Source organism: Mustelus asterias, chromosome 21 (assembly GCF_964213995.1).
Source record: "Mustelus asterias chromosome 21, sMusAst1.hap1.1, whole genome shotgun sequence".
NCBI lineage: Eukaryota > Metazoa > Chordata > Chondrichthyes > Carcharhiniformes > Triakidae > Mustelus > Mustelus asterias.
Window position 1 is genome coordinate 4,455,425 of NC_135821.1, and position 122,586 is coordinate 4,578,010.

The 122,586-nt window shown below is 47.8% G+C and overlaps 2 protein-coding genes across 4 annotated transcripts in view; both read left to right on the forward strand.

The window, feature by feature from the left end:
* The first annotated feature begins 5,456 nt into the window (after positions 1–5,456).
* On the forward strand, positions 5,457–114,020 carry LOC144509043 (transcription intermediary factor 1-beta-like). Of its 3 annotated transcripts, XM_078237323.1 has the most exons (20): positions 5,457–5,837; positions 63,833–63,948; positions 70,302–70,449; positions 71,993–72,125; positions 75,795–75,911; positions 77,753–77,867; positions 82,219–82,365; positions 83,499–83,616; positions 84,971–85,635; positions 86,749–87,096; positions 89,715–89,882; positions 91,782–91,973; positions 93,402–93,477; positions 95,595–95,643; positions 98,378–98,564; positions 99,694–100,025; positions 101,985–102,111; positions 103,999–104,076; positions 108,036–108,170; positions 113,255–114,020. In XM_078237323.1, the coding sequence occupies exons 1-20, from the start codon at positions 5,507–5,509 to the stop codon at positions 113,486–113,488; spliced, it is 3,816 nt and encodes a 1,271-aa protein (XP_078093449.1). In that variant the 5' UTR covers positions 5,457–5,506; the 3' UTR covers positions 113,489–114,020. The 3 variants fall into 3 exon arrangements, with proteins under 3 accessions (XP_078093449.1, XP_078093450.1, XP_078093451.1); XM_078237324.1 differs by lacking the exon at positions 91,782–91,973; XM_078237325.1 differs by lacking the exons at positions 89,715–89,882; positions 91,782–91,973.
* Positions 114,021–121,342: 7,322 nt separating this feature from the next.
* Positions 121,343–122,586, forward strand: part of ube2m (ubiquitin conjugating enzyme E2 M) — a 31,923-nt gene continuing 30,679 nt past the window's right edge. Inside the window, exon 1 of the mRNA XM_078237375.1 lies at positions 121,343–121,576. Within this exon, the coding sequence (XP_078093501.1) occupies positions 121,468–121,576 (109 nt within the window). The 5' untranslated portion in view covers positions 121,343–121,467. The remainder of the gene's footprint in view (positions 121,577–122,586) is intronic.

Consider the following 122,586-nt stretch of genomic DNA (forward strand, 5'->3'; position numbering starts at 1 on the left):
TCTCTCCCCTCAAGCCCTCTCTTCCCCCTCACCCATCTCTCCCCCTCACCCATTCTCTCCCCTCACCCCCTCCTCTCCCCTCACCCCTCTCTCCCCTCACCCCTCTCTCCCCTCACCTCTCTCCCCTCAAGAGGGATTCAAAAAGGGGTGATTTTTAAAAATAAAGCAAAAGTTTCGACTTCGAAAGAAGCAACAATGGTATTGGAAACCTGGCGCACAGCCGCAAATCGGGCCACTCATTCCTCCTCCCACCTCCCTCCCTCCTCCCCTTCCCCCCTCCCTCCCTCCTCCCCTTCCCCCCTCCCTCCCTCCCTCTCCACCCCTCCCCCTCTCTCCCACCTCCTCCCCTTCCCCTCCCTCCTCCTCTCCGCCCTCCCTCCCTCTCTCCCCCCTCTTCCCCTAACCCCCTCCTCTCCTATGCCCCTGGGTCCTCCCCCTCCTCCACTTCCCCCTCCCCCCTTCCCCTTCCTCCCCTCCCTGCCCTCTTCTCCTACTCCCTCCACCCTCCTCCTCCTGTTACAGTCCAAAGCTCGGGTGCAGAGAAAGGTCAGCTTTCGGTTGGCAATGCAGCATCCTCACACCCGTCTCCAACACCGCACATGGCGAACGGACGCGGAAGTCGCCCACCCGCCATTTTGAAAATGACCAATCTACAAGTTATTGAGCTTGTTGAAAAGCCAGCCCTATGGGGTCGGTTTGCTGTATGTTCAGGCATTGCCGGGTGCTACAAGGTTTGGGAGCATTTACGACAGGTATGACAAGGCAGCCGGAAGGTGGGAGAATGGCCCTGACACTGGGATCTTGGCTGCGTCTAGCTCCAGATTCTGGTGGTGAAGGTGCCAGCATCAGTGTGATTTATTCATTCTTTTTTTTTGACCTTTGCGCCTTCAATGAAAAAAATAAAGATTCAGAGAGCAGGAGACAGGGACGAGAAGTGACAAGTCACGCCACACAACGCCAGGCAATGACCATCACCAATAAGAGACACTCTAACCACCGCCCCTCGACATTCAATGGTGTAACCATCACTGAATCCCCCACTGTCAACATCCTTGGGGTTACCATTGACCAGAAACTCAACTGGACTCACCACATAAACACAGTGGCTACAAGAGCAGGTCAGAGGCTGGGAATACTGCGGCGAGTAACTCACCTCCTGACTCCCCAAAGCCTGTCCACCATCTACAAGGCACAAGTCAGGAGTGTGATGGAAAACTCCCCACTTGCCTGGATGGGTGCAGCTCCAACAAGACTCAAGAAGCTCGACACCATCCAGGACAAAGCAGCCCCGCTTGATTGGCACCACATCTACAAACATCCACTCCCTCCACCACCGACGCTCAGTAGCAGCAGTGTGTACCATCTACAAGATGCACTGCAGCAATTCACCAAAGGTCCTTAGACAGCACCTTCCAAACCCACGACCACTTCCATCTAGAAGGACAAGGGCAGCAGATACATGGGAAGACCACCACCACCTGCAAGTTCCCCTCCAAGCCTCTCACCATCCTGACTTGGAAATATATCAGCCGTTCCTTCACAGTCACTGGCTCAAAATCCTGGGATTCCCTCCCTAACGGCATTGTGGGTCAACCCACAGCACACGGACTGCAGCGATTCAAGAAGGCAGCTCACCTCCACTTTCCCAAGGGACAATTAGGGATGGGCAATAAATGCTGGCCAGCCAGCAACGCCCATGTCCCACAAATGAATAAAAAAAGATTTAAGTTTGTAGCTGTATCCAACTTCCAATTGGTGGCAGCATGATGTCCCACCCTAGACTCCTATTGGGTGCCAAACATCCCTCCACCTCCCCCCCCTCCCCCATTACACCTCTCATTGGCGCCTTCCCACCGAGCGACCACTAATTGATCATCCGGTACCTGATTGGACGCGGCGAGAGGTCGGGGGCGTGAGTGAGTGGGCCACTCACTTCCTGTTTCCCCTCGCCAACCCTGCCAAAAAACATAGAATTCAACACCCCGGAGTGGGAAACACACTTGGGAAGAAGAGATGAAGAGAAAATTACTGGCATTTACGTAGCTCCCTTCGCAAACCCAGAGAGGGAGATGTCCTAAGCTGTCTGGAATATAACCAATGGAAACCCCATAATCCCCAAGTGGTGTTCATGCTTCCCATTGGTTAGAGACACCTATAGAGGGATATGGGCCAAACGCGGGCAATTGGGACTAGCTTTGTGGTTAAAAAAAAGGGCAGCATGGACAAGTTGGGCTGAAGGGCCTATTTCCATGCTGTAAACCTCTATGACTCTGTGACACTAGATGATCTGGCAAGAGATTATCCTAACCATAAGACAATCAACTAGTAAACCTAACAATGAACCTTCTTCAGCCAGAGGGTGGTGAGAATGTGGAACATGGTACCACTGAGAGGCGAATTGACTAGAGTCCCTACAGTGCAGAAAGAGACCATTCGGCCCATTGAGACTGCACCAACCCTTCGACAGGGCATCTTACCCAGACCCACTTACGACCCTATCCCCATAACCTCACGTATTTGCCCCGCTAATCCCCCTAACCTACACATCTTTGGACAATTTAGGGGCAATTTAGCATGGCCAATCCACCTAATGTGCACAACTTGGGACACTAAGGGACAATTTAGCACAGCCAATTCACCTAACCTGCACAGCTTCGGAATGAAGGAGGAAACTGGAGCAACCGGAGGAAAACCCACGCAGACACGGGGAGAACGTGCAAACTCCACACACACACAGACAGTGACCCGAGGCCGGAATTGAACCCGGGTCCCTGGCACTCTGAGACAGCAGTGCTAACCACTGTGCCACCGTGTCTCCCATAGTTGAGACAAATTATATAGATACCTTTAAGGCAAAGCGAGAGAAACACGTGCGGAATATGGAATAGAAGGATACATTAAGTGGAGTGAGATGAAGAGAGATGGGAGGAGAAAAGTGTGCAGCAAAAACACCAGCATGGACTAGTTAGGCCCAATGGTCGACTTCTCCTTTTTCAATACTTTCTCATGCTTTGTGCAATGACAGGTGTGTTCCTGTAGCCTCATGTTATTTTTATTTATTGAAATATCAAATTATGCCTCAGACTAATTGTCGCCTTCTGAGTGGCAGGTTAGGTGAGCAGAATAAAGTATTTGGAGGTTGTTAGCAACGCACTCCTGACTGCGGGTTATTTGTTTTACAAATGTGCCAGATGTCGCACAATCACATTAATCAACGTGGCATAACACCTTGTAAGGTTGCCAACTTTGGTTGGACATGTTCCAGGATGCCTCTTGCCATTAGTTTCCTGACATGCCCACACGCGTGACACGCTCCCTTCTCCAAAGTGTGCAATGCCAACACTCTTTGGGCAGAATTCTCCTGTGACGAAAAAGGTTAGAGTGAAAAACAGTCCGGATAAATCAGCTGTGGTTCGGCGAGTAACTCTCTTGACTTCCAGCTGTTCGCCACATTTGGGGCGGCACGGTGGCACAGTGGTTAGCACTGCTGCCTCACAGCGCCAGGGACCCGGGTTCGATTCCGGCCTTGGGTATCCGTCTGTGTGGAGTTTGCACGTTCTCCCCGTGTCTGCGTGGGTTTCCTCCGGGTGCTCCGGGGTTTCCTCCCACAGTCCTGAGATGTGCGGGTTAAGTGGATTGGTCACGCTAAGTTGCCCCTTAGTGTCCAAAGATGTGCAGGTTAGGTGGATTAGCCATGCTAAGTTGCCCTTTAGTGTCCAAAGATGTGTAGGTTAGATGGATTGGCCATGTTAAATTGCCCTTTAGTGTCCAAAGATGTGTAGGTTAGATGGATTGGCCATGTTAAATTGCCCCTTAGTGTCCAAAGATGTGCAGGTTAGGTGGATTGGCCGTGCTAAATTGCCTCTTAGAGTCCAAAGATGTGTAGGTTAGGTAGATTGATCGTGCTAAATTGCCCCTTAGTGTACAAAGATGTACAGATTAGGTGGATTGGTCATGCTAAAGTGCCCCTTAGTGTCCAAAGATGTGCAGGTTAGGTGATTGGCCATGCTAAGTTGCCCCTTAGTGTCCAAAGATGTGTAGGTTAGGTGGATTGGCCATGCTAAATTGCCCCTTAATGTCAGGGGGACTAGCGAGGGTAAATATGTGGGGTTATGGGAATAGCGCCTGGGTGGGATTGTGGTCAGTGCAGACCCGATGGGCCGAATGGCCTCCTTTTGCACTGTAGAGATTCTACGTTCCACTTGTGGAGCAATAGGCCTCACCTTCCAGGGGTGGAGGGTTGGACAGAGCGGAAGGTGGTGGCACAGTGGTACTATCACTGGATTTGTGTTCTTGAGACCCAGGGTAACAATCTGGAGATCCAGGTTCGAATCCCACCACAGGAAGATGATGAAATTTGAATTCAATAAAAATCTGGGATGAAAAGGTCGAATGATGATCACGAAACCATTGCTGATTGTTGGAAAAGCCAACCTGATTCACAAATGTCCCTTTAGGGAAGGAAATCTGCCATCCTTACCCGCTCTGGCCTACATGTGACTCCAGACTAACCGTCACCAAGACTGTCATTTCAGCCTTCCAGCTGAACAGCTAGGAAGTTAGGGTGGAACAGTGGTACAGAACTGGAATACTGCTGTGAAAAGAGACATGCTGCTGAAGTTTTGCACCTTGTACTCATCAGGACAAATGCAAGAAGGCCAATTTTCAAATACTCACATCAAATTATGCTACAAGAGAGAAGGATACTGATAGGTTGACAAGTCTGATTGGCCAAAGTGTTGCCACGGACAAAGTGACGGGGATCTATCGGCTCCCCGAATTACTGGGTACTGAGTAATTCAAATAAAAGCTGCAAGGCTTGGACATATTTCTTTTCATAGAATCCCTACAGTGCAGGAGAGGCCATTTGGCCCATAGGGCCTACCCCTACTCTCTGAAAGATTATCTTACCCAGGCCTTGTCCCCTGCCCTATCCCCATACTCCCACAGTCCCACATATTTCCCATGGCCAATCTATCTAACTTGCACATCTTTGGACACGAAGGGGCAATTTATCATGGCCAATTCACCTAACCTGTACATCTTTGGACACTAAGGGGCAATCTGCAGCATCTTATGAATTGAATCCCACCAGCGCTGGTGGGGTTTGAACCCATTGCCTCCCCCAGAGCATGTCTGGGGTCCAGGGGAGGGAGGGATGGCTCAGGTCATTGACCTCCAGGGGCGGGGACGTGCATTGTGACGGCAACACGCAGAGCAATGTCGGCAGGGATCGTGACGTCAGGGTACTGTGACGTCATCCCGCAGAATGACGTAGGCACGCCCGGTGAGGTCAACGCATTCGGACGTCATCACCTAATACAGCGCGACGGGAGACGCTCAGGCACCTTGACGTCAGCACATAGAGCGGCGTCGGCACGCCCGCTGACGTTCAGGCACTCAGACGTCAAGGGGCGGGGAGGTGTCATCCTGGCCCTGCCTTCCGTTCAGTTCTCGCGAGACCTGGAGCCGCGTTGACGGCGGGGAGCAATGGCCGCCCGTCACAATGAGCCGCGGCCGCGCCGCTGAGCGGCCCGAACCCGGCGCTGCCGCCGCCACCGCCATGGAGGCCGCCCCAGTCCGAGCCCCGCTGCCCGCTGGGGATGCCGCCTCCTCCACCACCACCACCACCGTGTGGGCGGCCGAGGGCGCGAGGCCCGCGGTCCAGGCCGAGGCCGAGCCGCCCCCGCCTGACGCAGCGGCCGAGCTGAGCCAGTTGGAGCGCTGCGGCCTGTGCCGGGAGGCCCTGAGGGAGCGGCAGCCCCGGCTCCTGCCCTGCCTCCACTCCCTGTGCAAGGCCTGCCTCAGCGGCAACCCCAGCCCGCCGCTGCCTGAAGGTAAGGCCGCGGGAGGAGATTCTGATTTATTATTTAATCTGATTTATCATTGTCACCTGTATTAACATGATGTGGAGATGCCGGCGTTGGACTGGGGTAACTTCTACCCGTATTAACACACAGTGAAAAGTATTGTTTCTTGCGCGCTATACAGACAGCATACCGTTCATAGAGAAGGAAAGGATGTAGTGTTACAGTCATAGCTAGGGTGTAGAAAAAGATCAACTTAATGCGAGGTAGGTCCATTCAAAAGTCTGACAGCAGCAGGGAAGAAGCTGTTCTTGAGTCAGTTGGTACGTGACCTCAGACTTTTGTATCTTTTTCCCGACGGAAGAAGGTGGAAGAGAGAATGTCCGGGGTGCGTGGGGTCCTTGATTATGCTGGCTGCTTTTCCCGAGGCAGCGGGAAGTGTAGACAGAGTCAATGGGTGGGAGACTGGTTTGAGTGATGGATTAGGCTTCGTTCACAACCTTTTGTAGTTCCTTGTGGTCTTGGGCAGAGCAGGAGCCATACCAAGCTGTGATACATCAGAAAGAATGCTTTCTATGGTGCATCTGTAAATGTTGGTGAGAGTCGTAGCTGACATGCCAAATTTCCTTCGTCTTCTGAGAAGGTAGAGGCATTGGTGGGCTTTCTTAACCATAGTGTCGGTGTGGGGAGCACTAGGACAGGCTGTTGGGGAGTGGGGGGGGAGGTGGGATGAGGAAGGATTGGGGGAAAGAGGGAGAAAGAAGGGGTATATGGGGATGGGTGGAGGGGAGGTGGAATGGGTGGAGGGGAGAGAGGGGGAAAGAGGTGATGGGGAGGGTGGATTGATGGGGTCGGGGAGGAGGAGACAAGGGGTAATGGAAGAGAGAGGAGTAGGAGTGAGAAGAGTGTAGGATGGGGGTGTGAGGAATATCTGAGCAGGGAGTGAAGGGGATTGGAGGGAATCAAGTTTGGACTGGGGAATGAAGGAATTCCAAGAGGTAGTGGTGCAGGAAGAGTGGGAGGGTGAGGGTGTGATCGGGTGGGTGGAATTAGGGTGGGTTCTGAGGAGGCAGTGAAGGAGGGTTGGATTGAGTGAGATGGTCTGGGAGAGTGAGGGTGAATCTAAAGCTATAAGGTGGAGATCTGGGGAATGGGGTTTATAGTTATTAGGCAAAATATGGAGCTGGTTTCTGACCAGATGTCTGAGTGTAACAGCAGTAAGAAGTTTAACAACACCAGGTTAAAGTCCAACAGGTTTATTTGGTAGCAAAAGCCACACAAGCTTTCGGAGCTCTAATATTGGATTCATGTCACACTATTTGTAACTCCCACAGTTGCGTGGACCTGCAGAGTTTCACTGGCTGTCTTGTCTGGAGACAATACACATCTTTTTAGCCTGTCTTCATGCTCTCTCCATTCACATTGTTTTGTTTCTTAAAGACTTGATTAGTTGTAAGTATTCGCATTCCAACCATTATTCATGTAAATTGAGTCTGTGTCTTTATAAGCTCTGTTTGTGAACAGAATTCCCACTCACCTGAAGAAGGGGCTTAGAGCTCCGAAAGCTTGTGTGGCTTTTGCTACCAAATAAACCTGTTGGACTTTAACCTGGTGTTGTTAAACTTCTTACTGTGTTTACCCCAGTCCAACGCCGGCATCTCCACATCATGAGTGTAACAGGACAGTGGTTGGCATTGACGAGAGGGTGTGTGGTTGTGGTAGGATTTTTTTAAACAGATATGTATGTTTGGAATTTTGGTAGGTTGGCACTTGTTGCTGGGTAAATTTAAATGACTGAGTAGCAGACTGGAAGTACTTAGCAGCTGGAAGGAGCAACCTGCTGCAGTAGTAAGAAACATGGACTATAAATCCTCTTTCCACATAAATTGTCATTGAATTTCATCCTTGCGGAATAGTTATTGAAACTACTTTGTGTGCACGTACTGTTTCCCTTTTGCTGTTGTGATTTTAATCTTGGGTGGAATTAGAAAAAATTATTTTGCGCGGTGATTTGACTTGACGTGCTGGATGCATTTAATTGCTTCGGAATTTGCATGCTGGGCAAAGATGCACTTCAGCATTAACCGGTCGGAGAGTTACCTATCACTTGGCAGAGTGTTTGCACTGCTCAGCTGTCGGTTTTGATGGCAAAATTCCAGTATTGAATAGTGTTGTCAAGGAATGCACGCAGGCCTGCCGAGTCCCAGTCCACACAATTGGCTGAAGATCACCGTTCCATAGACAACCTGTTAACTGCCTCAATCCATTCATTGCCTTGAATGGGAGGGAGGAGGGGAGAATGTGCAACTGGGAGCAATGTAGGTTGCAAGGCATTGTACTAGTAAATGCAAGTCGGTGTAGTGTTACATCACTTTGACTCTGCAAGCACGATCTAAGTTTAGCAGGTGATTTCTATAGTTTGTACTCAGTTTTTTTTTGTCGCGTGAAGTTTCATGTAGCGTTCTACTGTCTGCACGGCTTGAGATTAATTGATGCATTGTGTGGATCTTTTAATAGTATTTATTTGATTTATTATTGTCACATGTATTGGTATACAGTGAGACGTATTTTTCCTTGTGTGCTATACAGACAAAGTATAGAATACGTAAGGGAGAAGGAAAGGAGAGGGTGCATGATGTAGTGTTACAGTCAAGCTGGGTTTTTGTCTTTTAAGTTTATTTATTAGTGTCACAAGTAGGCTTACATTAACACTGCAATGAAGTTACTGTGAAAATCCCCTAGTCACCACACTCTGGTACCTGTTCAGGTACACTGAGGGAGAATTCAACATGGCCAGTGCACCTAACCAGCACGTCTTTGGAGTGTGGGAGGAAACCAAAGCACCCGGAGGAAACCCACGGGGAGAACGTGCAGACTCCGCACAGACAGTGAACCAAGCTGGGAATAGAACCCGGGTCCCTGGCCCTGCGAGACAGCAGTGCTAACCACTGTGTCGCCTGGAAACAAAGAGTAATGGTCGACGGGTGTTTTTGTAAATGGAAAGTGGTTTCCAGTGGTGTTCCGCAGGGCTTGGTGTTCGGGCCCTTGCTGTTTGTTGTATACATTAATAATTTGATCGTAACTGTTGAAGGCGTGATCAGGCAATTTGCAGATGGCACAACCATTGGCCATGTGACCTGAGGATAGCAGAATTATATCAATGGCTTTGTTGAGTGGGTGGAAAAGTGGCAAATGGAATTCAGTCAAGTGTAAGGAATCCGTCTGGGCAATACAAACGCAGCAAGGGAATACTCAATAACTGGGATGGTTTTGTGGGGTTGAGGAGCTGCGATGCCTTAGTGCATGTCCACAGATCGCTGGAAATGGCAGGACAGGTACAAAGGTGGAGAAGACAGCATATGGAATACTTTATTGGGTGAAGTGTTGAATATATAAGTCGGGATGTAATTCTTGGTGAGCTAAAGCTGAGATTTTGTCTACAGCTCTGGTCACCGCATTACAGAATCGCTCTAAACATAGTCCATAGGAGATCTACAAGAATGTTGCCAACACTTGAAAATTGCAACTAGGTGGAGAGTTTGGGTAGACTGGGATTTTTTTCCTCGGAGCAGAGACGGCTGAGGGGTGGATCGCAGGACATTGAGCTCGGACTCTTCTCCCTAAATGTGCTTGTATGTGGAGGTTGATCACTTGTGTTGAAGTGGAATTGCTTTGTTCTTGTGAAATGCCTTGTGATATTTTCCTATAATAAAGGTGCTTTATAAATGCAAGTTCTGGATTCGACAGTGAGTAAGGCGTTTAATGTTATATCCTATGAGGAGAGACTTAAGTCGGTTAGGATTGTATTCATTGGGGTTTAGATGAGTGAGAGGGGATCTCATATAGAAACTTATAAAATTCCAGCAGTATTAAGCAGGATGGATTCAGAATGTTCCCAATGGTGGGGGAGTCCAGGACTAGGGGGTCACAGTTTGAGGATAAGGGGTAGACTCGCTGTTAGGACTGAGGTGAGGAAAAATTTCTTCACCCAGAGAGTGGTGAATGTACAGAACTCCCTGCCACAGAAAGTAGTTGAGTCCAAAACGTTGTGTGATTTCAAGAAGAAATTAGATATAGCTCTTGGGGCTAAAGGGATCAAGGGATATGGGGGGAATGTTTAATCTTTATTTATTAGTGTCGCAAGTAGGCGTACGTTAACACTGCAATGAAGTTACTGTGAAATTCCACTAGTCGCCACACTCCAGCGCCTGTTCGGGTACACTGAGGGAGAATTTAGCACAGCCAATGCCCCTAACCAGCAGGTCTTTCAGACTGTGCTCTATGAACTGCTGTCCATTAGACTTAACCTCATTGGCACATTTGTGTAATTAATAAGGCTCAAGTTATATTCTACTGTAGATAAATGATAAAGTCTTAATTTGTACATATTAATCAGATAATTCATGACTTTTAACATATGTTGTTAAGGGAATCTTAAAGTTTGTGCCTCTTCAAGTGCCAATGCTATGATGTAGCTTTCAGAAAGGATATGTGGGTCCTTTGGGAGTGAAGTTACAGCTTGGATGGATTTGCACATTTGGGCTCCAGCGAGTCTAGTTTAGCATTGAAGAGTGATCAGGATGTTGAATTTAATGATCAGCCATGATCAAAATGAAAGGCAGAACAGGCTCAAAGGGCCGAATGGCCTCCTCCTGCTTCTAGTTTCTATGTAATACAGATTGGTTATTTTAACTAATCCTGAGCTGATATTTAATGTATTCACCCACCATGTTAACAAAGCAAACCCTTTGATAGCTGCCTCGGGAATATGACCCTGTTTGGTAACAGCTCAGTTTAAAATGATTACATTTTGTGTTAATAGCTCCATTTTCTTCATGCTGGAATAAATATTTTCACGTGTACACAAGCAAGGAAGTTACGTTAAACCTTGATATGGTTCGGCCAAAGCTGGGGTATTGTGTTAATTTTGTGCGCTGCACTTTAAGACGGACGTCAAGGCCTTAAACAGGGCTTGGAGAAGATTTTACTGAGTGACACCAGTGTTGAGAAACATCAGTTATGTGGAGAGACTGGAGGAGCTGGGATTGTTCTTAAAGCAGAGATGGTTAATGGGAGGTTTGACAGATGTGTTCAAAATTATGAATGGCTTTGATGAAGTATCGTAGAATCCCTACAATGCAGAAAAGGCCATTCGGCCCATTGCGTCTGCAGGACTCTCTTAGAGCATCTTACCCAGACCCCTTTCCCCACCCTATTCCCATTACCCATGCATTTTCCGTGGCTAATCCATCTAACCTATACATCTTGGGGCACTAAGGGACAATTGACAATGGCCAGTCCACTTAACCCGCCCATCTTTGGATTGTGGGAGGAAACCAGAGCACCCGGAGGAAACTCACGCAGACGTGGTGGGTGGCACAGCGGTTAGCACTGCTGCCTCACAGCGCCAGGGACCCGGGTTTGATTCCCGGTTTGGGTCACTGTCTGTGCAAAGTTTGCACATTCTCCCCATGTCTGCGTGGGTTTCCTCCGGGTACTCCGGTTTCCTCCCACAGTCTGAAAGACGTGCTGGTTAGGGTGCATTGGCCGTGCTAAATTCTCCCTCGGTGTACCCGAACAGGCGCCGGAGTGTGGCGACTAAGGGATTTTCACAGTAAAATGTGAATCTACTTGTCACTAATAAATAAAACAAACTTTAAAACATGGGGAGAACATGCAAACTCCACACACATAGGTCATACCAGAATTGAACCCAGATCCCTGCAGCTGTGAAGCAGCAGTGCTAACCACTGTGCCACCGTGCCTTCCAGAAAGCTGGGATTGGTTTCAAAGCAGAGAAGGTTAGTGGGAGGTTTGACAGACATGTTCAAAATCTTTAATGACTTTGATGGAGTAAATAAACAGAAACCGACAAGAAGGGCCTGTAACCAGATGGCATATGATTAAGGTGACTGGCAAATCAATCGGTCAGCGTTGTTTATTTTTAGCAGTGAGTTATTTTGATCTGAAATGCACTACCAGAAGGAATGGAAATAGGGTGAGTAGTTAAAGTTTAAAGTTTATTTATTAGTGTCACAAGTAGGCTTACATTAACAATGTAATGAAGTTACTATGAAAATCCCCTAGTCACCACACTCCGGCGCCTGTTCGGGTACACTGAGGGAGAATTTACCATGGCCAATGCACCTAACCACGTCTTTCGGACTGTGGGAGGAAACTGGAGCACCCGGAGGAAACCCACGCAGACACGGGGAGAACGTGCAAACTCCGCACAGACAGTGACCCAAGCCGGGAATCGAACCCGGGTCCCTGGCGCTGTGAGGCAGCAGTGCTAACCACCGTGCCGCCCCAGCAGGAACTTTCAAAAGGGAATTGGATAAACGCTTGAAGGAAAAACACTTGCAAGCTCGTGCGGAAGGAATGGGAAGGAGGCTCGGCGTAGAGTTGATCTGGGAGCAGCTGATCCTAAAGTGGTTATTGGATGACGCGAACAGAGTGAATCGTGTAAAGTGCTCCTAGGCAGAAGTGCCCAATACAGTGTCACCAGAACAGGAGCCATAGTTCCAATAGGGCAGTCACATTATTAGAAATGTCCAGTGGTTATTTAAAATGGAAGGAGTGGTGAAATTGATCTAGATATCAGACATTTTCAGACGCAGCATCTCAGGAGTTCCGTGACCCTAAAGCTAAATTTATAAACCAATTCTGAAAGCAGCATTTTATTAACTGCAGCATTAAAAATCCAAGGAATTATTTTGCTTTGCGGTTCTTGAGGAACAGTTGACATTCCAAACTTGTGCCAGAATAAACAGATGTTGTTTTACAAGCAGTCACCGTGGGAGGCGTCATGTTCATGTGGTTAGCACAGAAAATCATGACTCACTGGGTATCATTCATTTCCATAACAAGAACAAGGTGGCCATGTTTATGTCGATTCGGGGAACATGCTGCCTGATAAAGAAATGCAGAATGTATTGTTTGGTAGGTGAGAGAGAGATTTTTGATTTGATTTATTATTGTCACATGTATTAACATAGTGAAAAGTATTGTTTCTTGTGCGCTATACAGCATACATCGAGAAGGAAAAGAGAGGGTGCAGAATCTAGTGTTACAGTCATAGCTAGGGTGTAGAGAAAGATCAACTTAATATAAGGTAGGTCCATTCAAAAGTCTGACAGTAGCAGGGAAGAAGCTGTTCTTGAGTCGGTTGGTCTGTGACCTCGGACTTTTGTATCTTTTTCCCGAAGGAAGAAGGTGGAAGAGAGAATGTCCGGGGTGCGTGGGGTCCTTAATTATGCTGGCTGCTTTGCCGGGGCAGCGGGAAGTGTAGACAATGGATGGGAGACTGGTTTGCGTGATGGACTGGGTGACATTCACGCCCTTTTGTAGTTCCTCGCGTCCTTGGTCAGAGCAGGAGCCATACCAAGCTGTGATACAACCAGAAAGAATGCTTTCTATGGTGCATCTGTAAAGGTTGGTGAAAGTCATAGCGGACATGCCAAATTTCCTTAGTTTTCTGAGAAAGTAGAGGCATTGGTGGGGCTTTCTTAACTGTAGCATCAGCCCAAAATTGTGGAAATGAGTGAGTATGTATTAAAGTCTGAAGATTGTAATAAATATGTGTAGAAAATCCTGCACTTATTAACTTCTGATTTGATTTATTATTGTCACATGTATTGGGATACAGTGAAAAGCAGTTCCTTGCATGCTATGCAGACAAAACATACGGTTCATAGAGAAGGAAAGGAGAGGGTGCAGAATGTAGTGTAACAGTCATAGCTAGGGTGTAGAGAAAGATCTTAATGCATGGTAGGTCCATTCAAAAGTCTGGTGGCAGCAGGGAAGAAGCTGTTCTTGAGTTGGTTGGTACGTGACCTCAGACTTATTTCTAACCATTGTATTGGTATCTGGCACAATGTAGAAATAATGCGACCCTCGCATTGAAGAGGTTATTTTACAGGCCTGATGGTAGCAGTAAGATTTTGCCTAACGCATAACCACAGGGGTCAAAGTAAATAGAATGAGGTGCCATCTCCTCACTGGGGTGTGTGATGAGTTTTTAAAAGGAGCACTGAGGTCGCAATATTGATTGAGCTACCTGATGGCTTCAGCCGGACTGGATGTGGATGGTTCCATCTTTGTTCGAACAGGGCAGTGTTCCTGCGTCCTTTTTTTTGCTTTATTTAAGCTTTGAGCTTGGTCCTCTGTAAATTATGAAGCAAGGCTGGAGCCTGACCTGAAACCCTAGTGGAAGAAATCTAGTTTAGAGTCGGTTGGGTGGGAACGGAGCTGGAACAAGGTTGTTGGAATCAACTAATGTAGTCAGTAGTTCAGACTAGTACACAAAGCAAGCCGAAAGGCTGGTAGAATGTTATCTCAAGGGGGGGGGGGCTCGAGTACAAAGGGAAGTTGTGCTTGAGTTGTACGGGGATAATCAGGCCCCATCTGGAATGCTGCCTTCGCTCAGTTTTACATTACAATAGTGACTACACTTCAAAAGCACTCCATTGATTGTAAGGTGCTTTGGGACGCTCTAAGGTTGTGAAAAGTGCCAGAGACATTCTAGCTCTTGATCTTAGAGAGGACGCAGTCCAGATTTGTCAATGATACTGGGGTATAGAGGATTAAATTGAGGTAGGTCACATGAACTTGGTTTGAATATTGAAGGATGATCTGATCAAGGCATTTGAAATAGAATCATAGAATCCCTACAGTGCAGGAAGTGGCCATTCGGCCCATAAGTATTTACTAGTGGCAGCAAAATAATCATAGAATCATAGAAACCCTACAGTGCAGAAGGAGGCCATTCGGCCCATCGAGTCTAAACCGACAACGATCCCATTCAGGCCCTATACCCGCAACCTCACATATTTACCCCACTAATCTCTCTAACATACACACCCCGGGACACTAAGGGGCAATTTAGCATGGCCAATCAACCTAACCTGCACATCTTTGCACTGTGGGAGGAAATCGGAGCACCTGGAGGAAACCCACGCAGACACAGGGAGAATGTGCAAACTCCACACAGACAGTGACCCAAGCCAGGAATTGAACCCAGGCCCCTCGAGCTGCGAGGCAGCAGTGCTAACCACTGTGCTGTGCCGCCCCAGCAAAAGTCTGATTGATTTCAATCTCCATATTCATCCCTAGCTCAGAGACAAGTGTCTACATTTCACTGGATCGATGACCAAAACAAGAATGTCCCTTGGAGCTACTGCTCGTCAAGTCCTGTTCCAGCTCTGTGCACCGGCAAGCAATCCCTTTAACCCCATGTATTTGCACTGCTAATCTCCCTGACACTAAGGGACAATCTAGCATGGCCAGTGCACCTGACAAGCACGTCTTTCGGACTGTGGGAGGAAACCCACGCAGACATGGGGAGAACGTGAAAACTCCACACAAATAGTCACCCGAGGCTGGAATTGAACCATGTTTAAAGGATTTAAACATCCTTTAAATGTTTACAGGATGCAGTAGGATACATTAAGAGGAGCTTCCCCCTGTTGGGAGAATTAAGAATGGGTACAAGATCTTAAAGGTTAGAACTAGGTGATTCGGGAGAAATATTAGATTGCACTGTCTTTCAACAATCTGGAAGTTTGTTGCTGAAGGGATGGGGGATTTTCCTGATCCCTGGCAGTGTGAGGCAGCAGTACTAGCCACCATGCTGCCTGCATAAAGTTTAGAAGCTCAGGTGGATGTGGCAGAACATGGGTGGTGTCTTGAAGTTCTTAAGCAAAGAGGATGGACCCATTGGGGTTGAAGACACGTGAACTGGGTGTACTTTGATAAGGGACAAGGTGTTGCATGAAAACCATATGGAGTAGGAACCTTGGGTGCGGTTGGCAGGGTGTCTATCTCACAGTGGAGCAATGTTGTGTATGAATTTCAGTGCCGATGACAGGTCTGTGGGCCCGATAGACTGCTGACTGAATCATGCAGGATGTTTCTTCAGTAGTTTGTGATGGGCAGAGTTCAGACTGTGCTTGTGAAGTGACTGCGGTTACATGTGATTCTGCGTTGGGCAGCACTTGCTGAACAATCCTAACAGCTACATGAGCAAACAAGTTAAGATAATCAGTCAAGCTTGTAATGTGGATCATTTGTGCTTGTTAGAAGCAACGTACGCATATGTATGGGTCTGGTTTCTGCAAACAGGACAGATGGGTGGCACAGTGGTTAACACTGCTGCCTCATAGCACCAGGGACCCGGGTCCAATTCTGGCCTTGGGTGACCGTCTGTGTGGAGTTTGCACATTCTTCCCATGTCTGTGTGCGTTTCCTCCAGGTGCTCCAGTTTCCGCCCACAGTCCGAAAGATGTGCTGCTTAGGCGCATTGGCCATATTAAATTCTGTCTCCGTGTACCCGAATAGGCACCGGAGTGTGGTGACTAGGGGATTTTCACAGTAACCTGTGGATTTCCACAGTAGCAGTGTGAATGTAAGCCTACTTGTGACATAATAAATAAACTTTAAAACATCATGTTAGAGCATCTATCTCTTATGCAAAGTCTCCACTCTGGAGAGGTTCCAGCTTTCTCTTGAATGATAATTTGATAATTTGCGCCTTTGTGTCAGGGGATTATCAGGATAAATACATGGGATTACTGGGTTAAGGCCTGGGTGAGATTGTTGTCGATGCAGGCTCAATGGGCTGAATGGCCTCCATCTGCACTGTAGGGATTCTATGATAATGTCTATGATTCTATTCTATGTTCAAACGTCACAACACCAGGTTAAAGTCCATCACCTAATGAAGGAGCAGTGCTCCGAAAGCTTGTGCTACCAAATAAACCTTTTGGACTTTAACCTGGTGTTGACTTTTAACTGTGCCTACCCCAGTCCAATGCCGGCATCTCCACATTATGTTCAAACCGTGTGCCTTTTTTGAATTACCCAGGAGTTTAGGGAAGCGGTTGTTTCCTCCTTTGCTTTCTCCATGGCATGCCTCGGAAATCTCAGCAGGTCTGACAGTATCTGTGGAGGGAGAATCCAGCATTCACAGTGTTTTGCCCTTACCTTGGCCAATCAGTGTTGACTTGCCAACCAATCCGCACCCTTTTCTCCTTTACTGTAAATTGTTGTGAACATTTGAAATTTGGCATTCTTGAATTTGTCCTGATGCATGCAAGGCTTTGGCAGCAAGCCTTTCTGCCTCTTGGCCTTTTTGGCTAGGATCGAGTGTAGGATCAAGCCCGAGATCAGGTGTAATGTCTGTTCTTGTTGGCTTGGATCTAGGATATCTTCTGTGAGGACCGTGAATTGAATTCAGTTTGAATTTGAATTGGTTTTTGGAGCAAGCAGGAGGTGGATTAAGGGCTTGCCCCGTCCACTCTGTGCATTGTCCTTGTAACTCTGAGAAGGGAATAATTTTGTTTTTAAAAAGCAAATCTCTTTGCAGGAATATTCAAGTTCTATAGCATCAACCAGCCATTTTAATATTAAATTTTGTTTCAGAACAAGTTTTGAGTGGTTTGCTTGTTCATTGTAGACATTTGCATATGAACAAATTGCAATCAATCTCAAGCTGTAATGAATAAATTTGCATTTTGGATAGATGCATTTGGAAATATTGCTGGAAATTTTGCATATAATTAAAACCTTGTGTGGGATGTAATGAGAAAACCTCTAATTGGTTTCAAACCTGTAGGCAGTTTTTTGTGTGGAACTCTTCAACTTGTCTTACGCAACCTGATTCTTCCTTCCAGTTTTAACATATTATTCCCTGTCAGGTGCCCTCCAATACCTAACCCAAGTTGCCTTCCTTCCCTGGCAAGTCTGACTGGTGAGTGCTTGAATGCAGGTGTTATCATAGTCATATCTGATTCTGCCCTCATCCTACATCCAAGTGCACACGCTTCAGGGCAAGAACTGTTGAGAAGTAAAGTTAGTTTATTTATTAGTCACAAGTAGACGTACATTAACACTGCAATGAAGTTAATGTGAAAATCCCCTAGTCACCACACTCCAGCACCTGTTCGGGTACACAGAGGGAGAATTTAAAAGTTTAGTCACAAGTAAGTCTTACATTAACAGTGCAGTGAAGTTACTGTGAAAATCCCCTAGTCTTTAACACTAATGAAGTTGTTGTGAAATTCCCCTAGTCGCCACACTCCGGCGCCTGGTCGGGCCAATGCACCCTAACCAGCACGTCTTTCAGACTGTGGGAGGAAACCGGAGCACCCGGAGGAAACCCACGCAGACACGGGGAGAATGTGCAGACTCCGCACAGACAGTGACCCGAGCCAGGGATCGAACCCAAGTCCCTGGAGCTGTGAGGCAGCAGTGCTAACCACCGTGCCTCCCTTGATGTAGTATGAGACACCTTTGGGTTAGTTCCTCCTTGTAAAGGGGCATTGAGCCCAATTCTTACACTCTGCACTGACTCAAATCAGCAGAGTCTATATAAATGGCGAATTCAAGCAAGGACATCCTCGCAAACTTAGTGCGTGCTGCTTTTTTGCCAGCCGAACCATGAGACTCGCTGCGATCTTTTTATTGATTCACAGAATATGGATGTCGCCGTGCCTACTTGCCCTTCAGAAGGTGGCAGTAAACACTTCCTGGGCCATTTCAGTGGGCAGTTCCATTGCTGTGATTCTGGAACCACATAAGAAACAGGAGCAGAATTGGGTCGGCCCATCGAGGCTGCCCCACCATTCAATCATGGCTGAGATTTTTCTCATCCCCATTCTCCTGCCTTTTTCCCCATAACCCCTGTTCCCCTAATTGATCAAGAACCTATCTATCTCTGCCTTAAAGACACTCAATGAGCTGGCCTCCACCTGTGGCAAAGAGTTCCAGATTCACCACTCTCTGACTGAAGAAATTCCTCCTCATCTGTTTTAAAGGATCGTCCTTTTAGTCTGAGGTTGTAAAGTAAAGTTTATTTATTAGTCACAAGTAAGGCTTACATTAACACTGCAATGAAGTTACTGTTTAATTCCCCTAGTCGCCACAGTCCGGCGCCTGTTCGAGTCAATGCACCCTAACCCGCACATCTTTCAGAATGTGGGAGGAAACCGGAGCACCCGGAGGAAACCCACGCAGACATGGGGAGAACGTGCAAACTCCACACAGACAGTGACCCGAGCCGGGAATCGAACCCGGGTCCCTGGCGCTGTGAAGCAGCAGTGCTAGCCACCGTGCCGCCCTCTAGTTCTAGTTTTTCCTACTAGTGGAAACATCCTCTCCATGCCCACTCTATCCGGGCCCCTCAGTATCCTGTAAGTTTCAATAAGATTCCCCCCCCCCTTCATCCTTCTAAACTCCAACGAGTACAGACCCAGAGTCCTCAACCGTTGCTCATACGACAAGCTCTTCATTCCAGGGATCATTCTTATGAACCTCCTCTGGATCCTTTCCAAGGCCAGCACATCCTTCCTTCGATACGGGGCCCAAAACTGCTCACACTGGTCCAAGTGGGGCCTGACCAGATGTCGGCCAGACTGTGAACGGTTGGCAGATTTTTTAGCCTAAAGTACACTAGTGAATCAGATTGGGGTTTAGGGTATTGAAAGTTTTGTGGTCAACACGCGTTAAACTTTTTAATTACAGGTTTATTTCATGAATTGCATTTAAATTTCCAAACAGCTGTGTTGGAATTTGTGCTTGTACCCCTTGACCATCAATGCAGGCCTTTGGATTGCTAATGCAGTAACAGAACCACTATTTCTGGCATGCTAGGTACTCAACTTCAGTCTTGAGAAGGTACCCGAACATGGTTTTCTTTTGTTTCCAGTCTTCTGTGTGGTGTTATTTGCTTTCTGTGGTTTCTTCCCACAGTCTGAAAGACGGCTAGTTTGGCCGTGCTAAATTCTCCCTCAGTGTACCCGAACAGGCGCCGGAGTGTGGGGATTTTCACAGTAACTTCATTGCAGTGTTAATGTAAGCCTACTTGTGACGAATAAATAAATAAACTTTAAGCTCATTTCCCGTGTATCTTTTAGTGGGATCTGAATCTGTTTAGTTCAACTTTTAAAGGGAATTAAAACGCCAAAATGCTGCATATACCAGGAATAAAAAAATCAAAATGGAAAATGTTGGGAAAATTCAGCAGGTGGAGAAAGAAACAGAGTTAACATCTTGAGCTGATAATGATCCTTCAGTTTTTCAGTCTTGCGCTCCCTGTGATGCTGCCAGGTATGAGTATTTCATAGAATCCCTACAGTGCAGAAGGAGGCCATTTGGCCCATCAAGTCAGCACCTACCACAATCTCACCCAGGCTCCACTCCCGTAACCCCATTTATTTACTCTCGCTAGTCCCAGCACTTTCTGTTTTTAAGATAGAAATGCCAGTTGATATGTTAATCTTGGAATGGTTGGAAAATAGTCAGGTGGAAGGACTGAGGCAGATTGGTCAGTATCGGTTATTTTGGTTAGGGTCTATGTTTTTAGGAATACTTTTCTTAAAAGCAATGCCATGGGATGCTCACTCCACAGATTGTTCCTGTCTTGGCACGGTAGTTAGCACTGCTGCCTCACAACGCTAGGTACCTGGGTTCAATTCCCGGCTTAGGTCTGTGTGGAGTTTGTACGTTCTCCCAATGTCTGTGTGGGTTTCCTCCGGGTGCTCCAGTTTCCTCCCACATCCCAAAGATGTGCAGGTTAGGTGGTTTGGCCATGCTAAATTCTCCCTCAGTGTACCCGAACAGGCAACGAGGGGATTTTTACAGTAACTTCATTGCAGTGTTAATGTAAGCCTTGCTTGTGACTAATAAATAAACTTGTGTAGAAAATTGTAGATTTAAAGCCTTAATTCTTGTGGTATTCGTGTCACTGGTAGGTAGCATTCATTGCCAATGCCCCCTCCGTGGTGGCGGTAGCATGTGGTGAAGGTGCTCCCCCCTCTGCTGTGCGACAGGGTTTTCCAGGATTTTGATTCCAAGTCCGTGAAGGAACCCCGGTGTGTGTTCCAGTTGCGATGGCATGTGAACTAAATCTGTTTGTCACGCACTGCCACCGCCTGGCTGGTTGAGATCATGAGTTTGGGAGGTGCCATCGGAAAGGCTCGATGAGTTGCTACCCTGCGGTCTGGAGATGGTGCACATTGCAACCTCCCTGTGCTGGTGAATGCTTAAGGTGATGTTAGTTCAATGTTTGGAGAGACTGTTGGTTAATGATCAGAGGCAAAGCATTGCACATCACATAAAATATCAATGAAGCAGGAAAGTGGAGAGCTATAAATAATCAAAAGAGACTAGAGGTTCCAAAATTCTAGTCTTGGTCAGTGATTGACTTAGCTGATTCACATGCTGCATACACAGCAGCACAGTGGTTAGCCCTGCTGCAGCGCAGTGGTTAGCCCTGCTGCAGCACAGTGGTTAGCCCTGCTGCAGCGCAGTGGTTAGCCCTGCGCTGCAGCGCAGCGGTTAGCCCTGCTGCAGCGCAGTGGTTAGCCCTGCTGCAGCGCAGTGGTTAGCCCTGCTGCAGCACAGTGGTTAGCCCTGCTGCAGCGCAGTGGTTAGCCCTGCGCTGCAGCGCAGCGGTTAGCCCTGCGCTGCAGCGCAGCGGTTAGCCCTGCGCTGCAGCGCAGCGGTTAGCCCTGCGCTGCAGCGCAGCGGTTAGCACTGCGCTGCAGCGCAGCGGTTAGCACTGCGCTGCAGCGCAGCGGTTAGCACTGCGCTGCAGCGCAGCGGTTAGCACTGCGCTGCAGCACAGTGCCAGGGACCTGGGTTTGATTCCCGGCTTGGGTCACTGTCTGTGTGGAGTTTGCACGTTCTTCCCGTGTCTGCGTGGGTTTCCTCCGGGTGCTCAAGATTTCCTCCCACAGTCCGAAAGACGTGCTGGTTAGGGTGCATTGGCCATGCTAAATTCTCCCTCAGTGTACCCGAACAAGCGCCGGAGTGTGGTGACTAGGGGATTTTCACAGGAACCTAAGCCTACTTGTGACACTAATAAATAAACTTTTAAAAAACTTTTATAAAGTGTCTCCTCGCTTTTCTGAAGCCAGTCATTGTGCAATTAGGAAAATATACTATGCTAATTGGATTAACTTTTACTGAGTAAATTTAGATTTCGTGCTTGAGCTTCAGATATGTCTACCCTTTGTTTGAAGTAAGTTGAATCTTGGAACCAAATATCTTTCCCCCCTCCTATAATTCAATGTCCGCCTTGCAAGTTACTGCATTGAAATGTTCATATCCTATATGATGCGGGGAATACAACAGGTTAATTAGAACAAAAAACATCCTGAACAACTGAAGCCAGAAGTATTGAACATATGTAAATAAATCGAATTAGCATAATTAATGTTTCCAGTTTTGTAGAGCAAAGCGGAAAATATAATTTAATCTAATTTGCTTGTGCAATTATGTATAATTAGCATATGATATTCATACTTTAGTCCTAATGGTATAATTAATATATACTCCCCAAGTTTCCCAAGGATAAAACTTGTGGCCTTCAAGAATGTTTGTCTTCTAATTAACCTAATTTAAAAATGCAAATCATGGCTAATTAGCATACTATATGCTCCCTAAAAGCTTTGCTGTGGGAGCAATTGTGGACTGAGTGTTCAGTCTGATCCCAATGTGCTGCAGTCTGACAAAGGGTTATTTTCTCTCTTGGCTGCCTATCACGGATAGCATCTGTCCATTTATTACACATCACTAATGGAGTGAGGGGGCGAATGGAGGGGGCTATAATGTCTGTGATGTGGCTATGTGAACTATTGAACGTGCCAGCGTTACAGGTGATGCTTGGGGTATTGCCCTTGCAAGCATTTGATCCAAAGCACCCTTTTCCGTCGGTCAGTTCCCACTGCTCTGCGTGGTACATTGGTTACGTGGAATGGAATTACAAGACCATAATGTAACCCTAGAGATTTAGATGCATTTGAGCATGTACTCCGGACTGAGTTTATCTTAGTTTGTGTTCTGCCATGGAACTCAACTGTGAATGTGGTGGTCTGGCTCTTGGATGTTATACCTATCTGTTCCTGACAGAATTCGTTGGTGAAGATTGCTGTCCTGTGCCACATCTTTGAATGTTGGTAACTTATTTTGATTTAGAAGATGAAGTTTGGGAGTAAAATACATCTAGGGAACCTTTGCTACCCAGTGCTGCAATTGTAGATTTGTGCCATTGGTGGCGTGGTAGCAGCACGGTTACTTGTGACTAATAAATAAACTTTTTAACTTTAATTTTCACTTTAATTTTCCTGGGAAGAGTGCTCCAGAATGCAAATGTGAAGTAGAGCTGAGGACCCGAATTTCCACTCTGTCAATGATGGTTGGCCAATGTTGTCTACCTGATACGCTGAAGGAAAGGATGCCCCGAGGCATGGTACATTGGGGAGACCATGCAGACGCTACGACAATGGATGAATGAACACCGCTCGACAATCACCAGGCAGGAGTGTTCCCTTCCTGTCGGGGAACACTTCAGCAGTCATGGGCATTCAGCCTCTGATCTTCGGGTAAGTGTTCTCCAAGGCGGCCTTCACGACACATGACACCGCAGAATCGTTGAGCAGAAATGGATAGCCAAGTTCCGCACACATGAGGACGGCCTCAACCGGGATCTTGTTCATGTCACACTATCTGTAACCCCCACGACTTCCCTGGGCTTGCAAAATCTCACTAACTGTCCTGGCTGGAGACAATACACATCTCTTTAACCTGTGCTTAACCCTCTCTTCACTCACATTGTCTGCACCTGTAAAGACTTGATTACCTATTTGGACTCGCATTCCAACCATTATCTTGTAATTGAGTTTGTGTCTATATATGCCCTGTTTATGAACCCAATGCTCCACTCACCTGATGAAGGGGCAGCGCTCCGAAAGTTTGTGCTACCAAATAAACCTATTGGACTTTAACCTGGTGTTGTGAGATTACACCTGGAGTACTGCGCATGGTTTTGGTCTCCGTATCTAACGGACAATGTGCTTGTCTGAGAGAGGGTTCCATGATGGTTTGCTAGATTGATTGCCGGAGTGGAAGGCTTGTCTTCTGAGGAAAGATCGAGTAGTTTGGCCTATACTGTCTGGAGATTGGAAGAATCAGAGGTGGCCTCGTTCATACGTAGAAGACTCTGAAAGGCCTTGACAGGGTGGATGTTGAAAGGCTATTTCCCCCTGACTGGGGAATCTAGAACTAGGGGGTCACAGTCTCAGGATAAGCGGATAACCATGAGGAGAAATTTCTTCACTCGGGATTCTTTTCACCCGGGATGATTGTGAATGCTCAGTTGTTGGGTATATTCAAGGCTGAGATCAGTCGATTTTGGGCTCTTAAAGGAATCGAGGGATATGGAGATCAGGCAGGAACATACAATTGAGGGGCAACACGGAGTGGTTAGCACTGCTGCCTCACAGCGCCAGAAACCCAGTTTCGCTTCCCAGCTTGGGTCACTGTGCAGAATCTGCACGTTCTGCCCGTGTCTGCGTGGGTTTCCTCCGGATGCTCCGATTTCCTCCCATAGTCCAAAGATGTGCTGGTTAGGTGCATTGGCCCTAAGCACCGGGTAGTAAAAGGTTCCCTAGATGTATTTTACTCCCAAACTTCACCTTCTAAATCAAAACAAATTACCAACATTCAAAGATGTGGCGCAAGACAGCAAAATTCTCCCTCTGTGTACCGGAACAGGTGCTGGAGTGTGCCGACTAGAGGATTTACACAGTAACTTGTTTTACAATTAAAAATTTATTTATTACTCACAAGTAAGGCATACATTAACACTGCAATGAAATTACTGTGAAATTCTGTAAACCTACTTGTGACAATAAACTTCAAAGATCAGCCACAATTTCACAAAATGGGGCAGGATTGAGGGTCTTATGGCCTATCCTGCCCCCATTATGTTATAGTGCATTGTGAATGCAGTTAGTGAAATCCTATAACAAAGCTTTCCTCCTTTTTGCCCTTGTCATGATCACGGTTCCACCCATAATTCTCATTTCCTCGATACAGTGCGGTAATGAATAGAATAGAATCCTTACAGCACAGAATGAGGCCATTTGCCCATAGAGTCTGTACCAACCGCAATCCCTCCCAGGCCCTATCCCCATAACCCCATGCATTTACCCTGCGAATCCCCCTGACACTAAAGGGGCGATTTAGCATGGCAAATCAACCTAACCCGCACATCTTTGGACTGGGAGGAAACCGTAGCACCCGGAGGAAACCCACGCGGACACGGGGAGAACGTGCAGACCCCGCACAGACAGTGACCCAAGCCGGGAATCGAACCCGGGACCCTGGCGCTGTGAGGCGGCAGTGCTAACCACCGTGCCGCCCAATGCTGCCCCATGTTGAGTGTTGGAGCCTGAAAGATAGTTTCACACCAGTGGCATTATTTTCGTGAGGACTTTTGGCAGTGAACATACAGTTCTGTCGTGGCCGGGTACAGACACGCCTCCCTCTCCTGTTCATGCATGCGCACTCATGCAGCAACTGCCACACCGCAGTCAGGAGCAGGAAATCTGACTCTTCCACATTGTTGGACCCCTGATTCTAAAGTCACTTGAGAACCCTGCCACCACCCAGTTCAGCTGGTTCGAAAGATTAGAGCTCGGGGTTTTCTGACTCCGCTTTCGTCGATATTCTTTTTTTGCTGAGTCATCTTGAGTACTTACACGGTTGGGGGGAGCTGAGCTGAATAGAAATTGATGAAAAGGGGGAACATTTCATATTGTTACACTCGTGCATGTGGTAGGAATTAAAAAGCAGAATCTCATACACTACCTGATTTTGATTTTGATTTATGTATTAGTATACAGTGAAATGAATTGTTTCTTGCGCGCTATACCGACAACACATACCGTTCATAGAGAAGGAAAGGAGAGAGTGCAGAATGTAGTGTTACAGTCATAGCCAGGGTGTAGAGAAAGATCAACTGAATGCGAGGTAAGTCGGTTCAAAAGTCTGACAGCAGCAGGGGAGAAGCTGTTCTTGAGTCGTGACCTCAGACTTTTGTATCTTTATCCTGACGGAAGAAGGTGGAAGAGAGAATGTCCAGGGGGTGGGAGGGGGGGGGGTCCCTTAATTATGCTGGCTGCTTTTCCGAGACAGCAGGAAGTGTAGACAGTGTCAAATGGGTGGAAGGCTGGATTGTGTGATGGACTGGGCTATGTTTGTGACTTTTGCGGCCTTGGGCAGAGCAGGAGCCATACCAAGCTGTGACACATCCGGGAACAATGTTGAATACCATTGCACAGGGCAAACTTTGTCGCAGTCAGTTGTAAACATCAGTTCTTCAAGACTCTGGTCTTGCTTTCATTTGTCCAGGCGATAGGGGGAGGTGATGACCTGGTGGCATTATTGCGAGATTATTAATCCAGAAACTCCCCTAATGTTCTGGGGACCCGGGTTCAAATCCCGCCACGGCAGATGTGGGTTTTGAAATCAGCTTTTTAAAAAAAAACCGAGAATTAAGAATCTGTTGATGACAAATCATTGATTGTTGGAAAAACCCATCTGGTTCACTAATGTCCCTTTAGGGAAGGAAATCTGCCATCCTTACCTGGTCTGGCCGACATGTGACTCCAGAGCCACAGCAATTTGGCTGACTCTCAACTGCCCTCAGGCAACGAGAGATGGGCAATAAATGCTGGCCCAGCCAGCGATGCCCATGTCCCATGAATGAATTTTTTTAAAGGCACTGAATTTACAAGTAATTACCATTTGCCTTTCCCTGTTGTCGTTATTTTAGTACATAAGCATTTAGCACAATATTTTTTGCATCATTCACCAAGTTAGTTTATTTATTAGTCACAAGTCGGCTTACATTAACACTGCAATGAGGTTACTGTGAAATTCCCCCAGTCGCCATACTCTGGCGCCTGTTTGGGTCAACGCACCCTAACCAGCACGTCTTTCAGAATGTGGGTGGAAACGGGAGCATCCGGAGGAAGCACGTGCAGACTCCACACAGACAGTGACCCTCGCCGGGAGTCGAACCCGGATCCCTGGCGCTGTGAGGCAGCAGCACTAACCACTGTGCCACAACTTGTGCTAATGGAGGAGTCCATGCAAGTCAACGGCAGGACCTAAGCAACGTTCGGGTTTGAGATAATGGAGCACCTTCAAAGTGAACAGACACAAAACACCTCGCCTTGCCATTCAGTGGCACCTCTGCTGGGATACCCCCAACTGTCAACAATGCGTGTTTCCAGTGGCCAAATGTTCAACAAGACCAATCATTTCAGTGCTTATCTGCAGAAGCAGCGCGGAGGCTGCATACTGCGTAATAAACAGGTCACCTCACCACTTAATGCCTTGTTGCCATGTACAAGACTAAAGCCAGGGATGTGATTAGTGCTCGGTACTTTCCTGGATCAGTGCAGCAGCACTTGGGAAGCTTGGCTCCATCCAGTACACAGCAGTCCACTCAATCTGCATCTCTTCATGGAGTTTGTGTACGACTCTCCCATCAACCTTCAGTCTTGTGTGGCCTCCATATGTACTTCCCAGAGTATGCCCTGTAGCAGCTCATTGAAGTAGCACCTTGGAGCCCCTCATCCTCCCATCACGTCAAGAAGGATGGAATTAGCAATGTTATGGAATTGGTATAACTTTCAAGTTGCCTTCCTTAGTTCTGACTTGATATGTATCCACCCTGCCTCGTCGTTGTGAGGTTACTATGCTGGAATTCTTTACCTTGCACCATTGTATGGTCACCATCAGCACAAGAACCACAAGAGGTTCAAGGAAAAGCCAGTCATCAGTGTTGCTCGGAATGGGTAGTAAATACTGCCCTGCTAGAGTCATCCTTGTCCAATGAATAAATGAAAGCCAGAGCTGGATGGCTTTAAAAACATGTGCTTGGAATATTTAGGAAGAAACGTACTCATCACGTTCAGCTTGTTGGGACAACGGCAAAACCATCTGCTGCAACATGTCCATTCCAGGCTTCCTTCAGCCGCCTTGAGTGTCTTCTGACATCAATGATGCATGAAGCTGCAGCGAGAAGGCATTTTAATATGTTAGAAGGTGCCCCGTAACCAAGGCAACCAGTTTGCACTTGCACCAGGACAAATGTAAAGCAAGCCCAGAGTCTTGAAGAATTGATGTTCGCAACTATTACACTGACTGTGACAAAGTGTGCCCTGTGGAACGGTAGTGTACGAGATTCTGCTTTTCAACTCCTGCCGCGGCATAAGTTTAGCAGTATCTCACACTCTCTCCTGTTCTATCAATTTCTATTCTTCCTCCTTACCTGAGCTGCTCTGGGAGAGGATTCCACGTTTGGCAGCCGCCCATTCGTCTCATCCGAACATTTAATGATTTATTCATGTTCCTAGACGGTGAATGTTGGCAGGTTGTTCATTCATATGGGAGCAATTGCAGCCTGGTGCGATACTGGTGTTGACCCACGTGGAATTTCTAACAGGAGCCACAATCAGTAACTCTGACTTTGTTTCTCACCGCTCCCTGTTCTAAAGGCACCAAGCTTATTTGTCTGAACCGTGTACTGCCACCCTCATTGAAAATAATTCCAGGTAATTTGAGAATTGGTCCTGAAAATTTCACATCTTTATATCTTGGTCATCAATTGTATTCGGCCACCTGGAAGCTCGACCAGAACATGATTAAGGCACCTGGTTTTTAGACTTGAAGCAAATTATGGGGCCAGTAGGATATTTGCGTTGCAGGGCTAGTCGGGGTACATTGTCACTAATAATTGTAATGTCTACAGTACCTTTTCCTCCTTGACAGGATCGTGGTGAGGTTTTCCTTAATGGGCGGCACTGTGGTTAGCACTGCTGCCTCGTCGTGCCAGGGACCTAGGTTCAATTCCCGGCTTGGGTCACTGTCTGTGGAGTTTGCACCTTCTCCCTGTGTCTGCGTGGGTTTCCTCCAGTGCTCCGGTTTTCCCCCTCAGTCCGAAAGACGTGCTGGTTAGGGTGCATTGGCCGTGCTGAATTCTCCCTCAGTGTACCCGAACAAGTACCGGAGTGTGGCGACTAGGGGATTTTCACAGTAACTTCATTGGAGCGTGAATGTAAGCCTACTTGTGACTAATAAACATCTTTTACTTTACATTGCTCTGCTTAGTTGTAGAAAAGTCAGGTTTAGTACCTTAGTGGGTTTATAAGATTACAATTTTGAATTATATCTTTAAATTTAAGTTAAATGAAGGGGTTCATGTGGAAATTGGGGGTGGGGGTAGGTGGGATCAAGCTATTGAGTTGGATGATCAGCCATGGTCATTCTAAATGGCAGAGCAGGCTCGATGGGCCGAATGGTCTACTCCTATTTTCTATATTTTGCTGTAAATCTGGGTGGTTTGATAGAGCTCAAAAGTGGTTTGGATTGTTTTACAGAAAGGAAAGTTCAAGATATTTGCACTTGGAGACAATGGTATCAGTCTGAGTATACAATGAGCAGACTCAGAGTCTCTCAAAATGTGTTGTAGGTACTGGCGTTGTCAACAGTTGTGCTCTAAATTATCAATTTACTAAGATGCAAGATGAAAGGCAGTTGGGATGAAAGATAGCTAATTAACATCTCGACTCCGATGCAAGGTTGTCAAGTTTCACATTTCTGAGGGAAAAGGCAGCGGAAGCCATTTTGGGGATCAGGTACAGGCTTCCGACTAAATCAGTGAAGTAATCACAGTCTTTTGGAATGGTGTGTAGCCATCTGAGAAGCAGAGATCAGGAGATAGGAGCAACCAGTCTTGCACCTGAAGCAGAGAAAATTCCGATTTGTTGACCATGCAGAACATGACTGGGAACTTGCATTCCGATTGAAGATATCATGTGAGGATTTAAAGCAGACTGGAAGATTTGCCTAGCTGGAGCTAGAGGGAAAGAATCTACAGAGCAACGTTACAGCAAAAGTGAGTTCTGGAATCAGAAGTTACATGGTTGGGAGGGTAACAAGGAAGCAAGTCATTAGGAGCTGGGAATTTCAGACTGACTCCTGGAGAGTGAAGAGTCCATCTAAGGGATGGTATAACATACAACCATAGTGGGAGATTTTCAGTCGTGCTAAAGGTTAAATGGGAAATCTCTCTTCAGTCATTTAAAGTGTAAGTTGCCTGTGGGGCTGGCATGGCGGCATCCAGTGGTTAGCACTGCTGCCTCAGCTCCAGAGACCCGGGTTCGATTCCTGGCTTGGGTCACTGTGTGTGTGTGTGGAGTTTGCACATTCTCCCCCTGTCTGCACGGGATTCCTCCATATTCCTTCAGTCTAAAGATGTGCTGGTTAGGTTGATTGGCCATGCTAAATTGCCCCTTCGTGTCCTGGAATGTGTAGGTTAGAGCGATTAATGGGGTAAATAAGTGGAATTACTGGGATGGGGCCTGGGTGGGATTGTTGTCGGTGTGGACTTGATGGGCCGATAGGGATTCTATGAAAAAGAAACTTGTGTTTATTTGTAATATTTTTCAATCATTTGTTACAGTAAAAATTAAAGGCTAACAGTCTATACAGAGATAATAACACTGGTCTAAGTTTATTTATATTAGTCACAAGTAAGGCTTACATTAACACTGCAATGAAGGTACTGTGAAATTCCCCTAGTCGCCACAGTCTGCGCCTGTTTGGGTCAATGGACCTAACCAGCACGTCTTTCAGACTGGGAGAAAACCGGAGCACCTGGAGGAAACCCACGCAGACATGGGAAGAACGTGCAAACTCCACACAGACAGTGACCCAAGCCGGGAATTGAACCCGGGCCCCATGTGCTGTGTAGCAGCAGTGCTAACCACTGCTACCATGCCGGTCTGTGCTGAGTTACCTGATCTGAGCCAGGAGTTACTTCCGTTCTGAAGTTAGGGAACATAGTACTTTAGGAGCCGGAGTAAACCATTCAGCTCTTTGAGCTTGCTTCGTCATTTGATAAGATCATGGCTGTTTTGGTTGTGGTCTCAACTTCCCTTCCCTGCCTGTGCCCCATAAACCTTGGCTTCCTTGTCTAACTGTCTAACTCAGCCCCCACTGTTTTTTGGGAAGAGAATTCCACAGGCTAATGACCCTCTGAGAGGAAAACAAATCTCCACAAGTCTGCTCTTACTCTTAATCTGTAACTTCTAGGATTTTTCCCCTGAGGAAAATCAATCAAATTTACTGCTCCTGATCTGTATGTAGTGCCCTTCAGTTGATGTCTGGTGAGGACAAGATCAAGTTCCTTGTGGTCCACTAGCCTACCAGCGCACCATTGAATAATGGACGCTTGACTCGAGCTTGAGTGTGCAAGTATAGCTATGTCTGGCAAGTAGTTGTGTCTTTAGGAAGGAAGGATGATGTTTAGGGAAGAAGGCACAAACAGTGGTAAAGATGGCTTGATGTTTTGGAGTATTAATGTTGGCTGTTGTTCATTGTTCTTTGAAGTAATGAATGGAATAGCTGGTTTAACAATGAGAAGCAGTTAGCTTGCTATCCCACTATTGGACAAACTGTCCAAGCTTATCCCTGTTGGCGACCTCGTGAGTTTGAATGTGGAACTCGGCACATATAAATGCTTAATTTCATGCTGCCATTAACTTGGTTGTTCCTCATGGACCCAATCTTGCTGTGCAGAGATTTAACATTTCTCCACCAATGTAAGGCGACAATGCTTCTCAAACCTCCAGGCCAATGTAATTTTAGACAGACGAATGGGTCAATAAATACCTGTTGGAGTGAGTTTATTGGGCTGGATCATCAGTGCTCTGGGATTCTATGCAGCTCATGGGCTATGCTTTGGCTAGCCTGCAATGAATGACACATTCAACAGGAAGGTAAGAGGATCTGGCATCTAAAAAAGCAGTTGCAAGGTTGTTCTGTGACATTCGTGGAATTATTTACTTATAAATTGGCTGAGCGGTGAGTGCACATGACTAGAACGTTGGTGCAGGATGCAAAGGTCAAGGCAAGGGCTTTAGAACAAATATGTTGGCAAGCCAATTGGTTAGTACTGAGTAACTAGGATTCCATGCAATGTGAGTAGTAAATCAAAAGGTTAGTTTGTGATCTGTGGTAGTGATCATTGATATCATTCTACAGATTTTTATAGCTAGTTCAAAACCTTTTTATAGAATGATAAAGCAGAAGAAAGGTGTTGGCGGCATGGTAGTAAGATGCTCTGAGGACCAGGGTTCAAATCCCACCAGACTCTTACAAGTCAGGTTAGTACTTCAAGGTGTTCTACGAAGCTCGCCTGACCTGTAACGTTTTACATTGAATTTGGCTAGGAATATTGTTGACATGTATAGTAAGACAGTTAGCAAGAACTTTTAACAATTACAGACAAGACACATAACCACGATAATGTATAACTCTTGAGGAAATATCTCTAATGAGTTCCAACCAAAGCCAACATCCAATACATAAAAATAAACACAATACTGCATAGGTTAATACCCACTTGTTACAGGAATCCCGCCTCCTGGGTTGAATGCTGAAAATCCCTTGTGAAGAAACTCAGAAAAGGTTGTAGTCAAATCTGTTACCCAAAACGCCGTTTCTTTTAGGCAGAACCAAACACACGAAAAACAGGGCGAGAAAGACTCTGTTTCTTAGCTTGTTGCTAAACTGCTTCCCAAAACCAAACTGAAAGCCCAAAGGAAAAACCCCTATAACCTGACTGCCACAGCTTAGCTCCACCCTGCAATGATATCACTGAAGCTGTAAGCTGCATGATTTATTTAAAAAAACTTTCTTAAAGATACACTCACATGGCAACGCTAGATGGTGAAATTTGAATTCAATAAAAATTAAGTCTCATGATGACTATGAAACCATTGATTGTTGTAAAAGCCCATCTGGTTCACTCGTGTCCTTTTTAGGGAAGTGTTGTGGGAAGTTCTTTTAGGAGGCCTGATTAATTTAAATTTAATCTTTTCATTAAACATTTCATTTCACAATAGGCAAAAAAAAAGTTTATTCGGTTCAATGAAATTCTTCAATTAAGCTAGTTTTTATTAAAACATTGAAATGTTAGAATCAGAAACATTACAAATTAACAGTATTCAGATATGCAGGCAAACATATACAATTAGGACAAGACTCATCTCATTTTGGCCAAAATGGGAGATCGATAGTTCCACCTGTGCTAGCAGGCTTTTACAAAAGATCTCCGGTTTCATGCCAAAAAGGCAGAATAGTTATACTTTTTTTATATCCGATTAATCGGCCCAGCAGTTAATTAACAGCAATTTTATTAATTCACTGATCTGTCAATCTTCAATGGTTCTATTGGTCCAAGTGCAGGTCAGTGGGACTAGGCATAAAATGGTTCGGCACAGACAAGAAGGGCCAAAAGGCCTGTTTCTGAGCTGTAATTTTCTATGGTTCTAATCTACTGATGACATGTCTTCCAATCAATAATTCTGACATCTTCAAATATAATTCTGTTATTCGTCAGTCTGTTTTACGGATGTTCTCTCCCAAACAATGGCTTCTTATGATTTTGCTACCAAATAAACCTGTTGGACTTTAACCTGGTGTTGTTAAACTTCTTACTGTGTTCTTATGATTCAGCATTTTCTCTCACCAATTTAAACCGGTTCTGTTGTAGGAACCGTTATCTATTGGACTTATTTTCCCGGCTTAGACATGCATTGGTAATTTACCTTGTTGCATCATTTGTGCCTGACTTGTGCTGATATCTTTCATGAAAACGTCTTTCATTTTAATGGCATGTTAAAAACATTTCTGACACACATTAAGATGTTACTTACTTATTTTGTATTATTCTCAAACCACGCATTAAAACATTAGCTGCTAATTATCCTCATGTTGGGTATTTAGAATAAATCAGAATTCACAACTACAAATCTGCCGCCCTTACCTGATCTGGCCAGATCCACACAGCTGACTCTTAAAATGCCCCCTGAAATGGTCTCGCAAGTCACTCAAATGCTGGCCTTGCCAGCAATGCCGCATCTTCTAAATCAAGAAGAAACTGCCTGAGGTGGTAGAATTAGCCAATTCATGGAATCCCTACAGTGTCTTTTGGTCCAGCACAGACTCCCTCTGACAGAGTACCTTTACCCAGGCCCTTCCCCCACCCATCCCCGTAACCTCCACACATTTACCATGCCCAGTCCATCTAATCGATACATCTTTGGACCGTGGGAGGAAATCGGAGCACCCGAGAAAACCCGCGCAGACACGAGTAGAACGTGCAAATAGTCACCCAAGGCCAGAATCGTACCTGCATCCCTGGCACTGAGGCGGCAGTGCCAACCATTGTGCCACCATGCCGCCATTAATTAGTCCTCCTTCCCTGCTCCAAAGATGTGCAGGTTAGGTGGATTGGTCATGTCAAATTCTCCCTCAGTGTACCTGAACAGGCGCCAGAGTGTGGCGACTAGGGGATTTTCATAGTAACTTCATTGCAGTGTTAATGTAAGCCTACTGTGACTAATAAATAAACTTTAACTCTTTCCCCATGCTCTGGTAAATTTCCTCTCCAGGAATATTTGTCCAGTTTGTTTCTGAATTGTTTTGCTTCTGGCTCCACCAATCTGGATTCCAGATCACAACTACTCACTTTTTAAAAAGTCGTTTCCTCATTTCATCTCTCTTTGCCTTAAACCCTTAGGTTACTGTCCATTTTCCCACTCGAAGCACTTCTCATTATTTACTCGATCAAAGTAAGTAGTCTCACAACACCAGATTAAAGTCCAACAGGTTTATTTGGTAGCATGAGCTTTCGGAGCACCAAGTGAGGCTGACAGGAACATTGGTGAGACCATGCAAACGCTATGACAATGGATGAATGGACACTGTTCGACAATCCTCAGGCAGGAGTGTTCCCTTCCTGTCGAGCATTCAGCCTCTGATCTTCAGGTAAGCGTTCTCCAAGGCGGCCTTCACAGCACACGACAACGCAGAACCGCCGAGCAGAAACTGATAGCCAAGTTCCGCACGCATAAGGACGGCCTCAACTGGGATCTTGGGTTCATGTCACACTATCTGTAACCCCCACGACTTGCCTGGGCTTGCAAAATCCCACGAACTGTCCTGGCTGGAGACAATTCACATCTCTTTAACCTGTGCTTAACCCTCTCTCCACTCCCATTGTCTGCACCTGTAAAGACTTGATTACCTGTTAAGACTCACATTCCAACCATTATCTTGTAATTGAGTTTGTGTCTATATTTGCCCTGTTTGTGAAACAAATCCTGCACTCACCTGATGGTGTAGCGCTCTGAAAGCTTGTGCTACCAAATAAACCTGTTGGACTTTAACCTGGTGTTGTGAGACTACTTATTGTGCCTACCCCTGTCCAACGTCGGCAACTCCACATCATTACTCGATCAAAGCTATTCATGACTTTAAACACCTCCGTCAAACCTTCTCTCCTCTCCAAGGAAAACAACTCCAGCTTCTCCAGTCTCTAGAGAACTGAAGTCCTTCACTTCTGGTACTGTTATAAATTTCTTCGCTCCCTTTAAGGCCTTGATCTTCTTCCTAAATAGAGGTGTGCAGTTTTGGTCTTATTTTGAGGAAGAATGTAAATGTGTTTACTAGATTGATACCTGGAATGAACGGGTTGACTGATGAGAGAAAGGTTGGGCTTGGTTCCATGGGAGTTTAAGAGAGTGTGGGATGATTTGATTAGAACGGTTGAGGACTCTGGCTCTGTACTCGTTGGAGTTTAGAAGGATGAGGGGGGGATCTTATTGAAACTTACAGGATACTGCGAGGCCTGGATAGAGTGGACGTGGAGGGGTTGTTTCCACTAGTTGGAAAAACTAGAACCAGAGGGCACAACCTCAGGCTAAAGGGTCGATCCTTTAAAACAGAGATGAGGAGGAATTTCTTCAGCCAGAGAGTGGTGAATCTGTGGAACTTTGCCGCAGAAGGCTGCGGAGGCCAGGTCATTGAGTGTCTTTAAGACAGAGATAGACTCTTGATTAATAAGGGGATCAGGGGTTATGGGGAAAAGGCAGGCAAATGGGGAAGAGAAAAATATCAGCCATGATTGAATGGCGGGGCAGACTCGATGGGTTGAATGGCGGGGCAGACTCGATGGGCCGAGTGGCCTAATTCTGCTCCTATGTCTTATAGTCTTAAGTATACAAGATCCTGAATAGTTCTGCCAGTTGAAAGGATGTTCCCTCTTGTGGGTGAATCCAGAACTAGGGCGTACTGTTTTAAAAGTAGGGGATGCCCTAATAAGACAGAGATGAGGAGACATTTTGCGACTTTGGAACTCTGCCTCAGAAGGCGGTGAGATTATTAGATATTTTTAAGGCAGGGGTAGATAGATTCTTGTTAGGCAAGAGATTCAAAGGTTATAGGGAGTAGATGGGAATGTGACACCCACACAAACGGATCAGCCATGATCTTTTCTGATGAAAATGGTCTTCTTCTATGTTCACTCCATCTGAGGCTACTCCAGTGTTTTATCAAAGGTTTAACATCCCTTCCTTGCTTTTGTACTCCGCTCCTCTGTTAATAAAACCCTTGTTTCACAGCCTTCTCGATGTGACCTGCTACATTTGACGATTTGTGTGCCTACGCTCCAAAGCCTCTCAGTTTCTGCACCCCTTTAAAATTGTTCCATTTGGTTCATAATCTTTCCTCAGTCTTCCTACCAAACTGTATCACTTCATACCTCTGAGTAAAGTTTCATCCATCACCTGTTCTGCCCATTTTGCTTATTTATTTCCTCATGGAGTCTTGCTATCCTCCTCAATGTTTACTCCATTTTAGTCTTGTCATTTGCAAACTTTGAGACAATGCCCAGTGTACCCAAGTCCAGGCCATTAATTGACATCCAAAAAACGTCTTTTAAAAAGCGTTTAGACAGTTACATGGGTAAGATGGGTATAGAGGGATATGGGCCAAACGCGGGAAATTGGGACTAGCTTAGTGATTAAAAAAGGGGCGGCATAGGTAAGTTGGGCCGAAGGGCCTGTTTCCATGCTGTAAACCTCTATAACTCCATAAACTGGTTCCAATTGGAAACTATTCTCCAGTCTGGCAAAATAACCATTCCCTAGTTTCTGTTTTGTGTGTTCCTTGGTATAACTGGTGAATTGGAGGTACGTTGCTTGCATTTATGTTGCGTTAATCAATTCTGTATCTATGCTGCTGCTGTCTCTTTTATCCCACAGGCTTTCATATTGTTTAAGTCTATTATGTTGTCCTTAGAAAGTCCATGCACACAACATCACCATAGTGCCCTCATCAACTTTGTTGCTTCATTAAAGAACTCGATCCAAGTGCATCAAAAGCGGTTTGCCTTCCTTTAACAGATCATAGAATCCCTACAGTGCAGAAGGAGGTGATTCGGCCCACCCAGGCCCTATCCCCGTAACCCCACATATTTCCCCTATGAATCCCCCTGTCACTAAGGGACAATTTACCATAGTCAGTCAACCTAACCCGCACATCTTTGGACTGTGGGAGGAAACCGGAGCACCCGAAGGAAACCCACACAGACACGGGGAGAATGTGCAGACTCCCCACAGACAGTGACCCAAGCCAGGAATCGAACCCGGGTCCCTGGCGCTGTGAGGCCGCAGTGCTCACCACTGCTGCCTCTCAGCCACCATGCCGCCCCTAACAAATCTATGTGGACTTTAATTTATTGGACTATACTTTTCCAAATGCAAATTCATTTTATCCTGAGTTATTCTGGGGAATTTTCCTGTCCCGCCCACCACGGGAATTGTCACCATGCAAAGATCTGTTGACCTGTGGCGGGATTTTCTGGTTTTGGGGTGGGCGTGGCCAGAAAATGCCGCCCGTTGTCTTTTCAGAGCGAGTCACACCACGGCTAGTGTTAGGTTGATTGGCCTGTAGTTGAAAATTCTGGCTAAACAAGGATTGCAACATTTCTAGCTAAACGGGGGTTGTCCCCATATCAGGTGTTGACTCATCCTTGGAAAATTCGATAGACCCCGATCTTTTGAGTGCCTTGCAGAAGTCCTCATTCTTCAGCTGAAGCCAAACTTGATGCATTTTTTTTTCAAAAGGCTATTACCATATTTGGTTCATAGCCGGGGTGGAATGTCACAGGAATCTATAATGCGGAAGAATTGCACTGAACCCAACTTAACAATGCCAACATTTATCCTCCGCGTGAGCCTCCTTCGGTCCTCCTTTATCAGCGTATCTTTTTAAATATTTTCCTGTGTGTTTATCGGGCTTTCCCTTAAATGCATCAACTTGATTCAATTACTTCTTGTGGTAGCAAGTTCCTCATTCAACTTCCTGTTGAATTTTGTGGTTAGCATTGTGATTTCTGTGGCCAATGTTGAGGCAAGTCCAATTCTGAGAGTAACATAGAACATTACAGCGCAGTACAGGCTCTTCGGCCCTCAATGTTGCACCGACCTGTGAAACCAATCTAAACAGCAGATCAGTTTTAAAGTATTTAATTCAGCCTGCTGAGAAAATGGTGAATTCTGGCCAAGTAGTTTTAAGTTGTTTATGGCTTTTGTTTTTTCTTCTCCTGACGTGGATTATAAAAACATAGAAACTAGAAGCAGGCGTAGGCCATTCAGCCCTTCCAGCCTCTGGGTGAAGGAATTTCTCCTCATCTCAGTTCCAGAAGGTAACCTCAAATTCTGACCCGAGTTCTGGACTCCCCCACCATAGGGCGCATTCTTTCTGAATCTACCCTGTCTAATCCTGTTAGAATTTTATAAGTTTCTGTGAGAACCCTTCTCAATCTTTTAAACTCCAGTGCATATAATCCTAACCAACTTAGTTTTTCCTCATATGACAGACTTGCCATTCCAGGTATCAGCTCAGTAAACCTTCGCTGTACTCCCTCTATAGCAAGGACATCCTTCCTCAGATAAGGACACCAAAACTGCAGATAATACTTCAGGTGTGGCCTTATACAATTGGAGAAAAAACATTCCAATGCCTATACTCAAATCCTCTCGTTTTGAAGGCCAACCTACCATTTTACTTAAGAACTAGGAGCAGGAGTAGGCCATCTGGTTCCTCGAGCCTGTTCCGCCATTCAATAAGATCATGGCTGATCTTTAAGTGGACTCAGCTCCACTTACCTGCCCGCTCACTATAACCCTTAATTCCTTTACTGTTCAAAAATGTATCTATCCTTGCCTTAAAAACATTCAATGAGGTAGCCTCAACTGCTTCACTGGACAGGGAATTCCACAGATTCACAACCCTTTGGGTGAAGAAGTTCCTCCTCAACTCAGTCCTAAATCTGCTCCCCCTTATTTTGAGGCTATGCCCCATAGTTCTAGTTTCACCCGCCAGTGGAAACAACTTCCCTGCTTCTGTCTTATCTATTCCCTTCATAATCTTATATGTTTCTATAAGATCTTCCCTCATTCTTCTAAATTCCAATGACTATAGCCCCAGCCTACTCGGTCTCTCTTCATAAGCCAACCCTCTCAACTCTGGAATCAACCTAGTGAATCTCCTCTGCACCCCCTCCAGTGCCAGTATATCCTTTCTCAAGTAAGGAGACCAAAACTGGACACAGTACTCCAGGTGTGGCCTCACCAGCACCTGCAACATAACCTCGCTGCAACATAACCTCGCTGTTTTTAAACTCCATCCTTCAAGCAATGAAGGACAAAATTCCATTTGCCGCCTTAATTACCTGCTGCACCTGCAAACCAACTCCTTGAGATTCCTACACAAGGACACCCTGGTCCCTCTGCATAGCAGCATGTTGCAATTTTTTACCATTTAAATAATAGTCCATTTTGCTGTTATTCCTACCCAAATGGATGACCTCACATTTACCAACATTGTACTCCCATCTGCCACTCCCTTGCCCACGCACTTAGACTATCTATATCCCTTTGCAGACTTTCAGCGTCCCCTGCACACTTTGCTCTGCCACTCATCTTAATGTCATCTGTGAATTTTGACACACTACACTTGGTCCCCAACTCCAAATCATCTATGTAAATCGTAAACAATTGCGGTCCCAACACTGATCCCTGAGGCACACCACCAGTCACTGATTGCCAACCAGAAAAACACCCATTTAGCCCCACTCTTTGCTTTCTGTTAGTTAACCAATCCCCTATCCATGCTAATACATTACCCGTAACACTGTGCACCTTTATCTTATGCAGCAGTCTTTGGTGCGGCACCTTGTCAAATGCCTTCTGGAAATCCAGATACACCACATCCACAGGTTCCCCATTGTCCACTGCACATGTAATGTTCTCAAAGAATTCCACCAAATTAGTCAAACATGACCTTCCCTTCATGAAACCATGCTGCGTCTTCCCAATGGGACAATTTATATCCAGATGTCTCGCTATTCCTTCCTTGATAGATTCAAGCATTTTCCCTACTACAGAAGTTAAGTTAACCGGCCTATAGTTACCTGCCTTTTGTCTACCTCCTTTTTTAAACAGTGGCGTCACATTTGTTGTTTCCCAATCTGCCGGAACCACCCCAGAGTCCAACAAATTTTGGTAAATTACCACTAGTGCACTATTTCTCCTGCCACCTCTTTAGTACCCTGGGATGCATTCCATCAGGATCAGGAGACTTGTCTACCTTTAGCCCCATTAACTTGCCCAACACTACCTCTTTCGTGATAATAGTTTCTAGGTTCTCACCTGCCATAGCCTTCCTGTCATCAATTTTTGGCATGTTATTTGTGTCTTCCACTGTGAAGACCGACACAAAATACCTGTTCAATGCCTCAGCCATTTCCTCATTTCCAATTCTTACATCCCCCTTCTCATCCTCTAGGACAATGTTTACTTTAGCCACTCTTTTTCGTTTTATATATTTGTAGAAACTTTTGCTATGTTATATTCTGAGCTAGCTTACTCTCCTAATCCATCTTACTTTTCTGTATAGCTTTTTTCGTGGCTTTCTGCTGACCTTTAAAGATTTTCCAATCCTCTAGGTTTCCACTAATCTTCTTTCCATTTGGGGAAATTCTGTTCCATTCAGTTGGGAGAGAGAAATCAGTTCATCCTTGATTAATACATTTAGCATTCACAAACCAAAAAGGAAACTGAGTAACTCGCTGTCGGAAGTGCTTGACCAGAAACATCTGGTCATTCGAGGTTGTGGTAGAAGGGGGCAAGACCTTAGAAGATCTTGCTAAAATTCAATTCCTGCAGCTATTATGATGAACTGTAGCCTTGGATTTAGCTCATTGTACTTTCAGTAATGAACCTTCCTAAAATATGCAAGAGCACATGAAAGTCTGAAAGCTTCCTTTATGCAAGAGGGGCTAAAGCAATCTACCTAGTCGAGAGAGCAGCGTCTACAGACATGACTATATGCAGAGCTACATCTACAAAACGACTGACCAAGTGACATCCTTGGCCTTTATTGTATGATGCTTTTATAAGCAGCGCAGTGGTTAGCACTGCTGCCTCACAGCACCAGGGATCTGGGTTCAATTCCAGCCTCGGGCGACTGTCTGTGTGGAGTTTGCATGTTCTCCCCGTGTCTGCATGGGTTTTCTCTGGTTTCCTCCCAAAGATGTGTAGGTTAGGTGGATTGGCCATGCTAAATTGCCCCTCAGTGTTCAAAGATGTGTAGGTTAGGTCGATTTAGGTGGATTAGCCATGCTAAAGTGCCCTTTAGTGTCTCGAGTTGTGTAGGTTAGATGGATTAGCCAAGGTAAATGTGTAGGGTTACAGACGTAGGTTGGGGGAGAGGGCCTGGGTAAGATGCTCAGTCAGAGAGTTGAAGGGCCAAATGGCCTCCTGCACTATAGGGATTCTATGATAAAGGGCAAATAAGTCATAGTGCAATTATACAGGGTATTGGCGAAACCACAGCTATCGTACTGTCAACAGTTTTGGTCCCCTTATTTAAGGAAGTACCTGCTGACCTTCGATGGGGTGCAATTAAAGTTCACTGGATTAATTCCAGGGGCGAGACAATTGTCCAAAGAGAAGAGATTAAATAGAATACACCCGTATCTCTGGAATTTAGAATAAGAGGAGATCTCAATAAAATGTGTAAAATACAAGATCAATTTCTCCTGGCTGCAGAGTCTAGAGCTAGAGGTTCACAGTTTCAGAATTTGGGATTAACCATTTAGGACTGAGTTAGATTCGTAGAATTCTGACGGCGCAGAAGGAGGCCATTTGGCCCATCAAGTCTGCACCGACAGCAATCCCACCCAGGCCCTATCTCTGTAACGCCATGTATTTACCCTGCTAAATCTTCTAACACGAAGGGGCAATTTAGCATGGTCAATTAACCGAACCCGCACATCTTTGGACTGTGGGAGGAAACCGGATCACCTGGAGGAAACCCATGCAGACATGGGGAGAATGTGCAGACTCCACACACTGTGACCCAAGGCGGGCATCGAACCTGGGTCCCTGGCGCTGTGAGGCAGCAGTGCTAACCACTGTGCCGCCCCTTGATAGACGATAGTTGATAGATGTCTCCACCCAGCGGGTTTGGAATCTTTGGAATTCTTCAACCCAGAAGGCTGTAGATGTCCAGTCAATGGGTTTATTCAAGACAGATGGATTTTTGATCTCTAAGAAAATCAAAAGATGTTGGAATCTGGCAGGAAAGTGGAGCTGAGAAAAGAAGGCCAACTATAATGGTGAATAGAACCATAGAACATTACAGCACAGAAACGGGCCTTTTGGCCCTTCTTGGCTGTGCCGAACCATTTTTCTGCCTAGTCCCACTGACCTGCACCTGGACCATATCCCTCCACATCCCTCTCATCCATGTACCTGTTCAAGTTTTTCTTAAATGTTAACAGTGAGCCCGCATTCACCACTTCATCTGGCAGCTCATTCCACACACTGTGTGAAGAAGCCCCCCCCCTATTATTCCCTTTAAACTTTTCCCCCTTAACCCATGTCCTCTAGTTTTTTTTCTCCCCTAGCCTCAGTGGAAAAAGCCTTCTTGCATTCGCTCTGTCTACACCCATCATAATTTTATACACACCTATCAAATCTCCCATCATTCTTCTACGCTGCAGGGAATAAAGTCCTAATCTATTCAACCTTGAAATAGCAGAGAGGGCATGAGGGGCTTTGTGGCCTATTAATTTTTCTTATGTTAACTTGCTGACTAGCAACAGGTGCAGCAAAGCACGCAGCTTCAGATGCCTTGCACACAGTTCAGAGTTAACACACCACACGCAAATGTACTTCAACATCTAGGTTAATGTGTTTTTTAAAAAAAACACCTACATTTTCGGTATTTTGATAAGATTATTGGTGGAGAAAAAATCCAACCCATAAGGATGCAACCAGAATTGAAAATTAAATTACACTGAAAGATGCTTAATGCACTAAAATGATTTCTGCTTCGCATTATTCACCAAAGGATGCATTATTAATGTGCCAATTTGGGGGAGGGTGGGGGGGAATGAAGCGGGTGTGCGAGAGAGAGCGAGCCAGAAGAAAGAAGTCGTCACTGGACAAGTTAAGACAGCTGCAAGCTCGTTAATCTTAGCAAAGTAACCAGCAAAGAATGGAGTCAGTCATCGGGAAGAAGCCAGATGTATTTTATTCATTAGTGTCATTAGCGAGAGTAGGCTTACATTAGCACTGCATTGAAGTTGCTGTGAAAATCTCCAAGTCGCCACACTCCGGTACCTATTTAGATACACTGAGGGAGAATTTAGCATGGCCAATACACCCTAACCAGCACGTCTTTCGGACTGTGGGAGGAAACCAGAGCACCCGGAGGAAACCCACGCAGACACGGGAAGAATGTGTAGACTCCGCACAGACGGTGAGCCAAGCCGGGAATCGAACCCGGATCCCTGGCACTGTGAGGCAGCAGTGCTAACCACTGTGCCAGGTCGGAGGTGACGAACACAAGGGGCCACGGGTTCAAGGTGAGGGGGGCAAGGTTCAACACAGATGTCAGGGGGACGTATTTTACACAGAGGGTGGTGGGGGCCTGGAATGCGCTGCCAAGCAAGGTGATTGAGGCGGACACGCTGGGATCGTTTAAGACTTATCTAGATAGCCACATGAACAGACTGGGAATAGAGGGATACAAAAGAATGGTCTAGTTGGGCACATGAGCGGCGCGGGCTTGGAGGGCCGAAGGGCCTGTTCCTGTGTTGTTTTGTTCTTTGTTCTTTGATGCATTCTCATCCTGTGGAGGTAAGTTGCAGTAAACCTGCTTCCTTGCAAAGATGGCACAGTTTTATTGCATTGCTCTTGGATTAATGGGTTTATAGTGGAGACCTTCCAGTTAAGAGGTTTATGATTTGGGATCATAATGCGATGTTACAATTCTTTTGCATGTCTTTTGTGAATGCTGAAAGGAACTCTTAGATGCTTTTATGCAGCACGTTTAATATCAAAAACACCCTAAGGCAGAGGAAGCAGATAAGCAATGGAATGGATTGTTCTGGCAGGAGAATTAGTCGGCTAGATAGGCTTGAGAAGGATTTTAAAGGTGGAAATGGGTTTAGGGGGGAAATTCCCCCCCTCTAATGCAGTTGGAAGTTCTGCTACTAATTGATCAAATAAGGCGGGGCCAGGGATGTGAGGGAATTGCATCGACATTGAACTGAAAGCGAGAGAACAGGATGTGGCAGAGATGGATCAAGGCAAGACGGGAGGGAGTTGAAAGTTTGATTTGATTTATTATTGTCACATGTATTAGTATACAGTGAAAAATATTGTTTCTTGCGCGCTATACAGACAGCATACCATTCGGAGAGAAGGAAAGGAGAGAGTGCAGAATGTAGTGTTACAGTCATAGCTAGGGTGTAGAGAAAGATCAACTTAATGAAAGTAGGTCCATTCAAAAATCTGGCAACAGCAGGGAGGAAGCTGTTCTTAAGTCGGTTGGTACATGACCTCAGAATTTTGTATCTTTTTCCCTTTGGAAGAAGGTGGATGAGAGAATGTGCAGGGTCGTTAATTATGCTGGCTGCTTTGCCGAGGCAGCGGGGTCAATGGATGGGAGACTGGTTTGCGTGATGGATTGGGCTACATTCACAACCTTTTGTAGATTCTTACGGTCTTGGGCAGAGCAGGAGCCATACCAAGCTGTGATACAACCAAAAAGAATGCTTTCTATGGTACATCTGTAAAAGTTGGTGAGAGTCGTAGCTGACATGCCAAATTTGCTTAGTCATCTGAGAAAGTAGAGGTGTTGGTGGGCTTTCTTAACTATAGTGTCAGCATGGGGGAAACCAGGACAGGTTGTAGGTGATCTGGACACCAATAAGCCTGAAGCTCTCGACCATTTCTACTTGATGTAGATGGGCATGTTCTCCACTACACTTGCTGAAGTCAGTGGCAATCTCCTTTTGTTTTGTTGATATTGAGGGAGAGATTATCGTTGCCACACCGGTCAGGATAATTATCAGTTCATTAGGAAATGGGGCCAAGTGTAGGCCAACAAGATCTGGATTTTGTGTGGGGCAGGATAACCTTTAGACAGGTCTAAGATGGTTTGGGCCGGTAGATAATGGAAGACCGGCAAAGAGAGTGTTCTAGAATTGGTGCGGATGTGACAAAAATGTGGGTAAGTGTCTAGAAAGTCTCGAAATGGAGAATTGTCTATGACATGCTTGTCTCAGACTTTATAAATGGCCATTTTCTCACTCTGGTCTCTGTCGTGATGTAACTTTGGTGTCTGGTCAAGCAGTCAGCTTTATCCAAGAGGGCGTGACGACGTGGTTTTGTAAGATACTGTATTAAAATAGATTTAATTGCTCACATGGCTATTATATGGTTCTATGTTCTTGTACCCTGCCCACTCCTCTTCTAAATCTGTTGGAGAGATTTGGACCCTTATTCTCCAGCCATTCATGCCAGCGGGATTCTCCGGTCCTTCTGCAGCGCGCCCCCGCCCACATGCTTCATGGCGGCACGGGGTGGCACAAGTAGGAATTCCCATTGACAGCGGCAGGACTAGAGAATCCTTCTGCTAGCAAACAGCACACCACCTTCCGCTGCTGGGAAACACGTGCCTGTGAGAAAGGAGAATCTTGCCTGTAGACAATTACCCTCATCGCCAGTGGATTGTGGTCACTGATTGTTGTGGCGGACATTCGTTCAATTCTTACTGAAACAGCTGAAGCTTAAACACTCTAGACTATTAGCAAATAGCACCAGTTCCTAGTTAGTGTTTTAAAATCCAATACTTCAGTGTATAATTCCATGGATTTTTTTTTTCCATCATCATGCTACAATGCAGGCAACGTTTAAAGTGAAACTAAACCTGCAGGTACCTTTGTTTAACATGGCGCTAAACTGAAATTTTAACCCTTGGCACATGCAGAAATTCAAATTAAGCTTAACCTTAAAACATGTTCCTTATTCCTGACGCACTCAATATAAACGTAAATTACTTCAACTATTTGATTTATTATTGTCACATGTATTAGTATACAGTGAGAAGTATTGTTTCTTGCGCGCTATACAGACAAAGCATACCGTTCATGGAAAAGGAAAGGAGAGAGTGCAGAATGTAGTGAAACAGTCATAGCTAGGGTGGAGAGAAAGATCAACTTAATGCGAGGTAGGTCCATTCAAAAGTCTGACAGCAGCAGGGAAGAAGCTGTTCTTGAGTCAGTTGGTACGTGATCTCAGACTTTTGCATCTTTTTCCCGACGGAAGAAGGTGGAAGAGAGAATGTCCAGGGTGTGTGGGGTCCTTAATTATGCGGGCTGCGTTTCCGAGGCAGCGGGAAGTGTAGACAGAGTCAAGGGACGGGAGACTGGTTTGTGTGATGGACTGGGCTACATTCATGACCTTTTGTAGTTTCTTGCGGTCTTGGGCAGAGCAAGAGCTATACCAAGCTGTGATACAACCAGAAAGAATACTTTCTATGGTGTATCTGTAACAGTTGGTGTGAGTCCTAGCTGACGTGCCAAATTTCCGTAGTCTTAGAAATCATAGAAACCCTCCAGTACAGAAAGAGGCCATTCGGCCCATCGGGTCTGCACCGACCACAATCCTACCCAGGCCCTACCCCCAGATCCCTGCATATTTACCCACTAATCCCTCTAACTTATGCATCTCGGGACACTAAGGGCAATTTTTAGCATGGCCAATCAACCTAACCCGCACATCTTTGGACTGTGGGAGGAAACCGGAGCACCCGGAGGAAACCCACGCAGACACGGGGAGAACGTGCAAACTCCACGCAGACAGTGACCCAAGCCAGGAATCGAACCCAGGTCCCTGGGGCTGTGAAGCAGCAGTGCTAACCACTGTGCCACCGTGCCACCCGCACGGTAGTCTTCTGAGAAAGTAGAGGCGTTGGTGGGCTTTCGTAACTTTAGTGTCGGCATGGGGGGGACCAGGGCAGGTTGTTGGTGATCTGAACACCTGAAAACCTGGAGCTCTCGACCCTTTCTACTTCGTCCCTGTTGACTATCTCTGTTTCCTAACATAAGCAAGGCTTTGATCACTACTTTCTTCAGTTCAGTGTCTATTTAATTCTGACCGCTGCTTCTGTTAAGCACACAAACATTTTTCGATGTTAATGGCAATGTAAAAGCAAGGCGCTCTTAACAATTAATGCATTTCATTTTGTGCTGAAAAAAAATTCATGTTCAACCACCTCTCAATTTTGCCCCCTCCTGAAGTTGAATTTCCCAATGGCAGACAGCAGATGTATAAATGTAATGAAGTGTGCAGCTGGGCAGATGCAGTTACCACCTCCTGTGTGCCTTTTTGTACTAAGTAATAGCTGCGTGTAGCGAGCTTTCCAACTTGGGACTTGCCCATTTGTACTGAGCTTTAAGGATTTTGCTGTTGACCACTTGTTCTACAAATATTATTGCTCGTGATAGCACCACCCCTCCAATCTCGCCCCAATTTATCCAGTCTCAATTTATTGGTGCTGATCTGCAGCCTGTGCTTGCCCAATGTGTTTCCCACGTCTGTTCTCAGTGGATGCTGTTGGACATCGATCAGGAAGTGAAACTTGACAAGCTGCCACCTCCCTTCTCGCGGCAGCAAAACAAAATTGATTTGCTCTTTCTCCTTCACCCCAGCCTCCTTATATAAACACACAAATCTTGCTAAGTTTGATTACAAGCCGCCGCCTCCTGTTTGAATGACATGGAGAAGAGGAGTGAATATATTTCACTTTTTAAAAAAAAAAATTCTGCTTTGAGAGTTGGCTGCTGCGTTCCTGACGCCCTATTTCCGACATTCTTGCTTCTGTCTAGGGTGACCTTGCCTTTCTGCTGCTTATTTAACAGTGAGTCCCTACAATGTTCACATGAGAGTTTGTCACGACTAGATATTGAGCACTTGTATAAAACCGATTCGGGTTTGACCTACACAGCCTGCGCTGTCAGTTTTATCTGGGCCACTGATGCATGAGATTTGCTTCCAACTCGTGTAACTAATTGACACAGATCACCCTGTCGATTTTAACAGTGAGAGTGCATGTGTTTAATAGGCAATTGAATCACAGCTGTAGGAGATAATGTGGCAAGAGTTCAGTATAAATCTGCTGTTCCAACTGGCTCCTTATTTAACTTGAATGCCATTTCTTTCTGGACTAAGTTCTGGCATCAAGTTTTTATACCTTAACAGCCTCGATTCCAGTGTGATCTAACCTAACTGACAAAGCCATGCTAGTATGCGTTTTAGATTGGGCTGTAAACCGTAGAGTTTGCATCTTCTTTTATGTACGTGCCGAGAAATTCGTTTATATATTTTATAATTAAAAGGCTTATTTATTTATTTAGTCACAAGTAGGCTTACATTAACACTGCAATGAAGTTACTGTGAAATTCTCCTAGTCGCCACACTCCGGCACCTGTTCGGGTACGCTGAGGGAGAATTTAGCATGGCCAATTCACCTAACCGCACATCTTTGGACTGTGGGAGGAAACCGGAGCACCCGGAGGAAACCCACGCAGACACGGGGAGAACGTGCAGACTCCACACACACAGCCCAGGCAAGTCGTGGGGGTTACAGATAATGTGACATGAACCCAAGATCCCAGTTGAGGCCGTCCTCATGTGTGCGGAACTTGGCTATCAGTCTCTGCTCAGCGATTCTGCATTGTCGTCAATGACAATGGCTTGCAAAATCTCACTAGCTTTCCTGTCTGGAGACAATACACTTCTCTTTCACCTGTGCGTAACGCTCTCTCCACTCACATTGTCTGTACCTTTAAGACTTGATTACCTGTAAAGACTCGCATTCCAACCATTATTTTGTAAATTGAGTTTGTGTCTTTATATGCCCTGTTTGTGAACAGAACTCCCACTTACCTGACGAAGGAGCAGCGCTCCGAAAGCTTGTGGCTACCAAATAAACCTGTTGGACTTTAACCTGGTGTTGTGAGACTTCTTACAGTATTTATAGTACCCAGGGCTAATTGCTCACCAGGGTGTGTGAATGAGCTACTTTCTTTTAATGCTGCAACCGTAGTGGGGAAAGTACTCTCATGGTGCGGTTATGGAGGGAGTTGCAAAATTTTGACCGAGCAACAATATGGAAGTTATATTTGATTTATTATTTTCACAAGCGTTGGGATACAGTGAAAATTGTTTCTTGCGCTATACAGACAAAACGTACCATTCAAAGAGTACATAGGGAGTAGGAAGGGAGAGGGTGCAGGATATAGTGTTACGGTGTAGAGAAAGATCAGCCTAATAATATCTGGTAGATCCATTCAAAAGTCTGTTAGTAACAGGGAAGAAGCTCTTTTTGAGTCAGTTGGGGTTTGTGACCACAGACCTTTGTATCTTTTCCCCAATGGAAGAAGGTGGAAGAGAATATCTAGGGTGCGTGGGACCCTTGATTATATTGGCTGCTTTGCCGAGGCAACGGGAAGTGTAGACAGAATCAATGGATGGGAGGCTGGTTTGTGAAGATGGACTGGGCTACGTTTACAACCCTTTGTAGTTTCCCGCGGTCTTGGTCAGAGCAGGAGCTTTACCAAGCTGTGATACATCTGAAAAGGATGCTTTCTATGGTGCATCTGTAAAAATTGGCAAGTCGTAGCGGACATGCTGAATTTCCTTTGCCTCCTGAGAAGGTAGAGGCGTAAGTGGACTTCACTAACTATAGCATCAGTGTGAAGGGACTAGGACAGGTTGTTGGTGACCTGGACACCTAGAAACTTGAAATTCTCGACCACTTCATCACTGTTGATGTAGACAGGGACGTAGCCTCCACTACGCTTCCTGAGGTCGATGACTATCTCCTTCATTTTACTGACATTGAGGGAGAGATTATTGTTGTCTCTCCATTCCACCAGATTCTCTATCACTCTAGATCAGACTGTGAGGAGGTGATGCTCTCCCTGTCCCTGTTCTAAGCAATAGACGTCATGGGTTTGGGAAATGTCAGTAGAGCTTGCTGCTGCACGCCTTGTGGAAGGTGCACACTGCAGCCATGTTGCACTGGTGGTGGAGGGTGTGAATGTTTGTTGGGTGAGGGATTCCGATGTAGTTGAGCTTCTTGATAGTGAGAGCTGCACTCATCCAGACAAGTGGAGAATATTCCTTCGCATTCATGATTTGTGCCTTTTAGATGGTGGATGGGATTTGGAGAGTCAGGAGATTATTGCTGTAGAATACCCAGCCTCCGACATGCTCTTGTAGCCACTGAATTTATGTGACTAGTCCAGTAAAGTTTCCGGTCAGTTGAGACCGTTTTGATAGAGACCATCATTAGATGGCATTTTGTGTGGCGTAACTGCCACTGCCCAAACCTTGATATTGTCCTGGTCTTGCTGCACATTGGGCACAGACTATTTCTTTAAGGAGTTGCGATTGGAACTAGATGCTAGTCATCAGCAAACAACCCCAGTTCCTACCTTAAGATGTCGGGAAAACCAGAAGCAGCTGAAGATGCTGTAAACGGTTGTTTTTGGGGTCGGTTGGCAATGCCACGGGAGATCAGCTAGTTTTCATTAACTGAGAGTGAGCAACTTTTGCATTCACGATGTATTTGAATGTTAAGGACATTAACAAATTATTCTATTCGATGTGGTGCCTCAACATTCAAATACATTGTGAATACTGAAGTTGCCAGCACATGAGTTAACCCACGTCTGTTAACTACTGAAAAACATGTCTAGTTTGAATTATGCGGATCGACCCAATTTGGATAGGCAAAGCAATCCAGCAATCACTCTGTTCGGGTATGAACTTCATACGAAGCACGTCTGTGTGTGACTACATTTTGCAGGACTTTGGTTTTCAAATGCAAATCCACTTGGGGATCTGGAGGGGTTTTGAGATTACCCGGTTTACATCTTGGGGAAATGTTCACCGTCAGCAGTGTTTTGAGAACTTGTGATGTGGAGATGCCAGTGTTGGGCTGGGATGAGCACAGTAAGAAGTCTCACAACATCAGGTTAAAAGTCCAACAGGTTTATTTGGCAGCACGAGCTTTCGGAGCGCTGCCCCTTCATCGGGTGATGCCCCTTCGCTCACCTGATGAAGGGGCAGCGCTCCGAAAGCTCGTGCTACCAAATAAACCTGTTGGACTTTAACCTGGTGTTGTGAGACTTCTTATTGAGAACTAATATTGTCTCCGACTGTTTACCGCTTACATTATTCCTGTTGCTCTGGCCTAATGAATCTTCTACAATTGCAGTACCGTGGAGCTGGAACTGTCTCAGACACCAAGTGAGTTTTTGATTTGATTTATTGTTGTCATGATGTGTATTAGCGTACAGTGTTTATTGCGCGCTGTACGCCGGCATCTCAACATCACAAGTTTCCCAAAACACTGCTGACGGTGAACATTTCCCCGAGATGTAAACCGGGTAATCTCAAAACCCCTCCAGATCCCCAAGTGGATTTGCATTTGAAAAATAAAGTCCTGCAAAATGTAGTCACACACAGTTCATACCTGAACAGAGTGATTTCTGAAGAGAGAAGGAAAGGAGGGAGTGCAGAATGTAGTGAAACGATGGAATTTGAGGGTTTGCTGGGCACAGCTCAGAGGAAGTCGCCTCACTCCGGCACCATCTTGGATTTGGATTTTGGAGTACTGGGAATGTATTGTAGGGGTCTTCTGCATAGCAGTTAAAAGCCATTCTTTCGCAAAATATATGCAAAAATGCTTAGATACACTTTTTTTTCCGAGCACAATCTCTCGATAAAGACCCCCCAATGTAATCTTTTCCCTCAACTTGAGACATAGAACCCCCACAGTACAGAAGGAGGCCATTCGGCCCATCGAGTCGGTACTGACCACAATCCCACCCAAGCCCTATTCCCATAACCCCACACATCTGCCCTGCTAATCCCCCTGATTCTAAGGATCAATTCAGCATGGCCAATCAACCGAACCCGCACATCTTTGGATTGGATCCTTGTTGAGTAACTCCGACCAGATTTATCAGGACCGAGACTGTTCCAGAGACAGCCATCCAGATTCTAGGGAATCAAGGGAGTGCTTCTCCATCTTTGCAATGCTGTCGCTTGGATAAGGTGGTAAGCCAGGGCTCCAGCCATCCAGTGTAAATGGCAGCTTTTGAAAGAAGAGTAGGAAAGTTCTCCATGTCCTGGCTGATGTTTCTCTGTAAGAAGTCTCACAACACCAGGTTAAAGTCCAACAAGTTTATTTGGTAGCAAAAGCCTCTAGCTTTCGGAGCGCTGCTCCTTCATCAGGTGAGTGGGAATTCTGTTCACAAACAGGGCATATAAAGACACAGACTCAATTTACAAAATAATGGTTGGAATGCGAGTCTTTACAGGTAATCAAGTCTTAAAGGTACAGACAATGTGAGTGGAGAGAGCGTTACGCACAGGTGAAAGAGATGTGTATTGTCTCCAGACAGGAAAGCTAGTGAGATTTTGCAAGCCCAGACAAGTTGTGGGGGGTGGGGGGGGGGGGTTACAGATAATGTGACATGAACCCAAGATCCTGGTTGAGGCCGTCCTCGTGTGTGGAGCTTGGCTATCAGTCTCTGCTCAGCGACTCGGCACTGTCGTGTGTCATGAAGGCCGCCTTGGAGAACGCTTACGCGAAGATCAGAGGCCGGAATGCCCGGCTAACTGTCCTGGCTGGAGACAATACACATCTCTTTAACCTGTGCTTAACCCTCTCTCCACTCACATTGTCTGTACCTTTAAGACTTGATTACCTGTTAAGACTCGCATTCCAATCATTATTTTGTAAATTGAGTCTGTGTCTTTATATGCCCTGTTTGTGAACAGAACTCCCACTTACTTGATGAAGGAGCAGCGCTCCGAAAGCTAGTGGCTTTTGCTACCAAATAAACCTGTTGGACTTTAACCTGTTGTGTTGAGAGACATCTTACTGTGTTTACCCCAGTCCAACACCGGCATCTCCACATCATGATGTTTCTCCCCCAGCCAGCAACACTAAAACAGATGATCTGATTAATATCACATTGCCGCCGGCGGGACTTCACTCCCCTCCAATGTGGACATGTGGGCAAGAGTCACACTTGCTGTAATGTTGTTTGTGTCAACTTGTCCATTTTACTTATCTATTTATTTGACTGATGAAGGGGCAGTGCTCCGAAAGCTTGTGCTACCAAATAAACTTGTTGGACTTTAACCTGGTGTTGTGAGACTTCTTACTGTGCCCACCCCAGTCCAACGCCGGCATCTCCACATCAGATCTATTTAAATTTACCTATTCATCCTGTTTGCCTTCCGTTGAGTCCTCCCAGGCTTTTCTCCTTGATAGCTGGTGTGATGGCAAGCGCTACTACCTACGTGAGGCATGCAAGTATAGGACTTGTGTTACAGTTCCAGCTGACACCACTGGACAGTCAGGATCCAGATAAAACCCAATCCACCATCTGCAAGGCACAAGTCAGGAGTGTGATGGAATACTCCCCACTTGCCTGGATGGGTGCAGCTCCAACAACACTCAAGAAACGTGACACCATCCAGAACAAAGCAGCCCCGCTTGATTGGCACCACATCTACAAACATTCAATCCCTCCACTACCGACGCTCAGTAGCAGTAGTGTGTACTATCTACAAGATGCACTACAGCAATTCAGGTTCAAGATCCTTAGACAGCACCTTCTAAACCCATGACCACTTCCATCTAGAAGGACATAAATGGGAACGCCACCACCTGCAAGTTCCCCTCCAAGCCACTTTCCATCCTGACTTGGAAATATATCGGCCGTTCCTTCAGTCACTGGGTCAAAATCCTGGAATTCCCTCCCTAACGGCATTGTGGGTCAACCCACAGCACGTGGACCGCAGCGATTCAAGAAGGCAGCTCACCACCACCTTCTCAAGGGGCAACTAGGGATGGGCAATAAATGCTGGCCAACCAGCGACGCCCATGTCCCACGAATGAATAAAAAAATCGATCCCAACTTGTATTTTTTGTTTGGATACATGGATGAGCAGAGTCACAGGTCAGCCAATGAATTTTTAACAAAAAAACAAACATTTATTAAACAATTCCTACGATACACGACTCCCTCACCCCAGCTATACCTTTACAAATATATGCAGATTTGTAAGGATAGCAACAGTGATAAAATACCTGACACTTTAATGTTCACTAAGTGCACAGTCCATGGAAATCAAGAGGCAAATTGTGGCCAGACACGTGCCACTCTGAAGCCAAGTGAGAGACGACACTCAAAAGAACTTCTGTGGATTCCTCATCAAATCCCCCCAGATTCTTTTCACACTGCGAGCCAACTGGTCTCAGTGTAACTCCATCTTCCACTCGAGTTTAAATTCTCCGCTCTCGAAGAGCGCGCTTTGGAATCTTCTCCCAAACAGCGCTTCTCTTCGATGCCCTCACCAAGGATCCACATCCAGGATTTCAACCTCTTCCTTTCAGTTTTCCCTGCCCTGGATCACCATGTGCAGTCAAGCTTCCACACAATCTCTCGTACCCAACCAGGCCAACAGGGCACCACTGCTTCACAGGCTGTATTAAGGTGTCACCAACTTTAGGATCACCTTGGATGTCTGGATTCTCACAAGCCCAGGTCTGCAAGGTGCAGACCTAACTGGGAGACCCCCTCTGTACTCCTGACTTCACTGAACCAGAACCCTTTTGCTATCTACCATCCAAAAGGAACATCACGAATGTGATAAAATGTTCTCCCCTTGTCTGAGTGCAGCGCTTAACAAGAACCAGCCTCCCATCCATTTACTTTGTCTATACTTCTCACTGCCTCCGCAAAGCAGCCAGCATAATTAAAGACTCCACGTACCCCAGACATTTTCTCCTCCACCTCCTTCTGTCGGGAAAAAGATACAAAAGTCTGAGGTCACGTACCAACTGACTCAAGAACAGCTTCTTCCCTGCTGCCATCAGACGTTTGAATGGACCTACCTCGCATTAAGTTGATCTTTCTCTACACCCTAGCTATGACTGTAACACTACATTCTGCACACTCTCCTTTCCTTCTCTATGAACAGTATGCTTTGTCTGTATAGCACGCAAGAAACAATACTTTTCACTGTGTTAATACATGTGACAATAAATCAAATCAAGAAGCTTGACTACTTTGGACTCCGATCACCCAACTTATACATTCACACCCTCCACTACCAATGCAGTGTGGTTGCAGTGTGTGCCTTCTGCAAGAGGCACAGCAGCAAGTTCCTGGACAACATTCCCCAAACTCATGATCCCTAATGCTGAAAAGAACAAGGACAGTTGGAGCATGGGAGTATCACCGTCTCAAGTCACGCACCATCCTGAATTGCAAATAAAACACACTCTATGTTGTTGCTGGGCCAGAATTTTGAAACTTGCTCCTAACAGCATTAAGATTCCGGCAATTCATGAAAGTAGGTCATTAACGCATTCTTGAGAGCCATTAGTGCAGGGCCCTTTAAATACTGGCCTTACCAGCCGCAACCACACCCAGGTGGCACAGTGGTTAGCACTGCTGCCTCACAGCGCTAGGGACCCGGGTTCGATTCCTGGCTTGGGTCGCTGTCTGTGCGGAGTCTGCACGTTCTCCCTGTGTCTGCGTGGGTTTCCTCCGGGTGCTCCGGTTTCCTCCCACAGTCTGAAAGGCGTGCTGGTTAGGTGCATTAACCCGAACAGGCGCCAGAGTTTGGCGACTAGGGGATTTTGACAGTCTATTTCATTGCAGTGTTAATGTAAGCCTTACTTGTGACTAATAAATAAAATATAAGTATAAATTAAAATAAAAAATGTTAGGCTCCACAGGATTGTGCATCTGATCTTAAGTGCCATAGACAGCTGCCTCAGAGGCAACTCCTCCATCCCAAATTTCACCCACTAAATGTTTGGCAGTAGAGTGGGGGAGATAGTGGCATTGTAGTAACATCAATTCGGATGCCCAGGTAATCCTTTGGGGACACTGGTTCATGTCTGATTTCTCTCCCTCTGTATTGCCTTGCCTGTACTGACAGTTTCTGTGGGAAGCTTCTTGCCTCTGAGTTACCTGGTTCCAACTGAATTCTTAACTACTTCTGCTTTCTGCATGGGCCTCTGGTTGCTAAGTAACATCTATTTTGTTAAATCTGGAATGGCATTTAAGTCATAAAGCCTTCATTATAATGCAAGCAAAGTTTAAAGTGAAACTAAAAATCTATAGACTTGTAGGCACCTTTATTTAATGTAAAGCTAAACCGAAGTTTTTGCCCCGTGGCATTTAACTATCTCTATTTTCTAACACTTGTCACCATCACCTTTTGGGTTCTGCCAGGACAACTTAGCTCCTGACCTCACTATCACTTTAGATCAAACATGGACAAAAGAGCTGAAATCGAGTGGTGAGGCAAGGCTGACTACCCTTAACATCAAGGCCATATTTGACCGAATGTGGCATGAAGGAGCCTTGCAAAACTGGAGCTTCTGCTGGTTGGATTCATACCTAGCAGAAAGGAATATGGTTGTGGTTGCAAGAGGTCGATTATCTTAGTCCCAGGACATCACTGTCGGAGTTCTTCAGGGTAGTGTCCGAGGTCTGTCCATCTTCAGCTGCTTCATCAATGACCTGCACTCCTCCAGAACTGGGAAATGTTCAGCGCAAACAATGTTCAGCATCTTTTGTGACTCCTGAGATACTGAAGCAGTCTGTGCCCATGTGCAGCAAGACCTGGACTACATTCCAGCACGGGTTCATACGTTGCAAGTAGCATTCACGCCGCATGTGCTGGGCAGTGACCATCTCCAAAAAGAGGTGATTCGTCATCATCCCTTAACATTCAATGGCATTACCATCACTAAACTAACTGTGATCAACATCCTGGAGGGGTTACCATTGACCAGAAACTGATCATAAACACTCTGGCTACAGGAGCAGGTCAGGGGTTGTAATTTCTGTGGCAACAAACTCGCCTCCTGACTCCTCAAAGCCTGTCCACCATCTACAAGGCCCAAGTCAGGAATGGAATGGTGCCCCCTCAATTGCAGCTGCCTCAACACTGAACTAGCTCAGCGCCTTCCAGTACAAAGCCTGCCCGATTGGCACACCATCCAGTCCCTCTGGCACTGACGCAGAGTGGCAGCAGTGTGAACCATTTGCAAGATGCATGGCGGCAACATGCCAAGGCAGCACCTACCAAACCCGATGTTTTCAGGATGGTGCGGGCTTTAGGGGAACTTCCAGATGATGTTACTCCCAAGCATCTGAGGCTCTCGTCCTTCTAGTCGGTAGAGGTCTCGGGTTTGGTAGGTGCTGCCTTGGTGAGTTGCCGCAGTGCACCTTGTAAATGGCACACACTGCCGCCACTCTGGATCAGTGGCAGAGGGACTGGAAGGTGTGCCAATCGGGCAGGCTTAAGCCCCTCTCTCTTTATCCTGCTCCCCTGATTTAAATGCTTGTATAGGCAGCAGTGTTTAGTCGGACTCATCCAATTCACAGCAGACTGTAAGCCTCTTCATTAGGTAGGTTTACATCAACACTGCAATGAAGTTACTGTGAAAATCCCCCTCGTCACTCCGGCGCCTGTTCGGGTACACTGAGGGAGAAGTTAGCATGGCCAATGCACCCTAACCAGCACGTCTTTCGGACTGTGGGAGGAAACCGGAGCACCCGGAGGAAACCCACGCAGACATGGGGAGAACATGCAGACTCCGCACAGACAGCACCCAAGCCTGGGTCCCTGGCACTGAGGCGGCAGTGGTAACCAGGAGAGAGAAGTCATAATTGGGCGGCACGGTAGCACAGTGGTTAGCACTGCTGCTTCACAGCTCCAGGGTCCCGGGTTCGATTCCCGGCTTGGGTCACTGTCTGTGTGGAGTTTGCACATTCTCCTCGTGTCTGCGTGGGTTTCCTCCGGGTGCTCCGGTTTCCTCCCACAGTCCAAAGATGTGCGGGTTAGGTTGATTGGCCAGGTTAAAAATTGCCCCTTAGAGTCCTGGGATGTGTAGGTTAGAGGGATTAGCGGGTAAATATGTGGGGGTAGGGCCTGGGTGGGATTGTGGTCGGTGCAGACTCGATGGGCCAAATGGCCTCCTTCTACACTGTAGGGTTTCTATGATTTCTATGATAATTGTGGGCTGTTGTAGTGAGTTTCGATGTCTGAGTTTTCTTTCAGTCTGCTGACAGATCAGTATAATTTTGCATGTGTTCCTGTTTGAAATCTCTGTTGGAAGGTTTTCTGCTGTTTTCAGTCACGGTGCTTTCATTGAGGTGATTTCAAAGCCTCAGCGGTGATGAGGTTTGATGGCTTTTCCTGCACTTCTAAAAGCATCTTTAATGTGGTAAAATGTTCCAAGACATTTCCTTGTGTTTTGGCTTTGACACTGCTTTGATATTAGTTAATATTCAATAGTTAACGCTAATGTTCTGTGGCACTGCACAGAGCATGCAAAGACTGAATGTAATCTTCAAACAAAATAAGGTTAGCGGGCAGGGGATAATTGAATCCGAACACACAGATGTGATTCAGAGCTCATTTAATTTCATCATTTCTAGTTAAATAGCGCAGTTAGCACAATTTGTAAACAGAATTGAAATTGGTTGGCGATGGGGGGGTAGCATAGAATTCTTAGCATTCATCGGATATGGGCATCGCTGGCCCGAGGACAGTTGAGTCAACCACATTGATCTGGCTCTGGAGTCGCATGTAGGCCAGACCGGGTAAGGACGGCAGATTTCCTTCACTAAAGGGACATTCGTGAACCAGATGGGTTTTTCCGACAATCGACAATGGTTTCATGGTCATCAGTAAATTCTTAATTCCAGATATTTTTCATTGAATTCAAATTCCACCACCTGCCATGGCGGGATTCGAACCCGGGTCCCCAGAACATTGGCTGAGTTTTTGGATTAATAGTCTAGCGATAATGCCACTAGGCCATTGCCTCTCCTAAGTATAAAGTGCCTTATGTATCATGAGAAATCATTACGTGCCTGGAACAAAATATACTGTTTAACCATAATATAACCAAGTGTTATGAAATTAAACGGTATTCTTACTGCGTTTGTGAACTTTACAACGATCTGGTTTGCTCAGCATGTTGGTGTTTAAGATAATACAATATAGGAAGGCAGTTTCTCTTATCTGTTTTGGATACGCAAAAGCAAGTTTAATCAGAGGGCTGGAATGTCGGTGAGTGAGTTTTCGCATGGATAGGGAGGTTGGTGCAGTCTCTCAAGCTGTTAAAAAGGGGCCCGATTCGAACAAGAGAATGACTCCTTTCGCCGAGCACAATCAGCAGGCGTGAACTGTGGCCTTGGACACCGGGTTCACGTGGGTCAGGTTCCCTAGGTAATGGGGGAGGAACCTGCAGGGGCAATGAGCTAATGATCTCCTATTCCTGTTGACATGTGGAACATTATTAGCCAAGGTAATAATGTGTAATATTGTAATTGGACCCTCTAGGATGTATGACAGGCTGGGCAGGGATATTGAAATGTTGTAGAACAATTTTACCATTGCGATATTATCTCAAAGAGAACAGTCAGTATTCCGTGACTGAACTCCCACCTGATGCATGCATTAGCAAATAAATTCCTGTCCATTCTTTAACTACATGCTGACTTTCATAGCCTATGTATTGATTGAGTGAGATCGACTGAGTACAAGGCACCCCAGCGGGACACCTCAGAAAATTCCTCTTGCAGTTGGATCATAGGAATTTCTCTACAGCACTGACTAAAGGGGCTAAGAGATGTAAAATTAAACCTCTCCATCTTTGGCTGGAGAGGCGGCACAGTGTTTAGCACAGCTCGGGACCCGGATCTGATTCCAGCCTTGGGTGACTGCGGAGTTTGCACGTATGCACTAAATTGCCCCCGAGTGTCCAAAGATGTTTCAAAGTTTATTTACTAGTGTCACAAGTAGGCTTACATTAACACTGCAATAAAGTTACTGTGAAAATCCCCTTGTCGCCACTCTCTGACGTCTGTTTGGGTACACTGACGAAGAATTTAGCATGGCCAATCCACCTAACCATGTCTTTCGAACTGTGGGAGGAAACCCACGCAGACACGGAGAGAATGTGCAGACTCCGCACAGACAGTGACCCAAGCCGGGAATCGAACCCGGGTCCCTGGCGCTGTGAGGCAGCAGTGCTAATCACTGTGTGCTGGTTAGGGGAGATTGGCTGGGTAAGTAAGTGGGATTGCAGGGATAGGGCCTGGCTAAGATGTTTTGCCGGCAAGTCGATGCAAACGAGATGGGCTGAATGGACTCTCTTTGCACTGTAGGGATTCTGTGACTACTGTGTGACCTTTAGTATAAGACGGTTTCTATTAGAAACATGGACATAGGATTTGCTTTAAATGTTGACTCCTGTGTGAGAACAGGAAGGTAATAAAGTGAACAGGTGAAAAATGTTTATAGATAGTGCTCCGCTGGCTAAACTGCTGTAATATAAATCCATAGAATCCATACAGTGCAGAAAGAGGCCATTTGGCCCATCGAGCCTGTACCGACAACAATCCCACCCAGCCCCTATCCCTGTAACCCCACATATTTACCGTGCTAATCCCCCTGACAGGGTCAATTTAGCATAGCCAAGCCACCGAACCCGCACATCTTTGGCGTGTGGGAGGAAACCGGAGCACCCGGAGGAAACTCACGCAGACACGGGGAGAATGTGCAAACTCCGCACAGATAGTGACCCGAAGCCAGAATTGAACCCGGGTCCCTAGCGCTGTGAGGCAGCAGTGCTAGCCACCGTGCCACCCAACTATGCCACTGTCACCCGAGCTGGTATCCTTGTTTGAGGCGGCACTCGCTGAGGGAGAGTGTTATTCCGCAGGAAAGAACAATTAATGTAGGCTGCAATTCATACCACCAAATCCAGCTCAGGTGGATCTCAGTGAATTGTATTTGTTTGTCAAAGAAAATAACTTTTATGAAAGCACATTACTGGGAATGCTGGAATCTGAAACAAATGCTGGAAAATCTGAGGGTCTGATGGCATCTGTGGAGAGAGAATAGAGCTAATGTTTCAAGTCTGAATGACCCTTCGTCAGAGCTTAATTACTTTTATTCCTGTTCGAGAGAATTTCATGGTGCAAACGCTCATAAGATTTACTTGCTAAATGGTCAAGCTGTGTTCAGTATGAACTCGGCACGTTGGCATTGCAGTGAAGCCATCGGTGTTGGAACCCGCAGCCTGAAGTTGTGGGCTTGTTGACTCCACTGCAATTGTATCGCTCTGTAATAAGTAGTGAAAACAGGATCATCTCGGCTAATGCTCTTGTGAAGCCTCAGCTTATCCTTTCTAAATGGGATTTAGTTATGGTAACTGAATCCGGCGTGTGTTCCCTACATAATCCTGAATTTCTTTTCTAGTGCTGTTTACCAAAGAATGTGCTTCCCACCTCCGTACCTTTCCATTAGAACAGAGATTAGTATTGCTGAAAAAGAGACCTGTTGAAGTTTTTCGTTCTGCACTCATCAGGATACTTTGCAAAACTACCATATGAGGGGGACAACAACAATTTATACTGCATGGGAAGAGAATGCTGGTTGGCTGGCAAGTCATTGAAATCATAGAAACCCTACAGTACAGAAAGAGGCCATTCGGCCCATCGAGTCTGCACCAACCATAATCCCACCCAGGCCCTACCCCCATATCCCTACAGATTTACCCTCTAATCTACGCATCTCAGGACACTAAGGGCAATTTTTAGCATGGCCAATCAACCTAACCCGCACATCTTTGGACTATTGGAAGAGGCATTGCCATGGAGAATGTACCAGTATAGAAATGAAGATATCTAGCGTACTTCATTGGTACACAACCAGTGCCAAGGATGCATTGGATGCCGATTTCCGTGTAATCTGAAAGGTATTCCCAATCCTGAGGAAGCACGGGCTCCCCACTGAATGGGAGTAGCTTAGATCACCTTGCAGTGACTTTTGAGAGCAGTGGAAGTCTTTGTAGTTTGACACTTGACAATTGGTGCCATGTGTGAGTGATGAATGACCCCGGCTCGGGTCACTGTCTGTGTGGAGTTTGCATGTTCTCCCCGTGTCTGCGTGGGTTACTTCCGGGTGCTCCGGTTTGCTCCAAATATGTGCAGGTTAGGTGCATTCCCCTTAGTGCCAGGGGAACCAGCTAGAGTAAATGCATGGGGTTATGGGAATAGGACCTGGCTGGGATTGTGGTTGGTGCAGACTCATTGGGCCAAATGGCCTCCTTCTGCACTGTAGGATTCTATGAAAGTTTATTTATTAGTGTCACAAGTAGGCTTACATGAACACTGCAATCAGGTTATTGTGAAAATCCCCTAGTCGCCACTCTCCGGTGCCTGTTTGGGTACACTGAGGGAGAATTTAGCATGGCCAATGCACCTAACCAGCACGTCTTTCAGACTGTGGGAGGAAACCGGAGCACCCGGAGGAAACCCCACACAGACATGTGGAGAACGTGCAGAGTCTGCGCAGACGGTGACCCAAGCTGCGAGTCGAACCTGGGTCCCTGGCGTTGTGAGGCAGTTGTGTTAACCACTGTGACACTGTGCTGTTCCATGCCGTGCCATTTGCAAGATACTGGTGTATGAATGATGTGGGGGTAGGGAGTGAGAATGCCTAACTTGGGGGATGTGACCTGGATGTGCACAGTTGTATGAATAACCCTGAAGTCTGTCTTAACACAGAAAGTTAACTAGAATTAATGTAATAACTGAGTTAAGAAACATTGATTACAAGAGGTGTAAAAGATTAAAGACTACTTAATCACTGTAATTAAAGGACTATTTTCAACTTTGCTGAAGTGGGTGTTATTCTTGGAGACTGTCTTATGTGTTAGGGTTTATTTCTGGGCATGAACTTGGGCTATGCATGGAAATTATTGAAGCAGAAGCATCAATCCTATCCAAAAAATGTCACCATTTTTCAGGGACTGCATCTTTATTGAGTCCCTATATTAGAATAATTAACGTTATCTCGATTACAGTAGCACTGACAAATTTGAGTAACCATTGTGCATTGTTGAGGGGTCAGAATTTACTGATTTGGATTTCCAATTAACCTGTAAAATAGTACCCCGTTCAATTCAAATGGGATTTGTATTTTTTCATGTTTTATTCATGTGTGCTGTTGGGTTGCAAGTGCAGGAATTTGGGTGGAGTTTGCACGTTCTCCACGTGTCTGTGAAGGTTTCCTCCGGGTGCTCCGGTTTCCTCCCACATGCCAAAGATGAGTGGGTTAGGTTGATTGGTCATGCTAAATTGACCCTTCGTGTCAGGGGGTTTAGCAGGATAAATATGTGAGCTTGCGGGGATAGGGCCTGGGTGGGGATTGTTGTTGGTGTAGGTTCAATGGGCCAAATGGCCTCCTTCTGCACTGAAGGGATTCCATGAAGTGCAGAAGGAGGCCAATTTACCCTGACATTAAGGGGCAGTTTAGCACGGCCAATCAACCTAACCTGCACACCTTTGGACTGTGGTGGTGGTGGGGTTTTGCGGGGGATGTGGGGGGGACCTGAGTACCCTGAGGAAACCCACGTAGACACATGAAGAACATGCAAACTCCGCATGCACAATGACCCAAGCCGGGAATCGAGCCCAGGTTCCTGGCGCTGTGAGGCAGCAGTGCTAACCACTGTGCGGCCATGCCGCCCTTTGCAGGCTTTTCCACTTTTGGACCAAAGCTTTGACTTCTTAAGAAGCTTATCTCTTTGGCGCTGGGAAGCTTTAAACCGTACTGACTTGTATTGAAGCATTTTGAAAGTTTTGATTCATCTGAGGTTTTGCTGTGGGTCTACCTATGATGCCTTGTTTGCAATGTCTTCCATAACTAAACATCTGTTCTTGTGATGGTGATTGGAAATTAATAGGAATGTTTTTTGAAAAAAACATTATTGTATTAAATGATCCTATTTTAAACAGTACTGAATTCAGTGTCTTTATCTCCTAGGGCTCATATGTTGCCCCGTGTGCAGGCAGCAATGTTACACAAAGGACGTAATAGAAAACTACTTTCTGAGGGACACTGGTGAATTTGACAGCAGCTCAAACAGGAAAGTTAGTCAGGTAAGGTGTACTCTAATTGTTTCCCTCTTATTGCCAGCTTCTAAATGAGCAGTTCCTGCCACCCTGTAAGACGCAACTCCCTTCTGCAGCCCCTGTGTTTGTAACATCGGATTAGGGATGGTAGCAGCCGCTTGTGAAATTGAGCCAGATTTGTATCTTGAATACAAAGCGAGTGGCTGATTACGAACACTACTTTCCAAATCCTATGATAATCCCCTGGAAATGATCATGGATCATAGAATCCCTACAGTGCAGAAGGAGGCCATTCGGCCCATCGAGTCTGCACCACAATCCCACCCAGGCCCGATCCCCACAACCCCATGCATTTACCCTGGCTAATCCCCCTGACACTAGGGTCAATTTAGCATGGCCAATCCACCTAACCTGCACATCTTTGGACTGTGGGAGGAAACCGGAGCACCTGGAGGAAACCCACGCAGACATGGGGAGAACGTACAGACTCCACACAGACAGTGACCTGAGGCCGGAATTGACCCTGGCGCTGTGAGGCAGCAGTGCTAATCACGGTGCCACCGTGCCGCCCTCAGACAGTGTTTTTTAAAAAAAGCTTTCCCTGTTAGCTGACCAGTATCATATCTACGCTGGCAATAGTGGGAGATAGTGCCTGTGTCTGCGTAGTTTAGCACTGCTGCCTCACAGCGCCAGGGACCTGGGTTCGATTCCTGACTTGGGTCACTGTCTGTGCGGAGTCTGCACATTCTCCCCGTGTCTGCGTGGGTTTCCTCCGGGTGCTCCGGTTTCCTCCCACAGTCCGAAAGACATGCAGGTTAGGGTGCATTGGCCATGTTAAATTCTCCCTCTGTGTACCCGAAAAGGCGCTGGAGTGTGGCGACTTGGGGATTTTCACAGTAACTTCATTGCAGTGTCAATGTAAGCCTACCCGTGACACTAATAAATAAGCTTTAAGCTTTAAACTTTGCCCAATGCCTTACGGTTACCACAGAAATGTGCTTACTTCCCTGCCAGTACTCCCACAATCTCCCCTCAAAATACTTGCAAAAGAATCCTAAAATATCAAGAGAGGACTGTACAAAGGGACAGAGAAAAGCAATGAGAAGGAACTAGAACAGTTGGCAGAAAAGTAGCAGTGAATACGAAGATGAGTGAAAAGGAAGATCATTTACTCTGGCTTACCATCAGCCTTCTGTGGAACATTCATGCATTGTGAGATCAGGACCGGAGCGAGGAATGGGAGATCAACACTGGGCTTTCCAGGAAATGTGAGAGTGATACGAGATCAGGAGGCAGTAACTGCATCCACAGAATGAATCCTAGTGGCATCCAGCTTGGTTGGATTGCAAAACTCTGGGCTTGATCTCAGTTCTTTACATGTATGGGTTGATGATCTACATTTAAGATGGTATCACATTGCTCCTATTACGCTCTTTGTGATATTTTCCATGGCCAATGCGCTTAATTTATGACATTAACTCTGAAACTGATATTAAGCGAATGATCCAGCTTGCTACGGTAGCAAACCATTTGGCAGACAGCTCGGAACTAAGACCTTGTTTGGTAACCAATTAATTTAAAATAAATATCTTGTTAAAATATTCTGTGTTAATCGGTTCATTTTCTGAATGAAGGAATAAACATTTTCCTGTGCTTTAATGTATTATTTGTGAAATCTAATGTATTTGGATGTATCTATTCTGTCGATACTGTGAATTGATGGAGCGATCAGGGCGGAATATTCCCATTCTATCCCGCCCCGCCATGGGAACCATAGCAGGCGGGGGGCAGACCATGCAAAGGTCCATTACCCTCGGGCCGGATTTTCCGTTTTTGGGGCCAGCATGGCAGAAAAATCCCAGGAGTCCGAAGATTATAGCTTCCATTTTAATTAACTTGGGTCTTGCTCTTTCAGACACACTAATGAGTCGAGCAGGTTTACAGGGTAGAATTTGAAAGTTGGGCATGATGGGCCACATGACTTCCTTCTGTGCTGTGATTCTGTGACATGTACAATTTCAGGATACATCTAAGGAATGCATAATCCCAGAATTGGTACAGCGCAGGAGGAGGCCATTCAGCCTCTCCTGTTGTCGGGAGCTCCAGGTGCATGCTGGTTGTGGAATGACCGAAGCACCTTAATTGCTGTCATGGGCACTCTTGGATATTGGATGGGGCAAAGGGCTAGCTATATGGTCCACAATATCAGGCAGATAACTGAGGTTTCAGCAAAGTCTGACAGGCCGTGTTAAGTACCAAAGCTATGAGCAGTTTGGGGTTTTCAATTCTTTTGGTTTGGGTTTTGAGTTTTCTGATTGTATTTATTTTGGAATGGATCGAGCCATTAACGCACTTACTGCTTATCTTCTGCCCAGGCAGAGTGCGACTCGGAATGGACCTGGAGCGCTTCTGGTGAAGAGGAGCAATGAGAGGCTGCATTCAGATTGAATGTTTCAAATGCTTTTGGCCCCTCCTGAGACTCGCTAGGTCAAGCCGCATGTAGACGTACTAACTCATCGAATCCTACAGTGCAGAAGGAGGCTACTCAGCCCATTGAACCTGCACCGACGACAATCCCACTCAGGTCCTGTTCCCGTAACCCCACATATATCTTGCTAATCCCGCTGACGCTAAGGGACAATTTAGCATGGCCAATCCACCTCACCCGTACATCTTTGGACTGTGGGAGGAAACCGGAGCACCCGGAGGAAGCCCACGCAGACACGGGAAGAATGTACAAACTCCATGCAGACAGTGACCCAAGTTGGGAATCGAACTCTGGTCCCTGGCGTTGTGAGGCAGCGGTGCTAACCACTGTGCCACCGTGAATTGGGAAGCTATCCAAATTTCTGCTGCAACCTTGTTTAGAGAGACTGTAAGCAAGGAGATAGTGTGTCTGCGTGACACTTGGCACAAATTACAGGCTTAAGCTGTGTGACTGGCTTTGACAAATGGTCGCTCCAACCTTGAACCAGGTGTGCATATAACTAACTGTGGCACTGCCTCTTGTTGATTGAGAGAATTGTGTGCACACATGGCTCCTGCAACACTGATATGAATAAGAATGAAGACTAGATGCAGTGATATTGTAAAAGGAACCACTTGTCTTCAAGTTCATTTGAACCCATTTCCACAAGTATGATCCAGGCTAGGAACTAGCATGGTGCTAGACATTACCTACCCTCCCTTCAACCCTAAAGACTCCCCTAAATTTACTGAGAGATCATGGTTAGAGGGCACAGTGGTTAGCACTGCTGCCTCACAGCGCCACAGGCCCGGGTTCGATTCCCGGCTTGGGTCACTGCCTGTGTGGAGTTTGCACGTTCTCCCCGTGTCTGCGTGGGTTTCCCCCGGGTGCTCCGGTTTCCTCCCACAGTCCGAAAGATGTGCAGGTTAGGTGGATTGGCCGTGCTAAATTGCCCCGCAGTGCCAGGGGGACTAGCTAGGGTAAATACGTGGGGTTATGAGGATAGGGCCTGGCTGGGAATGTGGTCAGTGCAGACTCGATGGGCTGAATGGCCTCCTTCGGCACTGTAGGATTCTATGATCGTGTGCAATTCGGTGTGCATAAATCGATGCAATGTTTACGATGCCATGGGAGTGACTATACTTCAGTAGTGACTGCCCTCTTCTGTCAGCATTGAACACTGCCCAGGTAGAAAGCTCTAACCTCAGTTGCCTCTCCCATTGTTAGTTTTTATATAAATATGACGAGCTACAGTTTGCAGGTGACTGCAGTGTCATTGCCCACTCTGCACCAGATTTTACAACATTTCCCCAGTTCTGATCTGAAACGTTAACACTTCCATTTGCCAAAGAGGCCGCCGGACCTCCCGAACATTGGCGGCATTTTCTGTTTCCGTTTCATCCACATTATTTTTGCTTTGTCGTTTTACCGGTGCCTCCGCTGTTTCTGCCTCAATTCGAGAATGACGTCTGCTCAGGGTCACGAGTTTCTGCCATGGGTCTGTGTGTGACTGAACAGGCCAATTCTCAACCCGCAGGTATTTGGGCAGGTGGGATATAGGATAGTGGGATCCGGAGTGCTGCTTTCCCTTTTTGTCCCTTTCTTTCCATCTCTGCCACTGCTTTGCCTCATCGTTAAGACATTGGGACTCAAAACGTGATGCCGTTTGTTGGACAAGTTTTCACCACTCTGAACGATTAGTAGCAAGCTCTTGATCTCTTCAATTCTGCGTTCAAGAAACCCAGCCTGTCTTTGAATGTTGCCAACACCAAACTCGTATACCGGCCCAAATTTTCCACCTCCCATATTTGTTGAAGGAGAAATTCTAAAGTATGTTGAACGCTTCCACCCCTCAGCAGCCATCTTTCTCAAAAGACTACCATTATTGGGATCCAACGCTGGATCGGTGGCACAGTGGTTAGCACTGCTGCCTCACAGCGCCAGGGGCCCGGGTTTGATTCCAAGCTTGGTTCACTGTGTGGAGTTTGCACGTTTTCCCTGTGTCCGCATGGGTTTCCTCCGGGTGCTCCAGTTTCCTCCCACAGTCCAAAGATGTCCAGGTTAGGTGCATTGGCCATGCTAAATTCTCCCTCGGTGTACCCGAACAGGTGCCGGAGTGTGGCGACTGGGGGATTTTCACAGTAACATCATTGCAGTGTGAATGTAAGCCTTACTTGTCACTAATAAAGAAACTTTAACTTTTTTAGTTGCACTAGTTTAACCTTCTACAAACTATAGCATTGACTGTTTGACCGTAAAAGTCCTAGTGTACAGATCTGTTGTTGCCACCGCACTCCTGTGCTGCAGTGAGACCTGAACTGTACATCTGTGAGCGCCCGAGCACTAGAGATGTTCGATTAGCAGTGCCTCTGCTGCATTTCTGGATTCAGTGGTCAAACTTCTGAACAAATGGTAATGTCTTTCCCGAAGCCAAGCTCCACAAGCATTCAGGCAAAATCCCTGAAACAAACTCCTGCAAATTCAACTTTGATGGACTGGACACTGTTCAGAGGACAGAAAACAGCCACAACCCATCTGGTCCTATTCTCCCAACTGGCCAACGTTCTAGGGGAGGACCGAGAAATACTCTGAAGTGCTACCTGAAACGCAGCAGCATTGACCTTACTGACAGTTTGTTTATTAGTCACAAGTAGGTTTACATTAACACTGTAATGAAGTTACTGTGAAAATCCGCTAGTCGCCACACTCCGGCGCCTGTTCGGGTACACTGAGGGAGAATTTAGCACGGCCAATGCACCCTAACCAGCACGTCTTTTGGACTGTGGGAGGAAACCGGAGCACCCGGAGGAAACCCACACAGACACGGGGAGGACATGCAATCTCCACAGTGACCCAAACCGGAATCGAACCCGGGTCCCGGGAGGTGCAGGAGCTTGCTACTGATCCTTCAGAGTGGTGAAAACCTGTCCATCAAACTGCATCACGTTTCAAGTCCCAACATCTTAATGATGAGGCAAAGCAGCGGCAGAGAAGGAAGAAGAGGAAACTCAGCACTCCAGATCACACCGTTCTGTATCCCAACTGCTCCACGGTGGCAGAGTGGTTAGCATTGCTGCCTCACAGTGCCAGTGACACCGGGTCACTTCTCGGCTTGGGTCACTGTCGGGATGGAGTTTGCACATTCTCCCCATGTCTGCGTGGGTTTCCTCCGGGTGCTCCGGTTTCCTTCCACAGTCCGAAAGACGTGCTGATTAGGTGCATTGGCCGCGCTAAATTGACCCTTAGTGTACCTGAACAGGCGCCGACTGTGGCGACTGGAGATTTTCACAGTAACTCAATTGCAGAGTTAATGTAAGCCTACTTGTGACACTAATAATTTAACTTTACCTGCGGGTTGAGAATTGGCCTGTTCAGTCACGGGGGGGGGGGTGGGGGGGGGAGGTGAAGAGAGAGACCGAAACCTGCACAGAAAGGGGCAATAAAATTGGGCAGAGATTATGATCAGAAAGCTTGAGCTCAATATTAATCCAGAAGTCTGTAATGTGCCGATCCAAAAGATGAGATAATTACTTGAACCGTGCAGGAAGCCAAGGCAGAGTGGTATCCATCATCTGCAGTATTTTGTTGGTATGTCAGCAATCTTTCATTTCATTAGAAGAAAATTCTTTCACTGGAAGTGGACATTGCTTTCTGGGCTAGCGTATCTGGAATATCCCTAATTGCCCCTATCTCTGCAGTGGATTCCAGTATTCAGTGTGAGCACATGTTCAAACAGTCTTCTGAAGCCGGCAGCAGCAACCCTGGAAGTTGGAAGAGCTGTCTGCAGAAAGCATGTCCTCCAAGGGAATTTGGCAGCAGAGTAAGTTGTCACACTTTTTGATCTGTGTGCTGAATGTTTTATTTCTGTTGTCCACCCCCCCCCCCCCCCCCCCCCCCCCCCACCCTGCCCCAGGTATGTACCAGCTGTGAAGACAATGCTGTCTCCTCCAGCTTCTGTGTCGAGTGCGCCGAGTGGCTGTGCGATGCCTGCGTCGAGGCTCACCAGAGAGTAAAATTCACAAAGGACCACACTATGAGCAAGAAAAATCCAGGCTTCACAGGTACAAACTTCTCAAACTACGTGCGGCCATCTGTGCATTTATACAGGTGTGCATCTATTATGTCTGTGTGTGTGACGTGAGTAAGCCAGCCTTTGGAGTTACAGATTCAAAGTTTTGCTACCCTGCTGATGGTTTTGGCTTGCAGGCTTTTACGGTTCCACAGGTAGACAGTGTGGGACGCACTCAAGTTCACATCTTTTTCAGTTGTGGGACTGAAAATCTCGGCAGTCTGCAAAACTGTGCAGAGTTTCACAGCCCTGTTCCAATCCTACTGGCACTTCCCTGTTAAGAGTGCCCCCCCCCCCCCCCTCTTGTTTCACACCGCAAAAGTCCAAAGTTGTGCGGGGTAGGTGGCCATGCCGAACTGCCCCTTAGTGTCAGGAGGGATTAGCAGCGTGTGTACGTGGGGATAGGGCCTGGGTGGGATTGTTGTCGGTGCAGGCTTGGTGGGCCGAATGGCCTCTTCGGCACTGTAGGGATTCTATGTTTAATATCTTACTGAATCGAAGCATGGTCACTTCACACCTGGTAAGTTGACCTGGTGATGTAGGTGCCGAACACTCTTCCCTCCTCAAATAACGTGTTTGCAGTTTCTAGAACCTTTCTGAACTGTTGAAGCTCAAACCAGATTCTCAGTGTCCTAAATAATGGTATTTTAATTTGGTGACTGATTTACCTTGAACGTTATGATATACGATTTATGATCAAGGTTTTACATTAGCAACATTTAAGAGGCATTGGGATAGGTACGTGAATAGGGAAGGAATAGGGTGGCACGGTAGCACAATGCTTCACACTGCTGCCTCACAGCGCTAGGGATCCGGGTTCGATTCCGGCCTCGAGTCACTGTCTGTGTGGAGTTTGCACATTCTCTCCGTGCCTGTGTGGGTTTCCTCCGGGTGCTCCTGTTTCCTCCCACAGTCCAAAGATGTGCGGGTTAGGTTGATTGGCCATGATAAATTGCCCCTCGTGTCAGGGAATTGGGATAAATATGTGGGGTTATGGGAATAGGGCCTGGGTGGGATTGTGGTCGGTGTAGACTCGATGGGCCGAATGGCCTCCTGCACTGTCGGATTCTATGATTTTCTGAATAAAAGGATATAGCCTGAGTAAGGGCAGAAGGTTTTCTTTTAGCTTAGTGAGGGCATCCTGATCGGCACAGGCTTGGAGGGCCGATGGGCCTGTCCCTGTGCTGAATTTTCTTTGTTCTTTAACTAACCAGCCAGTTGGTTAAAACGTGGTGAACACAGTAAGAAGTTTAACAACACCAGGTTAAAGTCCAACAGGTTTATTTGGTAGCAAAAGCCACACCTACCAAATAAGTCTGTTGGACTTTAAACTGGTGTTGTTAAACTTCTTACTGTGTTTACCCCAGTCCAACGCTGGCATCTCCACATTAAAACGTGGTGAGACATTGAAGCATTTGTGATTTTCCACATGTTCACTCGGTCAGACAAGGAAAGGACTTGCTGTTAATTTCTAGAGCTCTACAGCTGCCAGTGTTCGCTTCTGCTCTGATTGTCTCTTTCTCTCATCCACCTAGTCGATGGAAGGACAAACTGTGAGCGACCGATTTTCTGCTCCATTCACAGACAGGAGACCCTGAAGCTGTTCTGCGAGACGTGCGACACTCTAACCTGCCGGGACTGTCAGCTGCTCACGCATAAGGATCACCGGTACGGCCATGTGCTTCAGTTCACAGCCATTCCTCCTCTTCCTGCTTCATACATTTTTGACTCCTGTGTGTAAAGACTGCATCATAAACTTTGTGATTATGTCCTTGATATTGTCCTGTGAGCGTACTTGAAAATGGGTTGTCCCCAGGTGTCAGTCTTTCTCCAGTTGCAGTAAGAAGCCTCACAACACCAGGTTAAAGTCCAACAGGTTTATTTGGAAGCGCGAGCTTTCGGAGCGCTGCCCCTTAATCAGGACCTGATGAAGGAGCAGCGCTCCGAAAGCTCGTGCTACCAAATAAACCTATTGGACTTTAACCTGGTGTTGCGTGACTTCTTACTGTGCCCACCCCAGTCCAACGCCGGATTCTCCACATCATTTCTCCAGTTGGAATTTCTAATTTTTCCATTAGAACAAGCACTGATCAATCCCTTTAATTACTTGGTGAAAAAATGTTCATGCTATACAAAAATGTTCATGGTATATAAATGTTCATGCTCTGTCCAAGACCGCAAGGAACTACGAAAGGTTGTGAATGTAGCCCAATCCATCAGGCAAACCAACCTCCCATCCACTGGCTGTCTACACTTCCCGCTGCCTCGGCAAAGCAGCCAGCATAATTAAGGACCCCATGCACGCCGGACATTCTCTCTTCCACCTCCTTCCTTCAGGAAAAAGTCTGAGGTCACGTACCAAACGACTCGAGCAGCTTCTTCCCTGCTGCTGTCAGACTTTTGAATGGACCTACCTCGCATTAAGTTGATCTTTCTCTACTATGACTGTAACACTACATTCTGCACCCTCTCATTTCCTTCTCTATGAACGGTATGTTTTGTCTGTATAGCACGCAAGAAACGATACTTTTCGCTGTATGTTAATACATGACAATAATAAATCAAATCATAACCTCATCCTCACGGAGAACAGCAAGTCCTCCAGAATTTATAGTGGCTCAATTGGTATCACTTGTGCCGTTTCAGTCACAAGGTTTCAGGCTCAAGGCCCACACTGAGGCTTCAGAACCAAAACCTACACAGCACTCCGGTGCAGTACTGAGTAAGGCTGCAGTGTTGGAGGTGCTGCCATTTGGAAGTGACGTGAAACCGAGGTCGCATCTGCCAGCTTGGGTGGATGTAAAAGATCCCATAATATTTCAAAGAACAGTTATTCCCTGGTCTCCTAACCATTATTAATCCCTCAATCGAAGTCCCAGAGGCAGATTGTCTGGTCATTATCACATTGCTCTTGATGGGAGTTTGCTGTGTGCAAACTGGCCATTGCATTTTCTACTTTGCAACAACTGACTACGGGGGCCATCAAAAAAGCCATCAAACCTCATCGCTGCTGACGCTTTGAAGTAACCTCAATGAAAGCACCTCGACTAAAAACAGCAGAAACCCTTTCAAGGGAGATTTCAAACAGGACAGTGCTCAGCAATACATGCAAAATTATATTGATCTGTCAGCCGTCTAAAAGAAAACTCGGACATTAAAACTCACTACAATTGTCCACAATTACAACTTTTTTTCCTTCCCGGTTAGCAGTGCTGCCTCACAGCTCCAGGGACCCGGGTTCGATTCCTGGCTTGGGTCACTGTCTGTGTGGAGCCTGCACGTTCTCCCCCGTGTCTGCGTGGGTTTCCTCCGGGTGCTCCGGTTTCCACCCCCAGTCCAAAAGGCGTGCTGGTTAGGTGCATTGGCCGTGCTAAATTCTCCCTCAGTGTACCCGAACAGGCGCCGGAGTGTGGCGAGTAGGAGATTTTCACAGTAACTTCATTGCAGTGTTAATGTAAGCTTACTTATGACTAATAAAGTTTGAAGTTTTAAAATTTATTTAAATATTTTGTTGATTATAAAGCTCTTTGAGACATCCAGAGATTATGAGAAGTGCTGTATAAAGGCAAGATTAAAGTAAAGTAAAAAGTACAAGTAAAGTTTATTTATTAGTCACAAGTAGGCTTACATTAACACTACAATGAAGTTAATGTGAAAATCCCCTAGTCGCCACACTCCGGTGCCTGTTCGGGTTCACTGAGGGAGAATTTAGCATGGCCAATCCACCTAACCAGCACGTCTTTCGGACTGTGGGCGGAAACTGGAGCACCCGGAGGAAACCCATGCAGACAACATGCAAACTCTGCACAGACAGTGATCCAAGCCGGGAATCGAACCCAGGTCCCGGGCGCTGTGAGGCAGCAGTGCTAACCACTCTGCCACCGTGCCGACTTTCTGTTTACCAGGGGAAAATTGATTGTTTGATGGATACCCACCATTTTCGCTGTAATCATTACTGAAGGTATTTGAGGGCTATTGCCTCAAAATGAGGAGTCACATTCAGGGAGAGAGACATAGAACATAGAACAGTACAGCACAGAACAGGCCCTTCGGCCTACGAGCTTTGTCTGAAACCCAGATCAAGCTATTTCCTCCCTATCATCCCTCAGTGCTCCATGTGCCTATCCAATAGCTTCTTAAATGTTCCTAAAGTTTCTGACTCCACTATCCCTGCAGGCAGTCCATTCCACACCCCAACCACTCTCTGAGTAAAAAACCTACCTCATCTGTACATTATCACTGCTGTTTGTGGGAGTGTGCTGTGGACATATTTGCTGCTGTATCTCCTACATTAAAATTCAAAAATGATTCATTGGCAGTGAAGCAGTTTGTTTGGAACAGCCTGAGGTTGTGAGGGGTGTGATTCAAATACAAGTATCTCTAGATTATTCTTTGTATTTTCTTTTGCATTATGTAAAAAAAAAAATTGCCTTTTTAAATGTCATATATCTATACAGCCAAGTCTTTGCTTCGTGCTGATGCGGACTGATAGACTAGGCCTCTGAGATTGTGTCATTCGATGGCAGTGATCTGCACAGCAGTGCAGAGTGGCATGGCGGCACAGTGGTTAGCAATGCTGCCTCACAGTGCCAGGGACCTGGGTTCGATTCCCAGCTTGGGTCACTGTCTGTGCGGAGTTTGCACGTTCCTCGGGTGGATGGATCTATTACAAGGGGGCATAACTATAGGGTTCATGGTGGGAGATATAGGAAGGATATCAGAGGTAGGTCCTTTACGCAGAGAGTGGTTGGGGTGTGGAATGGACTGCCTGCAGTGATAGTGGAGTCAGACACTTTAGGAACATTTAAGCGGTTATTGGATAGGCACTTGGAGCACACCAGGATGATAGGGAGTGGGATAACTTGATCTTGGTTTCAGATAAAGCTCAGCACAACATCGTGGGCCGAAGGGCCTGTTCTGTGCTGTACTGTTCTATGTTCTCCCTGTGTCTGCGTGGATTTCCTCCGGGTGCTCCGATGTCTTCCCACAGTCCGAAAGATGTGCGGATGAGGTGGATTGGCCTTGCTAAATTGCCCCTTGGTGTCGGGGGACTAGCTAGGGTAGATGCATGGAGTTATGGGGATAGGGCCTGGGTGGTATGTGGTCGGTGCAGACTCGATGGGCAAAATGCCCTCCTTCTGCACTGTAGGATTCTATGAACAGTGATGCAACACTCATTGATCAGAAAATAAAACATAGGTCAGTAACTCCATTTCACTGGGACTTAACCGTCCGTGAGCAGCTGTACTGTACATGAACGCAGGGTGGCCTCTGGTTTGTTTTTAGTGAGCAGTGCACAAAATTGTATTCCTAACCCAGCAAAATCTTTGTCAACAGGTACCAGTTTCTAGAGGAAGCCATTAAGAACCAGAAACTGACGCTGGAAAACCTAGTGAAGAGGTTGACGGAGAAGAAGACCCAGCTGCAAGTGACCACCAAGCAGGTCCGCACCAGGTATGCCCCCGTGCTTTTTACCACGGTGCCTGACCTGGACCGCACACCCAAACTGCTCTGTGCAAATCGAGAAGTTTGAAATTTAAGCATCACCAGTGCAATGGGGATGAGAAAAATATCAGCCATGATTGAATGGCGGAGCAGACTCGATGGGCCGAGTGGCCTAATTCTGCTCCTGTGTCTTATGGTCAGACGGGAGCAGTGATCAGCATAAGCCATAAAAAATCATTTTCGCTGCCATTTCAGATGTTGTAGTCTGCTTGATAATACGTCAGACAGCCCCCAAGGCCTCTGATCTGGCTGATGGCATTGCAACTGGATCCAGAGAGAGAAAGATAAAGCAGGGTTCCCAAAGTGCTGCTTGCTTTGTAGGCAGCCCCCGCTTAAGAGGACACATGCAAACATCGGGTGAGGCAATGATGTGTGTTGCCCCTCAAGTCATTTCCCCAACCCCCATCCTCCGCACTCCCCATAGTTCCGTAACTTGCCAACACGTTCTGTGGACTCAAATCCAAAGGGAATTCTGACCGCTTTCAGGTTGAAAGTTATGACAGCGAGTGTGGCGACTGACTATCTTGGCCTAATTCCTCCTCCATATCGTTGGATTTTAAAACCATACTGGAGTTTGGTTAAATGGGGAATTCAGTGCTCGGACAACAGGGCAGGGAGAGAAGATACTTCAACTTTCTTTTTTAAGTATTTAAATGCCGGAAGCTCTTTTTTGATAAGCAATCGATTCACAGAGGATATTTTTTCGGGCATTTTTTTCCCTGTTTAGTTGAAGCTTGTGTTCTGTTTGTAAAGACAGAAAGAAACCTTTTCCATCCGATGCATACAAACTCATCCCATTCAAAAAAATCTTTTAAAAAAGCATGTTAGAGCAGGGGCAGAAACAGAAAATGCTGGAAAATCTCAGCAGCTCTGACAGCATCCGTGGAGAGAGAATCGAACCTTAATGGACGCTATTAGCACCATTCTCAGCCTTTATCATCACCGTTTCCATCCCCTTTGTCTTTTTGTCCATGCCAGTCCTATCATTTATAGTCACATCAATGCACTCCCCTCACCCCACCCTCATAGTATAAACCTTGTCCGGTTTTCCTTCTCTCCAACTCTTAAAAGGTTTATTTATTAGTCGCAAGTAAGGCTTACATTCACACTGCAATGAAGTTACTGTGAAATTCCCCTAGTCGCCACACTCCGGCGCCTGTTCGGGTACACTGAGGGAGAATTTAGCATGGCCAATGCACCCTAACCAGAATGTGCAGACTCCGCACAGAGAATGACCCAAGCTGGGAATCGAACCCGGATGCCTGGCACTGTGAGGCGGCAGTGCTATAACCACTGTGCCGCCGTGCCGCTCCCATATTGAAGGGTCATCCAGACTCGAAACATTGGCTCTATTCTCTCTCCACAGACGCTGTCAGACCTGCTGAGATTTTCCAGCCTTTCCTGTTTTTGTTTGAAATTCCAGCATCCCCAGTAATTTGCTTTTATCATAAAAGTATTTTCTTTGATAAAAGAATACAATTCACTAGAGATCCACCCAAGCTGGTTCTGGTAGTATAAATTGCAGCCTACACCAATTGTTGTTTTCTAAGACCTGCTGAGATTTTCCAGCATTTTCTGTTTTCGTTTCAGATTCCGGCATCCCCAGTATTTCGCCTTTATCTTCGTGTTAGAGCAGGGTGTTCATGAGCCTACTTATTTCCCCTGACGGTTCCACCTTTCTGTGAGAGTGTAATTGTTCTATCAGATCCCGAAGGAGCCCTGGGTGACGTACATGGGTTGGGCGTTCTGATTGTGTTTGAATCAAAGTGGTTCTTGCTTTCGCCCGTCAGGCTGAGAGACGTCCAGGACATGCAGAAGAAGGTCCAGGTTGAGATCAAGATGGCCATTCTTCAGATCATGAGAGAGCTGAACAAACGGGGCAAGACGTTGATCCAAAGACTGGAGGTAACCACAGTGCTCGTAACTGATATTGTCCCAGCCGTGTGCAGCCATTGTGGTGATTGCTGCTCCTTCCAAATGTTGCACTCCCAGTGGCTTAAGTTAGGTAAGTGCCACCGTTCTGAATCTGTGTACAGAAGTGAATGCCAGCCCATGCTGAGATAGCTGACCATAGCCAAGTAGCTGTTGGAGCACGACATTTTTATTATTCATTCATGGGACTTGGGCCTCACTCGCTGGCCAGCATTTATTGCCCATCCCTAGTTGCCCGAGAGCAGTTGCGAGTCAACCAGCCTGAGCGCTTCCCATTCACCATCACTGTCCTCCGCCTGGCTTAACTCGTTTTATCTCTCAACAACTTCTCCTTTAACTCATCCCACTTCCTCCAAATCAAAGAATTAGCAATGGGTTACCCACATGGGTTCCAGCTAAGCTTGTTTTATTCTGGGGTATGTGGAGCATTCATTGTTCCAGACCTACCTGGGTCCCCTCCCACAGCTCCTTTACCGGTACAATGATGACTATTTTGGTGCTGCTTCATGCTCTTGTCCAGACCTCGAAAAATTCATCAACTTCACTTCCAGTTTCTATCCCTCCGTCGCCTTCACCTGGTCCATCTCAGACACTTCCCTTCCCTTTCTTGACCTTTCTGTCTCCATTTCTGGCAATAAACTATATACCAACATCCATTACAAGCCCACTGACTCCCACAGCTATCTGGACTACAGCTCTTTGCACCCTAAATCTTTTAATGACTCTCAGCTCCTTTGCCTCCGTCGCATTTGTTCCGATGATGCCACTTTCCAAAGTGGTGCTTCTAATATGAGCTCCTTTTTCCTCAACCACGGATTCTCATCTACAGTTGTCGACAGAGCCCTCAACAGCATGCGGTCCATCTCCCCTGCAACGACCCTCACCCTCTCCCCATCCTCCCTAGAACAAGGATAGAGTCCCTCATGTTCTCACATTTCACCTCACCAGCCTCTGCAGGCAAAGTATAATCGTCCGCCATTTTCACCAACTCCAGCGTGATGCCACCACCAAACACATCTTCCCTTCACTCCCTCTGTCAGCATTCCGCAGAGACCATTCCCTCCGGGATAACTTAGTCCACTCCTCCACTATACGCAACACCTCTCCTGTCACTCGTGGCACCTTCCCATGCAATCGCAGAAGGTGTAACACCTGCCCCTTTACCTCTTCCATGTTTACCATCCAAGGTCCAAAACATTCATTCCAGGTTAAGCAGCATTTCACTGGCACCACTTCCAATTTGGTCTATTGCATTTGCTGCTCCCAATGTGGCCTCCTCTATATCGGAGAAGCCAAGTATCAACTGGGTGATCGCTTTGCTGAGCACCTTCGGTCTGTGCGCAATCAGGACCCTGACCTTCCGGTTGCTTGCTATTTTAGCACACGATCCTGCTCCCATGTCCACATGTCTGTCCTTGGTCTGCTGCAATGTTCCAATGAAGCTCAACGCAAACTGGAGGAACAGCATCTCATCTTCCGGCTCGGCACTTTACAGCCTTCCGGTCTCAACATCGAATTCAACAACTTCAGATGATTGGCTCTACCCCACCTCCACCCCTTTGTTTTCATTTTATTTAATTTTTTACTGTGCTCTACCTTTTATTTCTTTATTGTCTTTCTTCTTTCTCCCTCACCCCATTCTTTCCTCCCATGTTATCCTCCCCTTTCTCTTGCCTTTTCTCCCCCATTGCTTTCCTTCTCCCCATTTTTCTAAATTTTAACCTGTCTCCGTTTACCCAGTAATTTCAGCTTCTCTGCCGTTTGGCCATTCACACCTTCGATTCTCTCTACGGGCTGCCATTAGCAGCCTTTCCCCTGGTTTTTGTGGCTATGACTCATCTTTCATTCCCTCCCCCTGCAGTATAAATATCTCCCACTTTCTGTGCCTTTTAGCTTTGACAAAGGGTCATCTGGACTCGAAACGTCAGCTCTTTTCTCTCCTTACAGATGCTGCCAGACCTGCTGAGATTTTCCAGCATTTTCTCTTTTGGTTTCAGATTCCAGCATCCGCAGTAATTTGCTTTTATGAGAGCCAACCACATTGCTGTGAAAAGCGTGCACCTTTACGCAATGTCACCAGTAACAGTAAACAAACTTAACAGAAAGGGGAGAAACTGAAGGAGCTGCAGTTGAGTTGATGCAATAGAATTCCTACAGTGCAGAAAGAGGCCATTAGGCCCATTGAACCTACACCGACTCTCTGACAGAGGATCCCACCCAGGCCCTTTCCCGTAACCTCACATATTTACCTACTTATTTGGGGCAATTTAGTACTAATAATTGACCAATACATTTTGCACTCTGAGGTTGGGTGTTGCAGTGGGCAAACATGCCCTCATTCCATCTCTCGAGTCTGGTTACCCCTCATGTCTGGGTGACTCAGTGCACCAGTGCTCTGTTGTCACATATGGGACTCGGTGCGGGGATCAGAAATGATTCCCATTTTGAGCTCCCAGTATCTAACGAGTGCCAGACCCGCTGAGCTTTTCCAGCACTTTGTTTTCATTTCATTGAGGAGTCATATTGCACTATTTTATATTCATTTGAGGGACATTGGCGTCACTGGCTGGGCCAGCATTTATTGCCCATCCCCAGTTGCCCGAGTGCAGTTGAGAGTCAACCACATTGCTGTGGCTCTGGAGTCACGTGTCGGCCAGACCGGGTAAGGACGGCAGATTTCCTTCCCTAAAGGACATTAGTGAACCAGATGGGTTTTTCCGACAATGGATCATCAGTAAATTCTTAATTCCAGATATTTTTAACTGAATTCAAATTCCACCATCTGCCGTGGCGGGATTCGAACCCGGGTCCCCAGAACATTAGCTGAGTTTCTGGATTAATAGTCTAGCGTTAATACCACTCGGCCTTCCCTGATCCATTGGATCTTGCCAGCCCTTCTCAGGATCAGCAAATTCCGTCAAAAGTTTAAAGTATTTATTATTGTCACAAGTAGGCTTACATTAACACTGCAATGAAGTCACTGTGAAAATCCCCCAGTTGCCACACTCCGGTGCCTGTTCAGGTACACTGAGGGAGAATTTAGCACGGCCAATGCACCCTAACGAGCACGGCTTTCGGACTATGAGAGGAAACTCACGTAGACACCGGGTGAATGTGTAGGCTCCGCACAGACAGTGACCCAAATCGGGACTTGAACCTGGGTCCCTGGCACTGTGGGGCAGCAGTGCTAACCACTGTGCCACCAAGATTCCCCTTCCTGGTTTCTTGCCGGTGGCTCTGGCAGAAGAGTGCTCAAGTCTACAAAAGGTCGTGAATGTAGCCCAATCCATCACGCAAACCAGCCTCCCATCCATTAACTCTGTCTACACTTCCCGCTGCCTCGGCAAAGCAGCCAGCATAATTAAGGACCCCACGCACCGCAGACATTCTCTCTTCCACCTTCTTCCGTCGGGGAAAAGATACAAAAGTCTGAGGTCACGTACCAACCGACTCAAGAATAGCTTCTTTTCTGCTTCCATCAGACTTTTGAATGGACCGACCTCGCATTAAGTCGCTCTTTCTCTACACCATAGTTATGACTGTAACACTACATTCTGCACTCTCTCCTTTCCTTCTCTAAGAACGATATGCTTTGTATAGCGTGCAAGAAACAATACTTTTCACTGTATACTTATACATGTGACAATAATAAATCAAATCAAATGGCAAATTTAAACAGAGTCAGTTTGGAAGAATTCCAGAGGACCAGAACTACTTATCATTAAAACACATTTTCCTGGATTGTTTAGTCCTCAGTGGTTCAGTTAAGTTCACTCCATGTTCTTTCCAGTCTTTGGCTGTGTCTTGTGTAGCACACAAGAAACAATACTTTTCACTATGTTAATCCATGTGACAATAATAAATCAAATCAAAAAGTCGGGATTATGGTGTGATGCCCGCTCATGTCAGCGCCCCTGGCCAGCCTAATACATGCGAAAGGGGTTGAACAATGTGTGCCGGTATGGCTCGGAACATTCCAGAGCACTGGGTAACAAACCCTCCATGTTAAACTTCCACAAAGTACAAATGCAGCCTTGCTTAAACCGTGGTTAGTTTAATTTTTTTGTCTTGTTCTCCCTTGCATCTTCAGCCACCCAGTCTGAGAGTTTTCTGACAACCTACTGCTCACGGTGGGTCTGCATCTTCCCCTGTCAGCCCTCTCCTTCCACATTCTCAAAGATGCTTCCGCCGTGGGAAGGAGAGAGATTTGTTCCAGGGTCGCATTGGCAGGGGGCGGATCTCTTGGCTGCGCTGTTAGCGAGCATGTTGGGCAAGTGATGGGGCGCGTTTACAAGTTTCTAACCTGCGCTTTACACCCCGATAGAAGTTGACGGAGGAGCGGCAGCTGAAGCTGGGGCAGCAGCACCTCTCCATGTCCAAGCTGTACCGGCAAATGGACCACGTCTTGAAATTTGCCTCCTGGGCCATCAGCACCGACAACAGCACGGCCCTGCTGCTCTGCAAGAAATTGGTATGTGAGAAAGAACAGCACGTCTACTTGAGGAGCTTAGCCACCTTCTTACTATTTCACTACTTCACTGGTTAGAGGTGTGTGGGAGAGGTGTCCGAACAGCCAATGTCACTGTCTGTATGCTGTTGCCTTGGATTGAAATGCTGCACTATTTATGTGATGCCGGCTGTTGTTAAAGAGACTCTGACTGTGATCGCTGTTGGGAACAGAACGTAGTCTTAAAAACTGGGGCAGCTTAATTTCTGTACTTCAGTGTGTGTTCTTTGCACATGTCCTAATTTAATTTCTGTAAACCTGATTCGTTAATACCGGATCAGGTCTCCGCCCTTGCCCTGCTTCAGGGTCTCGGTACATCAGCTTAGGGGAGGTGCGGAAAGACTGTGGCTTGAGGTCCTGTCTCGTTCACCTGATAGCGTGCTGCAGTCAAGTGTGCGGTGACTGTCCCTCCATTGCTGGGCTGTGCTTGTACCCATGTGTCCACTGGGGGAGTTAATGTTTTTATTTGGCTTTGCCTTATTGCTTTTGCCTTGCGTTTCTGTCTGTTCAAGCAGCTATAGCTGAAGAAACATCATAGCCCAGTGTACAGGAGGAGGCTGTCACCTACTAAATAAGGAGAGGCTGGATAGACTGGGACTTTTTTCTCTGGAGCGTAGAAGGCTGAAGGGTGATCTTATAGAGGTCTATAAAACAATGAGGGGCAAAGATCAGCTAGATGGTCAATATCTTTTCCCAAAGGTAGGGGAGTCTAAAACTAGCGGGCATAGGTTTAAGGTGAGAGGGGAGAGATACAAAAGTGTCCAGAGGGGCAATTTTTTCACAGGGTGGTGAGTGACTGGAATGAATTGCCAGAGGTAGTAGTAGAGGCGGGTACAATTTTATCTTTTAAAAAGCATTTAGATAGTTACATGGGTACGATGGGTATAGAGGGATATGGGCCAAACGCAGGCAATTGGGATTAGCTTAGGGGTTTAAAATGAAAAGGGCGGCATGGACAAGTTGGGCCGAAAGGCCTGTTTCCATGCTCTAAACCTCTATGACTAAAGTGTCCCGTACATCAGTCAGGCACTGTATTCGAGACCCGAATGATCTCTTATGAAATTTAGTTGATCAGAGATTTTGTTTTGCTTTTTCAGATCTTCTTTCAATTGCAAAGAGGGTTACAATCCAAGGTGAGCACTGAGGACTTGAAGAACGACATTATTACGTTTCTCTGGGACTCTGCCTTCTGGACAAAGAATGCGGCCAACTTTGGTGAGCAACTGTTCAAAGGCAGAATAGTTCACGTTTCCCAAACTAATGTTTTCCTGGTGTGCCTCCCATCTTCCACCTTCCATAAGCGTGAGCTCATCCAACGATCTGTTGCCTATCTTTGGGGAGGGGTTGGCCTAGTGCTATTATCGCTTGATTATTAATCCAGAAACTCAGCTAATGTTCTGGGGGACCTGGGTTCGAATCCCACCACTGCAGATGGTGGAATTTGAATTCAATAAAAAATATCTGGAATTAAGAATCTGCTGCTGACAAAACCATTGTCGATTGTCGGAAAAACCCATCTGGTTCACTTTAGGGAAGGAAATCTGTCGTCCTTACCTGGTCTGGCCTACATGTGACTCCAAAGCCACAGCAATGTGGTTGACTCTCAACTGCCCTCAGGCAACTAGGGTTGGGCAAAAAATGCTGGCCAGCCAGCGACGCCTATGTTCCACGAATGAATAAAAATAATCGCTTACTTTGCACCAAATCCCATCCATTTGTCTGTGTGTGTGTGTCTGTGTGTGTGTGTCTGTGTGTGTGTGTCATTCTTTCCCCTGTTCTTGCTGATCAATTTACCATCCATTCTGACAGCACGTCGAGTTTAAAAGCCTCATCCTTGTTTTCAATCTCTTTTGTGGCCTCGCTGCCCCTGCCCAACCTCCCTCCCCCACATCTCTGCAATCTCTTCCAGCTCCACTACCCCCTCAGATCTTGCACCGTACCAGTGGTTAGCACTGCCGCCTCAGTGTCAGGGACCCGGCTTCAATTCCCAGCTTGGGTCACTGTCTGTGGGGAGCCTGCACATTTTCCCCGTGTCTGCGTGGGTTTCCTCCGGGTGCTCCGGTTTCCTCCCACAGTCTGAAGATGTGCTGGTTAGGATGGATTGGCCATGATAAATTCTCCCTCAGTGTACCCGAACAGGTGCCGGAGTGTGGCGACTAGGGGATTTTCACAGTAACCTCATTGCAGTGTTAATGTAAGCCTACTTGTGACATCAAAAAATAAACTTTAAACTTAAAACTAAACTTCCGGCCTCTTGGGCATCACTGATTTTAATTGCTGCACCATTAGCAGCTATGCCTTCAGCTGCCTGGGCCCTAAGCTCTAGAATCCTTTGTCAAGCCTTTCTGACCTTGCTGTACTCAAAGATGCTCCTTAAAAGCTACCTGTCCTAATACCTCCTTGTCTGGCTCACTGTTCAATGCTCCTGTGAAGTACCGTGCAGTGTTTTGCACTGTATAAATGGAAGTTATTATTGTTGTAATGTGTAGATTTTTTTAAAATTGCAATATTGCAAAAACAATCCCTTGATGATCTTGAATGTGTTCACAAATGATTTATTTCCCAACAGGCAATGTTGTGATTGAAATTCCGCCAACACTGTCGACACATCTTCCAGTTCAGCATCCTTCGACATCTGGCCATTCTCCTCAACCAGTCTCCCAGCACCCGCCCATCACCCAGCACCCGCCCATCTCCCAACACGCGCCCGCCACCCAGCACCCACCTGTCTCCCAGCACGCACCTGTCTCCCAGCACGCACCTGTCTCCCAACACCACCCCGTGTCTCAGCATGCGTCCATCTCCCAGCATGCGTCCATCTCCCAGCACCCGTCCGCCTCCCAGCACCCGCCTGTCTCCCAGCACAATCGCATGATCGCAACCCAAGGAAACCCTTGGCGAAGCCACGTCACTATGCAGCCCTCCCATCGACCCCCACCGCCCAGTTACCAGCAGCTCCCGCCCCCTCGTCAGCCTCCTACCCAGCAGAACACGCAGCAGGTTCTCATGCGCCAGCCTCTCCCAGCTCCACCCTGGCCCCCGGTGAGTGGGCAGACGCGGATGCAGCAAGCAGTGCAGCTGGTCAGGCCAACAGCTGCGTTACCAAATGTGAATGGGAGGTACCTGCAGCAGATGCAAGTGCAGTTGGTGCAACAGGGGAACATTGTCCAGATGCAGCAGCAGCAGCAGCTGATGGGTGATATGCTATTACTGCCACAGATGAACGGAGTACAAGTAAGTTGGCCATTTTGTATTGGTTGAAAAAAAGAGACATGCTCGCTGAAGTTTTTTGGCTTGCACTCATCAGGACAGATCGCAAGATTAGGAAGCTACAGTTTCTACTGCATGAGATGAGAGTGCTGATTGATTCGCAAGCGACAAAGTACTGACTGTACCCAACCAACCTGTGCTTGCAGAAGTCAAAAGCATAGGGCAGAATTTTACAGGCACGTCTGCCCGAGATCTGTACGATCCCGCCTGAAACCAAAAGAGAATGCCGTTCTCCAAGCCTGGGGGCGAGCGTAGAATTCCGGCCATAGTGTACAACATTAGATGTGATTCTGCAATTGGACCATGCCAACTAAACAATCCTGACTCTACTAAAAAGTACACAGCAAACCAATTTAAGGCACTATCTGGGCTCACAGCAAGGCTCGCATATGGGGCCACGCATTTCTACACACAGTTAGTTCCCTGTCCTTTTTCAGGCATGAAGAACATGTCATTTCACATTGCACCATTTCTTTCAACTAAGTGGTCAGCACTGCTGCCTCACGGCGCCAGGGACCCGGGTTCAATTCCGGCCTCGGGGGTCACTGTCTGTGTGGAGTCTGCACCTTCTCCCCATGTCCGCATGGGTTTCCTCCGGGTGCTCTGGTTTCCTCCCACAGTCCAAAGATGTGCGGGTTAGGTGGATTGGCCACGCTAAATTTTCCCTCGGTGTCCAGAGTATGGAGGTTAGGTGGATTAGCCGTGGTAAATTGCCCTTTAATGTCTAACGATGTGTCGGGGGATTAGAGGGTTAAATATGTGGGGTTGCCGGGATAGGGTGGTGTTTGCGCCTGGGTAGAATGCTCTGTCATAGGGTCAGTGCAGACCCGATGGGCCGAATGGTGGCCTCCTCCATTGTAGAGGTTCCTGAAGAATATCCCCGGTGTTCCAGGGTTGGCGCGCAGTCCCAGATTCCTGTTGCCAATCTGCAATTGAGGGAATTTGGGGTGTTTGGTTTCTTTGCCAAGTTCAGATGTTTTTTTTTTTGCAGTGATATCTGTGATTTCCGATTCCTAGCAATGTGCAGTTTTCCTTTTTTTAAAAAAAATCTCTACAATTTGAATCATTTCAATGCAGGTCCACCCACCTCAAGGACACACTCAGGGAGCCCCTAAGCCGCTGATCAGTGGGCAACAGCCTGCCACCCAGTACCCACAGATGCCCGTCCAGCAACCTCCTGCCGTTAACAAACTGCCCTCCCCTCTGCAGCGGCAGCAACCAGCCTTTGGATTCAGCATGCCCGGCAGCGGACCGTCCCCCCCGGTGCAGCAAGTATTTACGTCCGTCGCACAGCCGAGCGTGGCTGCCAGCCGACCGTCTCCTCCAGTGCAGCAAGCACTCCGATCGAATACTACGTTCAGCCGGCGGTTAGTCACAAGTGCTGCGCCCCAGCAAGTTCACCCCAGCACTCCTGCCAGCCAGAGTGTAAGTGTATTGAATAAATCTGTTGATTGCACGCAATTTGCTCTACTCATTGGGTTAACTTCACACATTGGTATAGGTTCCCATCAGGAATTTATGCTTGAGCAATATGCTGTAATGGTGTGCCGCCAGGCTGCTTAATTCATGGCTTCAAATCTCCCTCCTCCATTGATCAGCAACAGACTCCTGACACTAATGCTTCACCTTTGGATTAAACACCTCAGATGATCGCGAGACGCAAGGCGAGTTTGGAAAAAAACAGATCAGGTGACAGGGTGGTTGGCACTGCTGCCTCACAGCGCCAGGGACCCGGCTTCATTTCCGACCTTGTCTGTGTGGAGTCTGCACATTCTCCCTGTGTCTGCGTGGGTTTGCTCCGGTTTGTATACTGTTTGACTGGAGGGGGGAAAGCTGTTTTAGACTTGTCTGCAGTGGATATCCTCCAATCAATCATCGACTATGCCAGTAGATATTGTTAAGGATGTTAAAAGAGTTGATGTTCTGTGTGGTTGACTGCTGAAGCAAGCCTGAGTCTGTTAATCACTTGAATGAAGGATTGGAAGATAATTGGCACCCTTGGGGCAGTGTCCCGGGGACAGTGGTCAGTGTCCCGGGCACTGGGGACTGCATCCCGGGCAGCGGTCAGTGTGCTGGGCACCGTGTCCTGGGGACCGCATCCCGGGCAGCAGTCAGCGCACCTGGGGCCGTGTCCTGGGCAGCAGTCAGTGTCACGGGCAGCAGCCGGCCTCCCTGGGACCATGTCCCAGGCAGCGGTCAGTGTCCCGGGCACTGGGGACCGTGTCCCGGGCAGCGGTCAGCACCTCTGGGGCTATGTCCCGAGCAGCGAGTGTTGTCTTTAAGAGACGAGGGGAGAAAATATTTTTTGAACCGTAAATATGACAATTATAAGCAGCTTTCGGAGCCGTATCTGAATGCTGACTCGATGATGTACTGACAGCTCCTGTCGCTGTGAACATTTGTAATTTGACAGACGGACGGCTTGCCCTTGACTACCTGTCTGTTCCTGCAGTGTAGCACTATGATCCACTCAAAATAGCGTGCTGTATGCGTACGGTTGCATCCTTACAGTTGCGTGCACAGCATTTGTCCACTATACCATCCATCAGGCCAGCTAAAGCGGGGAAATCGGGAGTTGAGGCCAGTGTGTGCATTGTCTGATGAAATGGATGGGAATTGAGGGAGTGGGGAGCGTGAGAGGTTAGCCTTCAGCGATGTGTTTCTGCTAGTCTTTTTCTTTACCAAAGGCCACAGCTCGCGATTCCACGGCCACCAGGTGCTGTGTTGGCACTTTGTGAGAGGCTGGACTGCCAAAAGATTTGTTTATGAATTCTCACCGCTTGGCATGGAGCTCCACCTGTTCCCTCAGGAATTCAGGCGATCTCTCCTCTACATAACCAACTATCCTCCCATAAAATTGGCCCATGGCTTTTCAATCTCCTGTGTGATACAGCCCAGCCTAACCTTGCCTTTACTCTGCAAGCTTTCTGTAGGTATTGCCACAAAGTGATACCAGGGCAGGAGTTCTGGTTGGTTTTTGCCTGCCTCAAGCCCAGTTGTACTTAGGATGGCCTCCTTCTGCACTGTAGGGATCCTATGATTTGTACACCATGCCATTCCATCAGGCTAGCTAAAGCGAGGAAATCGAGTGTTGAGGCCAGTGTGTGCAATGTCTGATTAAATAGATGGGAATTGAGGAAGTGGGGAACATGAGAGTTTAACCTTCAGTGATGTGTTTCTGCTGGGAACAGGAGTAGGACATTCAGCCCGTCGACCTTGCTCCACCCTTCAATTTGATCATGACTGGCCATCTATCTACCTCAATTTCACTTTCCCGCACTGCCTCCATACCCCTCGGTGTCATTTGTCTCCAGAAGTCTATCCATTTCTGTCTTGAAGAGGCTCAATGACCGAGCTTCCACACCCATGACCGAGCTTCCACATCCCTCTGGGGTAGAGAATTCCAAAGATTCACCACCCTCTGAGTGAAGAAATTCCCCCTCCATCTCGTTCTTCAATGGCTTAATTTCCATTTCTAACTGCGGCCGCACGCTCCGAGTCATTAACTCGGCACCGAGGGGGGGGGGATCAAAACCAGGGCCCAGTTGAGCTTTGTGGCTCCACTGCTTTTGTCTCAGCGCGTTGCCAAATGTGCCTTAGCCACTGACTCCCCTGGGCAGCTCATAGGTTGTCCAAATCCTCGTGCGCCTGCCAGTTGCAACTGTGGTGTGCACACACCAGGCCAACCCACAGGGCTGCAGTGTGCTATGGAATAAGGCCAGGTTTCACTTACTGCTTTGTTCTTTTATATATATTAAAAGACTCTGGTAAGATATTATTCCCAATTTTGTGGGAATTTTGTCACTTTCCTTCATGACATAGAAAGGACGAGAGATTTAAAAAAACAAAATGGGCTTGGATTTACTTTAATGTCACGAGGAGCAAGGATGGGCAGATGAGATTACCTGTGAGGCCAGGAGTGAGGATAACACTATAGAAAGCGCCCCCCCCACACCCCCAGCCACCACCCAGCTAGTTAACCCTTCACTGAACTCACCTCCCACCTTCATTAAAGCATTTATCTTCACTTTTCTATTCTCTAGACTCAGGTTGGTGTGAATTGCTGCCAGTCTCCAACATCAAACCTTCAGCTTGGCAACAGCCCAGTTTACCAACTCAAGATGTTGGTGGAGCAGGCAACTTCGTATCCCTGTGTCATTCTGCCCCACAGAGATGGTCCAGCCAATGCCCACGATCTTATGCAGAAACAGGTAATTACCGAGTGACTCAGAAACCAAAGCGCGAGAGTTTAAAAATCCAACAAAAAATAATTAATTTAGGTACACGTGGAGAGACTGGCTTTGTTTTGCTGGAATTCCCATCTCTGTTCTCATTCGGGTTTTCTCGCAGCCGGGACCCGTTAGTTGTTAGTGACCTTGCGCGTGGCTGTAAGAGGCGACTCTCTGAGCTGCAACTGCAGAAAAGGAACAACTTTGAAGAGTGTTTCTAAGTTATATTTCACTTAGCTTTTTTATTTGCCCGTGGGACGTGGGGGTCGCTGGCTGGGCCAGCGTTTGTTACCCATCCCTGAGGGCAGTTAAGAGTCAACCGCATTGCTGTGGATCTGGAGTCACGTGTAGGCCAGACCGGGTAAGGATGGCAGATTTCCTTCCCTCAAGGGGATCAGTGAACCAGATGGGTTTTTACAACAATCGACAATGGTCATCGTTTGACTTTTAGTTCCAGATTTTTATTGAATTCAAATTTCGCCATCTACTGTGGCGGGATTCGAACCCAGAGCAATTGCCCTGGGTCTCTGGATTGCTAGTGCAGCCACCACGACACCACCTCGCCTGTGCTCCTAACGGCATCTTCATCCGACCCACACTCTTGAGGAGCAGCTTCCAAGATGCAGCACACACCGGCGTGATGCGCCGCGCAATAACCCAGCTACGCGATGCACGACCACTTACTGATGTTTAGGCTAGTGTGCATGTTACGCATGTCCTGCAACTGTGCCGTGCAGCTTCCGACATTGAGAGCTCGTCCCCAGCTGTCAGCATCGCCTCCCTGGCCAAAGATGTAGGGTTGACAGAGGCACATTTCATCTGACTCCAGTGGGGTCTGTGGTCCCATCCATTTGGCTACCAGTGAGTGTGCGTGGGCAGATTGATTCCTTCTCCAGCTGTTCCTCAACTTTGGGCTCCTGGTTGGAGGTGGGGGGGGGGGTGGAAAGAGAGCGGGGCGGACAAAAAGAGCGCAGAACATATAGGTCCAGAACTAAAATGGATACTGAGCTCCGTTCGATGCTAGGTTAAGCAAGGAAAGTAATTAAAAAGATCAGAAACAATTGAAAACGAGACAAGATTAAATTGCTAATATTCCTCTCCTTTACTACAAAATTCACAAAGAGAGGATTGATGGAGTTCTCAGCTTGATAACTTGCAGTATTTGGGTGTTATTTTGCTATCAGAAGTGCCCAGTACTGTACCTCCCTGGTAGTCAGCTATGAAATGTGATTGTAACCATTTCTTTCCTCCTGTTTATCGCATTGAATGCTGTGCGCTTGCTTTTGGCGCAAGGAGTCGTTTCGGAGGAAATGGTTCGAAAGGCTCCGAGTGCCGCCTCTCCTGACAGTCCGTCCGCCGTTCCCGGGAAGCCTGGCAGGCGAGCTGGGGAGGAGCTCCCGGTCAGCCTTTGCTCGCGATGCGCCTGTGTGTGGGCATGAGCCAGCTTGGAAATGTGGCAACCTCTTTGCAATATGGTCGGGGGGGGTGAAGAGAAGGTTTGGGGTGGAGGAGCTAACTGGAATGGAGGTGGGGGGAGGGGGAGGAATGGGCTGGTGGTGAGGAAGGGGAGGGCCCGATGACATTAGATTGGAGAGGCCTTGTGGGCACGAGTGGAGGAATCCAGGGTAGCATTGGAAAGAGAGAGTTTGTAATGGTGTTGATCCGAGGTTAGGTGGCAATGGAGGTCAGCATGGTGGGAAATTGGGTGGCATCGTGGGATAAGATTCCTGTTGTTGGGCCTGGGCCAGTACAATGGGATTGAGCCTGGCCCAGATTTTATCCTGGTCATTCCTTTAACTATTGTGTAATTCACTTTAATCCCTCTTCTGCAGAGTCTTTCCTTTTGCTTATCTCATTACCAGATGCTGTCTTGTGTTGCAGTATTCCTATCCGGGCCCCTCTCTGGTGCCACAGCAGGTTGGTAGAGCTGATAGTTTACTGTACTCTCTGATTCCGACCGCCAGTGGAGCAATGTCCTGGTCTGAGTCTGGTACGGAAGGATTTGTTGAAGGGCAGTCTGCATATCGCGTTCCTCGTGCGTTTTCAGAACCAAGGAGGGGTGTGCCCTTCAAGGTTAGCGGAAAACCAATTGTGCCAACTTCATGTCTTGTTCCTGTTGTGGGGCTCTTCATTCCATCGTCAATTTAACCACATCCCTCCATGGTTTTGTTTTTTGTGAACAGCAGAGGCAACATCTAGATGCATTTTAACTCGAATGCTCCATCAAACCGCAGTTTTCCTTGTGCAGTGATTTCAAAGGCAGTATCTTCCCTGTTCCTCACACCTACAGCTCACTGCGGCAAGGTTTCCAAGTTGCTGTGAAGGTTGCGGGTATCTCCAATGGCTTCCTTCTGTGTTGGGGTGGTGGGGGGTGGGGAGGGGGCCCTCGGTGGAGATTGGGCGTGGGTTCCCATTCATAGAGGGGAGGGTTCTCATGTTCGGGGAGTGGGGGAGCTCAATTTCCAGCTTCCTGTGGGTAGGCTGGGAGATTTGGGTTTGGTTTCCTTCTCATTGGGGGAGAAATGAGGGGGGGGATTCCAATATGCTGTGGGGGAGTTGGGAACAGTGTGCTAGTAGTGGTGGAGGGGGGGGACAGTATGGGGGTGTCTGGGGGTGGGAAGAAGAGGAGGCAGGAGTGGCAGAGCGGTTTCTCGGCTCTCTATGAGGGGTGGGGGGCACATGAGGGGGGGGGGTGGAATCTCCAGTCGTATGTGGGCAGGAGGTGGGATTTTCCAGCTTGCTGTGAAGGGTGGGAGGGGGAGTGGTGGGGGGGGGGGGGGATTTCCTTCAGGACTGGGCACAGGTGGGAATTTCCAGCTTGCTGTGAGAGTGAGGGTGTGGTGGAGGTGTGAGGGAGGGGGGGGGGGGGGGGCGGGGGGGGGGGGGGGGGGTGTCTAGTTCCATTTGGGTGTAGATGGGGAGGCGGGGGAGCAGACAGGGTCCTGTTCGTTCCACAGAGGTGAGGTTGGGTTCCTGCTTGCAAGGGGGCTGCAGAAGTAGGTTTGCTGAACGTTATGGGCAAAGGTAAACGTTTTGTGCTCCCCGGGAGGGTACAGGAGGGTTTCCTGATCACTAAATGAGAGGTTCCTGTTCACAATGAGGGGTCCGCACTAACTGGGAGAACACTACTGACCTGACTGACTGTGGGAGGGCAGAACCTTCGGAGTTCGCTTTGTGACCGGAGCTTGACAATCCCATCTTCCTTTTGTACTGATTTCTGTTGAGTGGCATCTTGTCAGCATATGTTGTGATGTGAAGTCAGAGCATTTTTAGCATGCTTCCTCAGTCGCACACATTCATTCTCTGTCCTCTTGTAGACAGCATGAGACACCATCCCTCCACCCCCCCCCCCCCCCCGACCTTCCTTTCAAATCAAGGCAGGAGAATCCTACCACTTAAACAGCCGCTTACAGCAACATCATAACGTGTGACGCTTCACAGGTCTGAGGGAAATGTCCTTGGATGAAAATGTCTTCATTATTACTTCTGCCTTGTTAACAGCTGCCGGATACCAGTAGCAGTATGGAGCAAGAGGGAGAACACAGAGATTGCATCAAAGAACTGCAGGAAACTTCAGGTAACTTGCATCAACATGGAAATACTTGCTGCGCCTTGAACTCGCCGTCAAATCAAGAAGGTCCAAGATGTAGAGGCCAGTCAGCTGATTAACGATAGATTCCTCCAAATCCTCGTAGAGTAGGAAATGAAGCTTCTCGCTTGCATTTACAGTAAAGCTCCCCAGGGGGTTTACGGCCCTACGACACCTTGCAGGTATCGAAACCGCCAACAGGGGCCAGGCTTTGGAGTAGGACTCTGTTAGATAGGTTCCAGCCACGGGAGCTACTGCAGCGATGAGGAGGAACAGAATTAAAATGGAATAGAATCCCTGCAGTGCAGAAGGAGGCCATTCGGCCCATCGAGCCTGCACTAACAAGAATCCCACGCAGCCCCTAACCCTATAACCCCATGTATTTACCCATCTGACCCCCCTGACACTAAGGGGAAATTTAGCATGGCCAATCCACCTAACATGCACATCTTTAAACACTAAGGGGACAATTCAGAATAGCCAATCCGCCTAACCCACACATCTTTGGACACTAAGGGGGCAATCTAGCATGGCCAATCCACCTAACCTGCACATCTTGGGACTGTGGGAGGAAACCAGAGGAAACCCACACAGGCACGGGTAGAACATGCAGACTCCGTACGGGCAGTGACCCAAGGCTGGAATCGAACCCGGCTCCCTGGCGCTATGAGGCAGCAGTGCTAACCAATGTGACACCCATTATTTTCCTTAGGACAGTGGAGGCTAAGGGGTGATTGAGTTAAGGTGTACAAAATTGAGGGGCCTAGATGGGAAAGACCAGTTTCCCTTAGTTCAGGGGTCAATTGCCAGGAGGCATAGATTCGAGGTGAGTGGCAGAAGGATTAAGGGGAGCAGGAGGAAAACCGATTTTCACCCAGAGGGTGGCGGGCAGCTGGAATTTACTGCTTAAGTTGGTGGTCAAGGATGAAAAACTCAAGTCATTTAAAAGATACCTGGATATGCATCTGAAGTGCAGGGGTGGCACGGTGGCCCAGTGGTTAGCACTGCTGCCTCACAGCGCCAGGGATCTGGGTTCAATTCCCGGCTTGGGTCACTGTCTGTGCTGAGTCTGCACGTTCTCCCCGTGTCTGCGTGGGTTTCCTCCAGGTGCTCCGGTTTCCCCCCACAGTCCGAAAGACTGGTTAAGTGCATTGGCCGTGCTAAATTCTCCCTCAGTGTAACCCGAACAGGTGGTGGAGTTTGGCAACCAGGGGATTTTCACAGTAACTTCACTGCAGTGTTAATGTAAGCCTACTAAATAATAAAGAAAAAGTGCAAGGCTGCAGACCATCCCCCAACTCGAATCATTTTGAATCGCGATTTGCTCTCTCACTTCCTCCGTTCCTTCTCCCTTAATCTCCCATCAATTCTGTCCGTTTTGAGAACAGCGTATTGCGCTGTCTCACTGGGGTCGGGTTAGCTCAGCAGCTAGCTCGTGATGCAGAGCGACCCAACAGTGTGGGTTCAATTCCCGTACTGAACACCCCACCTTCTCAACCTTGCCCCTTGCCTGAGGTGCGGTGACCCTCGGGTTAAATCACCACCAGTCAGCTCTTTGAGGGGTGGAGGGGGGGGGGGGGGGGGGGCCTCATCTGGGACTATGGCAATTTTGCCGTACCTCTATACAATTCTTTCTCACCCCCCAAACTATGGACCTGCTTGTACTCATTCTTCCCCCACCCCTTTCTGCAAATAAAGTTATTCAATACGTAACAACCATGTGAGCATACGAATTAGGAGCAGGAATGGGCCATTCGGCCCCTTAAGTTTTCTCCACTGTTCAATGAAATCATGGCTGATCGGACTGTGGTCCAAGTGCCACTTTCCCACCTACCCCCTCTGTTGTTGCTCAATATCTCTGCCTTAAAAATATTCACGACCTTGCCTCGACCTCTCCCTGGGGAGGTGGGCTGCGCGGTCTCAAGATCCTCAAGGGAAAAGTTCTCACCTTGTCTTAAATGGGAGATTCCTTGTTTTTAAACCGTGCCCACCTCGTTGTGGTCTCGCCTTTCAACATCAGCTCACAGCCCCTTCAGGATCTTGAATGTTCCAAAGTATTTAAACAGTTTTTTTTGACCAGGTGCCTTTTGTGTTTACCTGTTTAGAATTTGGACGAATCCCTCTGCCGTGTCCCTTGAAGCACAGTGGTGGCAGGTAAGAATCGATTCTCTTCCCTAATGAACCATTACATACAGGCCAGAAGATCCAATGGAAAATAGAATGACAAACTTACAATGGGGCAGCACAGTGGTTAGCACTGCTGCCTCTCAGCGCCAGGGACCCAGGTTCGATTCCCGGCTTGGGTCTGTGCGGAGTCTGCACGTTCTCCCCGTATCTGCATAGGTTTCCTCCGGGTGCTCCGGTTTCGTCCCACAGTCCGAAAGACGTGCTGGTTAGGTTGCATTGGCCGTGCTAAATTCTCCGTCAGTGTACCCAAACAGGTGTGGCGAGTGGGGGATTTTCACAGTAACTTTGTTGCAGTGTTAATTTGTGCCTAATTGTGACACTGATAAAATAAACCTTAAATATACTATACGTTGCAAGGATATGTAAAATATTCTAGTTTGAGGCCCTGACTCTCTATTTAAATGAGATACTTTCTTCATTTCCTACGCCCCCTCGTTCTTCCCCTGGCTGCCTGCCTGCACAAAGTTAGTTTTACTAAGATGCTCAAAGGCATGGATATGCATGATGATATTTCGGTCTGAGTTCACACTGTTTTCATCATTGCTGCTCATTAGTTTATTTTTATTAGTGGAACAAGTAGGCTTTCATTAACAGTGCAATGAAGTTACTGTGAAAATCCCCTAGTCGCCACACTCCAGCGCCTGTTCGGGTAACACTGAGGGAGAATTTAGTGCAGCCAGTGCACCCTAACCAGCACGCCTTTCAGACTGTGGGAAACTGGAGCACCCGGAGGAAACCCACACTGACACGGGGAGAACGTGCAGACTCCGCACAGACAGTGACCCAAGCCGGGAATCGAACCTGGGTCCCTGGTGCTGTGAGGCAGCAGTGCTAACCACTGTGCCAACCCTGCCACGCTTGAAGTTTAAAATCCAGTGGCGGTCCCTAGGGGACACAGCGAACCAGACACATCTGACATTAAACCCGTAGTCTGTGTGAGAAACTGCAGATTGACTGATCGTTTTAACTAGGAAAATGCCCCATTGGTTCAGTCGGTTTGTCTTTCCGAGGTTGAGGCAGGTCGGGGGACTGCATCTTGTGTAACAAATCTGACTCGAGTACTCGTGACCATAATCAAAACACTGAGAATGCTGGAGATAAGGACAGTAAGTGCTGGAAAAGCTCAGCAGATCCGGCAGCACCAGTGGAGCGAGAAATGAGAGTTAATGTTAATTCTTTTTAAGGCGAGTCGATGGCCTAGTGGTATTATCGTTAATCTATTAATCCAGAAACTCAGCGGATGTTCTGACCCGGGTTCAAATCCCGCCACGGCAGATGGTGGAATTTGAATTCAATTTTAAAAACCTGGAATTAAGAATCTACTGATGACCCATTGTCGATTGTCGGAAAAACCCATCTGGTTCACTGACATCCTTTAGGGAAGGAAATCTGCCGTCCTTACCTGGTCTGACCGACATGTGACTCCAGAGCCATGGCAATGTGGTTGACTCTCAACTGCCCTCGGTCAACTAGGGATGGGCAATAAATGCTGGCCAGCCAGTGACACCCATGTCCCATGAATGAATATAAAAGATGCCGGTGTTGGACTGAGATGGGCACAATAAGAAGTCTCTGAACACCAGATTAAAGTCCAACAGGTTTATTTGGAATCAGGGGCTTTCGGAGTGTTCCTCCTTCATTAGGTGAGTGGAGAGTTGGGCTCACAAACACGGCATATATAGACAAAGACACAATAGCGAGATAATTATCTTATGGCTCCTGCTCTGCCCAAGACCGCAAGAGACTACACAAGGTCGTGAATGTAGCCCAATCCATCACTCAAACCAGCCTCCCATCCATTGACTCTGTCTACACTTCCCGCTGCCTAGGCAAAACAGCCAGCATAATCAAGGACCCCACGCACCTCAGACATTCTCTCCCACCTTCTTCCTTTGGGAAAAAGATACAAAAGTCTGAGGTCACGTACCAACCGACTCAAGAACAGCTTCTTCCCTGCTGCTGTCAGACTTTTGAATGGACTTACCTTGCATTAAGTTGATCTTTCTCTACACCCGAGCTGTGACTGTAACACTCCATTCTGCACCCTCTCCTTTCCTTCCCTATGAACGGCATGTTTTGTCTGCATAGCGCGCAAGAAACAATACTTTTCACTGAATGTTAATACATGTGACAAATCAAACAAATAAACCTGTTGGGCTTTAACCTGGTGTTGTGAGACTTCTTACTGAATATAAGAGAGTACAATATGAACAAAGTGCTGGAAAAGCTCAGCGGGTCTGGCACTCGTTAGATACTGGGAGCTCAAAATGGGAATCGTTTCTGATCCCCGCACCGAGTCCCATATGTGACAACAGAGCACTGGTGCACTGAGTCACCCAGACATGAGGGGTAGCCAGACTTGAGAGTTGGAATGAGGACATGTTTGCCCACTGCAACACCCAACCTCCGAGCAAAATTATTGGTTAATTATTAATACTAAATTGCCCCTTAGTGCCCTAAGATGAGTAGGTTAGGAGGATTAGCGGGGTAAATATGTGGGGTTATGGGAAAGGGCCTGGGTTGTATCCTCTGTCAGAGTCCATGTAGGTTCAATGGGCTAAATGGCCTCTTTCTGCACTGTCGGAGTTCTATGATTCTATTGCATCAACTGCAGCTCCTTCAGTTTCTCCCCTTTCTGATCGTTTGTTTTCTGTTACTGGTGACGTTGCATAAAGATGTCCGTTTTTCCTCCCGATTTTAGTCCAAACTCCAGCATCGAATCCAAACTGAGGACGAAGGTTCCGTATGTGCGATTAGAACGTTTGCAAATCGATCTGTCCACTGACACCGAGCTTCCAACCTTCAAACTGTTACCAGGCAGCGGTCAGGACGAGTTCAGCCTGATCGTCATCGAAGGAGATGGCTTGCCGGTGAATCCATCCTTCAAGGTATTTATTTACCGGCTTGTTTTAACTGTTCCATTGGCAGAATCTGCAACCCAACAGCTAGATTCCTTTAAACTAATCACAGTGGTTTCAGCACTGCTGCCTCATAGCACCGGGTACCCAGGTTCGATTCCTGGCTTGGGTCACTGTCTGTGAGGTTTGCACGTTCTCCCCGTGTCTGCGTGGGTTTCCCCCGGTTTCCTCCCACAGTCCGAAAGATGTGCTGGTTAGGGTGCATTGGCCGTGCTAAATTCTCCCTCAGTGTACCCGAACAGGCGTCGGAGTGTGGCGACTGGGGGATTTTCACAGTAACTTCATTGCAGTGTTAATGTAAACCGACTTGTGACACTAATAATAAAAAGAAACATAGATAATAGAAGCAGGAGAAGGCCATTCGGCCCTTCGAGCCTGCCCCACCATTCACTTTAATCATGGCTGATCATCGAATTCAACATCCTGATCCCCCCCTTCCCCCCCATATCCCTTGATCCCTTTAGCCTCAAGAGCTAAATCTAATTTCTTCTTGAAATCACACAACGTTTTGGCCTCAACTTCTTTCTGTGGGAGTGAATTCCACACATTCACCACTCTCTGGGTGAAGAAATTTTTCCTCACCTCAGTCCTACAAGTTTTACCCCTTATCCCCAAACTATGACCCCTAGTTCTGGACTCCCCCCACCATCGGGAACATTCTGGGAACAACCCTCGCATGTTCACTCCCCTCCCCGTCTCAAGTTTTTTGGAAAATAATTGTGGGAATGATTTTCCCTGCCCTTGTGTGAAGAATTTCTTCCGGACATCGCCGAAGGGCCAGGCTTGAGTTTAATGTTATCAGTTCCCGTGGGTGCCTCTCAGTGCCAGGGACCCGTGTCCGATTCCCGGCTTGGGTCACTGTCTGTGTGGAGTCTGCACATTCTCCCCGTGTCTGTGTGGGTTTCCTCCGGGGGCTCCGGTTTCCTCCCACAGTCCGAAAGATGTGCAGGTTAGGGTGCATTGACCCGAACAAGCGCCGGAGTGTGGCGACTAGGGGAATTTCACAGTAACTTCATTGCAGTGTGAATGTCAGCCTTACTTGTGACTAATAAATAAACTTTCACTGAGTGGAAATAGTAAGTGTTTCTCTAACCTGCAGGTACCAACTCTGGAGAGCACTCTGACGCCACCAAACTCTGCCTCTCCCATGTCAGAAACTGAGATCGATTTTGTGTTCAGTGAGAGGACGGAGGTGGCCACCAAGCGCTCCCACCACCCTCTGAGCCCCACGCCGTCCCCCAGTGAAAAGTCCCCCGGGAGCATACCGGACCTCAAGGCGTCCCCGCTGTGCAGCGTTAGCGAGAAAGGCGAGGAGCTGGACGAGGTTGCGTGCGCCGTTTGCGGGAAAGGAGGCGAGCTGCCCTGTTGCCATCGCTGTCTGAAGGTGTTCCACGTTGACTGCCACATTCCCACTTTGCCAGGTGTGCCCAGGTAAGTCCAGTGTTAAGACCCAGGCCAGAGACTCCAAGGTGTTTTGTGAAGTTAGCCCACACCCCAAGTTTTACGATTGATTTGGCATTAGAGTGAGTATAAGATGTTTCACTCCAGGTATGATTCCAGTGACCCACTAGGGAGCTTTATCAAGACAACGTTTGTTAAAGAACACAGTTAAAATATAACAAAAAGAATTAGCATAACGTTTACCAATTATAAGATTTATACATGACACAGTAGACGCCGGAGCGTGGCGACTAGGAGATTTTCACACTAACTTCATTGCAGTCTTCCTGGAAAGACGGAGGCTGAGGGGCAACCTGATAGAAGTTTATTAAATTATGAGGGATATAGATAGGGTGAACAGTTGGAAGCTTTTTCCTTGGGCAGAAATGGCAGTTACAAGGGGGCACAAGTTCAAGGTAAGAGGGGGAGATGTGTGGGGGAAGTTTTTTTTACACAGAGGGTGGTGGGATCCTGGAATGCACTGCCAAGTGAGGCAGTTATGTTAGCCACACTTAAGACTTAACTTGATAGGTATATGAACAAACGGGGAATAGAGGGATATAAGCAGTTGGTTTGGATAGGTAAACGTGATCGGCGCAGGCTTGGAGGGCCGAAGGGCCTATTCCTGTGCTGCACTGTTCTTTGTTCTTAATGTAAGCCTACTTGTGACTAATAAATAAACTTAACTTCCTATTTCTGTATCCAGGTTCCCTGGCCAAACAACAAGAAAACTTGAGTGAGCTTAGGTTGTGTTTGCATTTTGCAGACTGGAGCCAGGCCAGTTTAAACACTGCATCCATCTTAGCTGCAGAGTGATACATGGCCTAGATGTGTACAGTGCTTGAATAGGCCTTGTGTCAATATTTGTTACCCATCCCTAAATGCGTTTGAAACTGAGTGGCTCCCTCAGCTATTTCAGAGGCAGTCATAGAATCATAGAATCCATACAGAGCAGAAAGAGGCCAATCGGCCCATCGAGCCTGCACTGACAACAATCCCACCCAGGTCCTATCCCTGTAACCCCATGTATTTACCCTGCTTATCCCACTAACGCTAAGGGGCAATTTAGCAGGGCCAATCCACCTAACCCACACATCTTTGGACTGTGGGAGGAAAACGGAGCACCCGGAGGAAACCCATACATCAATACGGCACGGTCGCACATTGGTTAGCACTGCTGCCTCACAGCGCCAGGGACCTTGGTTCAATTCCCGCCTCAGGTCACTGTCTGTGTGGAGTTTGCACGTTCTCCCCGTGTCTGCGTGGGTTTCCCCCCACAGTCCAAAGATGTGCAGGTTAGGTGGATTTGGCCATGCTAAATTGCCCCTTAGTGTCAGGGGGACTAGCGAGGGTAAATGCATGGGGTTACGGGGATAGGGCCTGGGTAGGATTGTGGTCGGTGCAGACTCGATTGGCCGAATGGCCTTCTGCACTGTAGGGATTCTATGCAGACACAGGGAGAACGTGCAAACTCCACACGTCACCCAAAACTGGAATTGAACCCAGGTCCCTCGTGCTGTGAGGCAGCACACTGTGCCACCACATTGCTGTGGGTCTGGAGTCACATCCAGGTCAGACTCGGTAAGATGGGCAAATTCCCTTAAGTAAATGAACCAGATGGGTTTTCATGACAATGATGGTTTCATGGTCACCATCACTGAGACTAGCGTTATAATTCCAGATTTATTAATTTCACCAGCTGCTGTGTTGGGATTTGAACCTGTGCCCCCAGAGCATTAGCCTGGCTTCCAGATTGCTAGCCCAGTGATATTACCAACCCCCCATTGCCTCTATACGCCTTTGTATAATTTTCAGAACTATTATTCTCCATAAAGTGCATGAGGGCGGTTCCTGTCATTCTCAAATAACTTATCTCTGAGAGTGCCACAGATGCTGGTGTTGAATAATTTTTAGAGAATGGTGTCTGACTTGGTGCTGCTTTTTCTGTAGTGCGGAATGGACATGTTCGCTGTGCGTGGATTTGGCAGCACCTGAAGTACAGACTGAAAGTTCACCCACAGCATCGGAAAGCTGCAGCGATGCTACAACGACGGGTCTTGGTCTGCTCGATCAGAGGGTTTGTACTGACGCTGGGAATCAATGTTTGTGCGCCCTATGAGCTAGATAGATAGGTTCTTGATTGGTAAGGGGAATCGAAGGTTACAGGGAAAAGGCGGGAGAATGGGGTTGAGAAGCTTATCAGCCATGATTGAATGGTGAAGCAGACTGGATGGGCTGAATGGCCTAATTAGAATCCCGTTGAACATAGAATCCCTACAGGAGGCCACTTGGCCCATCAAGCCTGCACCGACCTATCCCCGAAACCCCACATAATTACCGTGCTAATCTCCCCGACGCTGAGGGGCAATTTATCATGACCATTCAACCTAACCCGTGGGAGGAAACCGGAGCACCCGGAGGAAACCCACGCAGACGCGGGGAGAAACGTGCAGACTCCTCGCAGTCGCCCGAGGCCGGAATTGAACCCGGGACTCCGGTGTTGTGAGGCAGCAATGCTAACCACTGCGCCACTCCTAATTCTGCTCCTCTATCTTTATGGGTCCAGCTCTCTGCAGGGGAATCTAAGATTATAAATACATTAGTGTGCTGCGGATGCACCTACACCTGAGTTGTAATCTCAGCTCATTTTAAACTAGCTGTGAGCATCTTAAGGACAGCAGTAAGGGTGCATCTGTTTGTCCTGAGTGGCTGCTGCCCCAGCCAGGGGGAGATCAGTCTTGTTTTAAGCCACTGATCCCAACCCTACTTCAATACATTCAGAGCAGGATTAACCCAGCTGTGATACATCCTATTATCAGATTGCTCACTGATCATAAAATTTATAGACAAAATTTATAAGAAAGATGTTCTGTTAAATGTATGAGGCATACAGTATATCATGGGATTTATCAGGTTATATACATAATTGCAGAAATTCTAATTGGAAGCACCTATTTCTGTCTGCTCCAGGTAACAATATAATGAACATACCATTAACATTTAGTTAACATTCCAACAGGTGGCACGGTGGTTAGCACTGCTGCCTCACAGCGCCAGGGACCCGGGTTCAATTCCAGCCTCGGGTCACTGTCTGAGTGGAGTTTGCACGTTCTCCCCATGTCTGGGTGGGTTTCCTCCGGGTGCTCCGGTTTCCTCCCCCAGTCCAAAGATGGGCGGGTCAGGTGGTTTGACCCGAATGTCAGGGGGACTAGCAGGGTAATGTGGGGGTACTAGTGGGGCTACGGGAATAGGGCCTGGGTGGGATTGTGGTCAGTACAGACTCGATTGGCCTCCTTTATGAAGTGTGGGTTAGATGGATTAGCCATGGTAAATGTGTGAGGCTACAGGGATAGTGTAGGGGATAGGGCCTCGGTAAGGTACTCTCGTCAAATAGGGTCAGCACGGCCTTGAAGAGCCGAATGGCCGCTTTGAAGGGATTTCTATGATTAACAATTGGCACTCATGGAGGGAGAACAATTACTTTAGCAAGGTACCAGTTCAACCATTCCCTGGGTGTGTCCCCGACAGTGAGGTTCGCTCAGGAGATGGGGTTCCCGGGACAGGAATTTCAGCCAAAGTTCCCGACCTTGATGGCGGTTTGGTGGCCTCTGGAACGTGCTGGAGGTGCGTACACACCAAGTACACCAAGTGAAGGCAATGCTTGAAAGCGGTGATTACGCTGCCAACATTCACCAGCCAAAAATCTCTCGCTGGCGATGTCCATTCAGTCCTGTATTTGTATCAATGTGATTTCTCCTTCAAGGCTGGTTGTGTTTTGGGGGGGGGCGGGGGGGGTATTTACAAAACTACAAAAGTGGCCCCAGTGAAAGGGCGAGTCAGTAGTCAGGTTAGTTGATTAGTTAGTGTTATAATTATATGTTAGTTATATTTAGTGTTTCTACACAATGTTTAGCTGTAAGAGTGATACCAGTTTTGTGTGACTTATTGTGACATGTTTTTATAGAAATGTGAACACTTGCTGCTGACGCTACTCTGTCATAAGGGTTGTCAGGCCCTCCACAACCCCACCGGAATCTTGCAAGTACGTATTTGAAGAATAGACCTTTGATTTGATTTATTATTGTCACATGTATTAGCATACAGTGAAAAGTATTGTTTCTTGCGCGCTGTACAGATAAAACATACCGTTCATAGAGAAGGAAACGAGAGAGTGCAGAATCTAGTGTTACAGTCATAGCTAGGGTGTAGAGAAAGATCAACTTAATGCGAGGTAGGTCCATTCAAAAGTCTGACAGCAGCAGGGAAGAAGCTGTTCTTGAGTCGGTTGGCACATGATCTCAGACACTTGTATCTTTTTCCCGACGGAAGAAGGTGGAAGAGAGAATGTCCAGGGTGCGTGGGGTCCTTAATTATGCTGGCTGCTTTGCCGAGGCAGTGGGAAGTGTAGACAGAGTCAATGAACGGGAGGCTGGTTTGCGTGATGGATTGGGCTACATTCACGACCTTTTGTAGCTCCTTGCGGTCTTGGGCAGAGCAGGAGCCAGACCAAGCTGTAATACAACCAGAAAGAATGCTTTCTATGGTGCATCTGTAAAAGTTGGTGAGACCTTCGGCGAAGCTGTCCTTTCTGACATTCTCTTGCTCAAATTGTTTATCAGTGACGGTGTCAAATAGATGTGTAGCTTCTGTGATGAATCACGAGCCCTGTGTCAGTGAAAGCCCTACTCCAGAGGCCTGAACCCACAATCCAGGTTCTCCATTGCAGTGCCAGTACTGAGGTAGTGCCACACAGTTGGGATTTCTGCCTTTGAAGAAGCGTCATGAAACTGAGGCCTGGTCTGTCATAGAATCCCTACAGTGCAGAAGGAGGCCATTTGGCCCATCGAGTCTGTACCGACCACAATCCCACCCAGGTCCTATCCCTGTAACGCCACATATTTACCCTGCTAGTCTCCCTGACACTAAGGGGCAATTTTCCATGGCTAATCCACCTAACCCACACATCTTTGGAACGTGGGAGGAAAGTTTTAAAGTTAAAGTTTATCTATTAGTGTCACAAGTAGGTTTACATTAACACTGCAATGAAATTACTGTGAAAATCCCCTAGTTGCCACACTCCGGCGCCTGTTCGGGTACACTGAGGGAGAATTTAGCATGGCCAATGCACCCTAACCAGCACATCTTTCAGACTGTGGGAAGAAACCGGAGCACCCGGAGGAAACCCACGCAGACACAGGGAGAATGTGCAAACTCCACGCACACACAGTCACCCGAGGCCGGAATTGAACCCAGGACCCTGACGCTGAGGCAGCAGTACTAACCACGGTGCCACCACGCTGCCCCAGAATCATAGAATCCTACAGTGTAGAAGGAGGCCATTCGGCCCATCGAGCCTGCCCCGACCTCAATCCCACCCAGGCTCTATCCCCATAATCCCATGCATTTACCCCAGCTAGTTCCCCTGACATTAAAGGACAATTTTAGCACGGCCAATCCACCTAACCCGCACATCTTTGGACAGTGGGAGGAAACCGGAGCACCCGGAGGAAACCCACGCAGACACGAGGAGAATGTGCAAACTCCACACAGACAGTGACCCAAGCCGGGAATCAAACCTAGGTCCCTGGTGCTGTGAGGCAGCAGTGCTAACCACGCTGCCACCGTGGCGTCCCTAGGGTTGAACATCCAAGTCCCATTGCCACTGCTTTGAAGATCAGACAAACCCTCTCAGTCCCCTGGCCAGAATTGTGAAATTCCCACCCCAACAGCATCATAGATGTACCTGCACCACATGGACTGCAGCGGTTCACCAAATTGGTCTCTGGGATGAGGGTATTTCCGATGGTAAGAGTCTTACTAAATTGAACTTGTATTCTCTGGAATTTAGAAGAATGAGAGGTGACCTCGTTGAAACCGACAATATTCTGAAGGGCCTGGACAGGGCAGACACTGAGAGGTTGCTGCCATTGGACGGGGAACCTAAAACATGGAGACCCAGTCTCAGGATCAGGGGCCGATCATTTCGGACTGAGCTGCAGAGAAACTACTTCACTCAAAGGGTTGTGAATCTTGGGAATTCTCTAGCCCAGAGGGCTGTGGATCCTGCAGCTTTGGATTCATTTAAAATCATTGAATCCCTACAGTGCAGAAAGAGGCCATTCAGCCCATCAATCTGGACCGACTATCCAACAGACATCTTAGCCAGGCTCACCCTTCTGCCCTCGCCCTGTAACCCCACGCATTTGCCATGGCCAGTCCACCTAACCTGCGCATCATTGGACACTTAAGGAGCAATTTATCATGGCCAATGCACCTAACCTGCAGACCTTTGGACACTAGGGGATTTTCACAGTAACCTGCACATCTTTGGGCGGGGATAGACAGATTTATGTTGTCTCTGGGGATATGGGGAGTGGGTGGGACAGTGGAGTTAAAGCCCACAATGAGTCATGATCGTACTGAATGAGGGAACAAGCTCAAAGGGCCCGATGGGTCTCCTATTTCATGGGTTTAAAGCGACAGCTTACCACCACCTTCCCAAGGGCAATTCAGGATGGGTGATAAATGCCTGCCTAGCCAGCAGCACCTCCATCCTGTGAAAACAAAAGTTATCTCTTAACTAGCATCTCAAATAGATTAACTTTGCTTTTTTATGGAACCTTGTATCACATGAACTGGCTGCACTGCTTTCTGCATTTGATGGGTGGCACAGTGGCACAGCGGTTAGCATTGCTGCCTCACAGCACCAGAGACCTGGGTTCGATTCCCGGCTCGGGTCACTGTCTGTGCGGAGTTTGCGCGTTCTCCCCGTGTCTGTGTGGGTTTCCTCCGGGTGCTCCGGTTTCCTCCCACAGTCCGAAAGACGTGCTGGTTCGATGCATTGACCCGAATGGGCGGCGGAGTGTGGCGACTAGGGGATTTTCACAGTAACTTCATTGCAGTGTTAATGTAAGCCAACCTGTGACTAATAAATAAACTTTAAAGTTTTAGAATTTATTTGTTAGTGTCACAAGTAGGCTTACATTAAATACAAGGTAATTACTGCGGAAGCTGGAATCTGAAACCAAAAGAGAAAGAGAGAATGTGGCTGTGACTCATCTTTCATTCCCTCCCCCTGCAGTATAAATATCTCCCACTTTCTGTGCCTTTTAGCTCTGACAAAGGGTCATCTGGACTCAAAACATCAGCTCTTTTCTCTCCTTACAGATGCTGCCAGACCTGCTGAGATTATCCAGCATTTTCTCTTTGGGCTTACATTAACACTGCAATGAAGTTACTGTGAAAATCCCCTAGTCGCCACACTCCAGCGCCTGTTCGGGTACACACTGAGGGAGAATTCAGCATAGCCAATGCACCCTAACCAGCGCGTCTTTCAGAATGTGGGAGGAAACTGGAGCACCCGGAGGAAACCCACGCAGACACGGGGAGAACATGCAGACTCAGCGCAGACAGTGACCCAAGCCGGGAATCGAACCCGGGTCCCTGGCGCTGTGAGGTAGCAGTGCTAACCACTGTGCCGCCGACAGCGGTGACGACACTTTCAATTAGTGAGAAGTGCTGAGGGGCAGCCTGATGCTGCGAAAGGCATTTTATATAAATGAACATTAGCATTGCTGCCTCACAGCGCCAGGGACCCGGGTTCGATTCCCGGGTTGGGTCACTGTGTGGAGTTTGTACATTCTCCCCGTGTCTGCGTGGGTTTCCTCCGGGTGCTCCGGTTTCCTCCCACAGATGTGCGGGTTAGGCGGATTGGCCGTGCTAAATTCTCCCTCAGTGTCCCCGAACATGCACCGAAGTGTGGCGACTAGGGGATTTTCACAGTAACTTCATTGAAGCGTTAATGTAAGCATACTTGTAACTAATAAATAAACTTTAATAAAATAAACCACACTTTTAATTAGTGAGAAGTATTGAGAGGCATTTTGTATAGATGAACATCACTTTCCTTCTGTGTCCCCACCCCCAGGATTTCAAGGAGCTTGCTCTGTCCATTCCCTGTCTTGGAGTCTACTCTAACCTTTGCTGTTGTTTCTGTTGCAGTTGAAGAATCAGCGAATAGACCTGTCTTCCATTAGAGGGAAGCTTGGAAAGAGGAGCTCCGCCCGTTACTCCAGACCTGACGAGTTTGTGCTGGAGGTTCGATTAATGTTTAAGACTTATATCAAACTTATTCAGGTATGAGAACCCCACCTGATTATTCCCTGTTGCTTTTTTTTCCTGCTGGTTTGTTTCCTCATGCTCAGACAGTGAGCTGACCATTTCATAGAAATCATAGAAACCCTACAGTGCAGAAGGAGGCCATTCGGCCCATCGAGTCTGCACCGACCACAATCCCACCCAGGCCCTACCCCCACATATTTACCCGCTAATCCCTCTAACTACACATTTCAGGGACAATTTTTAACCTGGCCAATCAACCTAACCCGCACATCTTTGGACTGTGGGAGGAAACCGGAGCACCCAGAGGAAACCCACGCAGACACGAGGAGAATGTGCAAACTCCACACAGACAGTGACCCGAGCCGGGAATCGAACCCGGGACCCTGGAGCTGTGAAGCAGCAGTGCTAACCACTGTGCTACCATGCCGCCCTAGTTAATAACCATTTCTCACTGGTTATTAACCTTCTTCCAACTGCTGCCCTTCTTCATTTTTAAAAATTCATTCATGGGACATGGGCATCGCTGGCTGGGCCCAGCATTTATTGTCCATCCCTAGTTGCCCCTTGAGAAGGTGGGGGTGAGCTGCCTTCTTGAATCGCTGCAGTCCACGTGCTGTGAGTTGACCCACAATGCCGTTGGGTAAGGACTTCCAGGATTTTGACCCAGCGACTGTGAAGGAACGGCCGATATATTTCCAAGTCAGGATGATGAGAGGCTCGGAGGGGAACTTGCAGTTGGTGATGTTCCCATGTATCTGCTGCCCTTGTCCTTCTAGGTGGATGTGGTCATGGGTTTGGAAGGTGCTGTCTAAGGATCTTTGGTGAATTGTTGCAGTGCGTCCTGCAGATAGGTCACACTGCTGCTACTGAGCGTCATTTTAACACTCTTAAAACCTAAGTCCCTCATATCTTCCTATTTTTACCAAGAGGTCCATTCTCCCCACCTTGCTCTGATATGCCCTGTCTTTTCTGTGGAGAAAGTCCAGTTGAACTGCAAGGCGGTACTTATAAAGGCAGAGGCAGTGGTGTAGTGGTATTGTCACTAGACTAGTAATCCAGAGTCCCAGGATAATGCTGTGGGGACCTGGGTTCGAATCCCACCGTGGGAGATGGGGAAAATTGAATTCAATAAAATTCTGGAATTAAAAGTCTAATAATGACCAGAGAAGTATTGTCAATTGTCGCAAAAACCGGGTTCGAATCCCGCCACGGCAGATGGTGGAATTTGAATTCAATAGAAAAAAATCCAGAATTAAGAATCTACTGATGACCATGAAACCATTTTCGGAAAAACCTATCTGGGTCACTAATGTCCTTTAGGGAAGGAAATCTGCCGTCCTTACCCGGTCTGGCCTACATGTGACTCCAGAGCCACGGCAATGTGGTTGATTCTTAACTGCCCTCTGAAATGGCCGAGCGAGACACTCAGTTCAAGGGCAATTAGGAATGAACAAAGAACAAAGAGAACAAAGAACAGTACAGCACAGGAAACAGGCCCTTCGGCCCTCCAAGCCTGTGCCGCTCCTTGGTCCAACTAGACCAATCGTTTGTATCCCTCCATTCCCAGGCTGCTCATGTGACTATCCAGGTAAGTCTTAAACGATGTCAGCGTGCCTGCCTCCACCACCCTACTTGGCAGCGCATTCCAGGCCCCCACCACCCTCTGTGTAAAAAACATCCCTCTGATGTCTGAGTTATACTTCGCCCCTCTCAGCTTGAGCCCGTGACCCCTCGTGATCGTCACCTCCGACCTGGGAAAAAGCTTCCCACTGTTCACCCTATCTATCCCCTTCATAATCTTGTACACCTCTATTAGATCTCCCCTCATTCTCCGTCTTTCCAGGGAGAACAACCCCAGTTTACCCAATCTCTCCTCATAGCTAAGACCCTCCATACCAGGCAACATCCTGGTAAACCTTCTCTGCACTCTCTCTAACGCCTCCACGTCCTTCTGGTAGTGCGGCGACCAGAACTGGACGCAGTACTCCAAATGTGGCCAAACCAGCGTTCTATACAGCTGCATCATCAGACTCCAGCTTTTATACTCTATACCCCGTCCTATAAAGGCAAGCATACCATATGCCTTCTTCACCACCTTCTCCACCTGTGTTGCCACCTTCAAGGATTTGTGGACTTGCACACCTAGGTCCCTCTGTGTTTCTATACTCCTGATGACTCTGCCATTTATTGTATAACTCCTCCCTACATTATTTCTTCCAAAATGCATCACTTCGCATTTATCCGGATTAAACTCCATCTGCCACCTCTCCGCCCAATTTTCCAGCCTATCTATATCCTGCTGTATTGCCTGACAATGCTCTTCGCTATCCACAAGTCCAGCCATCTTCGTGTCATCCGCAAACTTGCTGATTACACCAGTTACACCTTCTTCCAAATCATTTATATATATCACAAATAGCAGAGGTCCCAGTACAGAGCCCTGCGGAACACCACTGGTCACAGAACTCCAGCCGGAAAAAGACCCTTCGACCACGACCCTCTGTCTCCTATGGCCAAGCCAGTTCTCCACCCATCTAGCCACTTCTCCTTGTATCCCATGAGCCTTAACCTTCTTAACCAACCTGCCATGTGGGACTTTGTCAAATGCCTTACTGAAATCCATATAGACGACATCCACGGCCCTTCCTTCATCAACCGTTTTTGTCACTTCCTCAAAAAACTCCACCAAATTTGTAAGGCACGACCTCCCTCTTACAAAACCATGCTGTCTGTCACTAATGAGATTGTTCCGTTCTAAATGCACATACATCCTGTCTCTAAGAATCCTCTCCAACAACTTCCCTACCACGGACGTCAAGCTCACCGGCCTATAATTTCCTGGGTTATCCCTGCTACCCTTCTTAAACAACGGGACCACATTCGCTATCCTCCAATCCTCAGGGACCTCACCCGTGTCCAAAGAAGTGACAAGATTTCCGTCAGAGGCGCAGCAATTTCATCTCTCGTCTCCCTGAGCAGTCGAGGATAGATGCCATCAGGCCCTGGGGCTTTGTCAGTTTTAATGTTCCCTAAAAAACCTAACACTTCCTCTCTTGTAATGGATATTTTCTCTAACGGGTCAACACCTCCCTCCGAGACACTCCTGGTTAACACGCCCCTCTCCTTCGTGAATACCGATGCAAAGTATTCATTTAGGATCTCCCCTATTCCCTTGGGTTCTAAGCATAATTCCCCTCCTTTGTCCCTGAGAGGTCCGATTTTCTCCCTGACAACTCTTTTGTTCCTAACGTATGAATAGAATGCCTTAGGATTCTCCTTAATCCTGCCTGCCAAGAACATCTTGTGACCTCTTTTTGCCCTTCTAACTCCCCGTTTGAGTTCTTTCCTACTCTCTCTGTATTCCTCCAGAGCTCCATCTGTTTTCAGTTGCCTGGACTTAACGTACGCCTCCCTTTTCATTTTAATCAGATCCTCAATTTCCCTGGTTATCCACGGCTCTCGAATCCTACCTTTCCTATCTTTCCTTTTTACAGGCACATGCCTATCCTGCAGCCTTATCAATAGTTCCTTAAAAGACTCCCACATGCCAGACGCGGACTTACCCTCGAACATCCTCTCCCAATCAACATCCACCAATTCCTGCCTCATCCGGCTATAGTCAGCCTTCCCCCAATTTAGCACCCTGCCCGTAGGACAGCACTCATCCTTGTCCATTACTATCCTAAAGTTAACAGAGTTGTGGTCACTATTTGCCACATGTTCCCCTACCGAAACTTTGACGACCTGACCGGGCTCATTTCCCAGAACTAGGTCCAGTATAGCCCCCTCTCTAGTCGGGCTATCTACATACTGTTCCAAAGAACCTTCCAGTACGCATTTTACAAATTCCTCCCCGTCCGGGGAGGATGGGCAGCAAATACTGGCCCAGCCAGTGATGCACAATAAAATAAAGATGATCACCTTTGCATTTGTGTCAGAACCGAGACAAGTTTGAAGCTAACCCGACTGTGTCTGCAGTCCATTTTTACCTTTTAACTTTCCATGTTCTAACCTTGGCACCTACCTGGGCAAGTAGGTCCATTAGCAGGTGAGAGATGGGGAACTCACAGATAGCATTTTAAAAGAACTATTATATTATAAGAAGGGCAAATGGGATGTTGGCATTTATTGCAAAAGGACTGGCATATGAAAATAGAGAAGTGTTGTTACAATTGTATAGGGTGTTGGTGAGACCACATCCGGACTATTGTGTTCAGTTTTGGTCTCCTTATTTGAGTAAGGATGTGGGTGGCATTGGAGGCAGTTCAGAGGAGGTTCATCAGATTGATTCCGGGGATGAAAGGGTTGACGTATGAGGAGTGATTAAACAGTTTGGGCTTGTACTCGCTGGAGTTTAGAAGGATGAGCGGGGAATCTGATCAAGGTATATGAAACACTAAAAGGGATTGATAAAGTAAATGTAGACCAAATGTTTCCCCTTGTGGGGCAATCTCGAACAAGAGGTCACAGGTATAGGTTGAGAGGCGATGGATTTAAAACTGAGATGAGGAGGAACTACTTCTCGCAGAGGGTGGCGAATTTGAGGAACTTGCTGCCCCAAAGAACAGGTGGATTTGAGACCAGGGAGAGATCAGCCATGATCTGATTGAATGGCGGAGCAGGCTCGAAGGGCTGAATTTGTCTTCAGCCCTGGGCGGCACGGGTGGCGCAGTGGTTAGCACTGCTGCCTCACAGCGCCAGGGACCCGGGTTCGATTCCCAGCTTGGGTCACTGTCCATGTAGAGTTTGCACATTCTCCCCGTGGCTGAGTGGGTTTCCTGCTCCGGTTTTCTCCCACGTTCTGAAAGACGTGCTGGTTAGGTGCGTTGACTCAACAGTGTGTGGCGACTAAGGAATTTCACAGTAACTTCATTGTGGTGTTAATGTAAGCCTTAGTTGTGACCAATAAATTAACTTTAACTTTGTTGACTTTCCTATTTTTGTGATTCTGTGAGCATTTGTCTTGGGACGGGCCTTCGTTCCATAGTAACACACTTGCCATCCGCTGTGTATTTCCAGCACTTTCTGTTTTTACATGCAGCTGTTATTTTTTTGTTTAGAATTCCAGTGATTCACAAAGTTGTTGAATTATTTTGCAGGGCAAAAAGGAGGCAGCCGAGTCCGCGATGGCCCTCCAGTCGTTCTTCGAGGAGAGACTGAGCGACGTCTTCAGCGGCCAAGCCTTCGCCGTCCCGCCGCCGGTGGAAGACCCGGAGATGGAGGTGAGCGACGGACCCTGTGACCAAGTCGCCACGGGGCCGCCAGCGAGCTCCGCAGACGGCGCCGACAGCAGCCCGCTGCAAGCTAAAAGGCGGCGGCTGGACGAAGACTAGCGGAGGGCGGCTTGCGTTTACAGACCGGTAACTTCGGACAAAAGGGTCGACCTCCGATTTGACAGCTGGCGGCGGCTGAGGTCAATATATTGTTGAAATGAATCTGCTTCGACCAGACTGTAAATACCTAAGAGTCCCGGCCCAGCTAGCCTCAGCAACTGTGATTTGCCAAGACGACTCAGATTAAGAGTATAAATCTGGGACCAGGCGACAGCCGGCACCGAGAGACTTCTGCTTTGGAACAGCCCAGTGTTGAGTTTGAGGCTGACTGGAGAACTAGTGCAAAGATATTTTGTTTTCTTTGGTTTCTGGTTTACGGAGACCTCTACAGGCAGAGGTCAGAACTGCAGTTGTGTTTTTCTATATGTAAACTGTATGTATTAAAGAATTCGATAATGTGTAATATACATTGTCTGTATTTCATGTTGAAATTCATACTGATTCATAGTAAAACAGAAAAGGAAATAAACTCATTTTCTGAGGGGGATTACTACATCACCCAGTAATAAAAATGAAAAACAAAATCCATCTATACTGGGGTTGCTGGACTCTCTTCTCTCCTAATCTTCGTTCTCTGTTCTCCCCCCCCCCCCCCCCCCGCCTCCCCCGGACGTGGGCGTCACTCGCTGGGCCAGCATTTATTGCCTGTCTTTAATTGCCCCTTGAGAATGTGGTGGGTGAGCTGCCATCTTGAACCCACTGCGTTTCCTGTGGTGTCGGAACACCCACGGTGCTCACAGAATCCCTACAGTGCAGAAGAAGGCCATTCGGCCCATCGAGCCTGCCCTGACCATAATCCCACCCAGGTCCGATCCCCATATATGGGGTGGCATGATGGTTAGCACTGCTGCCTCACAGCACCAGGGACCTGGGTTCGATTCCCAGCTTGGGTCACTATCTGTGTGGAGTTTGCATGTTCTCCCCGTGTCTGCGTGGGGGTCCTCCGGTTTCCTCCCACACTCCAAAGACGTGCTGGTTGGGTGCATTGGCCATGTTAAATTCTCCCTCATTGTACCCGAACAGGCGCCAAAGTGTGGCGACTGGGGGATTTTTACAGTAACTTCATTACAGTGTGAATGTCAGCCTACTTGTGACTAATAAATAAACTTTATATTTACCCCGCTAATCCCTCGAACCTACGTATCCTGGGACACTAAAGGGCAATTTAGCATAGCCAATCCACCTAACCTACACATCTTTGGACACTTGGAGCAAATTATCATGGCTGGCCAACCAACCCAACCTGCACATCTTTGGACTGTGGGAGGAAACCGGAGCACCTGGAGGAAACCCACGCAGACACGGGGACAATGTGCAAACTGCACACAGACAGTGACCCAAACCGGGAATTGAACCTGGGTCCCTGACGCTGTGAAGCAACAGTGCTAACCGCTGTGTCGCCTGTGCTATTTTGAATAGTTCTAGGATTTTGACCCAACAACAATGAAGGAACAAGCGATGTAGTTCCAAGTCAGCATGGTGGGTGACGTAGAGGAGCTTGGTATTCCTGTGAATCTGCTGCCCGAGTCCTTCTAAGGTGGTAGAAGTCATCGGTTTGGAAGGTGCCCATGGAGGAGCCTTGGTGAGTTGCTGCATTGTGGTACACACTGCTGCCACCGGATGTTGGAGGTGGACAGGATACAAACCAGGCAGGTTGCTTTGATCTGAATGGTGTCTCGAGTGTCTTTTGAGTGTTGTTGGCACTGCACAAATCCAGGGAAGTAAAGAGTATTCCATTACACTTCTGACTTGTAGAAAGTGGGTAAGCTTCGGGGCATCAGGTGATGAGTTACTGCAGAATTTCCAGCCCCTGACCTGGTCTTGCAGCCACAGTATTTAGACGGCTAGTCCAGTTCAATTTCTGGTCAGTGATAAAGAATCATAGAATCCCTACAGTGCAGGAGGCGGCCATTCGGCCCATCAAGTCTGCATCGACAACAATCTCACCCAGGCCCTATCCCCGTACCCCCAGGTATTTACCCTGCTAAACCCATTGACACTGCGTCAATTTAGCATAGCCAATCCACCTAACCTACACATCTTTGAACTGTGGGAGGAAACTGAAACTCGGAGGAAACCCACGCAGACATGGGGAGAACGTACAAACTCCGCACAGTCACCCAAGCTGGGAATTGAACCCGGGTGTCGGGTGCTGCGAGGCAGCAGTGCTAACCACTGTGCTACCCCCAGTATGCTTTGGGATATGGTCCAAAGTTTGCCATTTCTTGCAAACCCTGACAGTGAGTGAACCATTAAAGCTGAGTTTGATTCTGTTCTCTTGCAAAGGATCAGACGTTTGATAGTGAGGAGGAGTGGGGAAACCCCTTGTTCTCTGTGCACCAAGCCTTCAGGAGAACAGTGACCACGACACCACACAACCCTGCCACAGCAACCTCTGCAAGACGTGCCGGATCATCGACACGGATGCCATCATCTCACGTGAGAACACCATCTACCAGGTACACGGTACCTACTCTTGCAACTCGGCCAACGTTGTCTACCTGATACGCTGCAAGAAAGGATGTCCCGAGGCATGGTACATTGGGGAAACCATGCAGACGCTACGACAACGGATGAATGAACACCGCTCGACAATCACCAGGCAAGACTGTTCTCTTCCTGTGGGGGAGCACTTCAGCAGTCACGGGCATTCAGCCTTGGATCTTCAGGTAAGCGTTCTCCAAGGCGGCCTTCACGACACACGACAGCGCAGAGTCGCTGAGCAGAAACTGATAGCCAAGTTCCGCACACATGAGGATGGCCTAAACCGGGATGTTGGATTTATGTCACATTATCAGTAACCCCCACAGCTTGCCTCCTGGACTTGCAGAATTTCACTAGCTGTTCTGTCTGGAGACAATACACATCTCTTTAACCTGTGTTGAATGCTCCCTCCACCCACATTGTCTGTACATTTAAGACCTGGCTGGCTGTAGAGATTTGCATTCTAATCAGTATTCTGTAATTTGATTTCTGTGTCTGTTTGCACTGTTTGAGAACAGATTTCCACTCCATCTGACGAAGGAGCTGTGCTCCGAAAACTTATGGTATTTGCTACCAAATAAACCTGTTGGACTTTAACCTGGTGTTGTGAGACTTCTTACTGCACCAAGCACTCGCCAGGGAAAACACTGCAGCCAACTTTATTGGTCTTTAATAGGAAAATATGCACCATGAGTACTTCATTTGCTCTTTGGGATAAGGGGCAATGGGATATTTGCATTCACCTGAACAGGGTAGAGAGGGCAATTAAGAGTCAACCACATTGCTGTGGCTCTGGAGTCACATGTAGGCCAGACCGGGTAAGGACGGCAGATTTCCTTCCCTAAAGGACATTAGTGAACCAGATGGGTTTTTCTAACAATGGTCGCAATTGTTGAGACTAGTTTATATTCCAGATTTAGTTAATTTAACTTAAATTCCACCAGCTGCCATGGTAGGATTTGGACCTGTTTCCACACGCCCCCCCACCCCCCCCCCTCCCCCGGAGAGTATTAGCCCAGACCCCTGGATTGCTAGTCCACTGACATTACCACTACACCACTGGGGATCTATTTGGCTCAGTTGGCTGGATGATTGGTTCGTGATGCCAACAGCATAGGTTCATTTCCCAAGTTCAAGGCCCCGCCTTCTCAACCTATCCCCTCGCCTGAGGTGTGGTGATCCTTGGGTTAAATCAGCACCAGGCAGCTCTCTCTCTTCCCCCTCCAAGGGGGTAAGAGCAGCCCTTGGTCCTTACCTTGACGTCACTATCTCCTACTGAGTGATGGGTCAGCTTAGCATGAACAGGAATGGGCAAAGTGATGTTTGTTTCTGTGCACCTGATAGCATGTAGAGGCACGGTGGCGCAGTGGTTAGCACTGCTGCCTCTCACGCAAGAACACCGCTCGACAATCACCAGGGAAGACTGTTCTCTTCCTGTGGGGGAACACTTCAGCAGTCACGGGCATTCAGCCTCTGATCTTCAGGTAAGTGTTCTCCAAGGCGGCCTTCACGACACACGACAGCGCTGAGCAGAAACTGATAGCCAAGTTCCGCACACATGAGGACGGCCTAAACCGGGATGTTGGATTTATGTCACATTATCAGTAACCCCCACAGCTTGCCTCCTGGACTTGCGGGCTATCCTGTCTGGAGACAATACACATCTCTTTAACCTGTGCTTAATGCTCCCTCCACCCACATTGTCTGTATCTTTAAGATCTGGCCGGCTGTAGGGATTCACATCCTAATCAGTATTCTGTAACTTGATTTTGTGTCTCTGTGCACTGTTTGAGAGCACATTTCCACTCCATCTGACGATGGAGCAGCGCTCCGAAAGCTAATGGTATTTGCTACCAAATAAACCTGTTGGACTTTAACCTGGTGTTGTTAAAACTCTTACTGTTCTCACGCAAGAGACCAGGGTTCGATTCCCGGCTTGTGTCATTGTCTGTGTGGAGTTTGCATGTTTTCGCCGTGTCTGCGTGGGTTTCCTCCGGGTGCTCCAGTTTCATCCCACACTCCAAAGGACGTGCTTTGACCCAAACTGGCGCCGGAGTGTGGCGACTAGGGGAATTTCCCAGTAACTTCATTGCAGTGTTAATGTAAGCCTTACTTGTGACTAATAAATAAATTTTACTTTAGCCAGTGAGACAGCATGGGGAGCCACACTGACACACCACTGAGCTGCATTTTACGGGGTTGGGGCCTGGCTGGGATTGTTATAGGTGCAGGCTCGATGGGCCAAATGGCCCCCTGTAGGGATTCTATTGCATGCTTTTGATTCCTGTTATAATGTTTAACGGTGGGAGGGCTTGAAGCAGGTTTCTGCAGTTCTTTTCCTCAATTAAATGGGGCAGTAGAATCTTAATGCTCATCCCTTATTGCTGCTCGATCTTGTGCAAGCTGGCTGCTAAAACCTCTGCCCAGGCTTAATTCTCCCCAACCAATGTCCTGGCTTGATGTGTTAATGCAATTTTAAATTTTGATGAATAAAATGTGTTTGTGCGTAAATTTCTCTCAATTACCCAATGCTGGGTGACAATGGCAGCCATGGCCCTCCAAGCATTCCAACCATAGTCATTGATGACGATGTTGGCGTTCCGATTAAGCCAATCTTTAACGTGTCCAGCTGTAGTCCATGGACATCTGTGCTCAGTGAGGCGTTGACACAAGGGGTGACAATGCCATTTACCCAGTTGCCTGATAATGGTTTGCACTGACTGGATTTGACCAGGGAAAGGAAAGCACGAGCTGGTATTCCTGGCTTGTTTTTTTGAAGGGATCACCAACATTCCTCCCAGAGGATCCTCCACTTGGCACTAGCCAACTGTTGTCCTGTGCTTGCAAAATTCCTACAATGCATTGGGAGGCCATTCAGCCCAGTGAGTCCGCACCAAATCTTACCAAGACCCACCCCCTACCCTATGCCCACAGTCCCGCATATTTACCCCACTGGGGCAGTACACTGGTTAGCACTGTTACCTCACAGCGCCAGGGACTCAGGTTCGATTCCTGCCTTGCGTCATTGTCTGTGTGGAGTTTGCACGTTCTCCCCGTGTCTGTGTGGGTTTCCTCCCACAATCTGAAAGATGTTCTGGTTAGGTGCATTGACCCAAACAGACACCGGAGTGTGGCGACTAGGGGAATTTCACAGTAACTTCATTGCAGTGTTAATGTAAACCTTACTTGTGATCAATAAGTAAACTTTACTTCCCCCTAAGAGACACATCTTGGAACATTTAGGGGCAATTCACCATGTCCAATCCACCTAACTTGCACATCTTTGTACTGTGGGAGGAAACCGGAGCACCCGGAGGAAGCCCGCGCAGACACGGGGAGAACGTGCAGACTCCGCGCGCACACACTGACCCGAGGCTGGAATCGAACCTGGGTCCCTGGCGCTGTGAGGCAGCAGTGCTAACCACTGTGCCACCGTGCCATTCTCTCTGCTGACTTAGAAAGTTATGAAACACTTCTACAATCTACAGCTGTGTGCCTTGTGCTTCGCTCAGGGGCAGAACTGAGACTGGAGAAAAACATGACCCATTTCCCTTTGCATCATGCTGCTATTCCAACACTACCCGTAGCAACGCCTTCCGAGTGGAGGAAGTAAGTGGAATAAAAGGAGAGGTTGTACAATGTGAGAACCAGTTCTGCCAGGCGGTGGGAGGATGGTGGTGGGGACTGGTTGAGCCTTCGGTTAAGGAAGTGGCAGAGAGCTTTCAGAATATCCTGTCGGGAAGGATGGAGGTGCAGAGAGATTGGGTAAAGTGGTGAATTGGAAGTGATTGGGGCCAGGAAATTGAAAACCATGAGAAGATTCGCAGCGGTCGGTTGGAAGAGAAATATGTTTTTGTAATACTGATGAAGGAGTAAATATTGGCAATGGCACGAGGGGCATCACACCTCCACCTCACTTGCTCTTCTTTGGGATAGGGTCAATGGGATGTTCCGCATCAGGGCAGATAGGGCCTTGGTTTCATAGCTCATGGAAAAGATGGCTTGTCCAAAATGCGGCACTCCCTTCAGTATTACTGCTAAAGTCTCTGCAGAGAAACCTGAACCACAATCTCCTGACTGAGAGGTGATTATGCCACCCAGGGAGCCACCAAACAAACACGCGCACAGGAAAAGGAACAGGGTGGCCTGTGCACTGCCCTCTCACTCAAATCACCATCACTGACACAGCATACCACATTGGTGTTTTGGCTGCTGTATTTCGTACATTACACCAGGGACGGCACTTCAGGAAGTCCTTCACTGCCAGTAAAACGTGTTCCCCAGCGTCACCCATCCCGTGCGTCACCCATTCCCCCCACCAAGTGTGTCCTATCCACTCTGAGTGTCTCACACATTTCCCTGACAGTGTCACCCATTCCGAGTGTGTCACCCATTCCCCCGAGTGTGTCACCCAATCCGAGTGTGTCACCCATTCCCCCCGAGTGTGTCACCCATTCCCCCGAGTGTGTCACCCATTCCCCCGAGTGTGTCACCCATTCCCCCGAGTGTGTCACCCATTCCCCCCGAGTGTGTCACCCATTCCCCCCGAGTGTCACCCAATCCGAGTGTGTCACCCATTCCCCCGAGTGTGTCACCCATTCTGAGTGTGTCACCCATTCTGAGTGTGTCACCCATTCTGTGTCACCCATTCCCCCGAGTGTGTCACCCATTCCCCCGAGTGTGTCACCCATTCCCCCGAGTGTGTCACCCATTCTGTGTGTCACCCATTCCCCCAAGTGTGTCACCCATTCTGAGTGTGTCACCCATTCTGAGTGTGTCACCCATTCCCCCGAGTGTCACCCATTCCGAGTGTGTCACCCATTCCCCCCGAGTGTGTCACCCATTCCCCCCGAGTGTGTCACCCATTCCCCCCGAGTGTGCCCCCTCCACCCCAAGTGTCTCACCCACCCTAATGTGTCACCTACACCCTGAGTGTGTCCCGTCTCTCGGAGTGTGGGACCCATGGGTGCTGTGGGGAAGAGAGAGATTCCTCAAGCCCCGCCCATTTCTATCAAGCCACGCCGCTTCCCACTAGCCCCGCCCATTCATTTAACCACGCCTCAATCCCTTCCCCCACTCCTCTCCTTGACCCCGTTTGTTTCTCTCTAGCCCCGCCCCATTCTCTCTAGCCCCGCCCCATTCTCTCTAGCCCCGCCTCATTCCGTCTAGCTCCGCCCCATTTCCTTTAACTCCGCCCTTTTCCCTTTAGCTCCGCCCTCTGCCCCAGGCCGCCCGCTGTACGCCCCGCCCCGCTCCAGGCCCCGCCCTCCCGTTCCAGGCCGCCCGCCCCAGGCCCCGCCCTCCACTCCCCGCCCCCCGCCCCAGGCCCCGCCCTCCAGCTCCAGGCCCCGCCCCCGTGCCCTCTGACCCGCCGCTCCCCCTCCCCCCCCCGCCGGCCCCGCGCTCTGCTGCAGCCCGAGCGGCGGCTCCGTCTCCCCCCCTCCCCCCGAGCCGCAGCCACCGAGCCCGAGCGCCGAGGCCCCGCCGCCCGCACCATGATCAAGCTCTTCTCGCTCAAGCAGCAGAAGAAGGAAGAGGACGCGGCCGGAGCGGCCAAGAGCGGCACCAAGAAGGCGTCGGCCGCGCAGCTCCGCATCCAGAAAGGTAGCGGGCCGGCCCGGGGAGAGGCCCGGGGAGAGGCCGGGGCTGTGCGGCCTGGGCCCCGGGCCCCGGAGGGAGGGAGGGACAGCGGCTCCGGGCAGCGTACCAGACACAACCAGGCCTCAGCGCAGCCTGGGGCTCGATTTGGGAGGCGGCCCCGTGTGGGAGAGGCCCTGGGCCCGGGAGGATTCCCTCTTGGGGGAGGGAGGGGGGACCCTGGCTGCAGATTCCACCCCCCCCCCCCCCCCCGGGAGAGAGACCACCCCCCCCCCCCCCGGGAGAGAGACACCACCCCCCCCCCCCCGGGGAGAGACACCACCCCCCCCCCCCCGGGGAGAGAGACCCCCCCCCCCCGGGAGAGAGACCCCCCCCCGGGCCCCCCGGGGAGAGCGACAACCCCCCCCCCCCCCCCCGGGAGAGAGACCACCCCCCCCCCCCCCCCGGGGAGAGAGACAACCCCCCTCCCCCCCCCCGGGGAGAGAGACAACCCCCCCCCCCCCCGGGGAGAGAGACAACCCCCCCCCCCCCCCCGGGGAGAGAGACCCCCCCCCCCCCCCGGGGAGAGAGACCCCCCCCCCCCCCCCCGGGGAGAGAGACCCCCCCCCCCGGGGAGAGAGACCACCCCCCCCCCACCCCCCCCCCCCCCCGGGAGAGAGACCCCCCCGGGGGGGCTTTGAGGGGGGAAATCTGTCCCAACCCTGAGGCATTGGGCTGGGGGTGAGGGGAGAGACTGACCCCCCCCCCCCTCCCCCCCCCAAAGACATGGACTGACCACCAGGCTGAGACCCCCCCTTCCCCGGACGCCAAACCCCACCCCTTTCCCTGGACGCCGAGACCCCCCCCAGTCCCTGGATGTCAAGACCCCCCCAGACGCCGAGACCCCCCTTCCCCGGATGCCAAGACCCCACCCCCGGGGCCGCCAAGACCCCCTTTGATCCCAGATGCCAAGAACCCTCCCTGGACGCCGAGACCCCCCCCCCCCCTTTCCCCGGCCGTCGAGACTCTTTCTCCCC

What these genes read in the sequence shown, in the direction of transcription:
- LOC144509043 (XM_078237323.1), top strand. Translation starts at nt 5,507, where the DNA reads ATGAGCCGCGGCCGCGCCGCTGAGCGGCCCGAACCCGGCGCTGCCGCC. An exon ending in AGAACTGCAGGAAACTTCAG is followed by an intron (nt 93,478 to 95,594) that starts GTAACTTGCATC and finishes TTACCTGTTTAG; the next exon opens with AATTTGGACGAATCCCTCTG. An exon ending in ACTTTGCCAGGTGTGCCCAG is followed by an intron (nt 100,026 to 101,984) that starts GTAAGTCCAGTG and finishes CTTTTTCTGTAG; the next exon opens with TGCGGAATGGACATGTTCGC.